Source organism: Vigna angularis, chromosome 4 (genome assembly GCF_016808095.1).
Source record: "Vigna angularis cultivar LongXiaoDou No.4 chromosome 4, ASM1680809v1, whole genome shotgun sequence".
NCBI lineage: Eukaryota > Viridiplantae > Streptophyta > Magnoliopsida > Fabales > Fabaceae > Vigna > Vigna angularis.
Window position 1 is genome coordinate 40,251,337 of NC_068973.1, and position 135,280 is coordinate 40,386,616.

A 135,280-nucleotide genomic window follows, 5' to 3' on the forward strand; every position below is an offset into this window, starting at 1 on the left:
TTATTACAGTTTGATTATTAACTTCATATCTTCATAACTCAACAGACTTGATTGCCAATAATAAACTATCTTTCAGTCTTACAATAAACCAGACTTACAACATAATCCTTTTATACTTCTCCAACGAAAAAATTTTCATGTTAAAATGTTTAGTTTACTCCATAAAATATAAGATTATGTGAAATAGTTATTACATTTTGATTGTGAACTTGATATCTTCATAAGTCACGAGGATTAATTGACATCAATAAACTCTGTTTCAGTCTCATAATAAACAAGACTTACAACATAATTCCTTTATACTTCTCTGAAGAAAAACATCTTCATGTTAAAATGTTAAGTATACTCCATAAAATATAAAATTATGTGAATTAGTTATTACAATTTGATTATTAACTTAATATCTTCTTAAGTCATAAGGCTTGATTGAGAACAATAAACTCTGTTTCAGTCTTACAATAAACAAGACTTACAACATAATCGTTTAATACTTTTCTCAAGAAAACTATCTTCGTGTTAAAATGTTTAGTCTACTCCATAAAATATAAGATTATGTGTGAAATAGTTATTACAGTTTGATTATTAACTTAATATCTTCATAATTGACAACAATAAACTTTGTTTCAATCTTACAATAAACAAGACTTACAACATAATTCTTTTATACTTCTCCCATGAAAAACATCTTCATGTTAAAATGCGTAGTCTACTCCATAAAATATAAGATTATGTGAAATAGTTATTACACATTGATTATCAACTTAATATTTTCGTGCTTGATTGACAACAATAAACTCTGTTTGAGTCTCACAATAAAAAAGACTTACAACATAATCCTTTTATACTTCTCTAAAATAAACATCTTTATGTTAAAATGTTTAGTCTATTCCATAAAATATTAGATTATGTGAAATAGTTATTACAGTTTGATTATTAACTTAATATTTTTGTACGTCATAAGGTTTGATTGACAACAATAAACTCTGTTTCAGTCTGTGAGAATACTTTAGGGAAAGGTTCACACAATGCTTTACCGATCGGCTCATGCCCCACCACTTCCGCTGCTAAACGTTCGGACGCCTCCGCCTGTACACGATCTGATCACCCGTCTGATCATTTGTATGTTCCACCGAACGGCTCTTGTCTCACCATCTCTAACCGTTCGGTGCGCTCGTTCGCCTCACTTCCTGACTGACCGTTAGGACAGTTTAGCTCTTTGTAACCATTACTCTAGAATATCCATCTGTTTGCTTTTACCGCCTTTTTACTTTATATAATTGTACTTTTTGCTTCTCCTTGGAATAATAATTCATTCATAATATTTTTCACAAGAAAGCTCTCAAGTGTGCTTCTCTCTCTCTGCTTTTGTAAGTTTGTATTAGTTTCTGTTTTGTCACGATGCACACAGAATGTTCATTGTATAGTTTACCCAGAATCTCCTTTGTAGCTGATTCATGATTACAATAAATAAGACTTACAAGATAATTCTTTTATATTTCTCTCAAGAAAAACATCTTTCATGTTATAATGTTTAGTATACTCTATAAAATATAAGATTATGTGAAATAGTTATTACAGTTTGATGTTAACTTAATATCGTCATATAAGTCATAAGACTTGATTGACAACAATAAATTTATTTCAGTCTTACAATAAACAAGACTTACAACATAATTCTTTTATAATTCTTTTATAATTCTCTCAAGAAAAACATCTTTATGTTAAAATGTTTAGTCTTTTTTATAAAACATAAGATTATGTGAAATAATTATTATTGTTTGATTGTTAATTTAATATCTTAATAAGTCATAAGGTTTGATTGACAATAATAAACTTTGTTTCAATAGTAGATTGAACTTTTATTTTTTATTTCTTTTAAAAAAATCTATATCTAAGACTAAGCAATATCCTAAGTGTTTTTCATGTTTTCAATGCACCTTACCCAAACATGGTAGAGAACACCAACAATTTGAAATCCTTACTTTTCTTAAACTTAATGTAAAAATAGGTTGTACATTTTTTTTTTATCTAATTACTTTTCTAGCAATTTTTAAGTGTCGCAAACAGCATGATCCAAGATAAAAAAAAAAATATTTATTACACTTAAGATGTTTGAAAAAAATATTTATTACACTTAAGATGTTTGGTCTTCTTGCTGTAAGGTACATCAGACATCTAATCAAACTCGTCAAGTATGTCTGATCTACACTTTCAATTGCATCTTTCCTAGTAAACTTTAATTCGAAGGAGTACTAATTGACTTGCATTTTTTCATATGAAACTTATTAAGAATTTTCTTAGCATATTTTCTTTGATAAACGAAAACTCATCTTAACTTTATTTAATCTCCATTATAAGAAACTAAGTAATCTAAAAGACTTTCATCATTTTCATCTTAAATTCATCAATTAAGATTACATTGTTTTCCACTACTAAAAGATCATCGATATAGAGAAAAACAATGATATATTGTCAACCCTGTATGATGTAAAGAATGGATTCAAATATGTTTTTTACAAAAGTTATATTAAACAAATGATTGTCTATTATGTTGTAACAAGTTCATAGAGCTTGTTTCAATACATAATACCTTTTTCTTCTGATAATATGAAGTTCCTCTTCCTTCTAATCATCCACCGTCTCATTTTTCTCAATTTTATTCTCTTTGTTCTTTAGTAGTTGTGATAAATCAGAAAAGTTTGATTGTTTTACAGATTGATCTCTCCAGTCTTTTATTTTTCATTTTTCACAAAGTGTACATCCCTTCTTATGATAATATTTCCTGTTTATTGTTGTGGCTGAAAAATTTTGCATGCCTTCAATATTGTATTATAGTCTACAAAGATTTCTTGTATTGTATTCTTATCTAATTTATCACACTTATACGAGAAGAAAAAATAAGGAAAGATTTTAAAAAAGTTTAAAGATGGTTTATATACATTCCAAACTTCAAAAGGTGTCAAAGTCTTCACTGTTTTTATATTAAGTTTATTCTGAAGAAAGAAGAAGACTGTAGTACTTTTCGCCTCAACCTAAAATTGTTTTGGTATACTTTTTTTTCATCTTGATCAAATATCATGATCAGAAAGTGAGGATCATGAATAATATGAAGTTAACAGAAAGTTTGTTATTGGACGGCAGTTTGTTAATTGGTGTCACCATCATCTCCATTTTGTTAAAGTTGAAGACTAAGTTGTTTTACAAAAAGTTAAGCTCTTTTTCATTATCTTACAAATAGTTTTACTTTTAAGACATATAATATAGAGTTAAACAAAAACAAAATTACTGATTACTACATGGATTGTACAGGAGAAAAAAAATTGATGTGTTTAATCATGCCGTGAATGATGCAGGGGATGATTTTGCTGACACTTTCGGTTTCCCAGGCAACTCTACAGCGACGATGCGGTTTTACGGAATGCGAAGTAGCAAGGAGAGGCCCAACCTTGTTCTAGACTATGCACTTGCACTCATTGCTTTGGGTACGGGTGGAATGAAGCCTTGCGTGTCCTCCTTGGGGGATCATCAATTCGATGATGGAGACCACAAAGAAGTTCTGATGAAGCCCTTGTTTTTCAAATGCTCATTTTTTGCCGTTAACGTCGGTGCCATCCTTGGAATTACGCTATTGGTTTACGCACAACAGGTTGCAGCGTTTCGTTGGGGTTTTGGACTATCCGCAGGCGCAGCCATTTGTTCTATCCTTATCCTAGTTGGTGGTAGCCCTTATTACCGTTTCAAAAGCCCAAAGGGAAGCCCTTTCCTTAGGTTTCTTCAGGTTGTGGTGGCCTCCACCTGGAATAATCTAAATGGGGTTCATCTTACAAATGATGAAACTCCTCTCTATGAGGTCCAAACTACGGAGTCTGATATCGTTAGCTCAACCAAGCTCCCTCACACCCCACAATATAGGTTTGTTGACATGAAAATGTTCTTTTTCATGCAGCAATGGCAAAGGTTCTACCTTGGTTGGGAGTATTAACTGAACCAATTGTTGTGCAGGTTTTTTGACAAAGCAGCAGTTATGGTAAATGCTGAAGACAAAAGCAACCGGTGGCGCATATGCACGGTGACACAAGTAGAAGAGTTCAAAACCTTCATTCGAGTCCTTCCGGTGTGGGCTTCCACCATCGCTCTCTCTCTGTCTTACGCTCAGCTCTTAACCTTCTTCCTAGGCCAAGCCAATGTCATGGACCGAACACTTGGTGACAGCTTCAAAATTCCCACAGGTTCTGTCCCTGTCTTCAGCGCTATCACTCTCATTCTCCTACCCATCTACGAGAAACTCATTGTCCCCTTTCTCCGCAACCTCACCGGCCACCACCGCGGCATCACATCGCTGCAGGGGATAGGCGTAGGGCTGTTCGTCTCGGTCTTCGCCACCGCTTCCGCGGCGTTGGTCGAAATGAAAAGACGTAACTACCCGTTGGAACCGTACAGCATGATGAGCGTGTTCTGGTTGCTCCCTCAGTTTTTGCTAATGGGCACTGCTGAAGTTTTCACGTACGTGGGGCAGTGGGAGTTTTTCTACGATGAAGCCACGGATGGCACAAGGAGCACTATCAGTGCGATGTGCCTTTGTGAGATTGGGATCGGGAGCTGGTTGAGCACTGCGCTGGTGAAGATAATTGAAGCTGCGAGTGGTGGACAATACAAAGGGTGGTTGAGGGACAACCTTAATGAGAGAAGGTTGGACTACTTTTACTGGGTTTTAACGGCTATTAATGGAGTCAATTTTTTGGTTTACTTGGTTGTGGCGCATAGTTTCAGAGGGAAAGGAGCACATGTTATGGATGAGGCTATGGCTGAATTCACTAATCCCCAATACTCACAACCATGAAGGGGAATTACCAAGTACAGTTTTCTGATCATTTATACTTTCATCTCTTTAATTTGCTGTTCTTACGTAATTTGCATGATCTGTATATGTAATCTCACAATTCTTTTCATGTATAATTTCTGAAACATCATAGTTTAACCAATCTTTACGTTACATTAATATCAACTATTTTTCCTGCTAATAATAACAGATTTTGCTTGGCAGGCAACTGAGAAATGGTTATTTTTCAAATGCTTGGGCCAAATGGTTTAACATATTTTTCATTGAATGGATAAATACTTTCACACTACATTTTTTATTGGTGATAAAACACATCTAATGTTACTACTACATTATTTTATAATTTATTATTGTGCCTAAATTTTATTAGAAATATTTTAGACATTCTTTTTATCTTCGAATTTTTAATATCCTCCATTTTGAAATTTCAAAAAAAGGAATATGTAAAGAAAAGAAAGGGTTGCAGGGAAAGAGGCCCCAAGCATGCTAAGTCTTCAGAGGGTTAACTCATGGGCCTTCTTAATAGCATATGCAAGCCCAACAAAAGTTTATTGATGGGCCCTATTAAATATTTAAAAGTAAAATATATTTTTAGATAATGTGTCGTCACTTTGTTTTAGAACTTCGAAACCATGTTAAGTTTGACAAAAAGAAAGAAAGAAATATTTTTAAAAAATTAGTTATCTTTTAAAGTTACACGTACTTTGTAATTGAATATATATATATATAAATATATATATATATATATATATATATATATATATATATATATATATATATATATATATTTTGTTACTATGGACTTATAGATGACCGATCGGGTAAGTGACATTGAAAAAAATCGTGCGGTTGACATGCCAAGAAAGCATCTCTTGATCGCTCGGTCTCGACAATCGTTAAGTAGAGTTAAGGCACAATTAATGTGAACACTGTTAAACAGTTAAGGTTTACATTAATGACCATTAAGAGGTAAATTAACTGGTCAGATTTCTTTAAACTCTATAAATAAGGGTTTAATTTCGAGGTAAACTCACTTTGACTCATTATTAAATTACTAAAGACGAGAAAAATTCTGACAGCGTCGAAGTATCTTTTACAGGTCACCCCCATAATGGAGAGACGTTCGGCAAAGACAGGAACGCTGCAGACGGTTATCCTCGTCCCATTTTAGCAAAAACATTTTGGCGTTCTTCGTAGGGCGCCAAAATGTTTCGATAGGGTTGAGATCCCTAACTCAAAGTATTCAAAGTTGTCCGCTCCATTATCCAGGTTGCGCTACTCTCTCTCTTCTCTTTCTTCTAGCCGCGGTAGAGGGTGCCTGCAGAAGACACTCCGACGTACAAGTGAATGACTTTGCATAATAATATCGTAATAAAGGTTAGTAATTAGAGTTAAATTACCTGTCTTTTCTATCAGACAAATATTTATAAATTATTATAATAAGTTTATCATTAGGTCTGACTCATTAATCACCAATAAATAACATTATTCATATTAATTGTCAATAAATGACAATTATTTTCGTTAACTTCCCATTAATTGCTCAGATTAATTTCCAGACCGATCGATCATTTTCTTGCTAAACGGTAAGTCACCCGGTTCTTTAGCTGACCGGGTGGTTCTATAGTACATTAAGAAAGAACAAAAACATATTTAACCTATTTATAAATTATAGGTTAAAACATGTGAAATCAAAGGACTTTAAAACAGCGGGTAGATGTGAAATAACATAGTGACTCACTGTAAATACTAGCTTGGCTCATAATTAATAATGATCTACTTCTTTATATAACTCTATCTTTCTTGATGAAATACCTTCCATAGTTACATGGTCTCGAGAGAGACATGATACTAAAGAAACATTTAATAACTATTAAAAAATATAATAAAACGGGATTTAGTAATGTATAACGGGTATGTACAATATTAATCACCCAAGAAAAGGAAAATATAAAATAAACCTATCATATTTTATAGTTGATGCGAAGGATTAAAGAAAAAAGATATGAGCTGTGATCTATAATATTATATATATATATATATATATATATATATATATATATATATATATATATATATATATTACATTCTACACAACATCGAACAAGTAAGTAAAAAGGATTTTATTTTCGTTTTCATTTTCTTTCTAGACTAAACATACCATGAGCAAGAGTAATAGTGGAATGTACTTTTAGCAATTATTCTCATAAAACTTTCTAATAACCCTTTTTTATAAGGATTTTTTATTTGAAATCATAGTTTAGACTATCTTCAATTTATTCAATTGGAGAATTGATAATTATAATACAATTTTCCCTTATAACAGCAAGTAAACAAAGTAGCCAGCCATCTAAGTTAGTGTGCTCAGTCAAAAGAGATATTGTATGAAAATATATTTGATCGAATGATGAGCACATAAAGTGAAGGGATGGGATTGCAAGCTTTCCTCAGAAAAGGAAAAGCATCGACGGGTAAATGATAAAGTCAATAAAGTAAACTTTCAAAAAAGGGAAATTGCTTGATATATATGATCATGGACATCTTAATGATTCAGACCCTATAAATAAATATGTTATTGGTGCACCTGGGGATCTGCTAAATAAACATAAGTGTCATTCCTGTACATAAATTACACCTAGAATTTTGTCAATTTGCCAGTGTCTTCACAGGAATTAACGATGAGATATTGGATTTTAGTCTCATGGATTCATCTTCCAAACACATTATTATCTAAAACTCCTTGCCTTCTCCTGCTTGTCACGTTTCTGTGTCTTCTCATGTGATGCAATAGACACATAATAGAGACAATGCAGAGTAGTGCTACTGTGCCAACATGATATACTAATTATTTGATGCAAACTTAATTAATTATCCATTTACGAACTTAATGAGAACACCTCAATTATTAATGTTAATTGAGTTGCTACAAATTGGAAAGTGAATGACGGACGGTCGGCCATTGGTACGCAGTGGATTTTAGTTATTTGTGCTTGGGATTATGCCAGCATGCACCTCACTAAAATGGTAATGGTGCTGCTAAACTTGCGCAATGATGAATAGAAGATATTGATTAAACCCGACCGAAATGATGATTCCGTTTGAGAGTGACTATTAATATATTATCATGGCTTATCGAATGTTGATGCTTGCTTAGGCTGCTTTTGAGACAAGGTGACGGAGAATATCTTGCATGACTTTCTTTCCGTCTCTGTCATGATCATCTCTAGCATTACCTTGGAGACAACCGAGCATAGAGCTGAAATTAAAAATCTGCTTTGGTAAATCAAACCATTAATTAACATATAAAGCATATGGGATTTCGGTCTTTGAGGCCACTTTTACGTGACATCCATCATTGTAATGATTCCCATGAAAAACCTCATTCTAAAAGTCCTAGAAAGAAAGCATGTGAATTAACCAAAAGAAAAGAAAGAAAAAAAGAAGATGAAAGGCCTTCGTACACACACAAGCTTCCTGACATAAAGTAGTAATAATGTATCACTGGTATCATTTTCTTCTTTTTCTTTTTCCTTTTTCCCTCCCAGAAAATGGTGCCCCAGCAGCACGAAGTCATGAATCTCTTGATCACACGTTCTCCGTAGATGAAGGGAGGAGAAGAGGCTGAGTGAGTGATGTTTTGGCATGGCTTGCGGATCTGATGCCACTGTGCTCTGGGGTGGACGTGATCGCAGCCTGTTCCCTTGCAAACTTTCTCTCTTCGTTTTTGCCCCACAACACAAAGTACAGTCCCACAACGATCAACACTGCTCCTATGATCCTACACCACAGATTCCACCCACACAACCACTCACAATCAAAATTATAATTCGCAATAAAGTAGTGTGTACATGCGTAAAAGATAAACCAAAAAGAGACACGGCACCTTCCATTCTATTAAAAATCTTAAACACTTTTTTAACCTCTAGACTGCGGAACACTAAAAGATGTTCCTTCGGATTCCTTAGCCTTTTCTAAGTCGAGTCAGTTTTCGACCAAGCTTCAACCTCAACGTACCTAAGCTCCAGCTTACTTGTAGTTTAGTGGGTTTTCGTTTGTCGTTTTCCAAGTGGTCCTTGTTAAGTCATTTTTCCATTCTTAAGCTATACACACACCCTATCTAAAAAGTAATTAAAATAAGAAAATGAAGAGCAGAGGCAATAGGACGAACCCTCCCAAGTAGAACTCTTCGCCTAAAGCAAGGGAAGCCATAATAGCGACAACGAGAGTTTGAACAGGTTGATACACTGCAACGAACACAGGGCCACCTCTGTCGACGCACCATGTCTGAACAGCGAAGGCAATTCCAGATGCCACCACTCCCTGCAATGCATAATCCAAATTTTTGTAACATTACAATTATCTTCACACGCCTACCCTCAATTACATCTCAACAATTATTGCACAAATATCATTCATCCTTTCACCACTCCATCCAATACAGACAACTATATTGCACAAAATTAAATTTAAATTTTCATATTAAAGCGACCAACTCTGTGCAGTTTTTGTAAAAAGAGGCTGGACCCACGTGGAGATACCTTTGCATGGTATTTAATTCTTTACACGCTTTACGTTTATTTAAAAGCAGAAAATTTATACAAAAAATAATTAATGGATTTGTAATTTTGAAAAGAGAAGTCTTTATGTAAAAGCTAAAGGACATAAAATGATAGACCGTTTATTTATGTAAGAATAAAGCGAATAAATACTTTTTATTAGAAAACTAAAACAGGTAAAAGTGAAGAAGAACATTTTAAAATGTCAAGTGGATGTTTTAAATAACAACATTACTTTGAAAAAAATAATTTTGATCATAATTCAAGTTTATAACTCTTACTTTGATGTGTAAGAATGACTTTTTTCATTCATTAAAATTTCTTTTCTTTATTGAAAAAAGTGAAGGCGTGCCTATATCAGAAGTGGGAAAAATATGGGAAGCCAGTGCTTGAATGAAAGTATTATATATATATATATATGGTGACTGACCGCATAGAAGATGGTGAAAACTTCTCCACCAGATTGGAAAATCCAAGCCTGAGCATCTCTTTCAACGATGAGAGCAATGACGAAGAATTGTATGAGGCCAAAGAAACATGTATAGGAAGTGAGAGAGAGGCGGGCAGGGTACTTCTTGATTACAGGTGCTTGCAACACAAGCCAACCAGACCAGGACAAGCAGTGTCCTATGAGATAGAGGCAGCCGAGGGTCCAGTTCTTTCCCTTTGCATCTCCCAGCGAGAGTGAGCCAAAGTCAATTACTGGGCTAGCGTTCAGTGGTGGAGTTGGGCTATATATTGTTGGACCCTTGTATAGGGTAATCACCGATGCCCCAGCCACACAGAATACCGTTCCCGCAACCTTCGCTATCCCATCCTTTCGATTCACCCGAACTTGCTCTATCCTGAAAATACAATATCATCTCATATACCTATGCAAACCCTGACTAAGCCTCACGCATGAATATTATATATTACAGTAAGTAACTGTTTCAATATCTAAGTATCTCTGTGTGGTGGCGGTGCAACAATTCATTAAGGGCTTGCCTGAATATGGCTGCCATCAGAAATGTAATGGCTGGGACAGAGTTTTGTATCGCTGATGCAAACGTTGGTGATGTGTTGTCCAAACCAAGCAAGTAGAAACCTTGGTTCGCAGTAATCCTGTGTAATGAAAAAAAGTATTATTATTATTAATGAAGCACAAGCCAGCGAATAATCTCTGCTTATATATAGATATGTAGATATAAAATTAATTGGACGTGATCTGAAAATTTTACATACCCGACAAGCGCCAGAAGAAAGAACTGTGAGAGGAAGTTTAAAGTAATGGCAGGCCTCTCCTTCCTGGACAAAGAATAAACAAACAGCTGCTGAGAGAGACAGATGATTGTAACTGGAAAGATTTGCAGAATATTTATATGTATATACTATATATGGGATTAATTAATTGTTTAGTTTTGTTATGTTATGATATGTTACGTTAGAGAAGGTAACAGTGACTAACTTTTCCAAGAAGTAGGCAAAAGGAAGGAGCAGGAATAAGGCAATAACGTTGCGGTAGACTGGGAAAACAAGTTTGCTAATGCCCATGTTAAGGGCAGCTCGAGAAACGACGTGGAATCCGGCGTAGCCAAACTGCAGGGCCAACATGGCCGCATGCAGCTGAACGCGTTCCGGGACGGAGCACCACATTCTGGTGGAAGAGGAGGCTGAGGCAGAATCAGCCATTGAAGAGTAAAGAAGTGATATAAATGAAGTAATAATAATTGAGAGCTAGGTAGGTGGTAGCTTAGCTTGGGTAGAAAGGGAGGGAAGTGGTGAAGGGGAGAGGGAAGAGTAAGGATATAAATATAGGGAGGAGAAGAAGTAGAGTGTAGAAGCAATGCGATTGGTGTGACCCACAATCAGCCTAAAAAGGCGTTGTGTCAACTGTTGTTAGCCTTAAAATGTTTTTGTTTGTCTCCCACATTCTTTGCTCCATTCCACCCTCTCCTTGGCTGACAAGACAACCCTCACCGCACTTGCTTTGAAATTAAACATGAAATTGAAAAGGAGGAAAAAGGAAGAGTGATCAGGGTGTGAGGTCAGATCAGGTGTGTGTGTGTGTTTGAGCTAGAGCCAGAAATTATGAGAGAGAGAAAGTGAAGTGAAAGAGATTAGTATGTATGAGTTTAAGAAATTAAGATGGTTGGGGTTTGACACCATGCGAATAATGATTATTGTTTGTTGAGGAATGAATAGCTGAGCCGCCATTGATAGATAGCGCGCACGAGTGGAGTGGAGGATGCCCCATGCGGTTGCCTAAGAACCCCACCACCACACTCCCCCACCCTTCAATAATACCTTTTTACAGGGAGTGTGCGTTTTATTATACCATGACCGCTCTAAAGGAAACTCTGCCATTATAAAATTCAGGAAGCCCTGCCATATGCATAAATATATGCAGAAATATTTTGCAGCTACTTCCTCCACTATACTCAAAAGGAAGATAATGAAGTGTTCCCACTCCCAAAGTTACCATAATATGCGGATTCGTTGTTCAAATCATCCCCTTAGCTTTAACAGACATAATGTCGCCCCTCCCACCCCTTTTAAAATCGCATACATCCCAAAAATACAGTATAAACTATACCATAAAATATTCTCATATTAACAATATTATAGTTCAGTTCTGAAAGTAAAGAGATACGTTCATGGTTGAACGGCCTTACAAAAATACTACAGACTTTAAGATTTACAAAACACAGTCTAGACCGAACGATTACCAAAACTACGCTTATACCTATCGGTTATACAAAATAAAACCCAACCTAATGACTGAACGGTCCTATGATTGCGCTTTCACTTCCACTTCTTCTAGAGTCTCTTCCAGTAGCTCTTCTCCTTCTGCTCACATCCATAGGAGGATCATTGCAACAAGAAAAGACAACCGAACGGACAATACAGACAAGACAGAAAAATAGGGTAAACTTATGTAATTTAATTAATTCAGTAAAACCTATACTTCACATGAATCTAACATATTTCAATATACAATCATGTAACATCAAATCATTCACTTCCAATCAAAATTACACGTCAAAGCATGCAATGACTGACCACTTTACTCTGACTGTCCGGACTGTATGAATTATGTGTAACTACGACGTTTTTGCACCTGGGTGATGTAATAGATGGGATGCCCTCAACAGCTGCCACCCGAGGTTAGTCCGTTCCGTCCAAGTTCACCTTATGGACTAGGACCTCTTGCCATTCTCACACATGACTTACTCCTCTCTACTTGAGAATGAGTAATCACAGAATATCAAGATAACCGCCAGCTAAGCATAACCACATTCATACTCTACCATTCAATAACCACTCATGAGATATTCCTCCCTGGAATACTCTTTCATTTCCATACCATTCCATTTATATTCCATAATACAATCAAACCGAACTAATAAACAGATCCCATCTGAAATCAAAACTGAACAATAACATTCCCCAAAGACAAGACCGAACGTTTTGAATACTTTCTAAACTAACACAGCTGAACACTTAGTGCAAGACCGAGCGGTCTTCCACTTATAGACCGTACAAGACCGAACGGTCCATTCTAGATAAGACTCATCATAAGTCGAACACTATTGATAGTATTTGGACGTTTACTTGCTACTCAACAGTCACTATAAAACAGTATTTTACTAGACCGAACTCCTAAGAATGTACCGAATACTAAATATTACATATAATTTAGACTTAACCGAAAATCATAATAACTATTGCTGGAACCTGAAAACTTAAACCGAACCCTACAAGATTTAACCGAATACTATTGACTTGAACTGAATACTCTTAGTTCAAGTAGAGTACACAATGGGGTATAATAAAAATACCGAGCGCTTGGTTAAAGACCAACCACTATAAAGACCGAGCGTTTGGTTCTAAACCGAGCACTACTGAGACTGAATGCTTGGTTCAAGACCGAGCACTACTGAAACCTAGCGCTTGGTTCAAGACCGAGCACTACTGAAATCGAGCGCTTGGTTCAAGACCGAGTACTATTGAACTTAAATCAAAATGAAGGAATATATATACAATTACACAACACTTATTTTCAATGAAGGATAAAGGTAACATCTACGACTGTAAGTACTATAGAATACATTAACTAAACTGTTTAGGAAGCCTAAAGAGGAAACTATACTTAGACCGAACGCTTACTTACCAGTATTCTAGGAGAAAACCAATCGGTCCTTAACTGAACTTCTCCACAGAAGAAGAATCCAGTACAGACCAAATACTCAAAGGAAAACCGAACGGTCAATAATGACTTTCGGTGACAACCACAGGATTATACAGAATTCTACATACATAAGAGCAAACCCTATATCAGCCAGTTCACATCATTTGTAACTCATACACTCATATATACAAAACATGCACTGAAAACAATACTTCATATTCATCCATGGATCAAACAAACATACAACCATTCAGAACAAGAAATCATAATCAAATTATATAAGCTTCCTTTACCTCTAAACGTAGCCGAACACTCACCGATGCAGGATATGTTTCACCACTACCAGTCTTATACACTTAGAGCTCACCGATTTAAAAACTAAACCAAATACAAGACCAGAATTTCTATCAGAATGAGATGATAAACTCATGCAACCAAAACTTGGCTTGCATGTGTCAGAAAACGAACGGTCTAAGACGAGAAGTAACTCACCAGCTTAAACCACAACTTGATCGGTGCAATGGAAAGCTCTTAACACCAGAAATACTCAGGCGTTGCCTGAATGATGGTCGGAAGAAGAAAAGGATGAGAATTCTTAGAGAGAAGATGGAGATTGTAGAGAGAAGGAGGAGAAAATGGAAGGTTCAGAAGATTGAAGATGAAGGATGCATGCAGAAAAGTGGCACGAAGTTTGAAATTTAGCCTTAAATACTACCGTCACTAAAATCGATCGGTCATTCAGCGCTGTACACCTGTCTTCCACTATCTGAAACTCTGATATCCTTCCACTGACACCTGACTTCCACTCACGAAATTTAAGGGTTCTGACAACCACACCCTCCAAAAATTATCACCCATTTTTCTAACATGTTATTTCCTCTTCTTATTTGCACCTCCTTAAATTTATGAAATCGTGAATGATATGCATGAAGTAGAAAAATAAAACATAGATAATGTACCATATTTGATTTAGGTATCCATTTTACTATTTTCATTTTTTTTAATTGTATCACTCAAATTATCTTTTATGCATTTGAATTTAGTAAATTATGTCACACCTTTCAAGGTCTAACTAAATAAAATAAAAACAAAAGAAAAAAAAACGCATAATTTTCTTATAGAATTTTATAAAATGACATTACTTTTGTTTTGTTTTTTTTCATTTTAATATTTTTTCTATAATTCCTCGCGACTTTGCTAAAAGTTTAATGGATAAGAAAATTTTATGAAAATTTAAAATGTTTATGATAAAGAATGAGAAAATTAAATTTTCATTAAAAAAATGGAAAAAATAATGATATAATGTATAATTAAACATTTGCACAATAAATAGAATTAACAGTAAATATTATACTGAAAACAAAAGTGTGTTGATGGAGGATATTATTAACTTTTAGAATGGAAAATGTTTTCTTTTTCACTACTTGCATCCGTTGACAATTCACTTTTAAAAGTATATTGATCGTTCAAAAAATTAACTATTGTATTTATAAAAAAATATTAAAAAAGAAAATAATAGATGTAAAATGTATGTAAAAATTTGTTAATAATACCTTTCATAATACGAGCAAATGTGAATTTGCCTAACGTTTGTTCCGCCAAGTATTTTCAAAATTTGTAAAATTAAAGTTATTTATATTTACGTGTTTTCATTATTAAAAAGGTTATTAACATAATATGATATAAAAATCTGCTTCTAGTTCAAGAAATACCAAACTAATATACATTCAATAAATTCAGTTTTTTCAATTCAAAATCTTAATTTTTCTTTTTTATACATTATTTATTTTCACTTAAACTTTTTGACTGTATACTTAAATATTATTTCCAGTTCCCGTTTTTTTAAGTATGAATCTCCAACTATTACAAACTCAAAAGTGGAGTTACGAGAATAGTTATTTAATTGGGAATTATTATTTTAACACCTAACAATTTTGTACACATATTTTATATTTATTATTTTACTTTTTAATTATTTTATAAATACAAAAATTAACTTTTAAAAAACTATAATACCTCTTTAAAAGTGGATTGTCAATTGGTATAAATGGTTTAAAAATACACTCTTCTATTTAATTATATAACATTTCCATCTACGGTGACAATTATTAAGTTCCATAAAGACCGATTCTTATATTATATAATCAAAATTATTTTAAGTACATTAATTAAATTTAAAGATGTAGATTGGTGAGCTGAGGAGATTTGATGTTTTAAAACAGAAAATAAAGAGAGTGATTGTGAATGTGTGATGACAGGCATGCTATTCTACTAATTGCATTATATGATAAAAGCTGTAGATGCAGCAAACTAAGAGGAACACTGATCCTGCCTCTGACTCACCCTGCACGGACCCAGTTGGGCTCGTAATTGCTTTTCCTTCAACTTCTTTCCTTTTCGATTCAATGATAGATTGATTTATTAGTGATAAAAATTTTAAAAATAAAAAGAATTATATGTTTAATTTTTTGGAAATATAAAATTAGTTTAAAGAATTTAAAAGAGATAAAAAGAGAAATTATAAATTTAATTTTCTCGTTAACTTAAGAAAGAAAAAAAATAAAGCTTTCATAACTACGCACCTTACACTTAAACTCATTTATTTTTTCTTTTTCTGCATCTCGCCTTTTCTTACATACTTTCTTTTAGGTAATAATGTGGTTTCATTCCTATCGTGTTTTCACTTTATAAAATACCTTAAAATTCTTAATATTTTAAAAACGGATTATCAAAGTATATTTGCTCTAAAAGGTAAATTTTGAAACTTCCTTGTTCCTTTTTCTGACGTGGGGAGCGATTCTCAGAAATTATGCATGTAACTTGCTGAAAGGATTGACACTGTGCTCGCACATAAAAAAAAAGATGTAACTTGCAAGAATTATTGATTTATAAAGTGTGACACCAACACTACATGTGCATAGGGAGTACACGTGGCAAACTATGCAAACAGTTGTGGTCCAAACCTCTGTAATTTTTTCTTTCCTTTTTAATCATTAATCAACCATAAGAGAATTGAATTAATCATAAATATTATCATAAATATAATTAATTCTAAACTTATTTGCTTATTAGTTAAGCTACATATTCTTTTGGAACAATTGAGCATCAATTAGGATATTTTTGAGTTGATATTTTTAGATTGATTATTCTATTCTATCACTTTGATTGATAAGTTAAAAAATGATTACTTTGATTGATAAGTTAAAAAATGATTGTAATTAATACTTAATCAATAATAATCACAAATCAATAAATTAATGTTAACTAAAATACGTTACAAAATTTATAAGTGTATTAAATCGTAGAAATATAAAGTGATATTGTTTCTCATATAAACTTGTGTTATTCAAAAAATTTATGTTTATTCACTAATTAAGGCTAAAAATTTTAATAAAATGAAAATGGTTTATGTGTATGAAATAAATTTAAAACCGAGATAACAAAAAAAATTATAAAATTACTATAGGGTAAAGATGGTACGGTGATTAAATTTTATACATGTAAAAAACACTAAACAATATAATTATAATTCTTACTTTAACATTCACATGTAATAAGTGTTAATGTCTTAAAGACTTATTAATAAGAACTCTAATGTTTTAAACTTTTTTTATTAAAAGTTTGCATTAAACATTAAATTTGAATGTTAAGAATAATTAATGATAAATTTTATTTTTAAATGTTCAATTGTTTTATTTTAGAATAGGTTCTTACATTTTGCTTTTACCAAAAAATGTGACTTTTTAAAAAGAATCAATTACTTTTATTAAAAGAATGTGAACTTTTAACACAAAATGTTAAAATAATTGATTCAAAAAAATTACTCAATATTTATAACATTTCACCAAAACCTATTAGTTACAAATTATTTATGTTTTAGAAAAGCTTTCATGACATGATAAAAATTATAAATTGATTAAATTTACATATATAAATTAAAAACATATTTAAAAGAAAACAATAGTTGCTCATAAGCATATAAATCAAGGTAAAATAAAATACAATGTTTGATCCAAAACTGCTCCTTTATAATGTTTAAGGATATGAATGAATGAAACCTCCTGTTGGCAGCAGCTCCAGAGTTATCTTCACGTCATTGGAATAAACGTTTACAGGTTATCTAATAATAATGTTTTCACTTTACAATTTTATCTAATAATATCGTTTACATTTACAAATCATTATAAAAAAAACTTCCATTTTACAAATTATTCTTAACTGATCATAAACACTATTTGACTAAAAATTTCTCATTTATTTTTTTATATTATTATTCTTAATAATCATTTTGACACCTTATTCTCACGTTTCAATTCTTTTTGCTTGTTGGTCTTCAACCCTCTCCCAAATCTCCTCATTTTGTCTTATTTATTCTATCATGACCAACTGACATCTTATTAACCACCACATTCATAAACTAATTTTATTTTATCAATAAACTCATTTTTTTTCTTATAACTATATATAACTTAAACATAAATTAGAAACAACTGAATAAATTAATAAACGTTTTTCTACAAATTAGTTTATAGAAAGATAGCTTCAAAAAAGTTCAGTATTAACACCACCTTAGAAAAAAAAAAACTTAAAAGTTTATAAAAAGATAGCTTCAAAAAGTTTATAAAAGTTCAAAAAAGAAAAGACTACTCCCAAAAAAAATTAACACCACCTTAGAAAAAAAAACTTAAAAAAAGGCAATAGAAGTAAGGGTTTCTCTTAATTATTTATTTTTAAATTACACTTGAGCTCAATATATTAATGATAAACTATCAGTAATTATCAACACTGATATTACTTGTTGAGTTATATGAAGAGAAATATGGGATATTTATCAATTTATTGTTGAGCTACATAAAATAATTTAATAAAACATTTCGATCTAAAACCCAAAAATAATAAGTTCTTGAGTTTTTTTCACATTTATTTTATTTACTATTGTTATGCAATATCATATTCTAACTGACACTATGAATATCAAAAAAGGAAAGAAGACGATATGGAAAAAGAATGCTAGAACACATCAATAACACTCGTGTTCTTCTCTACTAGTCAATTTTCTAAGTATAATTTTTATGTTTTGGTCCACTTGTAGATATAAAGTTTTGAAACTTGAATCAAATAAAGTTTGTTGGATTATCACTCTAAATTATGATTATTTATATAAACTTATATATTGATTTTTATTCTCGATAGTTTACCCTTCTTCTTGTATTATCATGCTATTTTATGTTATTTATACTTTCCATAGTATTGCGGGTTTAGGAAATATATTATAGATAATTGTGTCATGTTTACACTTGTATGTTTCATTTTGAGATAGTTGTGTTTTATGAACTCTTTATTACATTTATTTTTTAAATATCTTAGAATGATTAATTAATTATTTTAATTATATATACTAATTTACAATTATAAATTAGATATTTGTAGTTGCAGAATCTTATAATTAACATTTACATATTATTCATAAAATTATAATATATCATATAAATATTTTATATTTCTATATTATGCTTAATTATGTTTACATTAACGAAGTTAAATAAAATGTAAGTTTTGATTAAATTAATTTTTCCCATTTATCTGGATCAATAAATAGATAACTGAATATAATTAATCCCTATCTAAATAGTCAAAACTAAAAAAAATAGCCCTTGATTTTTTTAAAGCAGCTATGATCATTAAATAGTGTAATCTTTACTATGTACAGTTGCATGATCTAAAATTAAACATTTCCACATTGTTAAAAAAAAATTACCTAATATATCCTCATAAAAACTCTCTGAAGATATTTATTATATATTTGTTTTAGAAGTACAAAAGTTACCTTTTGAGTATTTTACTCCTATAAATAATTGTCAAATAATAATAACGGCCACGTAACTTTTTAATTTTAAAAGAAGTAAATACATGTTAACAAAGCTTTCAGCTAAAACGCATGCACATATATCATATTGATCTAAAATTCTATAAAATAAAATAAAATTAAAAAGCAATAATCGAACAATAGCAAGTTGTTGATATTTGTGTTTATTTTAAAAATAATATATGACCGTAACTTTGATGTATATACAAGATGTATCAGATGTTTTTACACTAATACCATTGTAGTAATATAAAGTTAAAGATAATAATTTTGAGAATAAATCATTCAATTAAAATTGATTAAATAAAGTAATAATTGATATAAATCATGTTGCATGTACATAAACGGAATATTCTTTACAAAACGTGTAACCAAAGTATATATTTTGTTGACGGAAATAAATAATTTTTCTTGAAGGGTAGTTTTATGTTTGGTTGTTAGAATTTCCTAAGCTAACAGAACTTTTGACTTTCCCTACAGAGTGGGTCATGCACCAATTATCTAAGATCCATTGCTCCCATAGACAAAAGTGTTGTAGCTATTGTAAAGCAAATAAAAAATATTATTACATTGAAGGTGGTTGCCACATTCCTAACCTTTGATGGCAACAAATTACAATTGAGGTTTCCTTTTAGGCTCTTCTGCTCACCATTCCCTTTCAAATCTCTATTGTGCACCTACAAATTAAGGTTCAGTGTTTGTGCCACTTTTTCCATCCATCTACCCTACAAACAACATTGTCACAATTTGTTATCGCTGAATTTTACGAAAAAGATGTAAAATAAAAGGTACGTTGGAAAGTTAAAATGCAGATGAGCTTATACAAGTAAGTATGATTAAAAAGTAAATTTTAAACGTAACTTAATTTTATGAAATCAATTTGTAAGATGCGATTTTCATTTATTTATATATTATAAATATATATTATTTTTAATCGATGTGAGACTTTTAATCAGTATAATATAATAATAAGAAAGTAGTGGAAGTTTGCATGAAAATGGGATATATGAGAAGAGAAGAAGTGGAAGTAAAAATTGCGAAATGGAAGATGACTAAACGTAAGTGAGCAATGAATGCAACCGTGGAAAGCACATTGATGAAGTTTGGTTGTGGTTGCGTCAAAGCTTTCTCTCACACACACAGCTTTCAACATCATGCATGTTGGGGCATAACAGAGCATGGAGAGGAATAGCCTCTCTCCCATCAATTCAACTCGTAATCGATTTTATTCCCTATTTTTCAACATTTTAATCATCAACGTTTTTCAATATCCATGCTATTTACAGTCAATGGATATTATGTGCTTCCTATAACATTATTATTGCCTTCTAATAATAATGTATTCTCGTTAATGGGCGGCATGCATGCACACCGTCGCTTTCATCATTACCTTCCAATAACTTATTAACCATATCATCTCCAAACTCCGTTAAACTCAATTAAATTATTTCTTCATCCCTTTCCATTATTAATTATTTATTTTTCTTCTTTTAAATATTTTTTTCTTTATTTCTTTTAAATATTTTTCGTTTTTTTATATATTAATGTTAGTGTCAGTTAGAACTTGATATTATATAAAAATAGTAAATTAAATAATATATGTGTGAAAACATTCTGAACCTATTATTTTTGGGTTTTATTGTGTCGGAAAGGTAGTATAAATTTCTTTATGTAATTAAATAGTCAATAATAAATATCTCTCCATATTTCCCCCTTCATATTATTCAACAAGTAGTGTTGATGATTAGTGATAATTTATAATTAAACAAGTAACATATTGACCAGCGGAATTGGATTTGGGAAAGATTATCACAATTGATATCCTTTGAGAATACAATTTAGGGATGGTTTACTTTGAGGAACCATTGAGTTTATTTAATATGAATGATTGGATTTCAGACATTTAACTAAGTTTGATTGAAAGGGTTTAAACAAGAATTTATCCACGTCTATCTTTACTAGTTCAAACTTTAATTTAATTTGTATTTATTCAAAGTTATAGTGGATAAAGGAATAACTAAGGAATTCATTTATTTTCAAATATAGATTTTCATCTAACTAATTCAAAACTCTGAAACTTTGACTGTGGAATTGTCTTTCAATGCGTCAGGTGAATAGATAAGCTTCTTGTTCTAACATATACTGAAGAAGATATAAAGTATCGGTCGTTGTAGTATAGTGGTGAGTATTCCCGCCTGTCACGCGGGTGACCCGGGTTCGATCCCCGGCAACGGCGACGGTTTTTTTAAACCATTTCTGCTTGCCTGGTGGTGGTTTAATGGGTTCGATCCCAGAAGACGTCTGGTCTTTTATTTTTAACCTATTAAAAAAAAACTGATTTAGTAGCTCAAATTCAATTTTGAAATTCCCCAAGTTTTGGAATTATTTATTCTCAAAATTATGATATTTAACTTTGACCATATTGACTGAAAGTTTATTAATTTAAAAGTATTTAATACAACTTCCGTATACATCAAAGTTACGGTAATATATTATTTTGAAAATATATACAAATATCAACAATTAGCTATTGTTTGATTATTGTTTTCTGCTTTTATTTTTTATAGAATTTTAGACCAATATGAAATATGTTCATGCATTTTACAAAATAGGTTTGTTAACATACATTGACTTCTTTTTCTAAAAAATAATAATATATCTATATCTTTACAATACAAAGAGAGTGTATACGAGGGCATATTAGGTAAGATCTTTTTTTTAACAATGTAAAGAATTTAAATTTAGATCACGCAACTATATATAAATAGTCAGGATTAAATATCGATCCCCACAACATGTGTTTGGATGATGCGTTCATTTTCTTCATTGCTTTTTAGTTTTGGAGTTTTGCGCGAAAAGGTTAAGCCATCTTCGTCAGGAACACCGTGCCTCTAACTTCCACTCTCAATCTTTCCCACTACCAACATTATTTATTAATAATATTATTATTATATATTGTTCAATTTTAATTAAAATATTCTCCACAATTTCAACATCGTTCAAAACTCGAATTAAGGTAATCTATATTTATAAATACTTTTGTGTCTTAATTTACCCAGACTTTTTTTAACAAAGCGTATAATTCAGAGAAATCACTAAAATGTAATTTTACTTGTGAAAAAACATAACAACTAATGGAGAAAAAGAATATCCATTCAAATTGCTCCTAAAATGTATTCGAATTTCAGTTGAAAATATATTCAGTTATTAGTTAATTGAAACATGAGTTAGTATTAATGTAAAAAAATGTTAATTATTTAATTTTAAATCATTCCATATTAATTTGAATTATTAAATATTTAAAAGTATTTAATATTTATTCTTTGATGATTAATAATAGTATTTTAGTTTTTTAAGTAACAAAAAGTATCCTATTTAAGCTAAAACAACTAAATTTTTAATTAATTTATATAAACAAAATATTTAAAAAATGAAATCAACAGAATTTAAATTTCAAATATTTTAAATTTCCTTAAAATTTTATGATTACTGACCTGAAAATTTAATTTGATATTTGTGAATATGATTAGCTAGCACTTCCACATTAACACGTGAAATAGGTTGTTTGTGTAATAAGCCCGTAACATAAAAAAAAGTGTAATGTGATGTGTTTTTGTGCTAATTATTTCCAAGTCTGCCTTTTTGACCATACAATCTTTCGCGATGATTACGGAAAGAGTTGAAATCATATTCTTCCATCTCAATATGACAAAACCCACTTTTTTCAAAAAAATCTCACTTTTTCCATATCTATTAACTGTTTTTCATAATGAGTTAAAACCCAACTATTATTAGTATATAGATAACGAGAGAGAACAATTGTAAAATTAGTAAATTAACTTTTTTTTATTAATTAGTTTCAAAATACATTTAAAGTAAAGGAAATCCTACTTTATCTTTTATATATCTAAATGGTGCTGTACTCTCACTTGGTATTAAGTTCAAACTGTTTGGTTATACAGATAGTTTTACTGAAGTTCGAACAAGCATATTAAAATTACATTGTTTTTTAATTATTATTTAGAGATAAAAGTGTTTGTAATTGAGAGTTTAGAAAGGTGAAATACTCACGACTCGAGTTAAATTTCATAGAATAAATAAATCTTTAAAAAGAAGTGAACAATTTTGAGTGTGATTAAACTTCACATTAAAGATTAGTTTTATAATCAGTCCAAAAACTAGAGTTTACAAAATACTTCAAAATTTCATCAAGCAATAAAACATCCTTATTGTGATGGTTAAAATCAACTTACTGTTGTAGCAAAAAAATATAGTAACTAAAGTGTTTCCAAGTTTGAGACTCAGCTAAAATGATGCAGAAAATGTCACGTAAATCATTACGTAAGTTAAAAGAGCATTATAAAATATATATTTGGTGTCGTTTTTTTTTTCTTGTAAAACCATCTTATTTTTCATACATTTTATTTTATTTTATTACCTTTCGTGATTTTTCTCCTCATTTATTTCTTCTCTAACAAATGGAGGCTTAGAAATGTGGCAACAGTGATGTTGAATAGAAGACAGTAAATTAAAAAAAATACACTAATTTGAAGTTTCCAAGTGATGCTCTAGTAAACATTAGTACTTTAAAGCATACTTATTTGTTAACAAAAAAAATTATTTTATGAATAAATTTATTTATTTTTATTATTATTATTGTGTTATTCATATTATAAAAATACAATTTATAAAATCATATATATCTGTGACTATCAATTCACACAAAAAAAACTATTAAAATTTATTAAAACATTAATTATTTTGTAAGACTTCAATGACTAATACATTTAACTACTCATTATATTCTAACAGTTAATACATTCAACATTAAATATTAATATTATTTCATCTTATATAAATATTTTTTTTTTAAATCTTGTACTCCTAATTTAAGGTTGAATGACATTTAACTACTCATTTTAAATATCTCTTAACAACATTAGATTTAAATTGAATTCTATCTTACCTCTACACTTTTTTCTGTGAACCAGAAACTGAAGATACACAACTTTTTTAAATAAAATCATTATCCCTGATCGACTTGTTTTTTTAATTCTTTTGAAATTTGCCTAGTGGCAAATTTGTCTACTAAAAAATCTCATAACATCATATTAAGGGATACTTATCTTTATTTTCTTTCTTTACCACTGTTATTAGAACAAGAATATCTTCCTTAGTTTTGTCTGGAGTTCAATGAATAAATGATGACTGATATTGGAAGATATTTTCTTATGCATGCAAAGAAATTTTATGAATGGGTAGGACAGCGACCATTGACAACATTGTTCAAAAATGACATTCCCCAATCAAAAACGGTTCTTCTCTCTTCTCTGTCTTTGTTTCTCTCTCTCATCGTTTATTAGGTTTCCCACGCTAGGAATCCCACGTTCATGGGAGTGAGAAATTAAAGTCCTGAAATTCCATTAAGCTGTTTGGTGGGACACTGAAACCCACACTCACCATGCAAGCTAGCTAAGCTAGGTCTACACCAAGTTGATCTTTGGCTTAATTCTGATGTGAAGATGGTATTGGAATCTTTGAAGACTGAAGAAAGTTTGCTCCAAAAATCTTCAAAGCTGACAAACAAGATTCCTAGTTGATTTTCCACGATTCGATAACATCCATGGTGGGGTGACCAATCGTCTTTCACACATTCAAAATTCCACTTCATCATCATGCATTCTAATAATATGCGTACTCATATATGCTGTATGCTTTTCACACCAGATACCACCTAAGCCTAATCTTCTCATTGCAACCATGCAAATTTCATCTTATCAACATGCTGGATCATGGCATGCACATAAACACTCATGAGATTATTGTCTCAATTTTATAAATCTCTACCATATTAATTAGTTACACAGATTTTTTTATTTTGGTTCCAACTGGGATTATTACAAGTCAATATTAAAAACTAAGTTTTTTTTGTTAAGTTGTAATTAGATTGTACATAATTTAACTGACTTATTTTTTATAAAAACTTCTTTTTAAGTTATACATAAATTAATAAGTGATAAAAATATTTTCTTCTAAAAGTATTTTTAGAAATTTTTCCTTAAACACTTCAGAGTTCATTTAAGTGATTTCGCCAACATATGTAACATCAATAACTAGAAAAAGTGTATTAATTTTTATGTGTGTGTATAAAATTACACAATTTCATGTCTAAATTCTTTCTTGTCTCTGATTTGTGAATGATTCTACACAATTTTAATTTGGAAAACTATATATACAATTTATAGAATTAGTCACAGAATTTGAAATTGGGTGTCATGGAGTTATATTTGCAGTAGAGAGACCAAATCCCGTGTAAAGTAAACTATGAGATTGTTATTTGAAATGAAAATTATCATATCTCTTTATTTTCCTTCTTAGTTATTGTGGTTTCTCTTTAATTAAAAACACATAACATCTAGTCAAACAAAAATAGAGGAAATAGACTATGAATTGACTGTGAAATGAAATTATTCTTGTTATTTTATTAGAACTAAGTTAGTTGACTTTTACAATAATTATTTTAAAATTTATACAAACAATAGTTACCACGTAAATTTTATTTCACACTAATAATTCCTAATCAATATCCTCATGTTTATTTGAAGTGATTATGGTATCTTCAATTTTTTGAGTGGATAAAAAAATTATATATATATATATATATTAGAACTACATAATAAATTATTTGAAATTTAATTCTAATGATAGTTAAATTTTATAATTAAAAAAAATTGATAGTTATTTTATTTTTGTAAAGATTAAACATAAAATATAAGTTTAATGTCTCAATAGGTCCCTATTTTTACCCAAAATTTCAAATAGGTCCCTTTCTTTTTCGACATCTCAATTGAGTCCTTATTTTTGTAAAATTGAATCAAATAGGACATTTCCGTCAAATTGAAATGACGCCATTAAGAAGGGTATGTTGGCAGTGTCAGCATACCCTCCTTCTTAACGACGTCATTTCAATTTGACGGAAATGTCCTATTTGATTCAATTTTACAAAAATAAACACTCAATTGAGATACCGAAAAAGAAAGGAATCTATTTGAAATTCTGAATAAAAATAAGGATCTGTTGACACATTAAACCTAAAATATATAATGGAGAATAAAGGTCACTTTAGGTTACTTAACAATTAAAAATTAACAAGATTCTAAACAATAATTCACATTATTTACAAAGCGAAACTTATAGGTACAAGCATTTATACTTAATAGTTTATTAAATAAAAAAAGAGTACTATTAAAATTAAAAGACAAGATAGAATTTACATTTACATTATATTAAAAATGAATTCAGCCCTGGTTTTTCTTTTCATTGTAAAACTTTGGACTGTTATGAGTTCAAAAACACCTCGTAATAGTCATATGCAATAACTGAATGAATTCCATCAAACTCAACCATACTTTAAACTAGAAAGATATCAAATAGCTGTCTAAATCTATATAATCAAAAATCAGAAAGGGATATGAAATCCTCATCGCATATAGATGTCCTTATACTGATTTAACCTCCAATGGCACTTAACTTTTTAATCCAATTTTCAACCATAAATGAATAATTGCCTGGAAGCATTCTTTTTTCTTTATCCTATTCAGAATATTCTCAATTTTTTTCGTGCGATTCCACATTCTTAAAGTTTCACTTTAGACCGACGATTTTCTTTTTTATCGGCAATCTTTGGTCAAATATGGGGCACACATTTTCAATAATTGAAGAGCCCATCATCTTAAACTGGTACAGACTTAGCATAAAATTACACTATCACTTCAACAAAAGGGGACCAAGATTTTTAAAAACTTTTTCATTTATCAGCTCCCATCAAGGAAATCATAGTGTTCCATACACCACACCATGTATCTTTCCTTTTGATAAAAATCAATATGGGGGCATAAATCAATTATCTGAAATAATGATAATAGGCTGTGGCTTACCTAATAAATTTTTCGCTCACAATAGATAAATTACCTCGCTAAAATATAGAATATCTAATATAGCATCTCTAATGCATACTAAATTTAAGACTTCAGTTTTACAAAAAGTAGAACTAGCGGGAGAGAGAAATTATACACTAACCAGGCAGCATATAATTATTTTTTCGGTTACTAAAATTCGTTTTTGAAGGTATACAGAACTGCTCTTTTGACAATTTATCGATAAAAAATACATTAGCTAAGTATCCTTCACACTTCAGATACACTGTTTGCTTGTTGTTTGACCTCCAAAGTTTCTTTCTTCGATCACCCTATTTACCCTAAACATGTTGACTCTTCTCAGCTAAGAGAAAGATACTAAATTTCGTTTATGGAGTTAGAATAATAGGCTGTAAAGAATAAAACACTCATTCAGCATTTGTATCTTCAACAGATTTCTTGTACTCAGGCTTCAGCTCATAAGTTCCTTGATTGGCACCTCTTTTATTATAAACACACAGTTCGTTCAGAATCTCTTTCAAGAATTGCTGCAAAAGAAAAAGTAACAACCATTCAGGAGCTTTCAAATATTGCTGCAAAAGAAAAGAGGGGCGCAGTGTATGGGGGACAGGCAGCAGAAAGTGTGTGCGTGCACGCGCTACAACGACAACAAAAAGTTAGGAACTCAAAAAAGAACAAAAAAGCATACGGCGGGTTGATCAGTCTCTTGGACAAGCTGTTTCAGGGCCCAGTTAGGCTGTCTTTCAAATAGCTTGAACATTATATCCTCCAGCTCTCCCCGATCTCTTCTTGTTCTCTTTGTATCAGATTGTTTAATTGGCTGCGTCTTTTTCTTGTCCTGTGAGAGTTTCATGAGCAATTAAAAAACCTCAGAATTTTTCCAGCAATACACAAGTTTGAGGGACCAAACTTTCCAGTGAATTTTCATCGAGATTGCATGAATCTATGGTATAATTATCTAATATATATTGCTTAAGATTTATGACTGGCACTATATCAAAATGCTTTTAAAGCCAAGATACTTGGCTGTTCTAATTATTAACTAACGTAAAACTTCCACTCTGCCAGAAATTTCATGCAGGCAAAAAATGATAGATAGAGAGTCAATTAAAAGAACGTTACTAACATGTCCAAGAGATTGTATTTTGTGCACATTATGTACCTTGGAATTGGATGAAACTAGACCAATCATTCCGGGCATTGGCCTCATTAGAACTCCTCGATCATTATCAATAACCTTCCAATTGAGTCGAGGGAACCAGAGAAAGAGAATCAATTATTTAATCAGACAGAACGCAAGAAATGTTATAGGATAATTAAATAATACACCTGAACAAAATACCTGTATTTGTCGATTTTTAATCATAGATCTGTTTGTCCTCTCACGGCACAATTTACCATATTCTTCAATGTTTTCTCCGTGGGGCTTCATATCAAACTTATGTTCTACTTTCCCTTCCATTGCAACCTTGCCACCTAAAGTAAAATATAAATCCTGTTACTTAACACAAGGAAGCTAAGTTCATTGTGACAACCAGGGAGAAAATACTCTGTATATAGAAGTATTTTTTCATCCATTTTAAATTATTAAATTATACTATCACAATTCACAGTTACCACTTGCCATGTCATAATAAAGCAAATTATTTATTATAGTCAATCTGGTGGGTTTCTTAATTCCATTTATAATGGTCATCATCCCCGTATGTGAAGAGATTTTCACCCCCTTTGGGTCCCCAACTGGTGGGTTTGTTTACAACAGGGGCTACCCAAATTCATATTTGCTCCTATCCATTAAATTTGAGCCTTGAAAGTGGCTTAATTTCTTAATTTCTTAATTCCACTTATAGAAGTCAATCTGGGTCAGTGGATGCATATCCCTCTCTATTAAATCTAAGTCATTTTACTAGGCAGAGAGCACTGACATAATTTCTTAATTTAATCGTAGCAATCGATCTTGATCAACAGCCAACTCCAATTCAGCCGCTAAGATGATATAACAGACCAATTCAGCCGCTACACTAAATAACAAATACTGAACAAACTAACATATTTATAAGATGCTAAACAATCAAGAAGTATCGTAAACTTAAGACATATTCAACATTAATACTTATAAGTCATATCTCAAAGACAAAATGATCATAGCTTGAAATCGCATTAATCCTCAATTACGCCACACAAAATGGTTATTTTATAAAGATGTCCGGAACATGTCATAGATAATTGCAACAGTCAACGAAGGATCTGTTACCTCAGTCCAGTACTTGAATTGCAAAAAAGCGGTCGCCAATGTAAAGAGACAATGATGTCACTTTTACTTGTGCTTTTGTACAATCAGCAATTGCAATCACACTCAATGATTCAATTTCGCAAGATCAAGGTAGGACTGCCAAGCCAGATAATAGAAGTGGAGTAATTGCCTATCTTTAACATTCTATAGTTTTGCCATTTAAGCATCACTATTTGGCACTATTGTTTTGACTATGATTATAATCTCCTTAGATAATGAAAATGACATGTTTCCCTTTTAAACTACAGTAACTATTTAAATTTCCTCTAAACATTTGCTGTGTTAATCTATGCTTACCCTAAATGCTATCTAGACTCTAAAGAAAACCCACATGAAACAAGATATACTCCCTAGTTTATATTAAACCCTTTCGACACCAAATATCAAATTAATTGTAAATTTTTAACAAAATGATAACAAAAAAGTACTATAAGCCAGCATCCTGCAGTGGTAGAGCTGGAACTGAACTTTCAAGTGGACCAGGTACAAAGCTATAACAATTTGTATTGTGAGAATGCTTAAAGAAATACCTTAGTAAGAGAAGTGAATTTATTATAAGTTTCCAACCAAATCCCAGATTTGATGAAAGTGAAGTAAGAAACAAAAAAGGAGTAAGAAAATGAACTTATAAATGGTAATTGAATCAGGACTCAAATAATGAATCAGAGGGATAATAATTGAACGGTAGATTGAAGATTAATAATAAAGCATCCCCTCGCATTCACAAACTAAGAAAACAAATTAAAGCACATATTCATCATCAATAACTAAAAAGATAAATCTAGGAGCATGACTTCTGTTAAAATATGTTATAATAGAATAATATTAATGTTCAAAATAAATACTATTAAAATTGCTACACATAATAGAATTTATAATACATACTCCGATATTAAATATTTGTATTTGAAAAACAATAAATTTTACAATGTTTTACATAGATTTTATGATAAAAGAAAGATGCGAAACTAACAGTTGTTGAAATAAAAAACTATCATCTCAATTAAATATGTTTTTATTTTACACTAGACGTTCAACAATATTTAAATATCTAGTGCAAAAATATAACAGTTAAAACTTATGGTCCAAAGTTGAAACACATCATATCTTGCAATTAAAACACAAAAGTAGTTAAAGTAAAAATAAATAGAATAAACTGTCATGTAGGATTAGGCTTGTGAAAACGGTCATCTCTCTTCCCTATTATCACACTAGATGCAAGTGCAGCCATGAGTAGAACAGAACTTATAACTGTGATGAAGTCAATTTATCCACTCTGGCTGCCCTTTTCAGTTCAAAAAGCACTGCTCAAGCCAGGCGTGATGGGCCTTGGAGGAGTGGCAAGGGGCCGCAACTACACTTAAGACCTCGTAGAACCTGTGCAAGAATCGTATTATTCTACTCCAAGTTGCAATATTTGCTATTCATGTCTGATTTATGGTGTGATCCAAGCATCAAAACAATTTGCTCATCAAATTATATAGCTGGAACAGTATTGAATTGAACATGGTATCTTTTATCATATATATATCAAGTTAGAGAATGAGAAACATTACAGGCTTCGAATGAACTCGTAAATAATTGGTACAAACTACAACTGTTATAAGAACAGTACTTACTATTGATGAATAAAAAACTACAACAGATATAAAACATAACTTGCCATTGATGAGTAAAAACTACAAATGGTATAAACCTGAGATTACGATTCTCACCTTGGCTAGTCTCAGAGAAAACACACATAGGAACAAAGTCCTTAAACATATTCAATGAATAAGTTTTTGGCATATTCACAGCTTCAGAGCCAGCCATCTCCATTGTAAACTGTCATGGTTAAGGAGCTATAAAATCAATATCTCACATGAAGACAAGCAACAAATATTCATCCAAAATTATTGCCTATAATGTCAAAAATCTAGAAGCAGAATCTGTATTCATCTTGCACAATCAATAATGTCATGTGGTGGAACTTATCATTAAGAAAAATTAAATGAATTTGCAAGTCATATTCCACATTTGGAATACCTCAAAAATTAATAGAATTCCTTTTAATTAAATGGGGCACTCCATCCGTTACTTAGAATATTTAAAACAGGTAACTTAATAAGGAAAAAAATTGTCTCTTATCACTAAAATCAAAGTAAACCCACTTAAATTCGTAGATTTTTAAGTATACATCACAGTTACCCAATAGCAGCAGTCTTTGATGATACAGGTGCATGATATATTACTGCATTAAACATATGGTATGCAAGGGGATACTTGGTTGGTACAGTAGGGCATGTTTTTGGTGAAACTCCTAGTTTACAAGCGGATAAGTTATATAGGCCCGCTCCCCAAAATCAAGCAGAAGTGCAAGAAAAATTATTTTCTGGTGAAATTGAGCAAATGTGCTTGGGATTGGTCAAGCTCACAAGTTCTACATGAAGTTTGTGAGCCCATTAAGGCTACCATTTCAGAGAAAAACCTCAACCTTTTACGCTGTTTTGAATTACAAAAAAGACAAGTTTCTGGAGTGTTAAGGCTCATGCGAAATCTGTTTCAAAGGTGCCTGTCCCACGCACGATTCTCTCTGTTCTTGGTTTTCATCCATAGGTCTGATCCAATTATCTCATCTTAGGATCTTGGGTTTGGGGCCTAAGTCAAATCTACAGCTGAAACACAATATTTGTCACAATTGCTGATGTGGCCAGTTTACTAGAGGAGGCAATGTAATTTAGGGAGAGAGCGTGACAGGGAGAAGGCATGAGAAGTGGGCAGAGAGAGTCATCTCTTATTTAAGGAGCATTAGCTCTAGGATTACAGGGGTCATCTTCTGAAATAGTTTGTTTTTTCCCAATCAATAATATTGTTGCGTTTCTATTGATTGTTCCTATCATCTTGTCACGTCTATATGCAGGTGTCATTCCCTTATCTCCTTTCAACAGTACTCACATCCCCATCAGTGATGAAAAGAAACAAAATAGGTTCCCACCAACCTGATGTCAAAGATCTACCCATTAGCAGTCTCAAATGCTCACTCCACCACCATGCATGGTCTAGCCAAGCTCCATACATCATTTTCCAGGAATTCGCAGGCAATGAACCACAAAGTGGAACAACCAAACCAATTCACACTACTCTAAGGAGAAACCAACTACCGTGGAAACATTCAATGAAAAAACATCCGCAATCAGAATTGCGGCCATAACACCATTAATGAGCTCTTCGCGACCACAATTCAAGGTTTTCCATCATATAGGATCACATAATAAACAAAACCCCAACCAAAATTCAAAACCGTGGTATCATAGATAGAACTCGTATCTAAAGGATTCAAGAAACAAATCGATTCCTATCTGATGACCTTCACAGCAAGTCAATTCCATGACTCCACAGTGTCTAGCACACTTCGCAGTCATTTATTGGTCAACCACAAAGTTGCTATTCATTGCATTTTTCCGAAATTGCGAACCACATAAGATTTTGACAATCTAAACGAAAGGCACGGTATCCAACTTAGACTCGATATCAATTTAAAGAGCATCGAATATGTGTGAATCTTTCCGGTAACAGGAGCAGAATTGGATAAAAGTAAGGGCGTAAAAAAAGAATAAGAAGGAGAACCTGAACTGCAGAGGGATCTTCTTCAGGGTGGAGAGGATCGAGGGAGAGGACGACCTTAGCGAGGGGTTGAGAAGGAGGATGAGTCTGCCATGACTTAGCCACCACCAAAGGGCATTTCATCAACCACACAGATCTCTCCGCCTTCAAAGTCTCCAAATTGGAGCTGCTACTCCCACTGTAACCATTCTCTTCATCCATCTCTCTCTCTCTCTCTTTCTTTCTCTCTCACTGTGCTTCCTCCAGGTACCAACGAAAACCACGCTCGTGTCTGGAAACCGACACCGCCCCAAGTCAATTATATTTGACCTCGAGCTCAACCCCTCGTATTGAAACTTTAGCATTTACATAGCCTCTTCTTGGGCCAAATACAATACTATAGATTTACTGGGCTTATTCTGCTTATATGTAAAGCTATTGGGCTGAATGTTAGCATAGCCTCTTATTGGGCCAAAAATAAAGTCATTCCAATCTGGGCTATTGCTTCCTGCACCCTGTCGTATTTCTTCCAACATCCTATTACTTCTCAAATTTATTTTCCGGAACACCATAAACATCTCCATAATTTTTTTCCCGGGAAGCAATCACCCTCTCCTATTATGGAAAAAGTTTTCCGGAAGCTTTTGTATGGTGAGAGAGAAATTTGATAGGGGTGTGGGAAGCAACACCCTCCAATCTAACGTATTCGCCCATAAACATCAAAGGTGAGTTGTTTTGTTAGCAGTTTCTTTGTGCAGTTCCATATTTTCTTCCTGTACCTCCATGTAATAAAAATTTTCAATTTTACTTTTTTTATTTTTAGTTTCAAAATGCATAATTCTTAAACATGCATAGTACATCCTCCAAAATATAAAAAATTATAGTCCAAATTATACGTTTTGGAATACAAAAATTGTATTTTAAAATATACAATCCAAAATATAATTTGTGTATTCCAAATTGTGAATTACGAAATACAAAATAAAAAGATGCATTATGAATTAGATAATTTGAATGTATTTTTAAGAATAGTGTGAATGGTGGAAAGAGAGTGATGCTAATAGTGAAACGAAGGTAACAAACAAATCGGGGAGAGCCAGTGAAAGAAAAAAAAGGGATGTGAGCGGAGGTGGAGGAAGAGGTGTCGTCATTCAAGGTGAAGGAAGAAGAAGGGGTACCGATAGAGACAGAGGACGAAGGACTAAAATGGAGTTCGAGGTGAGTAAAAAGGATACCGTTAGAGGTTGAGGAGGGAATAAACAGATGTTTTTAATATATATGAATATATTTATAATAAAGATACAAGTTATATATATATATATATATATATATATATATATATATATAATTTATTAATAAATCATTTGTATCTGAATGTAATATTACTTTAACTATTGATCATTTAAAAAATACATTAAAACCATGAGAGACAGTTGTTTTATTCTTATTAAATATTAGTCTGAGAGACGTCACAATTAATATTTAATGATGTTTCTTGTCTCAAAGTTTTGGGATAAAATACGGAGACATTTTGAGAAAAAAAAAACCTTTTATTATGAAATATTTGTAAAATATAAAAAAATTGTGTTATAAATTATACATCAACTGAAAACAAGACAAAAGCAAAGTCATTAAAGAGTTATGTAACTTTAATAAAAATAAATAAATATCACTTAAGTAGTCATAGAATTAAGCAACTTCTATTAAAAAATTTATTAAATCGAAATCGTTCTAACATTGAATCGAAATCGTGTTTGACATTGACAATTTCAATCTAAAATAAATTTATACTGAAATTATGTCATGGCTCGATGACTGTCTAAAAATAAATGAATTGAAATTGTACTTTGAATTAGCTACTTCAATGTTAATAAAGATAAAATTGTTTTGATTTCTCTTTTAAATCGTTTCAAAAAAATTTAATCTTTTCTACTTATTATGCCTTAAATATTTTTTTTCTTTGTTATTTAGGTATGACTTCCCTTTTTTCTTACTTAAAACCTCACATTTTTTACTTCTTTATTTTTTATAATTGTTTGCTTTTCTTATATTTATGTATAATTTTTTTTCATTTTTATTTATTTTAAGAATTTGATTATTAGGTTTTTTAAACCTTTTACAATCTTCTAAATTTGTATATAATTATATATTTTTTATATTGATGTATTTATTTTAATAAAATAATTTTTGTATAATATTTTATATGTTAAATTATTATTTTAATAACTTCATTAATAATTTTTTAAAACCTTTTATTAAGGAATACATATATAACTTTGAAAAATAAGGGTACAATAAAACAAAAAGAGAAAAAAAATAAAAAGATGTAAGATTTTCAAAAGTAAGAAAATAAAAAAATCAAAGTCATTATATAAAATTACAACTTCATATTTATTTATTTTTATTAATAATAAAGTTGTCAAGTATTATTTCACTTCAAGTCATAACATTACTTCAATGCAAATTCACTTTAAATTGAAGTCTAAAACCAAAGACGACTGTAGTGTAACTAATATTTAAGCAGTCGCTAATTCCTCGAATGACTTCAATTTAATATTTTTTTTTAATAAAAGTTGTTTAACTTTATAACGATTTTAGTGAGATTTTTTTGCATTAAAGTCGTATAGTCCTTTGTTTAAACTTAATTACATCTGATTAGTTAAATTTAGTATTCACAAAAATCTTTAACCCGTGCCACTTCAACATTGTTAAACAAATTTTGTTATTTTTCCACGACTTTGTAAAGTAAATAAATTATACATTTATTTAACAACTTATTCAAAACAAATCCTTAACCTTTTCGATAATTATTTTTAAACCAGACATAAATCCATAATTTTGAAACTAAATTAACCAAAATTCTTAAAAAAAAACGACATTTATCTTCAGTTTCGTCTTATTTATGTTGAAAATATCCGGCCAAGACGATAAGTGGGCCTGGAACTATGGGCTAAGAAGAAGCTTTTTCTAACCTCAATAATAGAGAAACACGTGTGGATATCGTATTGGTTACGTAGTTCACAATAATCAGGGAAGCGTGCATAAAGATTCCCCAAAGATCAAAATATCCATTGCTCTTTCTGAATTTTTTCATGTAATGGCGACTCCGTCACTCTCCCTCCTCTTCAGTCTTCTCCTTTTCTCTGCCACCTTAGCCATCGCCGAACGAATCGATGGTGAAGACGACCTTCTGATCCGTCAAGTGGTGCCGGACGCGGAGGAGCACCTGCTCAACGCCGAGCACCACTTCTCCGCCTTCAAGGCGAAGTTCGGCAGGACTTACGCCACGCAGGAGGAGCACGACCACCGCTTCCGCATCTTCAAGAATAACTTGCTCCGAGCGAAGTCGCACCAGAAGCTTGACCCCTCCGCCGTCCACGGCGTCACGAAGTTCTCCGATCTCACTCCGGCGGAGTTTCGCCGCCAGTTTCTGGGTTTGAAGCCGCTTCTTCTTCCCACCGACGCTCAGAAGGCTCCGATCCTTCCGACCAACGACCTCCCTAGCGATTTCGATTGGCGCGACCATGGAGCCGTTACTGGCGTCAAGAATCAAGGTTCTTGCGGGTCGTGTTGGTCGTTTAGCGCTGTGGGAGCGCTGGAAGGTGCTCATTTTCTTTCGACCGGTGAGCTCGTGAGTCTAAGCGAACAACAACTCGTGGATTGTGATCACGAGGTTAGTCTTTTTTATTTATAGAAAGTATTGTCTCTTCCTTTTGCTAATATGTCATTCATGCACTTGCATAGCAATTGATTTGACCACAGTTGTGATATATTGACGCATGATGCTCCGATCAGTGGAATCTTTTTATTTTTTTGAGAATTTAAACTCAAGTTGAATAGTTAGGTTGATGCTAAAAAGTAAAATTAACCACCTGTGACCTGGTTTGGATTTTGCAAAAACATCGTGCATTAATCATGTGCCTATAACTTTCTTAGTGTGACCCGGAAGAGCGTGGAGCATGTGACTCTGGTTGTAACGGTGGGTTGATGACCACTGCATTCGAGTACTCACTCAAGGCTGGAGGACTAATGCGAGAAAATGACTATCCTTACACCGGAAGAGACCGCGGCCCCTGCAAATTTGATAAGAGCAAAATCGCAGCATCTGTAGCTAATTTTAGCGTTGTTTCCCTTGACGAAGAACAAATTGCGGCTAATCTGGTGAAGAATGGTCCTCTTGCAGGTAGCTCTGTTTTTTTGCCTGACTCCCTTTTATTTATAATCATTTACCTCCAAGGAAATACTAAAATATCTCCAGGATAGTTTCAATCATTTGATCGTCCCACCAAGAATAAGATATGTTGAATCTCTGATTAGAGGAAACACTGACTTTTGCTTTCCATGGTACAGTTGGTATCAATGCAGTTTTTATGCAGACATATATTGGTGGCGTCTCATGCCCATACATCTGCGGGAAGCACCTGGATCATGGAGTTCTTCTGGTAGGCTATGGTGCTGGTGCTTATGCTCCAATTCGGCTTAAGGAAAAGCCTTTCTGGATCATAAAGAATTCATGGGGGGAAAGCTGGGGAGAAAACGGATATTACAAGATCTGCCGAGGTCACAATGTATGTGGGGTGGACTCGATGGTTTCAACTGTAGCTGCTATACATACTTCTAACAATTAAATATGGATGCCTAGACGTCGTAGCGGGCACCAGTATAGTGCGTATGTAAATAAGTTGGATGATGTCATGTTATGGAGGAGTAAACTACTAAGACAATGTTTATGATTTACTTTATTCTGCAATTCTCTGTGGGTTGTCTAGCTTCAAAACATTACCCACCGTGATCGATAGTTATTGTATGTAACCTCAATGTAATGAATTTGTGTCCCCATAATTAAAGTTGCCATATTCCTATGCCTTGTACACTATAAGAGAAATCTGCTATAGGAGAACAGATAAACTGGTGTCAGTTATAAGTTGTCTATTACAGTAATTTGACATATGTGGTCTGTAAACAGCAAGAACTAACGGGTCAAAACAATTCCTGGACTTAACTGTCTTTCTTCATGCTGGAAAGATAGGTTTTCAATTGTGTAGGGCCTGATTTTAATCATGTAGGATAGTTTTACATATACGACAAGTTAAGCTGTCGTATTTCTATCTATTTGGAAATCATCTAGCATTTCCAAACTTACAGCTCATCCTCATCATGTAAATAAAAACGAGAAGAACTTGTCATACCTCGTAGAATTTGTTCTGGAACTCCACCCATTGAAGTCTCAAAACATGCAAGAAAGCACTTAGAGTTTCCATTATGAATAACACAGAACAGTTGCACAGAAAACAAAAATGCCAACAATGAGAATAATAGTGTTATTATACCTTCTTTAATGGCCCGCCACTTTTCTATAACCCAACTAAAGAACGTAACCCAGACCAGAAGCAGAACTTTGTCATAGAAAAGACTTGACAGTTCCGAATAAGCTAAGCTTAAGCTGAACAAAACCAAAATACAAGGAAAAAATTATAATGAAAGGATACGATTTATTTAAAGTAGAACGGTTTACAATAAAGGGTTGAGCTAAAAGTGCCTTAAAAGTTGAGGAACATCAAATATGCACTAAATGCTTCTCTGATTAATTATCAAACAAGTGTTTCCCTTTCCCACAAATATCATCTTTTAGAAACAATTGAAGCATTGTCGGGTAATAAATAAAGAAGTATCTTCAAAAGAAAATTCAAACATTAATTCACCATATTTCCAATAATTTTCTTACCAGATAAATCTTTTTCTATTTTTACACCAGTCACTATTTATCTAAAATAAAATGGTATGAAAATCTTGTAGAACAAGTAGCTGCAACTAATGCGTGGACGACAATAAAACCGTATCAGTTTTTGTCAATTAACTACCCTGACTAGAATTTCCAAGCAACCAACCCTTGAAATGACAGAAAAGGGGCCCGATCCTGAAACTTGCTTACACAATAAAAAGGACAAGAAATTAGTGTCGAGGTTTCTTCATCAGAGCTAATGATAACTTTGTTATCAAATCAATAACACATACATGTGGACCTAACCAAGATATGTGGGCTTACTGACTGGTAAGTTACAAGATATAGGTTTTATACTGTCTTTTATGGTTTCGTCCATGATAAAATGCCTACATTTGCCTATCTATAAAAATCTAACCAAGGGGCGATGCATTCAATTCACGAAATTACTAGGCTGTGTACAATCAAAAGATGATGGTTTCACACTCCTTCAAAAACCAAGTAATTTTCGGAGGTTTCTTCCATTCTTAAGGCGATATCAGGATTCCAAAGCCCGTTGGACTTCATTCAAGTTCTTGCCATCCACGGGATGCAAGTTCATCAAAAGGCAATTTCCATGTCTATGTTGAATTTTGATTAATTGAAACAAAATTTTACAGACAAGAATCGAAGGCTTTCAACTACCAACCTGAGGGCCCGAAAACGTAGATACGAAGCTGTATTAGACACAGCTCCAAGCGCAAATTCGATTATATGTATGAGTTGGTGCACCAAAACCTCGCTGAAGTCAAACTCATCATGGTCACGGGGAACACTATGTGACTCTGATTCGACAGGATCATCCGTCTTGTATAGCAAAGAGTAAGATTAACCTTGATGCCTCTGAGGAAGAAAGGTAGTAAAAATTAGAATGTGATGTAATAAAAATGAGAAGAAAAGAAATAAAATCATAGTTTTGAGTGTACTTCTTGATGTTGCTTCTTCAGGAGAAACGGCTTCGGTGCTAGCATCCATGGTACAAAAAACAAGTGCCAAAAGTAGTAAGACAAGCTAACATCAATGAAACAGTGGACAGTTCATATTGAGAAGAGTTCCATCATCGTAATAACATAGCGTATACCAAAAGCCATTTCCATTAAGTCTCCAAGTTTCTGTCGTTATTAACAACATTGAACAAAATGATAGAGGCATAAAATAAAATAGGAGGAAATATTCGGATTGACTACAAAAAATCAATGACTTTGAGTTAAGTAGCTGACTGGAAAATTGTTTCTCTATGACTACAAGACACAAAGCAGCCAGTAGTAGGCATATGCCATGACCCTAGTCACCAGCAAAAAAAGGAATGGAAACGTGATAATTGCGTATACACCAGGATTTGCTTCGTGGTACTTGACGACTCTGTCAAGAAATAACGATTATTTTAGTTTCAGGTTGATTATCAATAGATCAAGAAGCAACAAAGAATCGGTTATTGGACTTTGATGACTTCATTACTGTGGCCAAACACTTCAGCAATATTAGATATTAATAGAAAGGCTAGCCAGACACACTCTAAAAGAAAACACAAATCCTAATTTAATTACATAAAATACATTTGTTACCGTTGTAAGGTCTGTAAAAATTGGAAACCTGTATCTTGGGATGTTGGCCAAAAGAGTTGATTATCTTATGCCAGTCCCCAGTTTTTCAGAAAGTATGCTCCACTATAAATTTAATATACATGATACATCATTGGAGTAGGAAAATGTTGGGTTAATATGATAATTTATAAATACGATATAAATTTCAATCTAATCGAGAATTTTTTTTTTGCATGATTTACGGGCCTGAGATTGATTTCTTATATAGGCTATAGCTGTCCACATATCCTGACAATAGAGAGATAAAAAACACTATTTCTATGTTGACCTACGAAAAACAAATCAATGTAAAATATGATAAATCTATAATTTAGACATGAGATCCATGGCAAGGAAAACAAAGAGGAAATCTTAATCGAGAATGAAGAAGAATGGAAAATATCGTGGACGTAGAGCAAGGTAGCATGCATGAGAAGGAATAAAATAAATAGTTGGATTGGTAAAGTAATTTTTTTTTTCACTTCTTATATTGTTAATGGGGTTTGCGAATAATCACCAAAGTTTCATTTTAATTTTGGGGGGCAGTGCATTTTTGGCGGGACTCATAATGCAATCATAAAGATAGGGGATAATCTCTTTATTTTAAGATATAAGTGATACTACCATATATATGTTAATTATGTACTTACCATATCTTGAAAAGTTACAACAATTATTATGTATAAATTATATAATTATCAGAGGAAGTACATGTTTGTGGAGACCTGAACTTGATATATGTGGTTCTAACACTTTTGCTGGGTTTAGTTTGGACATATGTGTGTGTTATAGTGATCAAGTTTTAATCTAAAAAACATATTTCTAAAATTCATTGATGGATTAAAATTTCTTCTTTGTATAGATTATGTCTCAAAAATTTATATTAATCCACAGATATTTTATGATCTGTACTGGTCATATTCCAAGTAGTGATTTCACTTTCTATATTTGTTCTCAGCTATAACAAAACAAATAAACAAACGAGTAAAGTTAGAGCGACCAAGAGGACCCGTATAACATACGCCATCACATTGGATTAAAACTATTGAATCTTTAGGCATGATTCTTTATGATTGAAAGAGCAAGTCAAATCAAAATTACCTGATGGGGATTTTTTTCAATGAGAGGAGAATGAAATTTGAAATTCTCATGCTGAGGGCTACATAAAGCACCCATAGGCATCTACTATTTCTTGAAAAGAATAAGTGAATTGTTTGTGCAAAAATAGGCAGGCTGTGATTCCTTTGTCCCTAAAACCTGAAATATCGCCTCAACTTGAGAACTGCTGCAATACTTTGTGAATCTGTCAAGTATTGAATAAATTAATTAGCTATGCCATCCATTAAAACCGGCGTTACGCGTATGCCTCAGCACAACACATCAGAAATTAAATCACAATTCCAGGACAGACCTGGTTTATTGCAAAAATAGGACATTTCTTTGTCGCATTCATACTTAGCATATTTAGAGTGTGATAGATGCATATTTCCTTCTTCATCAATAAGTTAAAATGCAAGAAAGGAAATTTAGCATTGGAATGAACATTAATTGCAGAAGCTTAGAAATAAAGCTGAAAAGGAAAACATGAAAAACAATGAAATACTTCATCTAAAATGAAACAAAACTGAAGGCTCCACTGCTCATAGTGATATCCAATTGTCTGCAATAGAGTGCTCCGGTGAAGCAATCCTGCATGGAGTCTTCAATTCTGCAAGTCTTCCTGAAACCTATCAAGTTCGTAATAATCAGCAATTAGTTTCTACATATCTAATTGCAAGATGCTCAAGACTTAAATTTAAGAATTTAAAGTAACCTTCTGCCCTGACAAAAGATCAAGAACAGAATGTTCAACCACAGCCTGTTTGACTGTCTGAGAAAAACGTTTCCCCCAGTAGCACGATAGAATTTTTTCGAATGTAACTGATTTTTCCCTCGAAACAAGTCCACCGATAAACCCCAGCTTAATTTGCTTTGTTGTCATCTTCTCCTGAGCATAAATTTTCTTAGCATCAGAAAGAGAACAAAACTCTAAATTAACAAATAGAAACTACAAAGCTGCAGCTAACCTGTTCCAATAATAATGGGCTGTCAATAGATCTTTCAGCAGTTATCTGAAATTCAAGCTTTTTCTGGTGAGCTACGGCATTAATTTTTTGCTGAATAGAAAAATTCGCCAACCTGAAATGATATATCAAAAAAGGCATTACCACTTGGACCTCTGTTTTCTTATCCAATCAAGGAGAGAAAAGAAAAGACCAAGCTATATGATCATATATGAATGCAACCATCCCGAGAAAAAGTTTGCTTCTGTACTAACTGTATGTGTACACTTCTATTTAAAGTTTAAACACAAGAAAGATCAACAGCAGAGTTAACCTAATCAGAAGCGATTATAGAATTTGTGGCAGTGAAGAACTTTGCAAATCATACCTTCTTTTGAACAAGTTTATACTCTGATGGCTCATTGTAAGCGTGTTTCAACTTCTCATTATTTGCGTTAATCTGAAGATCACGTTCAAGTTCTTCAAGTTTAACTAAGACAAACAAAAAAATAATCACCAGATACTGCGTTCTTGAACAGAAGAACCGGTGACAATTTTCAGAGCATAAAACGACCTCCAAACTTTTCAGATCAACATTATCCTCACCTGCCGGCCATGTTGAGGGTGATACACCTGCTTTCGCCATTTGTTCCTTAAACAACCGCAGCCTACGCGCCATTTCCTCACATATTTTAATCTTGATGATAAAATGATAAGTTTTTCCATTCAGAAAATCAAAATCAATTCTCTTAAATATGTTGCCACGAATTTTTTCACAACTGTTAAACGTACAAGGATATTGGGTATTTTAGTAACATTGATAATTTCCATTAGCCTACGATACCAAAATTAATAGTGTGGAGCTTAAAGTTTCCTGAAAGACATAATACTATCTACATTAAGCTGACAAAAAAAATTAAATAAATAGTTACCAATGTAAGAAACAAATAACATTCAGATAGATGAAGGCATCAAAACACAACGGAGAAAAGTGAATCAGAGCATCAAATGTCATAGCAATGTAGGTTTCAAAATTCAGTGTAAAAGAATCTAAAACAAGAGCAATGAGAACTGAAGAGGAGTCGCACGTCTTTGAATTGGAAAAGGCTGAGATCGCCGAGGTAAGAGATGGATCGATAAGCTGATTCGATTGGAATGAGCAATCGAACTATTTGCATGGGCTCTCTGACTGTAGCAGATCCATCGTTGGGAGAGAGCGACCTCGATTCACCGTTAGGACTTCTAAAAATGCACGAACACAAAATAAATTAACCAAACTGTGAGGCAAATGCTCTGGTTCTACAGAAAAAGAGTTCATTGGTAAATCAAATCTTGCCGCTATTTCCATCTCGCGGTTTCTAATGTTTTCTCAACTTCCCGCGCATACCAATAATATACATATATATATATATATATATACATATACATATATATATATAATTTATTATTAATGTTATCTTTATTAATGTATCATATTTTATTATCTCTTCTGTTTAGTTTTGCTCTAACCTATTTTAAAATCTTAGATTTGTTTATAACATTTATTTATTTTGTAAATGTTTTAGCCTTACTTTGTAAAATGTAGTATTCCAATTTTTAACAGCTTACTACGGTTTAAAATCAGAAGTTATAAAATTAATAAAATAAACATATTTATCACGATTTATAGCTATAATATTAATACATACACAAAAAAATAATTATAATAATAAATATATCTAAAAGAATTAAAAGTAATTATTGAACCATGAAGATTCTATGTAGTATCATTGTCCTCTAGTATAGATGCTTTAATACTTGAATTTCATCGACTAATATCAATAAAGTGATATCACAAAAAAGATAAAAAAAAAAAAAAGACCAAAATCAACCAAAGAGACAACATGACGAGCAATTGTTCAAAATAAAATTTTATAAACAATTAAATATATCACATATTAATTCAACATTAAAAACATTTTATAACTCTTATGTATATAGGGTTAAATATGTTTTTCGTCCCTTAATTATCACACGATTTTGGTTTTAGTTCCTACTCGAAACTTTGATGATTTTTAGTCCTTTTAGTTTTGAAACTATTATAATTAGTCCTAAAAATTAAACGGCGTTAAATATTTGTATGAGGTGGCTAACAGTGAGTCAGGTGTGTGTCACGTTTGGGGTTTCTCATCTCTTTCACACCCACCAATGTTCCCTCTCTGAGTCTCCATTTTCATCCAAGCCAGCAGCTACATTGGCAACTGCAAAAGCAGTGGTTTCACCAAGACCAAACCTAACAATGGCCGTCACCAAAAGCAGAATCAGAGACCCTTTTTTATATCCATATTCTCCACCATCCAACAAAAACCCAAATTCAAAATCTACTCTTTCCTTCAAACACAACCCCAACCCTATGTACATATAATCATTTGACTTTATAATCGTGTGATACTTAAAGGACGAAAAACATATTTAACCCTATGTACATATAATCATTTGACTTTATAATCATTTGACTTTATAATCATTTGACTTTATACTGAATTATCCAGATACATACTTTGACTAAATTTCACTAAAAGTGTACACTTGTAGTATCATTTATATTCTGCACAGATATAAACATGGGTTTATCAACCTACTACTTACAAGGTTAGTCTTTCATTCCTAAGACTCAAAAATCTAGGGTAACGACCTATTGTCATTCTCTTCCCCACCTCAATCATTTACACACGAGTTGAATAATTGGTAGAATATCAGGATACCTCATTTATAAAATCTGTTTGTCAATCACAGTCTTAGTTTTTCAATCAAACAAACAAAAAAGAAAAATCCTTAAAGAGAAGTAGGAGAATTCTAGAAAAATAATTTCTAAAAAAATGAAGTGTTTTAAAATAATAAAAATTATTTATAACAAAGCTATTTATATTAAAATCATCTTATATTAAAATAATTTATTCTTACTAATTTTCAATCATAGTCACTTATAAAGTATTACTTTATGAGTCTTTCATAACATATCATGTTTCTAATTAGTTTGAAAAAAGCTATAAAGCAAAATTTATATTATTAGGATATAAATATTATCGTAGAATAAGTGATCAATATGATACTTAATTAATATGCGTTATAGTTTCATTGTTGTCTAATTAATGTAAAAAAAAGGCGGTAAGAAATTTAAAGTGATTTATCATTAGCTTATATTAGTATAACATGTTTTGTTAGTCCAAGATTGACAACTTTGATCAAATTTTAGTAAGTGTTAGGTGTTAATTTATAATAAAACATGTTTATCTTGATTTAGAATACTCTATAATAGGACATATATTTTATCATGACATTATATGGTTTATGTTATATTTCAGTTTGAAAAATGTATTTTTAACAATTTTTTTCACAACCTTTTTATAACAATCTATGTGGTAATTCGTAATTAGTCCGTTTCAAATATATAAACCAAGAAAACAATGACACATAATCTATTGTCAAAAAGTTGTTAACATGTCATAGTTCAGTCAGTTTTCTATCTTTGCATGCTTATGTGTGTTTATAAGTAATTAGATTTCTAATTGATTTTATTCAAAATTACATAATGAGTGAAAATTCACTTACTTGAGTAGCAAGTTAAATGATTTGTTTTAATCTTAAAAAATTATTTTATATTTTAACAAGTCAAGTATACCAAATAGTTTCTAAAGGAATTTGAGTCATGTTATGCAATTAAAATTATTTATCAAGATCAATTACTGATAACATTTGATATTTCAAATTGGCAATTAACATGAAATTAACAACGTACAAAAATTTAAGATTTAAAAATAAGATAAAAGATCACTGGAATTGGTCTAAGACTAACATTATAGTAAAACATTCACATAAGAGTATATTGGTTTAATTCCTTCAAAAACAAGGTCTAAAATTATCTATTGAATTATTAATTCCTTAATTAATTCATTAATTAATTCATTAGATAATTTTGCATTAAATTCAGACGTTGAAAATGACCAAAAGCACAGGAGCTATTCCTAGCGTAATTACTTTTAGTTTCTTTTCTTACGTTTCTGGTTCTAAAAATACTTTCGAATACAAAAGAACTTTTAAAGAGAATAATACTTCCATATAATCAAAAGAACAAGAACAGAAACATATATTGCACAGAAAATTTACATTAATGTGTCGTCATACAACCAATTCCAATGAACAGAAAATTTAACCTATCTCAGACATCTCAAACGTACAACAATTTCTTGCAGAAAGTGAAGTCTTGATGTCTTGAAAGGTCTCCTGATCGTCTCCTGAGTTCTCCAGTATTTTCTTGGCTTTTTCGTGTGTCAGAAGATGGTTTATTGTCTTTCTGTCACGTCTTTTAAAGCCATTTAACTTCATTAATTTGCTCAGTGCACAGGTACTGGTACGCTATGCGAATTTCCTTTTTCTAGCGGTGCGAATTTTGGCTTTCACTCTGCAAAAATTGGTTGACAAACTCCAAATTATACACCCTTTCGTGTACAATAAGTTACATAACAATCTACTTCCTATTACAATTTTTCACTAAGTAATAACATGAATAATTATAAGATTGAGATCATTTATAAGTATAAAAACAACTTTTTTTTCACACTTATCAGTGAAAGTATATCTGCACAGGTGAGTGATAAATAATTTCACAAAAAAACTCTCACGTGGACACATCTAAATAAAAGTAGCACTGTACTAGAATCTATGGATCTGTAAATAAAGAAGATCCATAACAGTGTTTCTAATGAACTGTCTGATATGAGAATTCTCGTGCACATTAAATTAATATGGCATCAGGGAAATCAATTTCGAGTTGACAATTGTAAGACATGCATGCTATTCCTATCAAATATTTCCACTCTTCCAAGTGCCACAAATTTTCTCAATCTCAACAATGACACATTTTTCTAAAGACAGTTTATTATCATTGTTCTAAAGCTTCTTCAAGTAAATATTACATTGTGGAAGATTGGTTTCTTCCATTAGATATAATCCTATTAATATTTTTTTGTGTGACTGTCATCAATAATGTAAAGAATCCAATGGTTTTTCTTGTCATTAATCTTTGTCGAGAAATTTAATTGATCACTTTTGAAGAGATTTTATTTTGTCTCCATCAGTAGAGCTTGAATCTGAAACATTATTTAAGAGATTGAAAGTGAGTTGTAGTCATACCAATCAAATGAATCTGTATTTAGCAAATAAATGTATGTCCTTGAAGCAGTTGGTTGTGAATGAATTAATGTTGGAGCGAAAAATATTAATCCTGACATGCGCTTCCAATGCCCCAAAACGAAGTTCCGAATTTCGTGCATGCGTAATTTGGGGAAAGAAAATCGTTGCTGGCATGGTAGATGGAACTATTTATTCGATCAGAGCACTCAGGATTTGATCGTCTGAAAACGAAACGATAAAATTATAATGCTATTATAACTTAGCACTTTCGTTACACAGATTGTCGTCATTTCAACTAGGCTCCAATTTTTCAATTCTAACAATTTCTATTGCCCTTGCGTGATAAGTATTTTCAAAGTGAATGAAAATTTCAAAATAGCATCTTAAACTAGAAATTCATTAGTATTATCAATGCTTGAAAAAGCTTAAGAAATGCTCTACCAAAGACTTACAAATACAACACAAAGTGACGGACAAATTTCACAGACCCACCCATTCTGAGTAAACATAAGAAAGACCAAGCCTTTTGGAGTTATAGTGTTCAGTTGATCGATCATCAATCTTAGTAGACAACAACACATCACATATTTGGACATAGTATTTTGCTAACGAGGGTCTTGTAATGAATGCAATGTCATTGCACATCTCACTTTATATGTGCATGTGTGTCGTGTCCATTGCCCCTTATCAGAGTAATTTATCAGGCTTGAGTTATGTTATTGCTTGATGCTTCCGTATGAAGTTAACAGCAAAAATTAGCGTCTTGTATACCAATTCTTTTAGCAAAATCGGAATATTTAACGGTTTTATGGGCAACTTTTGTTTTTGTTTTCTTCTCTCTTTCTTTTCTATCGACGCATGTGGCCAACAGAAGTGACTAGACTTAGAGCTACAATTATAGATTTAACTCTTTTTATCTTTTTCCTGTCTGGCTTTTCCTCCAAAAAGCATGAAGTTTTAGTCAACTCAAGTAATCTTAATATAATCACAGAGACTATCCACAAAAGATAAGCAGAAATAACATTTTAAAGTTGATTTTGCCAATATAGATGACGGGATCGAGAATTAAAAGGGTACAACCATGCAACTTTATTTCAAACACCTTCTCCACAAGCATGATCAACACTGGTAAAAAGATCAAAAATTAGAAACTGGAGGGGCAATATATGACAGAAAAAGATGTTATTAATCTTAGATGAAAGAGAAAGAGACTGGTATGTCTCAATCAAGTGAAGGTTCTGTAGCACATGTTATGGGCCAGTTATTACAAAACTAGGGAAATTTTTTCTAGAGTTTCTGATTCTCCCTTGTGCACTAAAACAAGCAGTCTATTAAAGTATTGTTAGCCCTATCATATGGTATGTACCTTGACCTATTTCATTGGGCACTGTACACACTTATATGTATAAACATACATCACATGCACATACTTTTAGATGCATTAAACATTGAGCAAAAGAAGACATTTGCCAACTCAAGTCACATCCCTGGATCATGGATGTCTATTTCAGTGGATAAATTTTATTGTTTTTCAGCGATACAGTTGGAAAATGTTAGTTGTAATTCTTCATTCAGACGTAGTGTAGTTATATATGTGCATATTTCGATCGATTAAGGAGGAAAAAGGCATAGAAAGTGAGCCATCCAGTGTTTCGATCACTAGACTTCTGGAATGCTTAATTGCCAATTAGCTCGCAATGCATGGGTGGCAAGTTTCTCCCATAAATCGTTTAAATAAAAGAAATAAAAAGATGTAAAAGAGATAAAGAAAAAAAGAGGCTCTAAAATTCTATGCTAAACCACACACGAAACCTACTCATTCTATTTCGATCTGGCAAGCAAACGGATAAACGGGAAAAAGTGGCTTCGAGTTCAGCACCAACCAGAAAGCTCATTTAACATTAACCCAGAAAAAGAAAAATACTATAAAGAAATTAGAACATTCAGCAAAACACTACTTAACACAATGATGCACACATATCCAAATGCTGTCCGTGTCAAGCAAACACACCACAGCCCCACAGTCACGGTAAAATGAAAATGTATGTGCTCTAGAATTGAAAAGTGACAATGAGTTTACCAATAAAATTAAAATACCAATGAAAATCTGAATTGACATTCGGATGACACAAAACAACTATCCCCGGCCCATTTAATTTCATGCACTAGAATCATTGGCATAATCATTCTTTTAAGAATTATTAACTACTTTTCCTTCTAGCTTGCTAGCTACTTCAGCTTGCATCAAGTTCCATGGATGTACCGAGGAGCAACCATAATCAATAATTCCAAGCAGACTCAATTAATGACAAAAAATAAGAGAGAAAGAAAGACTCGGTTTCTTCAATTACTGTCCGCATAGATAGAGAAAGAGACGTCTTTAGGACCTTGGGGGATGGAAGAATTGTGTACCAGACATGAAAGCATTCAGCGAAGCGGGGTAAAGTGAAGGCTCAAATGGGTTGTTTCCACCGACTGTTGTGGCTGTGGCTGTGGCTGTGGCTGCGGCGGTTATTAAACCAAGATGTCGGGGTTCACCACCGGAGGAACCCTCAGTAACTGCACTGGTGTAAGAACTTTCAGGACCTTGATCGTAGAGAATTCCCTTGAAAACATGCCCTCCGATGTTGACAGAGGTTTGGTACGCGCACTGTTCATCTGAAGCGTCCACTGCGCTGACTCTCACACACCGAAACACCGCCGAAGTGCTCACTTCAGGTGGGAAATGCCCCAGCTCTAACCCTAAGTACAAAGAAATCACACATTAATTAAATCAAAGAATTAATCATCCAAAAAACAAAACTAAACCATACTAATTACTTGTGTGTGCCCTCTACTTTCCGCTATCATCACAAGAGGAAAAAAGGAAAAAAAAAAAAAAAAGTCTTGGCAAAGTCTCACATGGATGGAGCTCAAATAATTTCGTCAGTTTTACTTAGAAACAGTGATGGAATATGGAAAAAAGAAGAAAGAGAGGGGCGGAAAAAACAAGAGAAAAATGTGATGGGTGACCAAGGAGCGTCGTTGCATTTTCATACTTTCAGTCAAATACTATGGACTAGTCAGTTGTATCTAGTCATAGAATAAAAGACTACAATGAGTGTTACATCGAGATCTCAGTGCATCATCATCTGTGTGTAGTAGCGGTAGCAGACTAGTTCAAAAAGTTACAAGGTTGAAATCCATATCTCAAGAAAGTTACATTTATATACAGAAGAGAGACAATTAATTAAACCATTTTTTATTTATTTGAAGTGAGGATGATACTGTAATGTAATATGAAAGTTAACCTGCGATGGGTTGTGGAGCGGAGACGAGCTGAGTGTCTCTATGATATCGTTTGGGAATATTCTCTGGGCGAAATTGTTGTGGGCTCTGCAAGGAAGCGAGTTGTTGTTGTCGTTCGCGGCGTTTGGCTGCTGGAACCCAAGTGCTCTTAACGTGGGTTTGGCACTGAAACCCTCGGGTCTTACAGCAGGTCCTGCATCTGAGATGTGTACAATCTTTCTTGGCTTGGTTACCACAGTCCTGACAGTTCATGCCGCTGCTTCCTGCACCTCCGGACCTCATGACAGTTAATCCAAATCTCGTTGACTCATCAGACACACAGAGCGAAACCTCCTCCTCGTTCACGCTCGAGCAGTTCCTGCGACTAGGACCCACTCCAAACGCAAAGTAGTTGCTCAAGTTTTGGGGTGCAGCTTGGGGCTGATACGACTCTGGCCATATCTCGAACCCCTTGTTGTAGATCTCCTCGTTCCTGAACAACAATAGGTTATTCCTGTTGTTGTTGTGGATATTGTTATCTCCTTTTTCCACCTCTCCCTCTTCCTTGTTTTGTGGACCTCCCCTTCTAGTTCCACCTAGAGAGAAGAACCCGGCCATTTGTTGCACCCCAAAGCTGAAACGATTTTCTCCAATTCAGACACAATATCCATAGCAGAACCTTCGCCCAATCTTAAAATGTTTTACCCAAGATCGGGGCTACAGCTGTAAATTTTGGGTTAATTAAGGCTAACCTTGCACATACAAAAAAAAAAAAAAAACACTGCTAGGTTTGCTTACTGCTTACTACTAGTAATTTTTGACCCGATCGTTCTCTTTTCTTTCTCTTTTTTTTTTTTGTCTTATTCAGTCTTAGTATGTGGGTGTGATGTGTTGTGTGGTGGGGCGTCTGAAATATGATCTTCTCTGGGCTGGTTGAGTTTTTGCAGCTTTTGGGGGAAACTGTTTCTCACCAAAAAAAGAAAAAGACGTAAATTAAAGAAAACACAGGAATTATCAAATGAGTAAAGAAGAGAGGATTTGGAGTTGGTGAAACCGAATTCCCTTAGAAGCAATTATGGCACGGAATTAGAGCTTCTGCTACGCCGCCACGGTAACTGCACCCATCTACTCTACTGTATAAGTCTCATTTATGAATATCGTCTCACCAATCCCACACAATCTCTCTCTACCTCTTTGCTTTCTAGTTTAGACTTTAGACTGCTCTATCCTACGCTGCACAAGAGGAATTCAAGCCAGCTTTGTTTCCATGGTGTCTTGCCCTGTCTAACTGGGAGTGTGGTACTGTCATCTGATGAGAGTGTGTGTGTGAAAGAGAGAGAGAAGAGATAGGTGGTAGTGTGTCATGTGTGCGTGGAGGAACATGAAAATCTATCACTTAGCATTTCTCTACAGTTCTCTTTCAGTTTCAATAAATCTCGGCCGGGATGAGTGAACCACAACTGTGCTTTGACCATCCAACGGACACTACTACTCCACGTGTCATATCACCAGCTTTTGCTTATTCGTCCTTGCACCGGAAAACCCGCTGGTACTTTCTCTGACCGTCCCCATAAATTAAGATTTTTTTTCTCTTATTTTTAACGTCTCTGAAGCAATCTTCCCCATTGTGGAATACCAGTACTGTGCACCACTCAACCATCAACCATCAACATGCATCTACGTCCCTCCTTTCACCGCTCAATCTTTCACCCCTTACTATCCAACGGCTCTCATAACTCTTACCCTAGCATAAGTAGCCATATTTTCTAACTCTCAAGTCTTGTTCAATATCATAAAGGATATTTTAAAATGACAGTAAATATTTTTTATGAATTACACTTTCTTTCTCCAAAAATTACAATATAGATTTATTAATGGTGGTTATATATAAAAGATGTTTAATTTAATAAAGATATAAAAGGTAATAAATAGAAATAGAAGTATTGGAAAGGGAGTGTGGGGTAGGTGTTGGGAGTATTTATGAAATGGTTTACTACTCCTGCCGTGTTATCTGTCCCATGCCTCGTATTCCACCTCAAAATTCTTGGCATAATGATTATATGATTGACTCGCAATGTGGCATAATAATATGTTAATGGATGGAAAATTCATTGGAGGCAATAGAAAAAGAGTTTCTCCGTGAGAGGTCAACACCTGTGATGCAAAATTTGGCCAGACATGACCCAGGAAATACATCCCGTGTCGTCTACATGGAAATCGCACACGGGCCATTTCTCGCTAACAAGTGGGGTACTCCAATACTCTTCATTTTCACCAACTCAAAAAAGGAATTCTAGTTTTTTTTTTTCTTTTATCTCTCGCACGAAATCTTAAAAGTACTGACACTATTTCATATTTCTTATTACATTGTTTTAAACATTCGTACAATACTAGAATTTCATCATCGTATTATAGTGCATCTATGTGTATTTTGAATTCACATTGGTGATTACGAATTGATGAATCATAAAGAAAGAGTTAAATTGTTGACTTGGTGCAAAAATAAACTTAGTTTATACACATAATGGTTTTTGAGTTGAGAATGTAGTCAATAATCATGCACGTTTCCCTTATTTTGCGTGAGTTTGTTTTTCTCTCATGAATCGTATTTCTTACAGCGTGTGTAGCAAGTCGTTTAGTAGTATATAGTTTTTCTTTGTTTTTGTATTTTATTCAACAAGCGTAAGTAGTAGAATATGATTGTTGTTTGCTCGTGTTCCGAATTTATAGCAGCGAATACTGGAATATTAGTGCTGGATCAGACTCGGAAGACAACCAAACAAGTTTAGTGTGGGTTAAAGAGTAAAGCTCTATACTTAATATAGAAGTCATATTAAAAAAAAAAAAAACCAAAGACACGTTATTTTCCGTGAAAATTATAATTAAAAGTGAACTATTTTATTTCAAAAACAAATAAATTTGTATGGATTCTTTTCATTTATACTAACAATTAAAAGTGATTTCAGTTTATAAGTTTTAAATTACTTTTTTATGTCAATGAGAACTAAATCTAGGACACACATTGACTAAAGGGAAAGATTATAAGATGATCTTTATAAAATGTATTGGACCACCTTGAAAACCTATATATATAATACCGCAAAATTTATTCATTATAAATAAATAAAGAAAACAATAATTAAAGGAACTTAAAATTATAATTAGGGAACAAAATTTAAGGTGTTTTCAAAAGAATTTAACACAATAAATGTTAGATAGCAATTGCTATTGGAGTGGAGGAAATAAAAACAATTGGAACAACTTTAAATAATTTTTTTGAAATAAATGATAAAAGAGATTTACCATTACTAAAAAAAAATTGTTAGAAAATATAGAGGTTGATCATTAATAATATAAGTATTTCTTTTATGTAATTGTGATTTTTAATTTAGGCGAGTACAAAGTATTAATAATTTTTTTTATCATAGATTTCCAAAAGAAAACTTATATATATATATATATATATATATATATATATATATATAAGTTTTGAGCAGATTTTTATTCTACAAAAACTTCATCTTCAATTAATTTTGTATATCAACCTCTTTCTTCTTTTTTTCAAAGAACTATCGTTCTTTATTTCCCATTTTTTTCTAAATAGTAATTTCATGTTTTTTTATAAAATATTTCTGTGTATCTAATTCATAATTTTGAATTCATATTTCCATAATTTTTACCACTTTTTAATATTATCGTTGTCAATAAGTCAAAATTTCTTTAAAGAACTAATCTTTCCATGGTTTCGACAGTATTTTACTACACTTACCGCACACATAAATGCAAATGAAAAGTTAAACGGTAGACAAAAACAAATAAATTAGTCACATATAAGTAAATATATAAGCAAACCTAATTTAGTAAGTATTAAATGGAACGAGGTAAAATTTATTGTGTGGTGACATGGTAGTTTATTATAAAAAATCTTGTCGGTGTTTATCTCCCGTAAAATATACGTATCTAGAGCAAATATATATATATATATATATATATATATATATATATATATATATATATATATATATATATATATATATATATATATATATATATATATATATATATCAATAAACTTAATGTTAGAAAACCTTTTTGTACTAGCATTAATTAATTTTAATATATAGGAAAACAAATCCTAAAAGTACATAAGAAATTAATCCAGAAAAATTTAAAATTAATCCAAAATTCAACAATTTAAAAAACCTAAAGATTACCGATGAGATTCGATCCACAACCTGAACTTCCGCCCACAAAAAAGTACACAAATTAATTAATCTTTCATTCATCATTAACTGCATGAAGTTCTTAGTATCATTATTTTTAAAAATAATTGATTCTGAATTTATGTTCTCTATAATTCAGTTTGGAACTTAATTAATGGCTAGTTATATTTTGAAATTTGAAAAATGTGGCAGTATATTTAGAGTAGAATTTATAATCCTTTTTTATTCTTATTGCAATGTAGGCATTGTTTCTCTAGAACTAAATGGCTAAGGTATCAATGTTTAAAAAAATCATGTATATAAATTGAATTGTTTTTGTTAGAATTAGAGTGAAGCTTTGTGGGATGAGTTTTTGATAATACTGTAATTTTCCTTATTGATTTAAGGACGGATTACGAGTGGATATGATAAAAGATATTTGAAACCAAAATTTGAAGATATAATATATGTGAAATCTGAATATAACTTCATAAAAGATTAACATCACTATTTATAAAAAAAAATTAAAAAATAAGTTAATGAATCTTTAATTTATATGAAGCTTTACTTTCTATTTTTATGAAAGTTAAACTCATACATGAAATTCTAAACATCAAAACATTCAAATATCAATCAAGTAAGGAAATAAAATAATAGTAGAAAAGGGAGAGTTGGGTGCAGCGTGGAAAACAAAATGTAAAGGTGAATGATTCAGTGTCACGTGAAGAGGAACGTAATTAATTTAAGATAGGTAACAGGTAAATAATTGGGCTCAATAATATAACGGAACCAGGTAACAGAGCTAAGGACAGGACCTATGGGTCTTCAAAGTCTAACCTAAGCTAATATGGCTTTGACATGTTAAAAACTTTTATGAACAATTAACCAATGGCTACCAGATGCAAATGCTACTATTCTATCCTTCACATAACCAAACTTTTCAATTCTAAATTAATTTCTTATTTGGGGCCCGAGGAACCAAATCATTTTCCTTTAAATTCTCATCACTATTTTACTATTATTAGATACATTCAAATGATTCTCTCATGTCTTAATCCTTCATGGTCGACAACAGGACCGACAGCTCTGGATTAAGAAATGTGTCCCAAAATCAAACGGGTTGATTAAGCCTTGAATGAATGATTGATAATGAAGTTGTTGGCTAATGGTGTGAGAATTACAGAGATTAAGATATTGGGTGTGCCATGATTGTTGGAAACAGGAGACCTAAAGGCTTGAGAAGACGTAACCTTCTTTTTTTCTTCTCTTTTCTTCCGTTCCATTTCATCATTCGATTGTCGACCAATTCCAAAGTCTCTTCGCCCTGTCCCTAACTAAATTATTTACCTTCCTTAAGTACCCATCATTGCCCCTTCTGCCTTTTCTTTTAACCCATACCTTCCATTCAAATATACTTATTTCATTTCTTTTACGTTTTTAATACATATTTCTTTTAATATAACTATTTCTTTTATGTTTTTAATACGTATTATTAGTCCGGATTCAAATGTGAGTTGAACTTTCATTAAACAAAAACTAGAAAGTGAAACAACATATAAAAATGAATATTTATTAATTTATTATCTTAATATTTTAAATAAAGAGTGGAGATGATTAATCAAGTGCTGCATCTTAATGCATTTTGGGAAGAATCAGTTACTTTTGAGTTTGAATGACATTTCATTTTAATCATAACTCATCCGTTGATTTTTCAACATCAATCGGTTTAAACTTTTACTTAGTTTCACCTAAGCAGTTATAATTATCTTATGAAGATTTGTTTTTCTGTGATTTTTCTTAATCAAATTATTGTTTGTATGATTGAATTTAGATATCGTTGATGTTACATCTTTCTACTGAACTTATTCTTCTATACATCCAATATCTTTTTATACCATTATTTTATTCCATTCTATTACAATATGTTAAAAGACAAAAAAGAAAGTTACGTAGTTTTTAATTAAACTTATAAAAATGACTTAATTGTCAAAAAAAAAAAATAGTTGTTCACAATTTATGTACTTGTTTTAAATTAGACTTGACCACTGGATTTATTTTTTATATCAGTCAGTATAAAGTCTGAGTATTGCACTATTGTATAGTTTACACTTGTACCAACTTTAATTATTCTGTACAAGCATTTTTGTGAACGTTTTGAAATATTTATCAAACTATTAGACGGTCATTCTGGGTCATTTAATGACTATCCAGTAATGATTTCTTTACAAAAGGCATCCTTTTAATTTAGGTCAATCCCATCTAAAAGTGACATATTCTTGATGTGTCAACTCAAAATATTATTCATCTATCTTAAAATAAATATTAGGGGACCAAAATCAATTATTCCAAAGTTTAGAAGGACAAAGATAATAATACTTCTTTTATAGAATCTAAAACCGAATTTCACACATTAAAAAAATATTTTAAAATGTTACAAATATGAAAAATAATTATTTTATAAAATCAAATAAATTAAAACTCACTGATTTTACACATAGTAAAACACAATTATATCAACATACTTTATCTACTTGGGAATAAAAGGGTCCGAATCCTGTTCGGGTTCTAGATATCGCACTTTTCAGTGGACCTGTAGAATATTCGGGTCCTATAGTAAACGCATCTTTGGGCCTAACTGTTTTTCTTGAACCTTGGAGGTTTGAAAATGGATCCAATTCCATTCACGTGTTTTTTTACCATACGAAAAGTGTGTCTGCAAGTAGCAATTCCATTCTCTTTCAGAAACTTATTTTTTAGCATCCTTATTTATTATTCTTTACACATCATCTACGTTATTATCTACAGGTTTATATATATTTCCCCCCTTTTTTCTTCTCTATAAAAAAATAGCCGAATTTGATCAAAATTTCATTTTGTATATTTTATTTATTTTTTCCCATAAAACTTTACAATTTTTATATCGACAGTGTTTTCCATCAACACGATATTGTGCATGTTCGTCGGTAAATTATTGCAATATCGAATTCGTCCAAAGTATGTTACGAAGCTGCATTTTCGTGGTATTGATATTAGATGTGACTTTTTTAATGTTACTGAAATTACTTTTTAAAAGGCATACATACTTCAGAAGGTGATTTGAAGTACTTAATTAATACTTTATTATTTTTAAATTTATTTTATTAGGACTTTATCCTCACTTCCCTGTTTGTTGGAGAAAGTAAACACTCGACAAGATTCGTCGGCAAGAGAAACTAGGAAATGAGGTAAGCAGAATCGAGAATCACGTTCATGAAAGGGAATAGCAGAATAACAACAAGGACTTCGATGCTATAACATTGCAGCTTAATTTAGTGTTTGAATGGTATAAAATTAAATTAAATAATGAGAAAATTTAAACATGGTAATGTATTTCTCTTAAAAATAATAATTTATTAAAGAATCCACGAATATTCTCTTCTAGAAACCAAATTGAAGACACAGTATATCCCAATCTCATAAAGTTGAAAAAATAGTTGGACTTATGTTACATTTTGCAGCCCTTTAAAGTCTTCCTGATTGCTTGATTCATGAATCATGAGACACACCCGTGTACATTCATGCCTCGTGCAACAAGTGATAGCAGAAACATAAAATTCTGAGAACAACATTAAATATATACGAGAGAGAGAGAGACACACACATACATACTATAATGTATTATTGTCCAGCTACAACGTGCCAAAGCAACTGAAAAGGATCACCCTATTCCCTTGTTTGAATCAAAATAAACAAAAACAGAGCTTCTATAATTTATTTTTAAACTCCCACTTGCACATTCCTATGGCATGTTCTAATCTTACAAAACCCTTGCATTGCATGAATTCCCTCTCACAAAAACTCTTCTTCTACGAGTTCGACAACGAGGGCATGGCAACCCAAGGTTCGCCATTTCAGATTGAACTTGTGGTAGACACGACCATGACAACCTCAAACGTTTGTAGCCACAGCGACAGTTTCAGCAATCACCAACATTCAACCTCTTTCTCAAAGCTCCTAATGTCTGTTCTAACCAGATTCCATGCAGGCTACTTCAGAATAAGCCTTTCCCTCGGAAGCCAAGTATTACTGTGGAAGACGGTAATGACATCGGCACAAGACAAAACCACTCTACCGCACGTGCTTTCCACGCTTCCTTCAGTGGCTGTCTATGCACTCTGGTCTTTCTCCCTTTTCACTCTAGTGTTACTCTCCCTCCTCTACCTCCTAAGATGCTTTTTTTTCTTTAAGATGGTGAAGGTCGAGTTCTTGCACCCTGTGGGGGTTAACTACTTCTTCGCCCCCTGGATTTCGTGGCTTCTCTTGCTTGAATCAGCGCCGTTCGTGGCGCCCAAAACCACCTTGTACATGGTTCTGTGGTGGGTGTTTGCGGTGCCGGTGGTGGTGCTTGACGTGAAGATCTACGGACAGTGGTTGACGAAGGGGAAGAGGGTTTTATCCTCTGCGGCGGGGAATCCGACGAGCCAGGTGTCAGTGATAGGGAACTTGGTTGGAGCACAGGCTGCTGCGCACATGGGATGGAAAGAGTGTGCGTTGTGGTTGTTTTCGGTGGGGATGGTGCATTACGTGGTGCTGTTTGTTACGCTTTATCAGCGATTATCGGGTAGAGATGGGGTTCCAGTATTGTTAAGGCCAGTTTTGTTCTTGTTCATTGCAGCGCCTAGCGTAGCAAGCTTGGCTTGGGAATCCATTGTTGGAACCTTTGACACTGCTTCCAAGATGCTCTTCTTTCTATCCATTTTCCTATTCCTCTCACTGGTAAGATTAGTTCCTCTACGTGTGCTGTTCAAAAATTATTCTCCAAAAGAATTTGATAACTGACATTTTAATACACATTTCTTGGAAGACATTTACGATATGGTGTTTATATTATCGACAGATTAAAATATATTTTATCTTCTTTTGCAACCGTTGTTAGCATAAAAGTTAACATCCCATTCCATAATGATTGGATGAGTGTATAAATTTTATACTATATTTTATTTTATTTAACTTCTATCTTAGATTTTATTTGTAATTTTTGTGTCCTGGTATGTATAATTATATACTACTTTGTTAAATTGTTTAAAATAAATATAAAAATAAAATAAATCTGTCTTTTTTTGTCTCTTTTCTTTGCTAGTTTACGAGCTGTTTATAAGCTCGATAAAATGATAAAAAAAAATCCAAAACTGTGAATTATTTAATAAATATCTCGAATATCTCAGTTTCCCCCACTTTTTAATAGCAGTAGATTATAATGGATGATGGTATTTTTACATGAAAGAAGTTTTTACTCTCTTTTAATATTATCTTTCATTCCTTTTTTTCCTTTTTTTTAAATATTAAAAAAATATTTTTATTAAAATAATAATAATTTAACACACAAATATTTTTAAATTTATTTAACACTACCTTTTTATAAATTTGTTTACAAATATAAAAATTTATTTTTTTATAATTATTTTATCCATATAATATATATCAAATAAATATTAATTTGTATCGCCGTACTATCACTTTTGTGATGGATTATTAAATAAAATTTTGCAGTATGTGGGGATCTATCAATCCGATTCATCTTTCAAGTAAATGACAAAACTTCCAGCTAGATATTTAGTGATAGAGAGATTTATTCATTAAATAAATACCAAATAAAATTTGAATGTACTCATTCTCTTGTAGCCTGCGCATATGTTTTTATATGAAACAATTATATATTGATGATAATCAACATCCATAAGCAGATTTGCAGGCCAAACCTATTCTGGAGATCAATGAGAAGGTTCAACGTTGCATGGTGGGATTACTCATTTCCCATTACTGCACTTGCTCTTGTTTCAGCAGATTATGCAGAAGAAGTGAAAGGAACTTTTTCTCACATTCTAATGCTCTTTCTGTTGGCTCTTTCTGTTCTTGTCTCTCTTGCTCTCACCATGTTTACTCTTCTCAACTTTAACATGCTTCTAGTGGATATATATCCTTCCAAGCTTTCTCAGTCAATCCTTGTAATGTAATGTAACAAGCCCTATTAAAAATTAACACCACCTCTAACTTAAAATTTCTGGGTTCTGTTTTAAATATCATCTAACTTTATAATTTTCAATTATAAAACTTAAATTCACACTATAATGCCAACAATAAATAGGATTAAAATTAATCTTAATTTAATCACAATTTCCCATTTAAGATTAATATCTGACCGACTATATTGAAACATATCAATGATTGATAAAATATATGTATAAATTTTCATTACTTTAAACACTATTTTTCCTTTTTTCCTTTCTATATCTCAATTATATAAATTATTATACAAGTTTTAGATGAAATTTCTCTATATATGAGAGAGAAAAAAAAATCATTTTCATAATGTATAAATTAAAAACCAAACTTTAGAAAAATCAGTAAAAAATCATTATTTACATAACTTTATAAGTAATAATTTTAGTTAAGGAATAAAATTTTATTTTATTATTGTTTATATTTTTCTCTTTCAAAAATACTTAAATATCCTTCGAAGGATTTAAAAGAAAGTACAAAAGAAGATAGGATAATATGCAAAATGAAAAATAAAATAAAATAAACTACTCTAACTCCTGAAAAGGTTTATAAGGAAAGATACGTACATAACGATTATTTGTAAAATTACAATGATTATATATTTAATTTTTTATTAATAATCTTGCCTTTCAGATAAATAATTAAAAAAACTTAAATAATGAACTTAAAAAAATAATAATCTATCTTAAAATAAATATTAGAACCAAAATCAGTCAATTAAGATTTTAGAAAAATAAAGATAATTTTAATTTTATCGAACTTTGGAGACTCCTCCATATAGTTCCAAAGCTTTTTCCTGCTCCAACCTTTCTCATAATGCTAAAACACAAAGGGAATTTTTTTCTCTTTTTTATAATTATCTAATGCACTTTCATTTTTTTTCTTAACCTAACTCTAGTCTCTCTCCTTTCTTTTTTGTCTTTGTTCATTTTCACCCCACTCATGCACCATACTTTGTCTTGTTCATATCATTTTTAACTCTTCCTCAATAAATCGTTCTTATTTTGTTATATTTGATTATAAATGTTTGATATAGTTTGATGGAGACAAATGACTAATTTAAAGTTACGAAAACTGGAGAAATAGAACGAAGTTCTTTTATGGATTTCGAAATTTAATGGTTATTTATTAGTGTTTTAATTTTATTCAAAAACTTATCCATTATATTTCACCTTCAAGATTAAATTAGATATTACTAAAAAAAATACATAGCAATAAATATTTGTATTTAATTCTGATTATAATGCTATTAAATATAATATTTATTAAACTTAATAATTAAAATTTAAACTTATTAAATATATATTTTTTAAACTTATTAGATATTAAATATTTATTAAACTTATTAAATATATATATATATATATATTTATTATTTTATAAAAATATATCTTTTATTTTAAACAACTCAAATATTTTTAAGCAATTTAGAACTCATATAAGATTTATAATTAAAAAAACATTTACCAAAAACAGTTCATACACACGAAAAATATTTACTTTATGGAAATTTAAATTTAGTATAGTAAGAAGAAGATTTGTTAAAACTTTGAGATCAGTTTATACTTTAGAATATTTCACGGACTCACACAAAAATTAATTGAAATGTTATAATTTATCAAGTTCGCTCTATGTCTGATCTTAACACACTTTATATAGAAGTTTTGGAACTGAATTTTGTTTTAACTCATTCGTTTGATGAAGATGAAAAATAATTTATTTTAAGAGTGTGTTAAAATATTTTTATATAACATATATGTACCTTTTCACGGGTTTATCATTTATTTATTATTATACTGATTTACTTTAAACTCAATAAATAATAAATAACACTACACCTGTTAAGTTGTCAAAAAAAAATGTATGTAAACACTTGGAAACTTTATCTAGAACTCAAAACAATATTCTCCTCTACAAAGGTCAACAACACACAGCAAGACCCTTCTCATCAAGTTGAAACAAAAGTGGTACCTATGTTAGACTTTCGTGCCCTCAAGTCTTCCTGCAATTCTTCATTCATGAATCATGACACACTCGTGCGTTCATGCCTCGTGCAACAACATTGACAGTAGGAACACAAAATTGGAAGAACCATACTTTATATATATAAATATATGTATACTGTACTCCATTAGAATGTATTTGTTATCCAGCTACACAACGTGCCAAAACAACTGAAAAAGGATCACGTTATTCCTTTGTTTGAATCAAAATAAACAAAGACAAACCTTGTATAATCTGTTTTTATGCGCCCACTTGCACATTCCTATTGCTTATGTTCTAATCTAACCTTCCCCTACAAAACCCTTGCATTTGCACGAGGAATTCCCTGGTACGTCACAGAAATTCTTCTCTTTGCGAAAGTGTTGGACAACGTGGGCATGGCAACTCAAGGTTCCCGATCCCAGATTGAACTTGTAGTAGACACGACCACGACCACCTCAACCGTTTCCAACAGTTTTAGCAACTACCAACACTCAACCTCTTCCACAACGCTCCTAATCTCTGTTCTGACCAAGTTGCATGCAGGCTACTTCAGAATAAGCCTCTCCCTCGGAAGCCAAGCATTACTGTGGAAGACGATAATCACATCGGAAGAAGACACAACCACTCTACCGCACGTGCTTTCCACGCTTCCTTCAGCGGCTGTCTATGCACTCTGGTCTCTCTCCCTTTTCACTCTAGTGTTACTCTCCCTTCTATACCTCCTGAGGTGCTTTTTTTTCTTTAAAATGGTGAAGGCCGAGTTCTTGCACCCTGTAGGGGTTAACTACCTCTTCGCTCCCTGGATCTCGTGGCTTCTCTTGCTTGAATCAGCGCCGTTCGTGGCGCCCAAAACCGCCTTGTACTTTGTTCTGTGGTGGGTGTTTGCGGTCCCGATGATGGTGCTTGACGTGAAGATCTACGGGCAGTGGTTGACTAAGGGAAAGAGGGTTTTGTCCTCTGCGGCGGGGAACCCCACGAGCCAGTTGTCGGTGATAGGGAACTTGGTGGGGGCACAGGCTGCTGCGCACATGGGGTGGAAAGAGTGTGCGCTGTGGTTGTTTTCGGTGGGGATGGTGCATTACGTGGTGCTTTTTGTTACCCTTTATCAGCGATTATCGGGTAGAGATGGGGTTCCGGTGTTGTTAAGGCCAGTTTTGTTCTTGTTCATTGCAGCGCCTAGCGTAGCAAGCTTGGCTTGGGAATCCATTGTTGGAACCTTTGACACTGCTTCCAAGATGCTCTTTTTTCTTTCCCTCTTCCTCTTCACCTCACTGGTAAGATTAACCTATCTACTTGTTTGCGTTCAAAAATCAATTTTTGTACTGTAGAATTGGGTAATCCACATTGTAGGAGACACTCTGGTGATACATTAAAAATCAAAATAATTATATTTTTTCAACTTAAAATTTCAATACATATTATTAAATTACTAAAATGTGCTGTTATAAGTAGGCTTATTTCTTTGTAGCAGCAAGTGTCAAAATACTATGTTACAGATATTTACAATATAAATTTTATATTATCAAAAACTTAAAATATATTTGAATTTTTTTTGCAGCCGTTATTAGAATAAAAGTCAATATCCCATTTCATAACATTCGGATGAGTGTATAATAAAAGAATTGTACACTATATTTTCTTATTTAAATTCTACTAAAATGGCACGTGTAAATTTTATGTTTTGGTATGCATCGTCTTATACTAAGTTGTTAAATATTTTAAGAATAAAAATAAAAATAAAATAAAATGTGTCTTTTTATTTTAGTAATTGTCTCTTTTCTTGGGTAGTTTACGTTTGAAAGAAACAAAAGATGTGTTACGATCGAACTGCTTATAAATATGTCGAATCTCTTTGAGTACACCCAATTTTTAATAGCACATACAAATCCTAGAATTAGTACATGATGAAGTTGGTATATTTATTAGACTATGTGATTTCGGCTGTTTTAAAGTGTATGCGAATTCAATATCCCCTTATTTCTAATTTTTTGTCGTGGAAAACAGGAAAGGTGGTCGAACAATGGAGAACAAAAACATTGTATAATTTAAATAGTTGTTTTCATCCATGCAATGTTTTTCCCTTCCCCGAAATGAAAAACATAGAGGGGTATACTATTATAACAGTTTAGAATTAAACAAACTGTTGTAATCTGTCTCTCCGATTCATCCTTCAAGTAATGACATCTCATAGCTGGATATTTAGTGGTAGAGAGATTTATTTATTTACTAAATAAATACCAAATAGAAAAAAAGAAACAAGTGATATTGGTCAAAGTCAACATCCAAAAGGATTTCAATTTTCAACAGCGGTGATTTGATTGGATGAAACATAATTGGTGGTGTTGCCAGCTAATATTGAATGTTGTTTTAATTTTTCAAACAAATGAAAACGAATTTTTCTTTCAGAAGTAGACTGATAGAGGAAATGAAATATGAACGAAAATTCATTTAAAATGTATTGAGATGTTGTGTAGCCTGAATATATGGTTGATATATATAATTTATATGTTGAGGCAGATTTGCAGGCCAAAGCTGTTCAGAAGATCAATGAAAAGGTTCAACGTTGCATGGTGGGCTTACTCATTTCCCATTACTGTACTTGCTCTTGTTTCAACGGATTATGCAGAAGAAGTGAAAGGAACTTTTTCTCACATCCTAATGCTCCTTCTGTTGGCTCTTTCAGTTCTTGTCTCTTTTGCTCTCACCATGTTTACTCTCCTCAACTCTAACATGCTTCTACCGGATACATATATATAGCCATATCCTATTATTGCAACCTTCTTCCTTACTTAATCCATCCCATCATATCTAATGTAATTACATAACATACAAATACCACTCCAACCCTAAATATTTAAGATAATAGATGTGTGACTCTTGTTTGTTTTAACTTTGTTTTTTTTTATAATTAATGGAAGATTTAGATTCATCTACTCTTGCTGAATTAATATTCTAAATAAATTTAATGTACTGTATTCAAATAAGTACAAATTTAGAGAAATAAAAAAGAAATCATTATTAGAGAAATTCATAAGTTTATACAGTTTTAGTCAATGAATAAAAATGATTTCATTTTGTATTTTTCTCTTTCAAAAATACCGTTAACAAAGAATTAAAAAAGAAAGCACACAACGAGATAGAATAATGTTTAAAATTTAAAACAAAATACTCTTCTAAACTTTCTACATGAAATTCAGATAGATAGGAATATACTTAATATTTTATTAATAATTACGTTTTTTAGATAAAAAATTAAAACTACAAATTTTTTAAATAATAAATAAATTTGATTAATTTAAATTTTAATAATTTGTAAACTAATTTACGTTAATATATTATTATTTTAAAATATATATTTTATTTGTAAAATTTTATAATAATTTTAGTTTTATGTTAACTCTACTTTATATATATATTTTTAAATAAATTAATGTAAAAAAATCACTTTATTATATCAACCCATCAACTACAATATTTTCTCTTATTTCTCACATCACTTTCTAATCTCTTTCCCTCGTTCATATACCTACACTTTCTACTTCCATTCTTCTTTTGTTATATATTTTTCTTCAATTCAAATATGTCATAAATAAATCTTTCAAATGTGTCTCTTCTCTACAATCAAAATTTCCATACCCATCTTCATATACAATTTAACTTATGTCATACTACCATATTTAATTTTATTATTATGGGTGAAGTATATGAGAAGGGAAATGATATGTTTTGTCATCTCTCCTTAAAAAAACATAACTACTTGATATATTAATATTTTAATATTATTATACTGTTAAAATAGGTTGTAAAATGAATATATTTTGTTTTATTAGGCGTGTATGTATAACTTTTTATGTGAAAAATATAACTGATATCCGAAATTTGAACTGTGCTACCAGCTCGACCAACTACACAACCAACACAAGTTACTGCTACCTCTTACTGAGGAAGTTATAAATATAGACTGTTAATTTCTGCTTCATGTTATGTCAAAAATAGCCACACCTCTACCAGAGTTTAAGTTTTACCTCTCTGGTAAGCCAGAGAAAACAATTATTCACAGTCAACAAACTTCTCTCTGTTTTCTTTTTTTCTTTTTTTCTTAAACAATATATACGTTGCTTATCCCTTTGTCGAAACGCAAATTAAACACATATTTAAAAAGGGGAAACGGAAACGTAGAGCATTTGGAAGAAAAAATTGGATATATATGCATAAAATTGAGTACTGATATGCATTACTCGTATAATATACGTTTACATGTTCAGTTTCTTTGAACTAAAGATCACACCCTGTCAATCATATCAAACTAGCATGAAAAAAATAATAATAAATAGGAGTTTTCTATGCATACAAACAAAAGTAAAAAATTTTAATTAAAAATGGTGGATTTTCTTTAAAAAAAATATCAAAAGTAATGTTATTTAAAATACGAGACACGCAAGTCCAAGGAAAGGAGGAAGCGAATTCGCACAAGGAATAGTATCGACAAGGGTGTTGGCTAAATATAAAGACAGCCAAGTTCATCCTGTTGTCGAAGTTTTGATATTTTGTTGCAATACATTAATTATATCTTCTTTTTACCTAACTCTTTAATTCGAATTTAGATGAAAATATCTTTTTCGTTCATTTGTGGGATCAGGCAACGAAGGGTAGGTCCTTAGTTTATAATCAAGCTATGGAAACAGTTATAACCATTGAAGACCACTTATTTAAAATAATATATCTGTTCTAATCACACCCTGACCCATTTTTATTTAAACCAACAAAAAAAATGCTCATCTAATGATTTTTATTTCTCTATTGTCTTAATTATTTTTTTGTTCAATTAATGGTTTTGTTTTGTGATATTACTTTATATATATATATATATATATATATATATATATATATATATATATATATATATATATATATATATATCATGACAAAAGCCATACCTACTATTAGGTCTTATTAGTGGTTGGATTTGAAAAATTTAGGTCCAAAGTTACCAATTTGGCCCAAATTGACCAAACCATTTGAAGGTCAAATGCATGTTTGTTTGTTGGATGACTTTAAGCAGGTCCATGTTGGAACGTACTACGAAAAATTATTAGGTTACACGAGTGAAAGCCTCAAAAAGAATTGTTCGGTCAAACTTCAAAAAAAAGAAAAACTAAACTTTGAAAACTTAGTTTCTCGGCTTGTATATCTTGGTTCTTTTTAGCTAGATTATAGCATGTTTGATGTATGAAAAGCTAGGGGCATATGTGGAGGATATATTGGAATAGTTTTTGAAGGAAATCTCATATATTTGTCATGGAAAGGTTCACAAAAACATAAGTAAGAACAATGATGTTTATTAGGTTGACTTAGTAGTAAAATTGGACAAAAGAGTGGAAGAAATTGAGTTCAATTTTTTTTACTAATATTTACGAGTTATAAGGCCGATTCAATGAATTTGAAAAGAAACAAAAATTATAGGTTTAATTCTTTTTTTATTGACAAAATACTAATACAAATTATGAGATTTGATTTCTTATATATGTAAGAGTAAGTGCATAAGAACTTGGTTTGAATTGTGAATTTTTTTTTTCTTGAAGGTTTCTTGGATGATATGTGAGGTTAGGCGAAGGATAAAGTGGTTTCTTGAAGAAACTTGGTTAGGTGTAGTGAAAGGAGTTTACTAAAATATGCCTCTTGGATTTTATGTGGTTCTTGACAAGATTTAATTATGAAAAACTAAGAGAAAATATAAACAAAAGCACAAAAATAAAATGAAAAATGAAATTAATACTAACAATGGAAGATAGTGAATATGAGAAAAATAAATGCAATAAAGATAACGTTGAGTTATTAACATCATACTAAATGTGACCATGAACCTGTAGGGTCTCTTGAAATATTCTTTTGAATATTCTAAGAAAGACAAAGGGAATAAAATATCAAATAGGAAACCATAACTCCCACACAAAGAAAATAAAAAAAGTTATTAATTTTTTTTTCTATCATGCATTTATTCAAAGGCGATTCCTTATAAACATATATGATTTCCTTTGATAGGATAACAAAATCTATCTTAAATAAATAAATGACTTCATTTTACAAGTTAATATTTAGTGCCAGGACAAAATTAACGTGAAAAAATATAAAAAAAATAAATTTATCATTGTTTTAATGTTATCTATGATAAACTAATATTCTATCCTTTTAACAACTTAATAATCTCATTTTAATAAAATAATTTAACAAGTATGAGCACTCAAAGTGCAAAGTACTTAAGCTATTGAAGGAAAAGAAAAACATAAACTTATAAATCAAAAGTTCTGAAAGAGACTATACATGTGTTTACGCGTTTTAATGAGTTTTTATTTTTAAGTCTAAATCTTAATCTGAAGTTTCACATTGAAAAATATATAAGAATAAAAGGCATATATAAATACTTATTGATTTTGGTAATGTCTTAATAAAACTTCGAGTTAAATATGATATTGAATTCATTTCAATGGTTGATTCTTAGCATATTAATAAAAAAAATGACATTATATTTTCTCTTACATATCAGGAATAAATATTATGAAAAATAAATTAATGTTCAGTATAGATTTTGTGGAAGTCTTGTATCGAAAGTCATTCCAACCATATATGAAAATTGAAAGTTTTGTTTTTAATGTAAAGTTAAATATATATGTTTTTTTTTTTAATTTGAACTAACAATGGTATAATTTATCAAAAACAGTACTCGTTAATAATGAAACTTTAAAGAGAATATTTAATATGGAAGAAACGTAAATTAAAGAATAAAAGTGTCAATAAATGGAACAAATATAAACGATAAGAAGGACAAACCTAATGCTTATGTTTATAAAAGTCAGCATAAATTTATTTATATTAATTGTAAATAAATAATAGAAAATAATGTTAATAAAAAGCCACTGATTACAAAAATATAGAAACAAATATAAAAGTTTAATGAATGTTCAATATAAGAATATAAATTTTTTTATTTTAAGATTAAGCTTTTGTATTATTATTTATAAGCACTTATTATACTTCTCTCCGTTACAAAATTACTAACCTAAAGTTAAATTGAGTTCTTGCAATCCACTATCAAGTCATGAGTTGTTCTGACATGATTGTTCTATTCTTCTTTAAAATGGTATTTATGTCTTTCAAAATAATTTTACTCGAATTGAACGACTATCATGAAATTAGGCGACAAAGCCCTAATAGTTATAAAAATTTAGTAAAAAGAGATGAGAGCGTTTATGAAATCTTTAAGAGGGAACAAATTAGAACTTAAAAATTGGATAGGTTAATAACTTATTTTTTTTAACAACTTTTTTACGATAAAATGTTACTGTTTCAATGTTCGTATATTTGAACGGATCAACTACTAAAAAAGTTATAAAAAAAAAATGTTAAAAAAACATTTTCTTTTTAAAAATTTGTGTTGAGAGAATTGGAAATGACAAGACCAGAAGGCCTGGATGAACAACGTTAACTTTTTTCCAAATTAGTGGGGCGTGACAAGGTAAAGCTTTTGAATGTTTGAACTTTAAATCGGTCATTCACTTTCATTTAACACCTAAACCTAGCTACGAGTAACACAACAGGGGTACATATAACTATATATATCAATGTGAGGAGAAATCTGTATAATCTCAAGGATATAGCGTTGCGTTCAACGCCGGAGGCAACAGTTAACACGTAACACGGAACTCGCTTCTTATGGAAATCACAGTTTTTAATGGCATCACTCACAGCGTTTGTTTGCTTCAGATAGGAGCCATTCAGACGGCGGAAACTCAGATTATAATTAAGTGGTTTTAATGATGCGACATTCTTAAAAATATCATGCTGTCATCTTACGTTAAGAGTGTTTGAAACGGAAGTGTATAATGAAAGAGTTGCCCTAAGAATGAAGCATGGTGAATGATGGTTAACGGTTGGGTGACGGAGAGAGACGGAAAGTAAGGGTCCCCAGTGGGCACATGGGAGCGGCGTTGACGATGAAACGAGAAAGAGCATAGGACGTTTATGACAAAGCCTGCAATAGCTTTCGTTAATTTGGCAAAGAGGTGTCCCATTTGAGGCAATGCATCTCCCCCCACCTTCCCTTTGTATTTCCCTTTCCCTCATTAACTCATTATCCTATTCCTGTTCCTATTATCACTCAGAATTCCCAGAAGAAGCAGATAGAAAGGAACAGAAGCATAAGCATAAGGAAGCAGAAGCAGATACAGCAACAACAGCTATGGCTCGTGGAAAGATCCAGATCAAGAGGATAGAGAACACCACCAACCGCCAAGTCACTTACTCCAAACGACGCAATGGCCTTTTCAAGAAGGCCAACGAGCTCACCGTTCTCTGCGATGCCAAGGTTTCTATTATTATGTTCTCCAGCACTGGCAAACTCCACGAGTACATTAGCCCCTCCACCTCGTACGTGTTCGCATTCTCTTCTCTTCTCTTCTCTTCAATTCAATTCCCAAACAAACCCTACCTACCTACCTATCTATCTATCTATCTTCTCTCTCGTGTCCTTTTCTTTTCCAGAACAAAACACTTCTTTGATCAATACCAGATGACCCTAGGAGTTGATCTCTGGAACTCTCACTACGAGGTTCTTTTCTCTCTCCTCTCTCTCTCTTTCTCTCTTTCTCTCTTTCTCTCTATTCTTCAGATTTACTTTCTTCTTCTTCCCCAGAATATGCAGGAGAACTTGAAGAAACTCAAAGAGGTCAATAAGAATCTTCGCAAGGAGATTAGGTATAACTTTCGCTCCATGTTTTTCTTCTGGATCTATATGCGTGTGCACGTGTTTTGTATTTTTACTACTGTTGTTGCTCATGGCTTAGGCAGAGGATGGGAGATTGCCTGATCGATCTGAATATGGAAGATCTCAAGCTCCTGGAGGATGAAATGGACAAGGCCGCCAAGATTGTTCGTGAGCGTAAGGTGAAATTACTTTTCCCTTTTTCTCTCACAGCTTAATTAATGTATGCATGTGTCTTAATTGAAAACTTTCTAGTGTCGGGTAGCTATCTATATATAGATAGGTAGATACATATCAGGAGGCACAGATTTGAGACTGCTAGCTATTTTGGCATCAGTTTTTTCCGGGATATAGTTCTTTGGTGAAATTTCATACAAAAATATAGATTTAGTTCCTAATTTAATTCTTAAATTTTATCATGTTTTTGGTTTACCCTTATTAAAATGAAGATCACAGAACTTGAGATTATTATACTTAGTTATTCTAACTGTGATCATACCGATCTCGATGCATTGGATTACATCAAAATTCTTCAGCCAAGATTAAAAATTAATGAAGGAAATGATTTGATAGTTAGGTTAGGATTTCATATTTAACTCTAACACCGAGTCGTCCAAAAATACCATTTTTAATAAGATAATTAGTTCCATATGTGAAATAAAAGTCTTAAATACCTCTTGGGAAAAAAAATTAGTGACGAGGTAACTAGGTATTAAGGGATCATTTTTATTAAGGAAATGTAAGTTTATATGTTTTAACCTTGAAGCGAATAGTGTTTTAAACTCTTAAGCAGAACTGGCTAATTCTTTCCCAACTTTGCTTAAAAATCCTTGGTAGGAAGGGAGCCCTCTGCTATTTGAAGACAAGAGTAATTTTTAAAAAATGTTTATTAATAAAATTTCATATTTCTTTTAACTTGTTCATTAATTTTTGAAATCCACCAAACAATTTCAGTTGGTATATATATTTTTTAGTGTATATGTAATTTAAGAGTGTACATAGGAACAAAGCCTATTTACGATGTGTGTACAGTAATGATTAATTAGTTGTCCAATATTGAATTGGTTTGAGATATCTTTCTGCTGAACTTTGGGGACCCCTTTGTTCTTTTGGATTCATTGCCTGTGACACAATTTTCGGATCTGAGCAAAACCACATGAGCACACGACATCATTGGAAACTGTATATTTTCAATCAAAAACATGTGAAGTTATTATACAAAATTTGCTTCTTTTCTGGGTAGAAGTTCTTTCTATTGGTGAAGGCGGGTTATGTGTGTTCCTTTTCCAGTTCACTTGTTAATCTGGAGCTAGCTGGAGCTGCTCAATATTTAGTTTGAACATATATATGCTCTGGATGACTGAATTTTAATCTGCTTGTTTTTCCAAAATAATATTTTTTTCATAAAAAATGTGGTATGAAATTTTGTGGAAAAAGTCATGCCATAACAAGGAATTGAAAATATACCCACCACTAATTCTTTAAAAAAATTAAGTACAGTCTTCCAAAAAATCATTTTTTCCAATAATTAATTTCGTAATATTTTTTTTAATTTTTATTTCATTAATAGAGTTTCCTTCCTTTAGATTACTTGTTAAATTTTGTTTTCATGCATGAAAACGTAACTCCTTTCAAAAAACTTTCTCAGGCTTATAAAACTTATTTTCAATTATTATCTATTTATCCATACAAAGACACAAAAGATTATTAGACAGTTTTAGATACCTTCTTTTCCACATATTTTTTTTCTTAAATCTAAAAACTAAATATATATTACTTTAGATGGAATGAAACACTGGTATTATCTCCGAAAGTTATTTGCACCAAGCAAGTAATATTGCTGTTTACTGAAGTTAAACTGTTGAATATGATTGAAATGGAAACACTTTAATTAAGACGAGTGAGAAATTTGATTACAAAACATGTACACAGGAACATAATTTGGTTGTTTTTAAAAGGAAAACAGTGGTTGTGGTCCTGTTTGAAGATTTCGAAATTACCATATCTTACCATGCTAACGAGTTCCTTAAATTGTGACAACTGTTGACAGTATAAAGTGATAACAAACCAGATTGACACCCAAAGGAAGAAGGTAAAGTAGTGAACATATTTCGTTAATACTGTTTTCTTTCGTGCTTGCTTCACTCATATTGACATTTCTGATTTTTTTTTTTAGTTTAATAACGAGAAAGAAGTGCACAACAGACTCTTGCGTGACTTGGTATGTATTTTAACACACTTTTGTTCTTGATTTCAGTATACCTCATGCTTCCTAACTTATATAAAAACACACAAAGTGAAACAACAATTGTAGTCTTATATTAATTTCTTTATTGCTGCTTACAATGTCCTTCTTTGCGCATTTTCACCTCAATCAATTTTCAGTTTTCTTGTATACACATCAGACTAATATTTCTTCGTATATAGACCTTGTTTCTCTTATTGATCCTGATCTTTATGTTAAGACTTTGGTATGAGCTTGGAAGTTACTTTGTCTGATTAATAACTTTTGGTGTATTGAAGGATGCAAGAGCAGAAGATCCACGTTTTGCATTGATAGAGAATGCAGGAGGAGAGTACGATTCTGTGATCGGGTTCTCAAATTTAGGTCCACGCATGTTTGCCTTGAGCCTACAGCCAAGCCATCCTAGTGCTCATAGCGGACCAACCTCTGATCTCACCACTTACCCCTTACTTTTCTAGTATGCATCGGAAATACCACCTTTTCTCTCAGTTTTCAATAAGTAATAGCCCTTAAGTTCTAAGTTCTGTTCCCTCAAACTTTACTTATATATCACCAAAACAATCTCACCAATCTTCTGTATGTTTCAATTAATTTGCAACTCATCGTCAACTATTACTTCTACTGCTATTTACCCTAATCATACCTGATAAACTATTATCTCTATGTTACTTACTACTGTTTACCCTAATCACAGAAATGTGTCCTCCTTTCATCACAGAATGTTGAGTATGATTATTCATAGATATAATAGTCAGTTACATCTCAGTGTTTGAAAGATTAGTCAAATCATTATTGATTTCCCGATAAAAAAAAAATACTTGTCCTGATTTTTTATGTTACTGACACTTATGTATATATCTTCTAATTTTAAACTAGGAATCAACTTTCTTTTTTTTTAATAAAATAACCAATGGATTTGTTCTACTTTTTACAAGACAAATGTTTTTTTCATACTTCTAATAGAATGACAAATTCGTCTTCCATATGTTTTTAATCTTATTTTATGTTAAAAAAACATAATGTTCAGAAGTTAATTAAAATTATGGAAATTGAAACTTAAAATTTTAAATATGAAAATACATTTTTATAAATAAAAACTTCACTCATTTAATTATGGAAAAATTATATCCGTGTTTCTTGAGTTTTTTGTTAAATGATTTCATACTTTTTCTAGTTCTAAAACAGTAATTTTAAGCCCTTAAATTATTAATATAATAATATTTATATTTTTTATTTGATTTATATTTATACTTGTATTTTTTTATAACATACTTATACTTGTAATAATGAAAATCATATTTAAATATAATAACAAGTAATGAAATTAATCACATATATTATAACTATTTGTTCATTTATATGAAATATAAATATTCTATATTTTAGAAGACAAATTATAATTAAAGTATAACTTTTTCCGATGATGTTAAAAGATATTGCTTAAATTATTCATTTTTTTAATATTTTTATATTTTTTAAAAATTGAGTATTTTTTTTATTTAAGATTCTCAATATGTTGTTTTTACTGAAGTATTCAAGAAATAAATGCTTCTCTATTAAAAATATGAAAAAGATGAATATTATTTTCTTACAAATATTAAAAGATAAATATTTTTTAAAATGTTGATAGAATCTAATTTGTTATTTTATTAGATTTTTGGGAAGCTGCGTGTAGTATGAATAACCTAATATATTTATAGTTACTAAAGTATATTTTATAGTATTTTTATATAAAAAAACAAATATATTAAATAAGTTCCACTTGAAGTACAAAAAGAAAAATAAAATCACCAATATAACTTTTCTTTCCATATAACATTGAAAAACATAACATTATATATCAATCTCATCTAAACAGTGAAAAAGTATTAAATAAAAATTCTATAAGTGATAATTAATAAGTAGATGAAGAAAACATACAATTCTTATATTATGATCATACATAAAGCATGCACTTAGTATATATATGAAGTTATATGTACACACTAATAGATACTGAAAATTTTCAAAGATAAAAACTTACATGACAGAACAAATTTTAATTCTATGGTTGCTTTTTTCTCACAATTAATTTAAACATCTTTATCTATTCACACAATTAATGTGATTATTGTAAATAAGAAAAATAAAATAGACAATGAGTTTTTGTCAATATATGCCTTTCACGTCGAATTCAAGGCTGACATCATATCAAGAGACTTTAAATTGACGTCGAATTTAAAAAATTCGACCTTATGTTAATTAATGTCAAATTTTGTCAATATACAACCTTAATCAATTTTTTTTTTGTTTTTTTAATTAATTGTGATCCTTTGTAATCTTTTTTTACAACTCTACGATGACCTGAAAAACAACAAATTTCAGATTTTGGTATTTTATAAAGTACGAACTATGAATGTGCAGTGTAGTATCAACAACAAACAACAAATAAGTTCAACCAAACAACAACAACAACAACAAAAAAGTTCAACCAAACAACAACAACAAACAAATTCAATCAAACAACAACAACAAACTAGTTTAACAAATAAGTTCTTCAAAACGAAAACGAAAACTAACCTTCAAAAGGTGGGTTCGTCGGAATAAAGTGTTGTCACCCTTGCGAGAGAAAGCAGAATGTGCCTATGGAGGACAATAACACAAAAATAATCGATCAAAACAAACGAAAATCATATCTAAAGTGGTTAATTAACATGCATTTGTATCAAATGAAAGAAAGATTACATGTGATGGTCGTCAAACTTCGTTCGAGAAAAATTTAAGCAGAGAAAATGGTCTCGCGCGCTAAGACAACATGAATGAATTTTCAATCTCTTGCTCAATTTTTTATTGAATTCACTAACCTTTTGACGTTTAACGCTATGACATTCGACGTTTTATAACCTTTTGACATCTAATTCTAGTGCATTTGACGTCATATGTAAGTATATTTTCATCTTCGAGTCAAACATTTTTGCAAAATTTATCCAATAGGACGGTAGACTTCTCAATTCGACGTCTTATAACAAATTGACACCGAATTACAGTTCTAAACGACGTCTAATAATTACATTTGTTTTTGTACTAGTGTTTCTTCTATCACACTTTGTTCTACCTGAGATTTATTAGAACATTAGGATAACTCCTAATATTGAATCATCTTAGTGTCAGAGCTCTCAACTTGTCACTCAGCAAATTAAGATGAAAGAAGAATTAAACTTTAAACCTAAATCAACATTATAAAATTGGCTTGTAAGGTAAAATTTGCACCTACTTATATACTCTAAATTTGTCTTATCTATAATCAATGTGGGACTTCCGACACACTCGCTTCATGTTAAGGTATATACATATCGTGCATTGGACTAGACATTAATGGATGGTCCGGTAGCGACCCGATGGTGGGATGAAACAATATGTCCACCAAACAACAAATTTCGTTAGGATATGTTCTAACAATGACTCTGATAACAAGTTAAGAAGTGAAGTTTAAGTCCAACTCAACCTCACAAAATCAACTAGTAAGGTGAGATTTGCACTCACTTATATACTTTAAATTGACTTCCAACAGTTTCAGACTTGTAAAGAAAGTGATACTCAATGGTACAAAGCCACCGCTCAGATGATCAAATTGGTATCACTGACTTATTGCTTAGTTTAAAAACAATTTAAAATGTCAGATTGCCTATTAATTTGCTCAAATGATCACATCCCCAATTTCTCAACTTAAGATTAATTTAGACATGATCAAGCAACATACAACAATCAAACACAATAGAATGTCAACATGTTCAACTACTGATTTCAGCAACTCAGACATGCAAGTTCAAATTATCAAAGTAGAAAAACTTTAAAATAAGGTAATTAGTTTACCTTATATAATAGATGACCAAACCACTTTTAAAAGTCTTAAACTATTCCAAACACACAGGAAGTTCTCTTTTGGTCCTACAAACCACAAAAACATAATCAGAATACACCATTAAGACCACTAATCAATATATAATCTTATAGAAGACTCAAACGTCACATGCAACCACAACAAGCAAACATATAAAGGAAGAACAAAATAAAGGAACAAAAACTAACTTACTTTATTTGAGAAATTGATTGGTCAAAATTAAAAAGTTTGTCACCATAATCAATCTTAGGGTCTTGATTCTTCAACCAAACGAAAATGAACAGAAGATGAGAACTCCTAATTAAAAATAAGAGAATTGTAATAAAATTGATTATGAATAGATGATGGGTTTTAAAATAACGAAACTCATTCATAGCAAAACTATTTATATTAAAACATTTTAATATTAAAATAATAAAGTCTCATTCATTTTAAACCATTACTACTTCTAAAACATCATTTTCTAAATTTTTACAATATATATTTTAATATAAATATATATTAAACTAAAATTAATATAAATATTAAATTATATTAATTTAAACTTACTAAGAGTATATATTAAAAAATTATTATTATTATTTTTGAAGTAAAGAATTAATATTTAATATAAACCAACTTTGAAGTAATTTAAGAAAAGAATTAATATTTTATTAATTTTTTTACATGTATTAAGAGCAACGATTAATATATTCCACTTATTAAAATAATATTACTAAATTTAAATTATTTTTTAATAATAAAATACTTTTACCTTTTATAAATATAAAGATGTAATTAAGTTGGAGATAAATTAAGAAAAAATTAATATTCCATCAAAACCTAATAAATTGAATCAATTTCGTTTGCATTGATTTCAGAGTGAAAAGTTCAAATGAAACGTATAAATAATGTAGTATTTTGTGACGATAACCGAAAGTAATTTATAAATTTTAAATTTTATGATGAAAACTTAAAAGCTTAGCCGAAAAAGGACAAGTGAAAAAGAAATCCCGGTGAATCGTAACAAACAAACGCGGTTTCTTTCTTGCGCCTTAAAAGGCTAAAACCCTTGTATTCTACAGTCTTGAGCGTTGCACGAAAAGTGTGACACACACATAGCAGAGGGGTTTTGGGTTCGGAGTGAGACAGACACAAACACTCCCAAGACGAGCCGGAGACGAAGGCGGAGACGGTGTTGAGCAACTATGGGAGCTCTGGCTACATTAGCCCCTTGGATTCCCGAGGACGATCTTTTGCTCAAGAACGCCGTTGAGGTTTTCCGTTTCTCCTTCTATTCGCTTTCAATTTCCGATTTATATCCGTTTCCTTTCTCTTTCCTCTCTCATTCTCTTGTATTCTGCTACTTTTTTCCACAATCACTTCTCTCTAATTTCAATTTAAACCCTCTCTCTTGCTTATACATTTTTGTTGCCTGTATACCAATACACTCACAATTTCTCTTACAAACAATAATACTAATCGTATGTAAACCAAACCATGGAATTGGAGCCTGCATTGTTTTTTTTTAAAATAAAAATAAAAAGTTAGTTCCGAGAGAAAAGTTGCAAAGAAATAGATCTATATGTTGTTCTGGTTTTCATTTTGGAGAATAGTCTGCTATTCTTGTTTTGGTGTTTACATTAATGTTTAGCTTTTAATTTGTAGGCGGGTGCTTCACTAGAGTCACTTGCCAAAGGTGCAGTGCAATTTTCTCGAAAATATAGTATCAGAGAGATACAAGATAGGTGGTATTCTCTCCTCTATGATCCTGTCATTTCTGCAGAAGCTTCTGCGGGTATGACAAACTTTGAGCTTTCAGCTTCGCCTCTCCCATCGAAGTTTTACAGGTTTGGACATTCCAAGGAACATAAAGTTGTTTCAGCTAAGAGAAAGTCTGGAAGTGTTCGCAATTTGTATTATGCAAGGTGCAAAAGAATTCGAAATAGCATGTTAACTTCCATGGACTTGAGTTTTCTAGTGGATCCGGGAAATAGTAATTATGCAGAGCATGAACTTCACCCCTTATCTGGAACCTGCGTGCCTGAAGGTGGAACTTTAAATCTCCCTGTTCAGTATGATTTTCCTCCTGAAAATGTGATGGATGATAACGTGGTTTCTGATGGAGTTACTGCCAGTGTGTTTTTCCCTGGAGTTGAAAGGGCAGTTGAAGAGAATTTTCCTGCCAAGCTAAATAATGTACTTAAGGAAGAACCTCATTTTATTGGAGACAACGTGCCTTTGGATGAAGCTGTTGAGGAATTGGATGTTCCTGGAGAATTGACTATTGATGGGTGGATTGGTGACGATAATTTAGAGAGAATACCTTTGCCCACATTAGATGACATCAACAATGACCCTGGAAATATGTGTCCTGATTTTGATGAAAAATGTGCATTTGATTCTGAGTTAGAGTGCGGAACTTCATTTAACTTGGCTTCACTTCCTGAAATACCAGTCTGGAGTACAGATGAGGGCATCAAAGAGTCTGATATGCCATGCGATGGTTTTAATGATTCGATTGCTTGTGGGGGTGCTTATTTGGAAGAACTGTCCAATTCTCTCCTCAACTTTAGTAGTGAGGAAGAGCTCTTTCTGATGGATGTTGATGGAGAAGAAGGGATTGACAAATCTTACTTGGATGGTTTGAGTTCGCTCCTACTAAATTCTACAAATGATGTTAATCCAAGTCAAGTCCCTAAAAAGGATGAAGCAGAGCTGCAAGTCCCTAAAACAGATGGAACAGAGTCGTTAATGGCCTCACAGGCACATGTTCTAAATCATTCAGTTTCATGTCACAAAGAGTTAGAAGACAACCAAGGGTCAACCTCTAGTGGTGTACAAGTAGTTCACAAATTAGAGTTCCAAATGCCATCTCCTCCCTTGGCTGAAGATTCCCTCTTTCATGAACTAATTAACGAAGTTCCTTCCTGTTCCCTAAACACTGAGGAACAAGAAATTCCAGATAATGAAGACGTTTTCCTACCGTTTGATGTGCCTCCTGTCATATTTCCCCCTTCATCTAAATTGATTTTTAAAGCATCCAAGAAACCAATTTCGTCATCTGTTCAGGATTATGGATTTAATAGGCATAGAGCTAACGGAAGAGGCAAAGTTCTGATGCATGTAGAGAAGAAAATCCGTGTAGAATCTCAATCATCTTCTCAGATGATGGGATCACCTTGCTTCCTGGTACCTGATGGTGGTTCTAAGGTAAAATGCGAGTTGCCTGCTAATCACGCATCACACATAGTATCTACGAGTTCTGTTACTGTTTCTGGTGGCTTAGGTGGAAATGGTGCTGCAAACACTACAATTGCTCCTCTGCATGCAAATAAAAAGGAAGAAGCTACCAATGCTGACTTGGCAAAGGATCAATGCAATCATATGGCAAATCCTTTCATTAAGAAATCAGCAGGTAGTTCGAATGACTTACAAAATAATCCCCAATTTCATGGTTCTAGCATGAAGAATGAACAAGATATAGGTTTGTCACTTCAAGATCACCAGTTGAAATGTGCTGAAGTTGGATCCTCAGATGTTCTTGACTCAGAGCTGGTGGCAGACCCTCTAACACTAGATGAGGAAGAGCATGATATAGACAGCGACGATGAGCTTCCTTCTTATTCTGACGTAGAAGCAATGGTAAGCTGTATTGCACCACTCTATCTGTCAACACTTAGCCTTTCAATACTCATTCTCTGACTTACTCATTCTTCCCTCCTACAGGTACTTGATATGGATTTGGATCCTGATGATCATCAGGATTCTTGTTATAGTGAGGAAGGTATTACACGGCCATAATTTTTTTTTTCTGTATTCTGTTATTTGTTATTCTTATTTTCTTTTTATTTGGAAAAGAGATATGGAGAACATACCTGAAGTAAAGTGATAGCCTAACTCAATGCTATTAGAGCATGCATCAGTTACTTGGGTTGTTGACAGCTTCTAAGGGATTCTATATGGTTTGCTCATATTTTTACATGTCTTTACAAATTGCTAAGTGAAGATAAAATGAGAGGCGTTTTGGGGAGAGGGGGTTGAGGCGTTTTTTTCCAAGATGTTACAATCCTTTAATGCTCTTTCTAATGATTTCCAGTTCGTTCTTGAAGTAATAATGGATCTGCTAGTCAGTTGAATAATATAAGGAATTTGTTTAACCTTATCAAATATGTCCATAATTTCTCCATGCGTTTGTTTTTGTATATTTGGCTTGATCATCATATATAACCATCAGATGTGCTTGTGGAACTTGTTGAGTATTGTTTTGATTCTTTTTTATTACAAAATTCACAGTAACATCAATGATAGCATACTAATTTTTCTCTGTTGTTACAACCATCTACTTTCTTTCAGTATAGCCTAACTATATATATCTTCTGATTACACTTCAGTATCAAGATATCAACATGTGGAAAGTAAGCGAGCTATCATGAGGCTGGAACAGGGTGCCCATTCTTGTATTCAGAGAGCCATTAATGCACATGGAGCATTTGCCATCTTATATGGTCGCCACTCAAAGCATTATATTAAGAAACCCGAGGTATATGAGCCTGTAAACTGCTTGCTTGGTCAACTTGTCATTTGAGAGATCTTTTTCATTGATTCCTTTTCAAACACTCAAAGCATAATGAGATTTTTTTCTTTTTTTTACTAGAAAAAAATTCTCACATGCATTGTATGTGGTTTATGCCGATATTCGGTTTAGTTCAGATTGTGCTCCTGAGTTCAGGCGGCAATATGCTTATAAATTGAGTGAGTTTTGTGATGAAAGTCAAAGAATGGAGGAAGTAGTAGTAGTAGTTTCGGACAGACTTATTCTGCAATTATAAGCATAGATGTGCTATGAAGTAGCCAGTCATTGGGATAATGTTTTTTGATATTTAAGAAGGCTCAATTCATCCTGCAGGTTCTACTTGGTCGAGCGACGGAAGGTTTTCCTGTGGACATTGACTTGAGCAAAGGAGGGTATAGCAATTCAATATCTCGACGTCAGGTTAGCTACATTTACGTATTTATACTTGAATGTCATGGCTGCCGCAACCTTTTTACTGTATTTGATATATGTTGATAAAAATATGCAGAATATACATTTCATTTTAAATTCAGAAAAGGTTGTTTACATCATAAAATAAGCTATTCTGTACTAGTAACCTCAACGTACCTTTTCTCCTAATTTTAGCTTCAAAGAAAATCAATGCCATGCTGGAACTTAATGGAGGAAGAATTGTGATTGAATATAATTTATGATAGAGTATGAAGGATTTATGTAATGCTTTAATGTATCCGAGTTATTCATCTAGTCTTAAGGGGCGTACTGTTTCATCCAGTCATGCTGTAATGATAATTTTACTTATGATGTGATGTTGACATGATGTAAATTCAGATAGTAGGGATGCAGAATTATAAATTTTTTCATGTATAGTTTAAGATATTATAAGTTCAGCGTAGACAGTTAGGTGTAGTCTTCGCTACCTGATAAGGTTGACTTTAATTTATTATGTTTTACCGTTGCTAACTTATAGGCAATTATAAAGATGGATAAAGAGGGATCATTCTACATAAAAAACTTCGGCAAGAGTTCAATCCTGGTAAATAGCAAAGAAGTGCACACTGGTCAGTCTCAAAGACTGCATACTAATTATCTAATTGAGGTATGATCATATGGCTCCTATCATTTCCTATACTTCTCTTTTAAATACTGTCATTTCTTATCCAGCTGAGTTCTCACCTCCTGGTATTCCTTGTGCACTCGGAATTGAATTATGTTCCAAAGAAAAATTAGTATTCCTACATATCATATTCAGTCCCCCATCATCATGGTATCGGTATATCCTTATATTTCTCTTCCTGCCTTCTTTTTAGCATTCAACCCGGTATCAATAATAGGGGTCTATCACTGTCCTTATTGGTTAAGTTTTGTTGTTTTCATCTTTGTTTGTTCTTATGTTCTTGCGCATGTGTTGTTGAATCCTTCTGATTTAGTGCTGCTAGAATAATAGTCGTTTCATGCCAAGTATCCCAGATAATGCCTAACGTCCCAGTTTCTGTACTTTGTATTACAACATCTATATTTTGTTTAAGCAGCAGGGAAGTGTTTAGCTTTTCCAGAATTTAATTGTGGGAGCTCGGTATGCTGGACAGTTAGATGTTGTCTTCACTACTAAATGTTTTCTTCTATTTATTAGTTGAATTAAACACGTATAATCATGGCTTTGTTTGTACCTTTTACTTCAATGCCACCGTATATCCTTAATAAGGGTATAAAATGATTGAATTTATATCTAAGCTGGACGTAGAATTTTTTGGGGGAAGTAGGGTTGGCTGTGTTCAAAACTTAAAAGATGTTGTTTGGATTACCTGTGTTAGTAGGAAACGTGAATTCTTCGTAGCGTTTCTTCAGTTAACTTCCCACAAGTCTCTAAATCAGTGGTCTGTTTTGTAGGTAAGGGGCATACCTTTGATATTTGAGATAAATCAAAATCGTGTCAAGCGGTACCTGGATCACATTTCTGACAATTCACAAACCTTTTAGTGTTGATTGTAAATGAAGCAAGAGGTCCACTAACACAGAAGGTGCTTATTTTTACTGCACTTTCTGATTTTTGATAAATGGTAAGCAATGTCATTGCATTTATTGGTGAATTCGTGTTTCTCCCAGAATGAATTTCTTTTGCCCGCAATAGCCGCAATAGTATAGATCACTCAACCCAAAGTTCTGTTATATTACATGCTAAATTTATCCAACCCTGAAAGTGAAAACTAAATCTCATGACCACCCTGCATTCATTTTGTAAGGTCAAGAAGACTCATGCTCTATTTTTGCCCCCGTTTCATTGGATATATAATCTTTGAAACAACAATTCTATTCATTTATTTATTACGGGTTACCCTTGAACCTTTCTTTCTTACTTCACTGACCTGTGAAGTATAACCAACGATCGGTTATTTCAAAAAATAGCATTTTGAATTTGGGTGGACTTGGACAAGTAATAAAAGTATTATTTCATTTAAATATCATGGACCTTGTCATTTGTTTATTATTCATATCTGATTTTACTTTGACATTCGTTGTTAAATATGATTGCAGGTTTATGGTTATTTTAACAAGCTTTTATTGAAGAATTAAAAACTCGAATAAATAAACTAAAATAAATTGTCAAGTTAAAATTAATTTATACTCAAGTTAAAATTAAAAGTTTATTTCTTTTATAACTTACATAAATTAATTCAAAATGTATCAAAAAGTAGTTATTTTGTTTTTCTGTTTTAAAGGAGATTGAAACATGGGAACAAAACGCTCCAAATGTGATTTTTCAATTTAATTGATTTTTTAAGAATTATTAAATTTGAATAAAGAATAATTATCACTTACGGATCAGTGGTAATATTACGAATTATACGTCATATTTAGAGAGGGTTCCCCGTATAGTCTAATTAGTAATGTCTAGGTAGTGCTACAGATAGAGATTTTAGTTTTACAACTAAGTGCGTGTAATTCTCGCTGCTTTTTAGTTAAAGGGAAGCAAATTATTACGAGTTATTCTCTTCTTCCGTGCAATTATATTTCATTGTCGAAATTCTTTAATTTTTAATATTATTTATATTTGAATTGTTATTTAATTTGTGTTTGATTTTTAAATCTTTATACTCAAGTAACTGTTATATATATTTAAAGAAATATTGAACTTAAGTTGAATGTCATTTGTATTGGGATTGAAATAGGAATTATATCTAATAAGATTTTAATAAAGGCTACTTTAGTAAAAATTATAAAAATAAACTTTACAGGCACAAGAAAGTTCAACTGTAGGCAATCATAAAACTGTTTAATCCCTAATGTCTTAACTTGTTTTTTACCATAAAAACGTGATAAGAAAAAAAAAAGAACAGCTGCAAATATGTATAAAGAAAAACTTAATCTCGCCTTTATTGTCTTATTGAACTTTATTTGTAAGATCATAAATTTATAAACTAAAATGTGTTTCTCTAAATTTTTTACCATGCAGCATTGTCAATATCATTCGTCCTATGCGAAATATTTTTATTTTTTCTAAAACGTATTAATAAAAAGAAGTGTTTTTACTTCAAAAAGTATTTTGAGTATCTATACTTTTACCGTTACAAATTTAATATTAACTCATGTATCTTCAAACCAATTAATTAATCTCTAAATTCTCTCTCTCTTTCTCTATCTCTCTATGTATAACTCGTGGCTGGAAGAAAATCATAAATATTGAATTTAAGGATGAGAAAGAATTATTTTTATAAATTGAAAAATTAATTTATTGAATTAAAAATATACAGAATAAAGTCAAATTTGAAGAAATTTTAGAAATTAATTTGTTTTTCTTTTAGAAAGTGAGAAAGAAGTTGTGTATGTAAACTTGGCGCTTTTTTGAAAGCTTTACCAATAAAAGTTTTCGTTTTATTACCGAAACTTCCATTAGTTGTATATATAAAATCACTCGTCACATGGACTGTCAATATTTTTTTTTCTTTATCCAGATTAATGGTATGCACGTATGTTATAACTTACGTAATATAATAAGCCTCCTTGTGTACGACTTTTTTCAGCAAAGAGTATTTCCTATGTTAAGTTTTGTGTTTATTATAATTATTTAAATTAATCTGAAGTTGGAAACAAATCATCACAGTGAAAAGTTATTTTAAACAACATGATATAAATCAATAACTTGTTTTAAAAGAATGATTTTCTTTCCACTCCTATATAAATGATTATTTTATTAAAAAAATAGGTGTAAAGTAGATATTTTTAATGATTAGTGGTGATAAAATATGATTTCCTATCGAATTCCCATGTTCTTCCCAGCAAATAGCAGTGAATAAAGAGATGAAAAGACGAAATATTAGAATATTAAGTATATTCCTGGTTAGGACTAAAGATCCACCAAATAAGGGGTTATGGGCGAAGATGTTGGATCGGGTTCATCTTCCAACCACCCATTTCCATAATCCATATAAATTAGAATTGTATTATTATCTTGACACCCAACAAAATTTCACATACGTTTTATATCTATTATTTTATTTTTTATTATTTTTTCTTTTTTAATAAAAAGTAATTTTTTTTAATAACCAAAATACTCATATAAATAAATTATCAAGTGGTATAAAAGAACATCTCCCTTTCATCAATATTCTAACACTTGTGAATGTTTCTAAAAAATAGACAGGTTCCTGTCAGACTCCCAACTCCTAACACTCCTAATCATGGATCTCGATCCTTACTACACTTTCGATGTAATCGTTTCATGAATATTTGAGTTTTTCTTTACAATTTACAGTAACATTATTAGGGTTATGATTAGTTATTATTTCTCAGATATTATATGCTTTAGAGTTCAAACTTTTAGTATGACTTTATTCTTAAAAAACTACTCAAAAGATTAAGTAAAAAATATATATTTAAATGATATTTAACTCTATAAACTTAGTTCTAATTTTAATAAGAAATGCTTGTATTGATTGTTTATAAGTATCAGTAATAATATTTAATTTTTAAAGAGGTTGTGAATATATATATATATATATATATATATATATATATATATATATATATATATATATATATATATATATATATATATATATATATTAAGAAAAACACATTTTTTTTTAAATTTTAGAAGAAACGGCTTCTAGTAAAGTAAAAAAATAAACTAAAAATTATCAACCTCAATTATCACTTATTATTAAAAATAATGAGTAATATTATTGAGGATTTTGAAGACACATAATTAGTAGTTAAAATTAGATTATGAATATAATTGGAATGAGTTAGAATTTGTCCCACACATGAGACCCTTAAACAGGTGGGTGATGTGAAACATAAGATGGCATCATAATAATTAAGAAAGGATGAATCTCTAAAACTACCTTCGAAAATAAAATATCGATTCCTAAGACTTTTTGTTTCCCCGACAAATATGGAACGAGAATCCATTCACAACATCATTCAGGATTCTCTTCTTTCTAAAATGGTAGTAATTACGTTTGACCAACGAACGTACAGATAGAGATTATGATATTGTATTAGATTCAGGGAAAATACAAAGATAAAAAACTACAACACAATATTATCTTTATTCTTCTTTTCAATTCAATTTTTTTTCCTACTTTCTCTCCCATTTTCAGGTACGTTAAGATTTTATAAACCTATATTTTTATACTCTAATAACAAATTTGAAGACTGCTTTTACTCTCTTTTAAAAATAAATTGAAGTCGTCACTGTAATTGATAAAAAACTTGAAAACATGTGAATTTGTGTAGCTTTTCTTTCAGGGTCGTAAAAGTACTTTTACGATCTAATCAGGATCAAGATTAAAAATTGTTCTAAATTGCTATTTAGTATGACTTATTGGTATGATTAAATAAATTATGTAGTCGGTAGAGAGCGAAAGGAATTATAAAAAATTTACAGCAACATATCCGCGCGTATTCAAACCCAAGTTATATATTTTATTAATACACGTGAATTAAATGCGTGTCTCTTCATAATATTTGTAGATTATAATATAATTAAGTTTTTAACTTATGATTATCTTTTAATTATTTTTTGGTCTAACTAACATTTTACAAAAATCATTTTGTTCTAACTTAGATTTGAAGCATCTATTTTTAGACATATAACAAGATCTTTATAGTGACTTAAATTTTCTTGATGATTATAATCAAATATTTCTTTGTTCAAAGAGATAATATCAGCTTGCAAAAGACTTTTTAATGCTCAAATCACTAAGAGAGCTTTAGGATCTATATAAATGTATGAGTAAGTAAAAAAAATTGTGTATTTCTTGGTACAATAACATGTGTATTTATAGGTTCAGTAATGTTTGTTATAAAAGTTGATAATATAAAAAGTATATCAAATATAACAACTTATCACGTATATGATAATTGACAAAAAAATAAAAACAATATGATACCTTATCTAGTATACTAAATATTTTGAAAATATATGATATTAAGAAAGATCATAACAAAATTAAACTACATTTGATCATATATTGTTAATATATCAATATCACATGAGTTACTATCACATGCATATCTAATGTTAGTCAAATGTTAACATTTAAGTAATGAAACATATAATTTAAGTTATGATTTGTAACATAAACTATATATGTTAAGATAATTTTTTTCTCATTTGAATTAAGTGAAAACTTGAGTGATAGAAGGTTTAGACGTTAAGATGTGAGGATGGCATATAAAGTTTCCTTAACATGTTACCAAGTAACTACACATCATCATTTAAATAATGATGTAATTACTTAAGCGATGAGATGAGAGTGTGCTTAGAATTTTGGAAATTGTTCAAATATACAATGAGTTAAGTAAGTAGATTTGTAACCACTCAAATATGACAAATAAAAAAATAAACATATTATTGGTTTCAATTGAATTTGAGTTATAATAGATGAAAACATATCAATAATAATAGATTTTATCGATAAAAATAAAAATTGAATTACAATTTTATTAATTAATACCTGAACCGATATTAATATCATTATTATTTTCTAAATAAAAGTAAACATAAGTTTTACATTTAGTCTTATTTAATATTATATATATATAGTTAGTACAATAAGCATATAGGTCTTAGTTGTATGTACATAATATGCGAGTATAATATGTTTTTCATAGCGTTGTATGTCATCTACATCATTTTCAGTTATAAAGGATAAAAGAAATACACGGCGGCTTCATTATCAAATCCGAATCTAACTGTAGTGAGATAATTTGACAATTAATCATAAAAAAAAAGAAGAAGGATGACTTCACGGTTTTTTTCTCGACGCAACTTCAAGTTTTAGTTAAATGAGGCACGACGGGATGTTAATTTAATTAACTACTGATGATATTTGTTCATTTATACAATAAAAATTATTTAGTAGTCTAATAGGACTACTTAATCTGACCACATAAAATAAAGTTCATAAATGATAAATAACTACTATAATTGTTTTTTTATATTTACATGTTACTAAAAGTAGTAAATGATTGCATTTTTTATTTATCCAAATAAAAACAGACAATAGAAATTAATAATTCACGGTATTAAGTGATATGATAGGGAATAGAACACGTGTTTGTGGCCAAGAGAGATATTTAGTCGCTTGAATTCGCATTAACCGAGTCAATATTTTGTAAGAACGTGAAACATGATACCCTAACTCGCGTTGCTCGCTCGCTGATTTGACTCGTCTCGATTGTATTTAACTTAGCCGTGGACGACCGAGTGTTCATCTCCTTCATTTCATTTCAATTCAAATCAAAACCTCATTTCTGTTAATCTAAATAATAACAATATGAAGATCCAGTGTGATGTCTGTAACGAACACCAGGCTTCTTTATTCTGCACCGCCGATGAAGCCGCCATCTGCGACGACTGCGACCACCGTGTCCACCACGCCAACAAGCTCGCCTCCAAACACCACCGCTTCTCTCTCACCCACCCCTCTGCTAAGCATTTTCCTCTCTGTGATATTTGCCAGGTACATCAACTAATAACAATTATATGTTAATTACTATAATTATTACATCGATATTGTTACTCATTATTACATGGTTTAGTTTGAGTTAACGAGTTTGCGTTGTGGTGTAGGAGAAAAGAGCTTTTGTGTTTTGTCAGCAAGATAGAGCAATTCTGTGCAAAGAGTGTGACGTGTCCATTCATTCTGTCAACGAACTCACCAAGAACCATAGCAGGTTTCTTCTCACCGGGATCAAGTTTTCTACTTCCGCCATACCTTATTCTTCTTCTTCTTCTTCATCATCATCATCATCAGCAGCAGCCAAGAAAAACCCTGTTCTCGATACTTCACTCCCACCTTCCAATCCTCCTTCAACACCCTCACGGCCTAAGCCTGGAGGAAACTTGCAAACAAATCAAGAACCTGGTTTTACTGGTAGCAGCATATCAGAGTACCTGATAAACACTATCCCAGGCATGAAGTTCGAAGATTTTCTCGATTCCCATTCAACCTTTGATTGCTCTAAGGTTAGTTTGTTCTGCTTCCAACCTTCCATCAATTAATTGCCGACCATATTTAGTAATAAAAATGTTTCTTTTTTATTTTACAATTGTTGGGGCAACTGATGTTGGTTTTATTGGATCTGCGATTAACACGTTGATGTTGAATATCAGAATGGTGATGAGATGTTGTCGGTGTTTGGTGAGGGAAACATGGTTTCGTTCTCCTCTGGTGGGATCTGGGTTCCTCAAGCGCCACCTTCTGCTGTTGCATACTGGGAACAGATGGGTGAGCAGAATGGGTACAGAGAGGGAAGGAAAGGTAGCGTCAGATCAAGTTTGGGCGATGATAATAATTTCGTAGTTCCTCAGATGAGTCCTCCCAGCAACGTTTCGAAGAAATCCAGGTTTCTTTGGTAGAAATCCAAGTTCGTGTGGCTTCGTGTGACTTGAATTTCTCTCCCCTTGCTTTATACTATAAATTTGTTTTGTTTCCTTCTTTATAATCCTCAACTACACTCTGCTAGCTGCTCCTCTCTTGAGTTATCTACATATTACTGTATCTCTTCTAAATTGTAAATACCAACGTTTCGGCAGAGCTCTCTGGGTTCAAAGTTGGAATTTTTTCCTGTTTCTGCTGCATGTTAGAAAACAACCAAGCTTTTAAAATTAGAAGTAAACGCTTATCGGATCTGGAGAAGAGTCTTAAATACATTACTCTGTTAAACATTATGAGAAATAGACTACACCACTATTATCTGGTGACAAAGATAACTTTGGTCTATGCAAAAATAGAAAGATGAAGAGTTTGTTTCCTCCATGGTCTCTAAATTAAAGAGCATCTCTTATTATTAGATATTAGGAGTTTTTTCTAAAAAAATATTTTCAAAATATACTTCAAGTGATATATATATATATATATGATGATAAAAATTGTTTAAAATACAAGTTAACTATTCCTCACAATTAAAAATATTATCTCAATAAATACTATTATACATCATAATTAAGTCTAAATAAGAAATCTAAAATAGTAAATTATTTAGAATTGTTTGATATTTGTTTCTTGGAACAGAGACAACAATTGAACTGAAAATTACTTTAAAATAGTAAAAATAGTAAGATATTTGTTTCTTTGACATTTGTTTCACATCTTCGAACGATAAAAACTGCTCATAAATGGTTCCGTTAGAGACAGACGTCCCTGAAACTTGGAAACCTAAGACTACGATGAAATCGTTGAACTTTTCGTTAAGGATAATGTGAAACTAATTCTGAAAAAAGGAAAATGTTTTATCAATAAATTTTTTAATAATTATTTTATAATTATTAATGTGATAATTTGTGATTGATTGAATTTAAAGGTACGAATTAATAAAATAGTGACATATAATTTATTATAAAAAAAAATTATTAAGAAGAATTGTTAACCCGTCGTAGTCCTGAGAAAAATAACCAATAGATATCATATCAAATTCAGTTCAATTTGGAATTACAAGTTCACCAGAGATCCGAGAATTCCACTTGCCTTAAATATTCACACCGCGTAAACAAAAGGACAACAGACTCAGGCGATATTATTTTTACTCGCTTTTACATATCAATTTTTGAAAATAATTTTTAATCTTAAAAAATGATTACTTATATATTTTGCATTTATTTTATTTAGCATATCTTTGTTGCGACATTGAAAGAGATGTAAAAGAAAATGAAAACAGAATATTGAATATTGGAGGCAGAGGAACTTTTCCAACATTTTAATATATTGAGAAGAAAGTTTAATGAATACACACGATACCTAAGTTCAAGCGTATAAGAAATTCACACCATTTTTAACTTAAAATTTAAAGTCAATAGATTTGTAGGTTTTTATCTTGATCATCCTCGTAATTTTCATTTTCGTATTGATTTGTTATTGTTGTGAGGTTTGGCTTAGACAATAAACCACACGACAGGAGTAGGTAAAACAGTTTGCGATGAAAAAACAGGATTGGTTATATCATGAACACTGCCCTATAATTTATCATCACGCTGTCAACAATTATTGTTCATGTTTGATTGGCCAACAAAGTATCAAATCTTGTCAAATCTCCTTCCCTACAAAACTAGTGGCTCCATAAAATAAAATATAAACAAATACATTATTTCAAATTGCACTGTCATATATAAATATTTTAAATTTGGAACAACACTTGTTACAGTTCGACTGAGTCATATATACGAAAAAAGATCTGCTTGGAAATTGTTTATGGCTATACTAAGAAAGTGACATTAAGAAAATGTAATAGAAAAGATAAAAGTTATAGGAAAATCCGAAGACATCCAATCTACTTTAGGGAAAAGATTTAAAAGAAGGGCTAATGGTGGTACCTTCCTAATTTTTAAATGGTCAATTTTCATCACTCCTTCGCATGATCCACCAAATACCACATTATAGTATTTAATTTCTAAATATACATTTTAAAATAAACCCCACCTTTACAATTTACTTTTTCAGAAATAAAGATTGTTAAAAACTTTATATTAATATTAAAATATTGAATAAATAGAATTTTGATAACATCAAAAAGTTATTCAACAGTAAAGAGTATTTGATAAGTGTATTCCGGTAATTAACCATTTGAAGACTTAATTCACGAATTAAAAGTTCAAAATAACAACCGCAAGATCTAAGTAATTATTATTGTATTTTTTAAAATAGTTTATGTATTATTTGTTTTACCAGAAAGAAACAAACTTAAAACATTTTTTTTTCTTGGAAAAAGTTATTCAAAGTGAAAGAGAGAGAATGACAACTATGACCTTCAAAAGAAAAAGGTACAATACAATTCACATATAATGAGTTAGATGATATTTTCTTGAATTTCATAAGATAATAAAGTAATAAAATAAAATTAGGTGAATTGGTGAACCAATCCGGCTCACCACGGGTTAACCCAAATGAACCGAGTTTAAATAAACCGGGTTTAAAATTGACCTGCATAAAAAAAATACATTTTTTTAAACTCAACCTAACTCAAACTTGTAATGAGTCGGATTGGCTTGTAGATTATAACTCTATTTTTGTATTTGAAGTTGTTTCGAGTATATTCATACGTTTTTGTACCACTAATATATTTTAAAAGTTGAGATCATCGTTGAATTGATCTAAGACGCATTCAAAATCTATTCGTCAAATAAGAAGTTTAAACCATAATATAATAACATATTTTATAAATTTTCAACATTCAAAATAAAAGAATAAAATAGAATATATTGTTTTGGTTTAAATTTCAATAATAATAACAATATTATTTAATAAACAACAAGTTTCTCTTAAAATGCATTTTACATTATTTTAAAGAACTAATAGAAAAATAAAATAAATAAATAAAATTAGAATAATACGTTAACACACTTTAAAACTGATTTTCTCTTATTTTTAACCGTTCATAGGTTGAATAAAATAAATTTTATTATTATTATTATTATTTTGTTATTATTGTTATTTTTATTTTTGTTATTATTATTATTTTTTTCGTGATTGTTATTATTGTTAAGTAAGTTTTTAGTTTGTCCTTAAAATTAAAATTAGTTTATTTAGAAATTTTGGTCTAATTTTGTAAAATTTTGAAAAGAAATTAATTTTAATTTCAATTAAAAATTAAGATACTACATATTTAAACTTTATTATTATTATTATTATATTATAATTATAATTATAATAATAATAATTATTATTGTTATTATAATAATAATAATATTGTTGTTATTATTATTAATTATGGAAGCATCAAAATTCATGGAAATTGATTATTGAAAGAACCAAATAATGGGAATCGATTCCCTCACTTCATATGCACCCGCAAAATCAATTCCATCTACACACGTGCATTCACAAAAATCGATTCCCTTTTCTATTTTTTATTTATCTAAAGAAATTCAATAAATGTTCAAATGTTTTTATTTTTTAAATAAGTGTGTCTTCATTTAAAATTTTTTTTAAGTAAACATCCCATTCATGAACATATAATCGATTCCATCCCCACACATAATCCATAGTCCATTGTCCCACATTTTCAACCTCTTCACCATCATCACAAACCATGTTTATGCAGAACCTCTTTCACAATTTCAGAGGTAAATTTTTAGTATAATTCTAATTTTATTCCCTATATATTTTTAAGTTCTCATAAATTTTAAAAATAATTTTTTATATCGTTTATTAACAATATGACAATATAAATAACGTTTTGCTCATAATGACGAAACTTAAATATACAATTTTTTTCTCAGTTATATATATATATATATATATATATATATATATAGTTTTGATGTTATGAGTAACTAAAGGTTGACATTTTACGTGTTGACTAAACTTTTGACATTATTGAGCACACGTTTCATTTCTAAATATTAATATAACATTATTTTCTAAATACATTAATATACACATATATAAATTATTTCATCACACTAATCAAACTAATTATACTCTTTTCATTTATTTCTCTTTATTTTTTTTCTATTAATTCAATTAACTACTTGGCATATTTTTCCTTTCCTTCTATTTTTTTTGTCACTCCCTTTCCATTCAAACAAACCATTATAATTATGTATTGGTAAATGAATGCATCTTTTATTGAAAAAGAAAAAGCCTAATAACTATTTTTTTTTCAGATAAAAGAAAAAAAGGTAAAGATTCCGGTTGTACAATACTATAAGAAAAGTCTCTAATATCCTAACGTGGTTGCTGACTTTACTTTGTCTTAATTAATCATGGATAGTGTGTATGGGCATGCCAACTATAATCAATAAAAAAAAAACAGGTCTTCAATATATGTAGTGGCAGGAGTATTCTTTACCCAATACAATCAAACAATCTTTGTAGGATATATATTATAAGTATTCTTCCTAAACTTTTTAAAATTTAAAAACCTATGTCCTCACCCTAGGTCACTCACCACAAACTTCAAAAAATTCCTTACTAATAAATAGCACTAATATTTGTGAAAGAACGAAAGAAAACCAAACACAAATTTTAATTAAATATGTTTTTAAGGCTTGTTAATTTATGATATTTATGCGGAAATGTTTCAAACGAGGTTTAAATGTATGTTTAAAATGTGTTTGATTCGTCATAAAAATTTAATACAATTAAATTAAAAAAAACTATATATATTTATTTTTAAAATTTGAAAATCTCAAAATTTAAAATGAAAATAAATTTTAATTTTACAATCAAAATTAATAAAATAAAAAAATATTTAATCTAATTATATAAAATATATACTTACTGGATTATATTGTTACTTGAACTTGATTCATTACTCTACTGGTACCTTCTTTTTGTAGGACTATATATAATAAGTACATTATTCAACAAATGTTAATATTTTTAAAATTTGTTTTTTATTTGTAATTTTTTTTAAAAATTAGAATCTTAAAAGTTGAGAAATTTACTGCTTATTCTGTTTTGATCTTTGGTTAAATCCATCGCAAATGTTTCTTCTATAAATAGTTATTCAAATCATTTATTATTTTTCCATGCTGGATTGTGTACCACGTTGATGGCTATTATTAAGAGTTTGTTGACATAGTTTTACGGCAGGAGGATCCGGCGACAGTGAAGGAGATGTTTAGCAGCAAGAGAGAACATCATAAGATCATGTTGATGTCGCTGTCAATCCTTGAGATTTGTGAGTTCAGAAACTATCCGCAGATTGTGAAGGGACAACAAGATCAAACACAACTTTGCCTAACAAGACCAATTCGCATGGAATGAGTAAAGCCAAGTGGTTTAATGACTATCACACGTGAGTTAACCAAAGCCTCACACAAAAAAAGTAAAGAACTTTCATTTTGTTTTAAAATAATTAAAACAATTTGGAAATTAAAATGAAATTTGCTAAATAGTATCATATTTATGGCCATACTCCAAATAAAGTTATTTAGAAAAGTTAAAATATTCATAGAAAAATGGTCATTATATGAAAAGAAAATGAGACACGGGAAATAAAAAATGTATATATTTATAAGTGATAAGAGAAAAAATGTGTAACCTGGTAAGAGAAAACGGGTTTGGTGTCTAGGTTTGGTGGCAATGAGCCTTACAGAAATTGTGACAATCATAGAAACAAGGTCCTCCACAATGAAGGGGGCATTCCAACCTCATTCCCCAGCATCGTGTTCTTCCCTTGCATTCTGCATATTCTCCCAACCTATACTCTTCCTCCTCATACACCTCTTTCTTCTTCGCTTTGTAATCATGCCCCTTCCTTCTACCATGCCCCCTACATCTCCACCCACTACCTCCATCACCACCACCACCTTCTCCTCCTCCACCACCCCAACCGCCTCCTCCTCCTCCTCCTCCACCTCCACCTCCACCTCCCCATCCACCACCTCCTCCACCACCACCTCCCCCTCCTCCACCCCCACCACCACCCCATCCTCCTCCTCCTCCTCCACCGCCTCCGCCTCCTCCATAATACAAGCTGTTCTCGACGTGAACTTTATCATTACTGTCGTATGAACTGTCGTGTTCTCCTTTTAGTTCTGCATTTATCCCTTGATTAGGGAACGTTACAAATGTCGCATTGTTGTGATCATGACTTGAAGCGTTTCCATTTTTCATATCGTCACATCTAAGCCCAACAATTGTTATCAACAGTGCAAGGATTAGACAGAGGACCCGAGAACTTGTTCTCGAGGTCTCCATCTTCCACTTCACAAACTACGCAAAACAAAATTTTGTACTACACATAAACCACAATATGACTTATATAAAGGAGCGTATGGTTGTGACAATTTTATTAGGATGTTGGATCAACAACTCAACACTGTGGGACCCCACTAACGTTGTAGTACCTCGAAAGCAGCGAAACCCGCTTGTCCCCAAACCTCTCCCACTAACGCTGCACACTGGATCCCCTTTGCCTTGTTGCTTTCCAATAATGGACTCCCACCATAATATTCTATTTAGTATGGAAAAAATTAATGTTTAATAAATTGAAAATAATTCATGTAACAATTATTAAATGTAATGTTGTAATATTCCTTAAAGTTAATTAAAGCTATGCATCATCAATGCTCTGTTAAGTATGTCTGTGTATATATATTATTTAGTTACGACTAAATGCTTGGCCTTTAAGCCTACGATTTCATAGAGCGAATCATAAAGCATAGCTTAATGGGAAAGTTGGGTTGCTGTGTATACCATCCACACCAGATATGTAATTCAAAATACAACCTTCCGCCATACACGTGAACACCGATACAAACTAAAAAATATCGATACCTTATTATAGTATTCAGGTATATCATAAATAAATGAAATGATGATATAAGCTTGAAATGAACGTCATAAACATTTGGTCCTACACTTTGCTTTAAATAAGAAACTGAGGATCATTGAGACTCAAAATGCACAGAAATCTTGACCATTCCATTTCAAGTCTCGAGCACCAATGTAATTTGGCTTAGCTACATCATGTTGGGGAAAACTAATTATTTTCCAAAATCTTCGCCTATATATCTATATTATTAATTTATTCTCAACACATATTTAAATGTTTAATTTTTTATTTTTTAAAGTCTCCACGTAACATGAAGATCGGTATTAATTAAAGACTATGATAGTCTTCCACTACCTAATAAACAACTATATTTTAGATTAAGATGCAAGCACTAATCTGTTGAATAAACAATATATATATTGCTTGTCTCCTTTCACAATAGATTAATTAGCTTGGGCAGTGTGTCAATCAAACCTGTAATGGTAAGCTTTTGTTGTCTGTTTTCTTTTGTTTACTTCCCGCCGCGATGGACAATAATGCACTGCCAGAGAGTGCTCTCCATCTGCAGCTATTTACGCATTTTTTTGTCAATTAGTGAGCAAATAGTTACCACTAATAATTTAAACGAAGCTATTTATGTCTTATTGTCCATGTAATTTTTATGTAAATATAGACATGGAAACATATTTTCAATCTTTCTTTCCACCACACCATAAAAAAAAGCACAAACTTTCTTATCCAACGTTACATCTTTAAATAGCGTTTGACCAATTTTTTAAACTTAAGTCTTAATTTAAAGTTATTTAACAATATAGAAATTTATGTTAAAATTTTCTAAGTAATATAAAGTTCTTAAATCTTGAGAATAGGATAAATAAAAAGAAAAAGTCAAAAACTTAATCATTGTAGCTTTTTGGTGAAAATATAATTCATAGTTTTTGTACATAAACAATATAGTAGACAGCTAAGACACAGGTTGTAGTTACAATTAAATGTTCTTCAGTAGCTTGTATATAAAGCTTCATTATACACTATTCCAGGTCCTAGCCACATTTTGGTAGTTTATGGTTCAGGTGTGGCCTTCCTTATAGTCTGTTTCCAAAAACTGCCAAAAAAGAAGTAAGCGTATTGCATGTGTCTATAATAGATAAAGCATAAACCTTCTATAAGATGTGTCACATTCTGAAAACAGCACAACAGTTGTCCAATTGAAGTTCCTCCAGTATCTTCTGTGTCATCTGAAGGTAGGAAGAGTGACCTTCTATAAGATGTGTCACATCGACCTGCAAAGCAACAAAAAGAAAAAATGGCACCTTCAAGCAATAAATCCTTGCAAATAAATAGTTGCATTGAGCATAAAATGGAAAATAGCTTACATTCTCAATGCCATGAACATCAACAGATTGGATTCCAGCTAATCCTTTAGAGAGTAAACTGTGCATTCAAAAAAAGATCGGAAATAAATATACGACCTTGTGGTCTTTGACTAGTGTGATTTGTAGCACGTCAAAAATTGATGGAAATCATGTATTTCCTTCCGGTTAGCACATACCTGGCACGGAAAGTTACACCTAACGTCCAGTCATTGGAAGAGTATGCATTCACAAACCTTCCGGCCACCATCTGCATGGTGGCACCATCATTAAATGCTAAACAATAAAAGTTCATGGATGGAATAATAAGAAAAATTGTTGAGAAGTTTTAGGTACCTTTCTAGCCTTCTCCCAGCTTTCGTCCGAAATTGAGATAGGTGCTCCAAGCAAAACAACCCTTTCCACTATTCCAGCTGCATAAGACAGCACGGTATGAAGAAATTATAAAGCAAACAATATGAATTTCCAATACACATGGGGGATTCCAGATTACCATTGTCTCCTTCGGAGTGAGCCAAAAATTGAAGACATTTGAAAATAACGCGGGCTCCCAGTGAAAAACCTACTAGTGTCACAGGCCTGGATCATACATAGAAAGCTACCAAATATATTACAATGAGGCAACACTATTTTCAACCTTTTGCAATTTAGATGGTGTCACCTGTTTCCTTGCAAGCCTGCCAACAGCACTTCAGAAAACACCTTACCAGCCTTGTCTGATCTGCTCCAATAAAGACAAACCGAGGCTAAATATAATGTAAAAAAAATTAAATGGTCATAATATATATGGCTCACAACAAGATACTTGTCTCCCACGGTTTATACTTCCCACGACGTTAAAATTGTTTATAGTTGCCACGACGAAGACAAATTTGACATAATGGCAACTGAAACATTGATGTCCACAACCCAATTAACAAATTTGAATTCGGATTCATACGTATCAAAGTGTAGATGTATGCAATCTTTGCTACTTTAAAAAACCATCATAGCTTTACTAAATGGATACTACGTACCAAGAAAGGCACTTACCTGTCCACTGCAATTGCCCATTTGCTGTCAATAACATCAAATGTGGTAAGTAAAGCTGTTGGCCATGCTAGGGCTGTAACTAGTGAGCTTAATACTGTCATCATGGCACCATCTTTCATCAACCGAATCGCAATCTCTACAATATTATTAATCACCGAAACCTTAAGTTTGATGTCAAATCTATTTAATCATAACTCGAACATATAAAGGGGATTCAGAGAAACTACGTGAAGTAAGCCAGTCCCGGACGGCTGTGCTCAGTGCAATCAAATTTTTAGACTCATATTGGAGCACGTACCTATACGCACAGGTTGTTAGTATAAAATATTAGAAATACTAAGAATGTAAATTCAGGAAGAGGGTGTTTGATTCCATCAGAATCATATAACATTCAGTAAAATTAATAATTCATCAGAAGAAAGTTATTTACTGAAGAGGAGCACATAAGTTCTTACAAGACTTGTGAGTATTTACATAGCCTTCCCTAGTAGGTACGCGCTTTTATGAAAATAACCAATTAAAGATTGGGAATGAAGTTTTAGGAAGAAAAAAAATAAGCAAAAAACGATGAAAAAACTTGACCAAATTATCAAATAGTGTGAGAGAAATTTTGAAGTAATTGACTTCTGCTTGGCCCACAAAAAAAAATGTATTAAAGGTGTATCTCAAGAAAAACAAAGCCACAAAGAGGAATCAAAGATAAACCTGCTTTTGACCACAGAAGAGCACATTGTAGAGGATATTTTTTTCATACCTCTCCATGTTATCATTGAGACCTTCCCAAGGTTCTACGAAATCTTTCTCCTTAAATACTTGCCCAGAAATGGAGATTCTAACTGCTAGGTGCTGAAAATTGAAAATAGAGGTTTCGCTTCAAATTTCAACAATCATATTAGGGTATTTCACAATTAACTTCAATAAGATCCTCCTGGGTTCATCAAGTCAAGCACAATACAGAGTGCCTCCTAATGAACCTACCAAGTGTTCCTGATCCAGCCAACCCTGAAACTCCTAACTGTCAGAAGTAATCAGTATAATGTGATGACATTTTGGAACTTACTCCTTGATTAGTGCCTCCAACACTTTTTAACTCAAATTCATCTAGACTTCCAATTCTTGTTGCCATCTTACTACCAGTAAGGCCAGCTCCAGCAGCTGGATTACAAAAGAAGCAAGTCACTTAGCATTAATCCATGTACATTGAAAAACTAGAAAAGTCCCTTTTGCCTCAAATAATATAGGTTGGACGTATATTTTTAGTTGTTCGATGTTGAATGATTTCACAACGTATATAAACCAAATTTAGTTTTTACACCTCCAAATGATGCAGCCACAGCCACAGATCCAGCAGCAGATCCTGTAGCAGTTGCGGCAGCTGCAAATCCACTAGCTCCGATGGCAGGAACAAGACCTCCTAGCGCAGGAGCCAAAGCACCCAATCCATGGGCAATTGCCGGGGCAGCCAAGCCTGTCAAAGCATTTCAATGATTAAAATATTGCTATTATCTCACCTTACTTTGAGTTAGAAATGCAGTATCGGATACATGCCACCAGTTACAGCCATTAAGGCTCCTCCAGTTACAGCAGCTGCTCCTATGATACTTCCACGCTTCCATTTATCCAGGCTAGTTTCTGAACCTACAGATTCTTCTTCCTTAGCACCTTCTTTACTCGCTGAATTTATTATAGAAAAAGCAACCATAGCCTCCATTGCTTCCTGCAAAATATCACGAAGAAGGTAGACTTTCAGAGATTCGGAGCTGCCGGAAAACCAGCAAAGCATTGAGACATTCGAACATATACATCACATTATTAAAGAAAGAACTTTGTTTTGTGAAATTCACACATCACAAACATAACATACAAGATTCACATGTCACAAACGTAACATACAAATTATAATACCATATGGTGTTTGAAATGCAGGCTAATGTTCCAAGCACACAGACCATTTCAATCCATTCGACACCAAGCCATACAGAAAGCAACCGCAGAGCCACACGGTGACGAGCATCGTAGCCCTGCCTTGACTTGTCAGTGTCTGCCACACAAGCCGCAACTAGTGTGTACAGAACTGACACTTTCTTCTGGTAACCAATAAGGGTTGCCTCCTCTAAAGATTGTTCAAACGTTGCGATTTCTAGTGTACCAGAAGCTTTTTTCTTTTCAGACAGCATAGCTGAGCTCTCCATACTGTCACACATATCATCTTGGTTCCCAGTTTTCTGCCCACTTGGACAATGGGTAGTAGAAGTATCATTCAAGCTCAAAGCCGAGGCATCAACAGCTTTGGTCAACTCAGCTTCTTTCTTTGATTCACCACCTTCCTCTGACAGTAATGTCAACAACTGGAATGAAGCAACCATCATTTTATTGTTATATTTTAATTTTAACAAGAAAGAAAAGAAGCGATAAGTAAGCCATGAAACATTTCTAATCCACAATATAGAAAATGAAAATGAAGGGAATGAACAACATACAGATCCAAGGTGATGTCTGAATTGAGAAGAGGAACAGGCAGTTTCCTTTATGCCCTGCCAGGAGTCCTCATCCACTTCAAGGAACCTGACAATTTTTATCATCATATTGTTATTACGAGTTTAATCCTGATACCACTCACACTTCTAATACGATATTTGGTAATTATTAAAAAAATCAATCATCATACACATAAATGCCAACAACCTATAATTTGATCAAACTATAACTTTTTAAAACTCTCCCTCGATTCTAATTAAGATGAATTCTTATAAATGGGTTCTTAATTTAATTCCAACAAGTATAGAAAGAAACTCGTAACAGAACAAAACAGAATTAAAGATTATATATATATCAAGAACAACCTGATAAGTTTAAGTTTTAAGAAGAATCAGAATTGACAAATAGAATAACCTATATATTCAATTATCATCTTACAACACAGAATCAAGACCCGTATATTACAACATTGATTTCCTTGTGTTTATTTATGAATACCTAAAAATTGGGCCGAGCAAATGAGAGTTCTGGTTAAACCAGACTTCCGGGTCTTGAGTTTGAGAGTCGAGAGAAGTAGCCTTTGTTAGACGAATCTGAGAGTGGTGAAGTGCGAGAGCGAACAGAGAAGCTGCTGTGTGTCTACAAGTAGGTGACAAGATCGAGGTTCTTTCTTTCATCGTTTAAAACCAATGGATACCAAGGCGTGAATTGAACTGAAATGTGGATGCAATAATTACAATCTATCGTCTCCCTACTACTTCAAACACAAGAAAAAGAAACATGCAGTTTTTTTTAGATCAAAATGTAGACCTCACTGTTGCGATTTCCTTCACTTTTTCAAACTTCAGAATCGCTTCTGGCTTAGACGAATGAATGATAGGAAGGTGCTATTTCCTCTCGCACTAGCGGGAAACCATGTTGCTCGCCGTAACTGGAGCACGCTATCACCACCCGAAGGAAGGGCCCTCCTCTATTTCATTTTTCTTAAAAAATTATAATTTTTTTATTTTAAAAATAGTTTCTTTATAATTCTATTAAAATGACAATTATATTCTTTATCATTCTAATTACCACATTCATCTTTTTCGAGGGAAATTAGCTCTTAAATTAGAAGTTCTTAATTCCAAAAAAAAAGAAACTTTTCCGTTATCTAATTCAATCTACATATACTCTTACACAGTCACATTACACAGATAACATCATATTATAGTTTCCACACTAAAAAATAAGTAATAATTTATTTTGAACAGTAGAATTTTGAGAAAACAAAGAGATTCTGAAGATAACGATGACTATATACATGATGCATCATGGTAATTTCTGTTTATGTTGCGGATGAGGAATGGGAGCACCGTGACCTATTCCCCAATAACCAGTAGAAGGGTTCCAAATACCATAATCGTCTGCATCATAAAATCCATCACCTTCATCCATGTCATTGAGCTGTTCCGGTGTTGAAGATGATGATATCAGTGTTGTTGAGGACGTAGATATTATTGCATACATTCCTATCGTCACAACCACTACTATCTTAATCAACTTCAACAATATTTTAGAGGTCATGATTTTCGTTTGAATCATTGTTCTGTCCCACACAATTTCACTCATTTAACTGCTAAATGTAGTTTTTGCGTCACTCTAACAAAGTCTCATATTATAATGCTAATTTCTATCTGCGATAATTATAATTTTTAGTTCACGATTTTTCTTCTATTTTTTCTATTCTATTTGTTTTCTTAAAACTATATATCATATATTATAGGCATTATAATGTTATAGTAAAATTGTTATTTACATTAAAAAATTATGTGTATTTTAGATTTTTATACATATTCAAATTCAGGGATAATATTTTTTTACCTTTTTTTTATAGTTTTTCTATCATTTTCGTGTAGTTTATACATTTGTGTTTACTCAAATGCATTCTGACTTTCTTTTCTGCTTTTCTCGTTCATTTTCATGTTTTCTTTTACTCGTACAAATAAATAAATGTTAAAACTTCATGTTATCGATTAAATAATACTAAAACCTTAAAAAATCTGAATCCAATACTAACATATTACTATCATGTTCAAATGTAACATATATAAAAGAAATTACAAGATCTTAAGACAAATATTATTTGTTTGTCTTAAAATAGATGCTATAAATTAATAATAATAACTTCAATTTATTTAAGAGTGAGATAAAATAAACATACTTAGATTAAAATAAAAACATATATAAGGGGCTCAAAATATACTTAAATTTTTTAGAAACTATTATCCCTTGACAAAATTCTTTTGCTCACACTAAATGAATGATATATCATGATTCTTACATGTTCTTGCTATCCTTGCATGCTCGTGGTAGTAATCAGCTTATGAATAACTAATATGTTTAATATGTTTTTTGGATGTTAGGGAGTAAATGCAACAACTAATATGCTTTCTGATTTAGTGAGGAAGCTTGATGATTATTTTGAGAGTTAAAGTTGTAAAACATTCACATGCACTCCAATTTAAAAATAACATAATTATATTCAAACTACATGGTAAGGGTGAAATGAAAAAAAAAAGAAGTATCTGTGGTGTAATAATGCGAATAATTTAACATTTTAATAAATTGTACGAAATTATTAAATTATAAGTATTAGCTATATTAAATACATATAAAATTAAGATTAGGTCGCGTTGTCTTTATTGATGTATTTTGACAATTTAAATAATAATAATAATTGATGTAAAATAAGGTTGATTAAAATTGAAAACCTTAAAATTTCACTTTATCTTAAAATGTAAAATATATCCACGTGATATAAAATAAATAAGTGTTTGATTTGTCAAGAGAAGTGACATGTCGTAATATACTCTTAAGATAATTTTAATTTAATAAGAACTCAACTTTATAATTCAAGAGTGATAGTTATATCCTTGTAAATATTAATAAAAGCTGCGGTTTTTTCAGTAGATACGGTATAACAAACTATTTTTTATGTAAGACGTATTAAAATAATTATTGTGGAATAGAAGTATTAAATTATTATAATGTTATTTTTTATTTAGTTATCTGATATCTAAGTTATCTTCAAATAATTGTGTGATTATAATGTAAAATTGATTAGGTTGGGCCAATAAAAGTGGCTCATGGAGTTCTTAATTCAGAATAATAGATTTGCAAGTTAATTATTTGATTTTATTTCTTACGAAGTCATTTTAGTTTATTAATGATAAAAGTTAATAAAACGTATATTATAAATAATATAATATCATTTTTTGGTAATAGAAAGCAATTAAAATCAATTAAAATCCCCATAACTTACACGAAGAGAAACAGTGTAGGGACTGAGGAGTGTTCTCTCTTTCTCTACGTGCGACGACGGAAGGCGGTCTGTAGACGGCGGGTGATTCAGAAGAAGGAAAGAACCAGTGCGGGGCAACAGAAGAAGAGTGAAACCCTAATCTCTAATCAGTAAGTTTTCTTCACTCTCGCACACCAAACCACCATTGTTTAGAGTTTTAAAAAATCTTCTCTTGGAACTCGCCAATTCGATTGCAAAATCGCGAGTTTAGCCGAGTTCAACTATTCTACCGACTTTATATCAAAATTGAGCTTGTTTATGAGTTGGCTTATGTGTAGAAACGTAAACTCGTACTAGTTAACGAGTTAACTCGCAAGATAATCATGAGTTAAACTATTAAAACAATTACTCACAGAAACAGAACTGAAAATTGGAAATTACTGAATGCTTATGAAACTGAAACAAAAATCTAGGATTAATTACTACTAAAATTTTAACAGAATTGAAAGAGATAGGGTAAGAAAGATAGAACCAGGAAAGAACTGCAGCTATTAATACGTGGATGATGTGAGAACTGATATTAGTGCAGCAGACATGCTGCTTAGTAAAAAAAAATAATTAGATTTTCCAGCATCGATTTCACACCTTCTTCAATGAAATCTGCACCATTCAGTGAGCATTTGCAATCATCAAGGTTTATCAATTATTCATGTATGAATGAAGCTTATTTGTGATATTCACAAGGATGAATTTTATTGTGTGTTAAGTGGAAAAACTAAAAAAAATGTTCAGCACACCGAAATTTACGTCCAAATCAACTTATTACAAAGAAAATTTCCTAAGTTCATGATATACACAATGGACTTTGAACTTCAGCATGTAATCTTCAATTTGTTCCAGACTCTGGGTTCACCAATGGTTGAGCTGGAAGAGCACTTGATCTTTGTTGTACCAGTTCATTCACAGTTGAAGCTAGCTGTCCTATTTGAGTCTGCAAATCCTGGATAGTTGCTTCGATGGAGGGATCAATTCTGCTGTTTTGTTGTTGTGCCACGTATCCTTGTGGCCTATCAAAAGCTGAGTATTAGGTGTAGGCTTAGGTACAGCTATGGTATTCTGGAAATACTGTGCGTGTGGTAGAGATGGATCTGCTGGAATGTAGTTTTGGTTAGGGATCCATCTCGGGTTGCCTTGCTGCTGATTCCCCTGCTGATTCTGGAAAATTCCAGCCACTAGTTGTGCATCCAAATTGGCTACATCTTGCAGCTGTGGGCGTTGGTCCGTGAAATGGTCATCTGCAGCACATAATCCGCAATGTTTAACTACACCATTAACCTACTGATTCAAGGCCATCTGCCCCATCATTGTAATTGTTGAATATAGTAAAAAACTATATATGGGATTAATCTCTCTTGTGTTGAATATACACATATGGTCCTCTGTTTATAATAGAAGAAATATGGGCTAAGCCTAAAATACAAATAAGAAATAATAACAAACAAACTAAAGATAAAAGATAAATATAAAATAAAGATAATATATCTAACACTCCCCCTCAAGCTAGTGCATACAAATCGTATGTACCAAGCTTGTTACTAATATAATCCATAAAGACTTAGTGAAAATATATGTTTTTGCACTCGAGTGACACCAAATTGCTAATGATTTGCAAGACGAGATAAAAGACGAAATACCAACACAAAAGGCTCCCCCTGAGCAACAAATTTGGGAGGTTGCTCCATGTAAATCTCTTCTTGCAAATCATCGTTGAGGAATGCCACCAGTGGATAAAGAGGTAATTGTTGGAAAGCCACCACGGGTATAAATAAACTAACAAAAATCATCTTTTTTCATGGGAAAAAAACATATATGAACGGGTCAAACGCAATGGTGACGAAAGAGAGGCCAGAAAAGACAGTAGCGGAAGAAGCTATGGATGAACAGGAGAGAGAAACTATAAAAATAAAAGATTCTCCAATCAAGGCACCTGAAAAAGGAAAAAGAGCAACCTCGATGCTCCAGATAGCGGCCTGAGAGGAGACGGGACGTGCAACAACACACGATGAATGTGATCTCGACGCTCTAAATTATTACTAGACATGTCACCATGCACGACGGAAAAGGAAGCAAATCCATATCTTCAAAAGACCCTGAGAGCGCGTAGGAGCTTCGATGAAGGCGTCGTTAATGACATGGTGGTTGCCTGACCGAGACGATCAAAACCATGTGATCATCGATAGAAACTTGAACTCCGACAATAGCGGTAGACGACAGCGCCGCCGCCGGTAGTATATGGCTCCACCGCTCGTAGCAGTATATGGCGCCACCGCCAGCAGCGGTGGATGTAGTGACAGAGACACCAGTAACTTTTTTCTCAAAATAACTTGGCTCTAGATACCATGTTGAATATAGTGAAAAACTATATATGGGATTAATCTCCCTTGTGTTGAATATACACATATGGTCCTCTATTTATAATAGAAGAAATATGGACTAAGCCTAAACTACAAATAAGAAATAATAACAAACAAACTAAAGATAAAAGATAAATATAAAATAAAGATAATATATCTAACAGTAATCAATTCCAAAGTTTTGTTGCCTATCTTCATATTATCTTCAGTCAACAAATTTTGTCCTTGAATAGCATTTACTTCAAGCTCATGAACTCCCCTGATGGTACTTCCCCTAATGATGAACTGCTGGCTGTTTTCAGCTATGTTAGAAATCAAGTAACGGCCTGCAGCTGGTGTCTTATCCATGAACACCCCTCCACTAGCAGCATCAAGCAAATTCCTGTCAGCCAAGGTCAATCCTTCGCAAAAGTATTGTAGTAAGAGCTGTTCACTAATTTGATGATTAGGACAGGTTGCACACAACTTGTTAAAACGTTCCTAATACTCCGAGAGGCTCTCTCCTTGTGATTGCTTAATTCCACTGATTTCCTTTCTAAGATGCTGTCCTAGATGTTGGAAAGAGCTTCTCCGGAAATTTTCTCTTCATTTCTACCCATCCAGCTATGGGCTTTAGTTGAGAGAACAACAATGTTTTGGCTGCATTACATAGAGAGAAGGGAAATTCGTTCATTCGAACCACTTCTTCAGAAATGTTGGCCGGTTTCATGGTTGAGCATACAATGATGAACTCCATCGGGTGTTTATGCAGATCCTCTCCAATCATTCCATGAAACTTTGGTAATGATTGAATCAGTCCAGATCTCAATTCGAAGCTAGCTGCTCCTTTATTCTGAGGAATCTGAATACACAAGGGTTGGTAACGAATATCCTATTGGCAAGCTCCTTCAATGTTCTTTCCTGCTGTCAAGCCATCTCCTCACAGCTATCAATTCTTGTTTCAGAAGGTGCAGTGAACTCTAAGTTCCTCTGATTCAGCTTAGCCTTTTTCAACAATCGCAAAGTTCTGTCAATCTCAGCGTCAAATTGGAACAATAGACCTGATTTCGACCTTGTCATGCATTCTTAAGCTCAAAATAAACTGGTTAGCTCACACAAAAATACAGAGCAGCAGCAAAAAGAGAAAAATCATCATTTCTAAAATTTATAATCTTCAAACACACAACACTAACTCAAAAATCACTCAAATTTTTCTGTCAATCTCAGCGTCAAATTGGAACAATTGACCTGATTTCGACCTTGTCATGCATTCTTGAGCTCAAAATAAACTGGTTAGCTCACACAAAAATACAGAGCAGCAGTAAAAAGAGAAAAATCATCATTTCTAAAATTTATAATCTTCAAACACACAACACACTAACTCAAAAATCACTCAAATTTTGCCTCTCCCCAGCAATGACGCCATTTGATAAACTCTTTTGTCACTAAGAATTTATGCAACATCGATTTCCTCACTTCTATAGTATGGTGTGAAACCAAAGATCAATCCTAGGAGAGACAAACTTGCTTTTTGCCTTTGAGTGTGTGCGTATGCAAATTGGAGGAAATCTAATTATACTAATCTAAACAAACTAAAATCAACCTAAAAAGAATACAAATCGTGTTAAGAGAACCTAAATGTAACTCTGATTAAATTCTTAAGTCAGAAAAACTAAGAAAACTATGAACTAGGTGTACTCAACTTCAACTTTCCTAAATGCACTAGAATGGAGTTTTTCACAATGTAGCTATCCTAACCTAACCTATATGCTTAAATTAACTCAATTACACTACTTAAACTAGATACAAACCTATATGTCCAAGGAATGATTGAAGTCTTATAAGAATATCTAGTGATTTTGTGAGAGGAAACGAGTTATTTAATATTTTGCTGGGTATAGTATTTGTCTTATAATTACCTATTTCCAGAAATATCATTCCGGAATATCTTGTTCCTGAGTACTTAACATTCTTCATCAAAACAAATGCAACAATTTTCGTTCCCTGACAATTTTAGGCAACTTATTTGCTTTGGAATAGATGGAGGCCAAATTTTTTCGCTTTCTCAAGATTGTGGGTGTTGGATACAAAGCCAGAGCTGAAGCTGCAGGTCGTCTATTGTATCTCAAATTGGGGTACAGCCATGAGGTGGAATTAGCTGTCCCTCCTGCTGTCCGAGTTTTTTGCTTCAAGAACAATGTAATTTGCTGTACAGGAATTGACAAACAAAGAGTGCACCAGTTTGCAGCCACTGTTCGGACCTGTAAGCCTCCTGAAGTTTACAAAGGCAAGGGTATAATGTATGTTGATGAAGTTATCAAGAAAAAACAAGGAAAGAAGTCTAAATAGTCATATAATCTTTAGGTGATTTCGTGAAGTCTAGACTGAGATGTACATTGGCTACACTCTGTCTGCACAAATTGCTATGATTAGCTCTAGCCTTCAAACAATTTTAGTGTTGGAATCCTTGAACATTATGGTAATCATTTATTTGCTTTGAAATAACTATAATTTCTTGTTTCAGTAGGATTGATATGTACTTTTAGAGTTTATCTTACTTTGCTGAGACATTTTGTCTAAGAATATAATATTATTTTGAAAGGCTCGTTTTCTTTTCTTCCTTCTGATGGTTAAAATTATTATAGGATGGCTCGTCTTAATTTTAACCTCACCTCTTTCCCATTTTCCTCTACACAAAGTTTTATTTTGCTTTATTTTTTATAATTAAAAGCTCTCTTGTCCAAATTTTTACCCATGATTTATAACTACAATTTTATTTTAGATCTGTGCGCATTGTAACGGTTTATTTTGATGTTAACAACGTGGTTAAATGCCTATATTGTGCTCTAGGCTTTTAATGTAAAGAAGCTTGTTGTGCTGGACGAATCCACCATAGAAATAATCTGTAAGGAATCTGAATGATCTTTTCAATTTTGTTATCCCACATAGAGGCTGCATTATTTTCGCCTGAGAAAACAAAGAGATTCTGAAGATAGCGATGACTATATACATCATGGTGATTTCTGTTTATGTTGTTGAGGAATGGGAGCACCCTGGCCTATTCACCAATTACGTCTGCATCATAAAATCCATCACCTTCATTCATGTCACTAAGATGTTCCGGTGTTGAAGATGGTGATATCAGTGTTGTTGAGGATGTGGATATTGTCGCATACATTCCTATCGTCACAACCACTACTATCTTAATCAACTTCAACAATACTTTTGAGGTCATGATGATTTTCGTTTGAATCATTGTTCTGTCCCACACAATTCCACTCATTTAACTGTTAAATGTAGTTTTTGCGTCACTCATTTAACCTCATTATAATGCTAATTTCTATCTACCATAATTATAGTTCACGATTTTTCTTCTATTTTTTCTATTCTATTTTTTTCTTAAAACTATATATCATATATTATAGGCACTATAATGTTATAGTAAAATTGTTATTTACATTATAATAGGATAATATGATGAGATAAAAATATGATCAAGACACAAAATTATGATATATACCTTTTCGTAGTGTCGTTCATTTTGACGGACGAGACATGAAATTTAATGAAGAGACACAATATTAATGAAATCTGAATTTAACACAGAATTGATATCATTCTCAATCCAAAATATTAAGATAATTGATTAATGTGTTTTCATTATTGATGTTTTACTTTTTCATTTATATTCAATGTAAAACTTAGATTCACTTGAATTCTTGACAATTTGAGCTAAGTAAATATTTTACTCAGTAAAATTATTTGACAAAAAAATTGAGAGAAAATTTAAATCTTCAATTTTAATTGTTTTTCAATTTTAAAAAAGAAAGGAGAAAAGATATCCAAATATATTTTTTTCAATAATTTATTTCATAAAATATGTTAATTAATTTTAATATACAACCAAAATAAATATTAACGTATTTATTAAAGATTGAGAGTGCGGAATTAAAATAACATTCCATAAGATGAGTTATAAAAGAACTACTTTATTGACTGCTTGATAGATAAAATATGACGTAAACAATTGTGTATATATTGTATACTATAGATTGAGAATAATATTGTATGCATAGATTGGGATAGTACTGGTATTTGTTGGTTTATGAGGTAAAGAAAGATAAATTATTTTCTTACAACTTAACAAGTACTTGATAATCCATTTTTAAGGGTATATATCATTTTTGAAAAAATTATTTATTAGAAAAAGATAAAAGTAAAATAATTAATATAAAATGGGCATAAAAATTTGTATATCAGGGCAAGTAAAAGAATTGTTAATTTAAGTAAGATTATTAATTAACGTTTAAGATCAACTTAACTCGTTTTCGTATAATAAGTTATGTATGGATTATGGAGTCTCTAACAAAAATATATATAAAAAAAAGGGAAAATTAGTGGCACGTGTCAGAGAGGGGGTGACATTGACACGTGAAGATGAGTAAGATTTTGATCGAGGGTCAAAATAGTGAATGAACTTGAAAATTTTAGCGGGGTTAACGTAACTGTTTTATGTCTGGCAGGTGGGTGCGGAATCCAGAAGCGTGGAAAAGAACACAACGGTTTTGCCATCCATTACCAAACCTGTTCTGCTGTCTCTCTTCCTCCTCTCCGTTCTCTCTTTCTCTGGTCACCGCCGGTGACAAGGATGCAGAGAATGGTAATTCTGTTTATTTCATCATCCACATTTTTGTATTAATTGAATACAATCAATTGTTGATTTGCTTCCCAGACATTTCATTATTGCGTGGTTTCGTCTTTCTATCTGTAGGGTTGAGACGCTGTGTTTAGGAGTGCTAAGTGCGTTTCTCGTGGATGGTGAAGACGAGAGACAGACCGTCCATGGCGGACGCCAGAGAGGAGCGGGGGAACTTTGCACTTTCAAATGCTGAGGAAGAGAGGATCTTCGTTTCGATCAGAGTAAGACCTTTGAACGAGAGAGAAAGAGCGAGGCACGATGTGTCTGATTGGGAATGTGTTTCTACCAACACCATCAAATTCAAGAACAACGGCCATGCAGAGCAGCGTCCTCTGTCAATGGATACATATACCTTTGGTGAGAAACATGAAGCTGCTACTTCTTCCATGTCCATGTGTAGCCTATACTGACATCATTAGGCTTCACGTGAATCGTTATAATTTATGGATTTTTGAATTTTTTTTTTCACAATTTGATATCTCAGTTTTCCGGGTATTTGTAATCTCTGTCACAATATTATTATTTAATCTGATGGTGTATTGGAAACAGACAGGGTGTTTGGGGAAAAGTGCAGTACAAAGCAGGTGTATGAAGAAGGGATTAAGGACGTTGCCCTTTCTGTAGTTAGGGGTGTCAACTGTGAGTAATCTTCTTCATGTCTGATGATTCCTGATTGTGTAATGTGTTTATTGCTGTATTGGCTGGTGGTTTCTTTTTTCCTTTTAAGGGGTTTCTCATTGGTGAAATGTAATCAGCTAGCATTTTCGCTTACGGGCAAACAAGTAGTGGAAAGACGCACACAATGACCGGCATTACTGAATATGCAGTAAGGGACATATATGAATACATAGAGAAGGTATAGAACAATTCAAATCCTGGTCTCATCTTGCAATGAAATGGATAGTGTTGTTCTTCGATAGCTGCCGAAAGGTTGACATCTCTTGTTACGTTTCAGCATAAAGACAGAGAATTTGTAGTCAAATTCTCTTCCATGGAGATCTATAATGAAGCTGTTAGAGATCTTCTCAATGCAGGTTCTACTTCACTGAGAATTCTAGACGATCCAGAGGTAAGTTGGGTGGTATAATTTGATTGCTCTGTTGAAGAGTTCCTTGCTTAGTTCTTTTGAATGATTGAGAATATATGCGCCTCAAACAGAAAGGGACAGTTGTGGAGAAACTTACGGAAGAGACACTGATAGATAGGGGACAGTTACAGCGACTCCTTTCGATATGTGCAGGTATTGGGTGCTCAATTACTATATTGTTTTACGATTTACAGCTTTATAGGCTTTCCGGTGCTCTACTTCAAGCCATATATGCGTGTGTTCTTGCAGCTGAAAGGACAACGGAAGAGACAGCGATGAACGAAGCTAGCTCCAGATCTCACCAAATTATTCGATTGGTATTTCTTTTATCGTTAAATTGCTTAGTAATTGAGATAATTATTCTCATTTTATTCCTAAATTTTCTCAAAATGATTATTCCTGCAGACAGTTGAAAGTAATCCTCGTGATTATGCAGACGTCGCAAGATCTGGAGCTCTATTCGCCAGTGTGGTATGATCTTTGTCCTATCCCACATATATTATTGTAGGATTGTCTCTGTCTGTTAATTGACTCGTAGATGAAATGAACAAGATTTGGTTTCTTTTGTACAGAATTTTGTTGATCTAGCAGGAAGTGAACGTGCTGCTCAAACATTGTCAGCTGGTACAAGATTGAGAGAAGGTAGCCACATAAATCGTAGTTTACTGAGCCTTGGAACTGTAATCCGTAAACTAAGGTATAATTTACTCCTACGTACTAATTTAAAATTTGGGTAATTATACCTAATTGCTTTAATAAATTAGGTGATATATGATAGGTGATATAGCTCAACATGATTAGTCCGAAAAATGACCACATAAAGTATGTACCAAGATCCATCAGATTAAACTAAAGGCACGATATCTAGATTCTTATATCTTTGAATGTGGTCACTGGTTTGATGATGATTATGTACATGGATCCGATCCATGAAGTCCGGCCCGTGGACAATGTTCTAATGAATCACTCTTTATGGAAAAAAGAAAAACAGTAGACGGTATCTCATAAAGCAATCATTGTACTTGAGGTCACTCTCCCATCTTTTTGGGACATGAACACCGTGATAATAGAGATTTCCAAAGGAAAAAGAGAAAAGAATTTATATGATCAGTGATCCAGTCTGATAGTAGAGATATAGGGAAAAATAAAACAGTTACTCTAATTTTATATTTTATTGCTTCTTATTCTCTTTAAGTTTGTTCGCCATGCAAAGACAGGATCTTGATACAGTTCATTGAAACTGCTGCTTAAATATGCTTATTCAAATAAACGAAAAATTAAAAGAATTAAATAGTTAGTTTTTATATAAAAAACAATGCGTCTCCCGAATTTATTTCAAAAATGTTATGACTGAAATATATCTAAATTTTTAATTTGTCTATTTTGTTGAATACCTGGTCTCAAGTTGGACATTGTAAACTTAATTCAATTTGCGTAAATAATCTATTAGTTTGGGCATGACTAATTTTTTTTTAGTATAGAAGGATATATTAGCTTAATAAAAATATCGGATGAGGACTAAAATATATTGGTAGAAGCTAAACTTGATCAACGAATCACTTGACTTAAAATCTATAAGTATTTGTTTTGATTCATCTTTTGACTTGGATATTCCTGGCCAACGTTTTTATCAATGAAAGTTCTCTTATTTTAAAGTTCCTTCTATCTTTTTTTTCTTCACTTTGTTAATTCATCAATTGCATTTTTTAGTATAAAACCCTAAATACTAAAATATTTATTGTATGCAGCAAGGGAAGAAATGAACACGTACCTTACAGAGACTCTAAGCTTACTCGCATTTTACAGAACTCCTTAGGTGGCAATGCCAGAACAGCGATCGTTTGTACCATTAGTCCTGCAAGGAGCCATAGTGAGCAATCAAGAAATACTCTGCTTTTCGCTGGTTGCGCAAAACAGGTGACTACTAATGCTCGGGTCAATCAAGTGACGTCAGACAAGGTTTTGGTAAAACAACTGCAAAAGGAATTGGCCAGATTGGAGAACGAGTTAAGGAACTCCACCCCAAATACCATCTTACTCAAGGAGAAAGAACTCCAAATTCAAAAGGTGAGGGCAGATTCAATAAGTTGAGTTCTTTTGTTTTAATCTGTTAGTTTGGTTGCGGGTCATTTATATCGTTTTAATATTTTTAGTTTTTTTTTCAATTTAAAATAAGTATCTTTCTTAAATTTTCAAATTAATATTAATCTTTTATTCTTTAAAACTTGAAAAAAAAATTAATCTTTTTTGTCCAGACGTCTTGTACGTACCTAAACACGTAATTATAGTAAATACTTAACCAAAAATATTTATTATACACGTTAAAAATATATAACAATATTTAAAAGAAGATTAAAATGATATATTTTAAATTACAAAATTAAAAAACTAATTTAAATTTATAGAACCAAAAAAAATTATATACGAAGTATATTCAATTGAATTATATTTTCCAGCAAGTTGAATATTATACTTTTTGTAGGTTAAAGATAATTTATTCCATGGTTTTGCTGGGACAAAAAATAAATAGCCTGAACGCCTACGTCATGACCATTTCTTTCAGCTATGACCATAATAAGAGTAGTTTCATTATTTATATATATATATGAGAAAATTGATGGATATGATTCATAAATTAATTGTTTAAATTTCTGGTATATATGATGGTTTGGCCAAGGAATCTGATAATTGATGTTTATCATTATTATTATTTACTGTGAAATAATTTTACATCAATACGTCACTTAGGTTATGTTAAAATTTTGTTGTAGAGCGTTACATTTTTTATAATTTTTATTCAGTTTATCCTGTTTTACTCACATGATTCGAAAGCATGCAGATGGAACAAGTGATCAGTGAGTTGACTCGGGAACGTGATCTCTTTCAGTCTTCTGCTCAAAATAAGCTTCAGTCTGCTGAAAAAGATCAACCTCTAAGAGTAGGCAAACATTCAGCCTCTGAATTGTCAGGAGCTAATAATTTCCTTCGCAGGATGGACAGCGCATCTGAGAATCTTGACATAACAACAACCAGTTTACAGCATACTGGAAATTCTGATGACGACTTTCTCTTGGATGGCAGTTCTCCAACGTTTGTTGGGCCTGATCCGTGTCAGGGTTGGGAGGAGATGGCCAGCAGAGCTGCTGAACCTGAAGATGACTGCAAGGAAGTTCCATGTATTGAAGTAAAAGAAGTGGAAACAGACCATAAAATAGATGTTAAATCATCCTCAGGGAATGAGCAGTTAAATCCTGCTGTCGTAGATAATACTAACAACCTTATTGTGGACCTCCTAAAGGAACCCAGTGGGTCTTCTACTCAAATAGATAAGGTGGATCAGGAATCTTCAAAACATCCTCACATAAGTAATTTGCAGCAGAAACCTGCCACACCTCAACTCAAGGAGCCGGAAAAGGTATCCGGCACATTCCCAACTGAGGTTGAAAGGGAAAGCTCTAATTATAGTTCGGTTTGCTATGAGGACAAGCTACCCGAATCAAAGTTCCAAGCCACAGAAAGAAAGTCTTCCAGAGAAAGATCTTCAATTCAAGAGAGGAAGGCTTCAGTTGAAGACGTAGAATCCCTTTGGGATTCTGATGCGGAGGATACTTCCAGCGTCCTCAATTTTGTTGTAGGAATGAACGAAAGGGCTAGGCAAAAGCCACTGGACGAGGGCATGGATGATATTATGGTAAGCACCAGACGCACCCACTAACACATACTCTAATGCTGTCTGTCCATTTTGCTATACTACTCCAATAATTCTAAATTTTATTTTATTTATCAGGTACGAGCAAGAACATCTGGAACCGATAAACGTGTGAACAGAGTCAGAGGTGTCAGTTTCAGCGGAACTCCGGCGCCTTGGAATTTTGAGACGCAACTGAGAGATACAATTCAACTTTGGGATGCATGTAATATACCCTTGGTACATAGGTCCTATTTTTTTCTTCTCATCAAAGGCGAAATTTCGGATGCAGTGTACTTTGATGTAGAGCTCAGACGTTTGTCTTTCTTAAAGGACACGTTTTTTAGCGCAACAAACAGTACAGGACATGGTTCGGATGTCACACCTAATTCAAGGTAAAATATTTTTGTTTGATAAGAGTTTAAACATGCAATTCGCATTTATCTTTGCCAATATTATCAATCAGATTGGTTGATTCTCATTGTGACAGGGCACTCCCCTGCATGTGACTTATTTTTGTTGATGCAAGACATTGTGTCTATGTAGTCTTCACATTTTTTGAGATGAAATTTTATAATTTTTTTCTTCTTAGTGGAATGTTTAAAGGACTAGTTAGATCATAGATGTTGAGAATTAATTCGAAGCAAATACATCACAATGGGGATTATATAGTAAAACTGGATATTATTAACATACTCATGCTTGTGTAAGTGCTAAAAAGATACTGAAAATATGAAGCTCTTAATCATCCCATGTGAAACTTTACATCAATAGTACTGTAAAAATATTTGTCATAATATTTCATTTTGTTTTTGTCCTTTTTACTGACCAGTTTGATGGCACTGAATCGTGAGAGGAAAATGCTAAGCAAGCAAGTGCATAAGAAGTTTTCGTGGAAGGAAAGAAACGAAGTTTACGTGAAGTGGGGTGTGGACTTGAAATCTAAGCACAGAAGTGTACAGTTGGCATGGTGCTTGTGGACGAATACAGAAGATTTGAACCACGTAAGGGAAAGTGCAGCACTTGTTGCGAAGCTGGTTGGTTTTATAAACTCGGGTGAGGCCTCAAGGAAAATATTTGGATTAAGCTTCTTATCCCGCTGGAAGCCCTAGGAATCCCATACTCCCAAGGACACATCATCTCAATTTTTTGTTCAGCCTTTTCTTTCCTTCTTCCCACTGACATCTGAGAAAACCATGAATAGTGGGATACCAAAAAAAAAAAAGAAATATCATTTGTAAGAAATCCCGATGATCTTCAGCAAGAGAAATTGAAATGATACCAATAATATTTATGGAAAAAAGAAAAAGGAAAATACAGAGACAGAAATGAAAAATGAGATACCATGGAAAGAGGTGAAAAATTATTGTTGTATAAAGTTTATAATTTTTTGTAGTTACATAAGTTGTTATTTAATGTTAATGTATAAATATGGAATAATTCTACAAAAATTATAAAATATTTCTATTCATCTTATTTACCAAATAAAATAAGTTCATAATACTTTCAAAATTATAGCCAACTCTCTACTCTTTACACGCATCAGTTTTTCCTTTTCGTATTTTTTTCCTTATAACATTAAGAAGTTCTTCTTTCTTTTATAGGATACAATATCTTGTGGTTATATCAATTATGTAACATTTAGCTAAATTTTTCTCCTAGATATAATCTAATTGATATAGAATATAATCAGACACAAAATTATAAAATATATTTACGATTTTTCATTTATTTTATTACAAAAAATTTAGACATTCTATAAAATATAACGAAGGAGGGACAACAAAATATACACTATAATACACATATATAGAAAATTCTTCAACTTTAAAAATCACGAAGTTTTCGTTCACTCAAGACTTGTTATTTTGTACTAATATATATATATATATATATATATATATATATATATATATATATATATATATATATATATATAAAACAATATATAAAAACATATGATAATGTTATTGGCTTATTTTTTAGAGAGGAACCAATTTTTAGATTAGCATGTTTTATGTCTTTCATAATTTCATTAATCAATTACTCATTCAAAGAACATTTTTGTCTTAAGGATCAACATAAAAAAATCACATATGTTTCTCATTAATCTACATTAATTATCAACATCAATTCCAACTACTCTATCTAACTAGTTAATTCAAATCTCAATCCAAATTGGTTGAAACAACAAATTGTTCACCTTATAAACTAACCTAATAACATAAAAAATTCTCAATCATCAAAAATCAATTACTAAGTATCAACCCACAAGGTTCCAACAACATGCAACTCGAAGTAGCTCAAACAACACAATAAATAGAAACTTTGCTTCTGAAAAACTAATGTATTCAATGAACTCGTAAAACTCTACACCTATCATGCTTGCTACCAAATCTTCCATTGATATTGACCATTGTTGTCAAATCAAGTTATGACAAGTTTAACCCTACTAACTTCCTAAGTATGATCATATTTCATATCATATGGTCTCCATCTAGAGCTTCCTTCGACTGATACCACATAGATGTGGTACTCTATATGAGTTAGACATTAGTTGAGTCAGGATAATCTCAATCCCAATTTTCTTTCAATACACTTTGACACGTTACACAATAGTATTTTTCCATAAAAAATAACTATTATGACTCAACCACACATAACTACTTCAAGCAAGGTTTTAAAATAATTATTTATAATATTTGTATTTAGAGTTCCCGCCCAGCACCACTGTCTTAGAAATAACTAATTTGACTATTAATTCCATACAAAATTTCACAAACATTCCTTATTAACAACTATAACCCAATATACTACAATTACAAAATATGAAAGGTAAAGAATAACTACATACCACTTTATAAATCACTTCTAATAAGAAAATTTTTCACAAACTACCGCCCATAGCCACAAAGAGTCAATGATTCATTGTCATGATTGTTCTAGTGGTACTTAATAATTAGGGTTTGATACCAAATGATGGTATAAGCTCATCTAAGATATATGACTTAAGCAAGGTGGAGACTTCCAAATGGGTTGGTAGTTGCGTAAGTTTGATGGTGGTGGAAATATTTTGCATATATAATGGGTTTTATGTGGTGAAAGAGTGGCTCATCTTCCCAGATATATGACTCAAACAGAAGGGATGGAGCTACAGTGGTGTTTGGTGTGCTCTCAAGAGAGGTTTGGTCAACTCAAGAAGAATGGTGACTAGAGAAACCTAGAAGTTGTAACATTGGTGACCTAAGTTGAAAGGTATAACACAAATTTGACAACATAACAATACTCAATTCAAAGGTAAATTTATATGGCATCATAAATATTCTTGAATTATCAAAGCCTTTTTTATGGAGGAAAATAGGTCCAGTTTTTGTTGCTCATTTTCTCTTCCTAGCTTAGTCAAAATCTTTCACTTTTTCATATTTGTCTTCTTCATACAATGTTTGACTTGAATTTTTGTGGTTTTGATGATTTGTTATTTTTTGGATTTATTTTTAAGATGTCATGAAGTCTTAAATAATTTATTTTCATACCTTTATAAGGTCGACTTAGGTACAATTATAGTGGCATACCTCAAAATATAGAAAGAACATTTATGCAACTAAAAAATTATCTTTAACATGTTATTATATCTCATGTTTCATAAACACAATTATAACAAATTCTAATTAAAATAAATGTTCAAAGGATAAAAATCAATTAAAAATCCAAGATTAAAGGTTAAATGAGGGTATAAATATACACTTGGATTTAAGAAACAACAAATTACTCTACTGATAAGGAATAGAAATGTGAACTCACTTTAGAGAAATTGACTTTGAGTTCTTATAGAATTTTTAAACTATAACTAAATAAGAAATTTGGGAGAAAAAATAAAATTTTTGTAGAGAACTAAAAGTTGGAGAGAAGAATGAAGCTTTTGAAAAATAAGAATTTTGGATTATCACAAGTTCTCCCGTAAATTATATTATAATGGAATGGTGACATTTAAATTATTATGTTTTTAACTAGAAAAAAAAATATTTCAACAAATAATTATAAATTTTGGCATAATAATAATGTTTGAACCAATAATTTCACTTTCTTTGTTTTCTCTTTATAACCAATATATCATAAACTTATTTTGTTGTAGCCGCTTTGGATATTCTTCTAAAAATATCTGTATCATCATTGTGCATTAGTGTCTTTGAGTTGTCTTTCATTCTTCGGTGAGATTATTTACTAATTATTGAAATATGAGCTTTCACCACTTCTATTTCTTGTAAATTTAATATAGTAGTTATTTTCATCTTCTAATAAGGACATGCTAATATAACAACTGTACTTATTGTGTTCACAACTAAAATGGGTTGATTGATATTACAATGCTGGCTACCCTCTACACCCATTTATGATACAAGTCTCCAATAACCAACTCCCTCTATTTGGTGGGTGAACCATGAAGCCCCTTCCTTTAAGTTCAATGTAAAGAAAATCAATCACTTGTATTAAATTTTACTAATCCTTTAATTCTTTTAAAATAATCTAATCAAATGTCAGAATTAAGATTAGAATATTTAGAAAATTATCATTAAAAAGTAAAAGTAATTACAAATATATTCATAGTGTTTGTTTTGTTTATAAAAGAGACGCGGTCCAAAGATTTTGAAGGTAAGGATATGTCTGCTCATGGAATTGTATGGACTGCACTATAATGTTGTTTTATTTGTCTGAGTTCTTCTCTCTTATATTTGGAGGATACATAATAAAGTCAACCCACCAACTTCTTACAAAACCATACTCCTTTCCTTTATTGAAAAAGGGTCCAAATTATTTTTTATTTAAATGTGAACTACACAAACTATCATCATTTAAAAAACAGTTTTGTGCATTAAATGATAACATATCAAATAGCAAATGTAGCCCTAAAAATGTTGAATGGTTAGTTAGGGTTTGAAATTACTCTTGTGTGGATCTTTGAAGTGAATGTGATGTTGTACCTTTTTTAATTACCTAACACACAATACAAAAGAAAACTACCATAAAAGGTTTGATAGCAAAGTGAGGTTGATAATTTCTCCTGAAATTAATGAAGAATGGATAATAGTATATGCATTCTTCTTTATGAAGAGATACCTTTCTCTTAATGTAGTATATGCATTCTCATAATAAAAAAAAGTTTGGTAATGTTTGCTTCTTCCTTCTATCTTCATCAATTTCATATTTCCATCTATCATATACTCTCTTCAACATACTCTGCTTATTTTATAAAATGAACATAAATTTAACCCATTCATTTTACACTGATTTATATAATTTCCATTAAACAGAACATGGACTCACTGCTTTTTAATTTAATATTCAAAAATTGAAATTTAAAGACACATAGTTAATCATTCTTTATTGCTGGAAAATGTATTTTTTTAGTAAGTGTAACTCATCTTTTATTGACTTTTTTTTAAACACACCTACTAGTGTTTGCTAAACAAAAGTTGGAAATTTTTTGTAAAGGAACAAGAAGAAACATTTCATGAAAAGAAATTAAAAAATTAATGTTTTTAAGAGGTTAGTTGTAGCAACTTTTAACTATTCTCATTTATTATTTTAAACACAAGATTCAGGAATACATTGTTTTAAGAACTTTTAATTTATTTTTTAGGTTTAAAAATGTTATTTTACCTTTTCAAATTTAATCCCAACACTAAATGTGAAACGTAGAAAAAAAAAGTTGTTCATATAAATTTTTTTTATTAGTTAAAATAAAATCAATTTATAATATATAAATGAATATTTTACAAATTAGTTTTGTAAAATTAAAATTATTTTAAAATTATCTTTTAATATGATGTTAAAGTTATGAATTTGAATTGTTTTATCGAAATTTATTATTTATTAAATTTATTATTTCATTTATCAATATCTTATTTCACACACTAAATTTTAATAACTTAGATGAACTTAACTATTTAAATATTTTTTAATAAATAATTTTTGTTTCTGCATTTTTATATTTCAATAATAGACAATACTTCTTTCATAAGTATTCATCAGATATAAAAAAAATAAACCGTGGCAAGAAAAGTAAAATTTACTAATAAATTTATTATACATTGACAAGTTAAACTTTTAAAAACAATAAGATATTATGAAAATTATTTATCTTAATCAATACACATTATTTATATCTTAATCAAAATTTAAATAGTAACAATATTAGCTAAATTTAAATGCTTTTATTTCAGAATAACAATAGCAGAAATAAAAACTAGTAGTATGTTCGAAATTAAAAACAAAGGAGATAGACAGTTGAAGTTTATATTACATGAGAACAAACCTTAAATCATAGTATAAAATTGTAATTTTAATTTACATTTACTATTAAATAAAGTAAACTTAAGTGATGATTATTCCAAATGATAAGAAAATATAAGTAAAATACAAAATTATTTTGTAAATCCTATAGTTTTCATTTTACTAAACTCAGCTCTTTAGATCAAGTTTATGTTTTACATCTTGTTGATGAAAAATACAATTAGGAGGAAAACCTCAAGTTTTCAAAATATTAGTCAACAACAATTTGATTATTCGTATTAATAACAAAATTATCTAAAAATTTGTTTCATAATTTATTTATAAAAAAAAAGAAACATAGTATATAATCCTTCACACGAAACCGTGTTGCATAGAAGCTAATAAAATCCTGTACCTCCTACTATGTCATTCTTTCATTCATGATATTGAATGTTAATTCATATCTTCACGATACCATTTCTATTTTGGTACTCTCCATCACCATTCATAATATTAAATGTTATTCACATCACAACTACTCATGCCTATAATTAACCAGTTTCAAAGTTTTAAATTAATGCACAAATCTGAATAAATAATTAACCAGTTTCAAGTTTTAAATTAATACACAAATCTGAATAAATTGATGTATTTTATTTAGTTTGAATGCATTTATCACGTTATCAAATATCCGGTCTTATTATAGTTTTTTTATCAATGAAAATATTTTTAATTAAAGACAAGTGATAATCATTAATGTACTTTTAACAATTTTTATTATCCAATTACTTAAAACAAACTAAATAGTTTAAAAACAGTATATACTTAAAAAGCACTTTAATTTTTGTTTTCATATATCCAAAAATGGAATAAATATACTTAACCTATACATTATCATTTATCAAAACTCATGACTTTTAAGATTTAATTTATTACATTAAAAAAAATCATTTTAGAAAAAATGTCTCTATTGTAGCTCTAGTAATTAGTTTTTAAATAACTATATTACCTAGTGGTTAAAATAATATTAAGACAGTAGAAGTGACGTTCCTTCAACCTATATTAATCATTACTAGCTAGCTTTAAAATATTCTGTGGATTACATCTATAGAAAACAAATACAATAATTCATACAGGTTTTTAAGTTAAAAATAGTAGTTATGTGATATCTATTTCAAATTATCGAAATCAGATTCTTTAACTTTTTAACTAGTATGTCTATAAAAGAAATTATTGACTAATTAGTAAAAGAAGTACTATAACTTACATCGATATCATAAATTATAAATACTCATATAAAGTAACGTTGGATAACATTTCCCGTAAATTTTTAAAAAGTTTACATCTTTTCCAATTAAAAATTAACGGCAATACATTATGAATGTATTAAGTTGTTTTATTTTCAAAACAAAACATTGAAAGTAAATATTTTGAATAAAATAAGATTATGATATATATCATTTAGAATGTGTGATATGAATAAGTGAAAGCATTGAGTCCGAGGTGAGGTGCAGAAAACAGCTAACAAACAGTAACAGGGTAAGGTAAGAGTAGGAGTGAGCGTGGACCACACCACACACCATGGTTCCAAAAAACCCTTCAAATCAAACCATTTAAGGAATAAAATAGCAATGGCGACCAAAGCCATCCATAACATAACTTAAAGCCTTGTCATTTGCGGGAAACATGGCTAGCTAACAAACGCTCCTCTCTCTATTTTCCAAACTCCAAAGTACACAGAAACACAACACAGCACTACCAAACAAACAAATGCTGTCAGCCCCTGAACCTAAAAACTCACTTTAACCTCTCACAATCACCACCATCACCACCACCACAATTCCAATAATAACATCAACACCTTCTCCAACAACACACACCTCCAAATGGCAACAACGGTCACATTTTTCACCCTCAGACTCGTCGCTTTCTTCGCCGTCTTAACCATAACCATAACCATAACCACTGCGCAGAACACCACTGCTTCGGAGATTCAAGCCTTAACAGCATTCAAGCGCAACCTCCATGACCCTCTGGGTTCCCTCGACGGTTGGGACTCTTCCACACCCTCTGCACCCTGTGACTGGCGCGGCATTGTCTGTCTCAACAACCGAGTTCACTACCTCCGTCTTCCCCGTCTCCAGCTCGCCGGTGAACTCTCTCCCTCCCTCTCCAATCTCCTCCAACTCCGTAAACTCAGCCTCCACTCCAACAATCTCAACTCCTCCATCCCTCCCTCCCTCTCTCAATGCCTCTTCCTACGCGCAGTTTACCTCCACAACAACCGCCTCTCCGGTCACCTTCCTCGACAGCTTCTCAACCTCACCAACCTACAAATTCTTAACCTTGCGCACAATCTATTCACCGGAGAAATCCCGGACCAGCTTTCCATCTCCCTACGTTTTTTAGACCTATCTGATAATGCCTTCTCCGGCGATATTCCGGCTAATTTCTCATCAAAATCTCAGCTTCAACTCATGAATCTCTCTTACAACAGGTTGAGTGGAGGAATTCCTGGTTCACTGGGAAAGTTGCAAAATCTGCAATTTCTTTGGTTAGACTCTAACCATATTCATGGAACTTTTCCGTCTGCCATTGCCAACTGTTCCTCTCTAGTTCACCTTAGTGCAGAGGACAATGTTCTGACCGGACTTCTTCCTCTTACTTTAGTAACCATACCAAAACTTCAGGTACTTTCACTTTCAGGGAACCAACTTTCCGGTTTGGTTCCCAAGTCCTTTTTCTGCAACAGTCACCTACAAAGCTTGAATCTTGGTTTCAATTCCTTTACGGGGTTTTCTGCACCTCAAAGTGAAGAATGCAATAGTATTTTAAAAATTTTGGATGTTCAAGAAAATCACATTGCTCCCACAAGATTTCCCTCTTGGTTGACCCGGACTACAAAATCGTTGAAGGTGCTTCAGCTCTCGGGAAATTTCTTTACTGGTTCTCTCCCTGTTGATATTGGTAACTTTTTAGCTTTGGAAGAGCTTAGAGTCGCAAATAATTTGTTATCCGGTGGTATTCCGCCTAGCATTGTGAATTGTAGGTTGTTAAAGGTTTTTGATCTTGAGGGGAACCGTTTCTCTGGGTTAATTCCTGAATTTCTCGGGGATATGAGAAACCTAAAGGAGTTTTCTCTTGCCTGTAACCTTTTTACCGGTTCGATTCCTTCTAGTTTTGGAACACTTTCTGCACTAGAGACGCTTAATTTGAGTGACAATAGGTTGACGGGTGTGGTGCCTAAGGAGATCATGAAACTGGGGAACGTGACTGAATTGAATCTCAGTAATAACGAGTTTTCGGGTCAACTTTGGTCAAATATTGGGGACATGACGGGTTTGCAAGTTCTTAATTTGAGTCGATGTGGGTTTTCAGGAAGGGTTCCTGCTTCGTTGGGGAATTTAATGAGACTAACGGTTCTGGACTTGAGCAAGCAGAACCTCTCGGGTGAGTTGCCCCTTGAGGTTTTTGGGTTACCTAGTCTGCAAGTTGTGGCACTTCAAGAGAACCGTTTGAGTGGTAAAGTTCCTGAGGGGTTCAGCAGCATAGTTAGTCTGCGATATCTTAATCTCAGCTCTAATGAATATGTTGGTGACATTCCAATGACTTACGGGTTCCTCAGTTCTTTAACTATTCTCTCTCTGTCTCACAATAGTGTTTCTGGTGAGATACCGCCAGAGATTGGTGGTTGTTCGCAACTTGAAGTATTACAGCTGCAGTCAAATTTTCTACAGGGTAACATTCCTGGTGACATCTCTCGGCTATCTCATTTAAAGGAGCTTAATTTGAGGCACAATAGGTTGAAAGGTGATATCCCAGATGAGATATCAGAGTGTTCTGCCTTGAGTTCACTCTTGTTGGATGGTAATCACTTCACGGGTCGCATTCCCGGTTCCTTGTCAAAACTGTCTAATTTGACCGTGTTGAACCTTTCTTCAAATCTTTTGAATGGGGAAATTCCCGTTGAACTGTCAAGCATTTCTGGTTTGGAGTATTTAAACGTGTCTAGTAATAATCTTGAGGGTGAGATTCCATACGTGCTTGGTGCCAGATTCAATAACCCTTCCGTGTTTGCAATGAACCAAGGTTTGTGCGGGAAGCCCTTGCAGAGGGAATGTGCAAAGGTGAGAAGGAGAAAGAAGAGAAGGCTAATAATGTTGATAGGCGTGGGAGTGGCTGGCTTGTGCCTTTTGGCGTTGTGTTGTTGTGGGTATGTTTACAGCCTCTTGAGGTGGCGGAAGAAGCTTCGAGAAGGGGTGACGGGTGAGAAGAAACGGAGCCCCTCAACAAGTGCAGGTAGTAGAGGGAGCGGTGAAAACGGAGGACCAAAGCTAGTGATGTTTAACAACAAGATCACGTACGCGGAGACATTGGAAGCAACGAGAAACTTCGATGAAGAGAACGTGTTAAGCAGGGGAAGATATGGCCTCGTGTTCAAAGCCTCCTTCCAAGATGGAATGGTTCTCTCCATTCGTCGCTTCGTTGATGGGTTCTTAGACGAGGCTAACTTCCGCAAGGAAGCAGAATCACTGGGCAAAGTGAAGCATCGAAACTTGACAGTTCTTCGTGGTTACTATGCGGGTCCACCAGATGTGAGACTTCTTGTGTATGACTACATGCCCAATGGAAACCTTGGCACACTGCTTCAAGAGGCGTCTCAGCAAGATGGCCATGTGCTGAATTGGCCAATGCGTCACCTCATTGCACTGGGAATTGCTCGAGGGCTAGCTTTCTTGCACTCGGTACCAATAGTTCATGGTGATGTGAAGCCTCAAAATGTTCTTTTTGATGCGGATTTTGAAGCCCATTTGTCTGAATTTGGATTGGAGCGGTTGACAGTGGCAGCAGCGGCAGAAGCATCGTCGTCGTCGACTCCAGTAGGGACATTGGGGTATGTTTCAGCAGAAGCTGTATCGAGTGGGGTGGCGACAAAGGAGAGTGATGTTTATAGCTTTGGGATAGTGTTGTTGGAGATACTAACGGGGAAGAAACCGGTGATGTTCACGGAGGATGAGGACATAGTGAAGTGGGTGAAGAAGCAGTTACAAAGGGGCCAAATATCGGAGTTGTTGGAGCCAGGGTTGCTTGAGCTAGACCCAGAGTCATCGGAATGGGAAGAGTTTTTGTTGGGTGTGAAAGTGGGTCTCCTCTGCACAGCAACGGATCCTCTTGATCGACCGTCAATGTCGGACGTTGCTTTCATGCTACAAGGTTGCCGGGTCGGACCGGAAATCCCGTCATCGGCCGATCCCACAACACTACCTTCTCCTGCTTGATTTTTTTATTTTATTTTATTGTTGATGAAATTGTATCGTTACTTTTCTGAATTGAATTAAATTATCCAAATTTTGGAGGGGGTCCGTCCATATGGTTGAGTTCTTTAATCATCTTTTCTCGGTCCTGTTATTATTACTGCTGTTGGCTGCGCCAAAAGAAGAATTCGTGTGGCTTTGACGAACGGCGCCGTTTTCATGTGGTCAAATTACGCTTACCACGAAATTGCTTGTGCGAGAGATGGACCAAATGATTCCCGCCAAAAGAAGTAGCTCCATGATGGCCGTCGCACAAAGCCATGTGCCCACGTGTCGAGTCAGGAACATCCAGGAAAGTTACCGTTATAATGACATGGAGCTTCAAATGGATCAGACAGACGCATTGAAAAAGGGGAATAAGACGTTTGAATATGTCGGGTTTCAGATTTTTCCTTTCATTCTACATTTATTTTTATTAACTTTTAACTTTATAACGAAAAGGTTGGGGAACGAAAAGATTTCATAAAGAAAAACTTAAGTGCAAAGATTTTATTTTAGTTTTGAATGTTTTGTAATAAATCAAATGGAGTAACGAGTTAGGAGTCAGAACAGCACATACACGTTGTGCTCCCAAAAATGTTTGGGATAACATTTTAGTGGAGCGGCATCACTAACAATTTGTGTTTTCGAGCTTCTCTCGCATGGTTGATTTCATTGCCTTCCAACCATATCACAAGTTGAATAGAATTATTATCCTTCGGTTCACAGAATCATTTGAGCTATACGGACTTAAGTGATCTAAACTGTTTCAATATGATTATATTAATATTTTTGTTACAAATGGCGTGATTTTTTCGTGTATTTTGTTATTGTAACATGTACTAATACTTTTTAAACATAATTATATCGTTCATTATTAAATATGTACGTGTGCTTTGTTATTTTGAGTAGTGAGCTGGGGAAAGAGGTTATAGTTTTATTTTTTGTTCTGAAGTATATATCTGCAGAGGACAAATCCAGATAGAAATGATGACAAGAACTGCTAAGTGGGGTCCATGGTAACATTTTTAACGTCACCATGGTTTTATATATTGGTGAAAAATAGACTAAATACTAATTCGATTGCGAGGTATTCTTCGCAGAAGGTGGACCCTCCGAGTGCGTTGTCGCAACCTCACTAATTTTGTGAAGCCATTATATATTGGCACGAAAAATGTCATGTATGTTGAGGGGCCCAGTTAAAGGAATCCAATTCCGAGGCACAGACAGTTGAATTGGAAAAGACGGTAAGATGTTACGTTGTTTGTTTGTGTGATAAAATAAATACGATGTAGGTTTGCCTTGCATTGTAGTGCATGGTCGAAAGGAAAACAAAAACATGCGTTGATGTTAAATTCATTTCAACATGTAAGAAAGAAGGATGGCCCACAACGCAAAACCCGGAATTTAAAAGCTCATGCACTTCTGCACCTGCCAGACTCAGTCACTCGGCGTATTTAGTGCAGTAAACGATGGGTCCTTTTCACTTTTCCCTTCTATGACAGTCCACGGCAGAGATGCGAGTGAATAGTACAGGGAAAGCATGTGACAGCCATTGTTTATGACATTTTCTTTTTAATTTAAATGAACTCAATTATCATCTCAGTAGGAGTTTAAAATACATCCATCCAGTACTGGTTAAACAACTGCCTCAGTCGCTGCTTAAACTTGTATAGTTGTTTTCGCACCTGAAAGCAGTGCTGCAGTTCCAATCCTTTCTTGATTGGGACACCTTTTCACTACAACCAGAGTTGGAGAAAAACCGAAAAAGGGTAAAAAGTTGTAACCTATAAACCAGAGTCAGCAACGACTCAATACTGAGTGTGAGGGTCAACCAATAAATCAGAAGATATTTTATTTTCTCTCATGAAAAATATTTGCTCATATTACAATAATTCCTAAATTTGCCTTCACAGAATATATCTATCGAATGGGTAAAGAAGCTTTGAATGGAACAAATATCAGTAAAGAAATTTCTTCTACAAATAGTTTCTTTTTTTTTTCTTTTGTTGAAGTTGTAATTATAAATTGGTCTCTGTAAATTCTAGTTCAGTGAAACTATACATGCACATATAGGAGGGATTGGCACTAAGACCTACACTATGCAAAGGTTAACCCTTTAGGAAGAGATTCGTTGTCTGAATCAGGAATAAAAAATCTTCGACAAGCATAAAAAACAGCTGAATGGAAGGCAGTTGGGTTGTCAATGAACACAAAGTGCCCGGCCTGCAACAAGTAATTATTATTTTTGGTTAGAATAATAAAAAAAAGTTAAATATATTTTTATTCCTTTTGCATATAGGGTGGCATTCTTTTTAATCTCTAAAAAAAAATCATGTCGTCATAATCTCATTTATAAAATGCATCAGATTATTCTTGACGGGAATTCGTCTCTTATTTTAGTCGCTTTGTTATCATGCATGACATATTTTCATAAAATAATATGATCTTTTTTGAAGGATTACAAGTGAACATTTCATAATTTGAAAGGATTAAAACCATATTTAATCTCATTAAAAATAACTCTGCATCAGGAGAAACGTGAAAAAAGATATACCCGAGGAACCCTGATGATTTCGCATGGAACCTTCATATGCTTACGAGCTTCTTGGGCACCCTGATAATTCATCCAGTCTTCGAAACCATATATGAAAGTGGTGGACACCTTCCACTCGGAGGCACTGCAAGACCAAAGCGATGGAGGATAAACACAGGCTTTAACTTATTCCACTCCACTAATTTATTGATCCACCTTCCATTCATTCCAGAATATATATTTTACATTCAGGAACGTGAGAGGTGAACCAAAAAAATACTGTGATGGAGGAAAAAGCAAAAATAAATCTTCTGGATTAGAAAAAAAAAAAAGTGGATGCAGGAAAAAATACCAATATATAAAACATAGCACACGAAGTCAAGAAAGGTGGAGGCTCAAGTAAACGAATATCCAGGTAAAGCCTTAACGAGAATTCCACTAAAGCCCACATATGGCATTGACATTAAAATTTACTATATTCATCTAAATCTGCGAAGCGAGAAAGTTGAAGTTTGCCTCATGATCTCTCTATGAACAAATTTCTTTGTAATGTTTTAGTAAATAGACACCTAGAAATTTTTTTTCATTCTAATCCATCTATACAATTAATCTTCTTCGCAAATAGTTCCCTATATCAAATTAGAGTTAAATTATTTTATGTGGAATAATCATTCATTAATCGTTATCTTTTTCTTTTTTGTTACAATCCATTTTTTATGAATAAAAGTAAACAAGTATAAATTTAGAAAAAATAGAAACAATAAAAAAGTCCAATTGGATTTTTAATTTTTAATTTTATTATATTTTAATGTTGGGAAATGATTTATAAATTATCAATAATAAATGACAGAGGTTTTAAATAAATCAATTGTTAGATTTCTTCTTTGTTAGTAGTTTATCTCTTTAATAATTAGTACAAGAGACTACTTACTAAAGGGTAAGTTTTTACGGAATTAATTGAGATGAGTATCTTTAAGTATATAGATGCGTATCTTTAAGTACACAGCTGAGTATCTTTAAGTAGTTTATTCACAAACTTCTTATGGTGGATATGACAGTTGAATAGGAGTGAAAGTTGTAATTGAGATTCTGCATAACCTTAATATTAGTTAATATTTATTTAAATTGCTCGTGATATCTGGAAGGTAGTTGGTGATATATTTAATACATTCATATTTGAACTGCAGTGGTGGTTCTAACGTCTGCTAAGATTTTGGAATGTAACACACAAGAGTTCAAGGAAGCACTTGAAATCACACCAATATATGGGATGCATAACATTAAACGTAGGGCACCTATATCCAGTAGAATATATGTATTAATTTTTCTTGATTGATTAGCTGGTGGAATATATATTGTACACACTTAAGATAATTACTGCTGTACCGAGTGGCAGAATTGTTTTTTGCATCTCCTAATTTGGTTGTATTTCTGTTTTACAGGCTCTTAGTTACACCTTGTGCTTGGCTTTTTGCCTGTCCTTTTAATATAAGTCACTTAGTTTCAAAAAAGAATTGAGATGAAACTAAAATTGATGTTTATGCACAGAAACAAATATAACTAAAGGATTAATTGGGGAAAAAATCAAAATTTAAGAAATTTGTTTGCAAAGAGAGTAAATTTCAAGGATTAATTAGATCAGAACTCAAATTGAAGGTGTCTATTTGCATAAAAGAGTTAGGATAATGATACTTTGATAACATCATTTTAACAATATTTTAACATCATCTGCGTGTCATTCTGTGATTGGTCCAAAATTATTCCACAATCAATAATAATAATTATAAACACCAACATGAATCAATCACAGAATGACACGTAGATGATGTTAAAATGTTGTCAAAAAAATATTGTCAAAGTGTCATTATCCAAAGAGTTAAGTACACTTTTTCAAATGTCTGTCAAGAGTCCACCCATCCTTGGACGATACTGACTTTAAGATGACTCACGCAGTGTTTTTCAACTAAAAATTTGTTTCAGAAATCATTGTAATGTATATGCTGATTTTGTATTATAAATAAAAAATTATTCTAATTATGACATGTGATTGTTGAACTTCAGTTAACGGAAGACTACATCAGAAATCTGAATACATTTTTATACGATAACAAAGTAAGAACGAATCAATTGAAGACAAATTGTAATTTAGCAATAGGAAAGATAATAATCACCAAACCTGAGAAGAAGGGGCATCCTAGCAAATGCTCCAAATGAAAAAATATATTTTAAGCACAGCTCCCCACTAGCTTTGGCCGCCAGTGTGTGGTAAACATAATCTTTAATGCACAGAAAGACTAAAATTAGAATGCGCTCTTACATCTATACCATATTTCAATGAATTATCTTGCAATACCTGTCAGCAATGTTGATTCCTCTTCTGTTAGTATTTCCCCAGTAGAATGTGTACCAAACCTAGCACTTGTATACTTGCGGACTATGTTGGGACCCCAAGGACCTAAACCTCTGCCAAATATATATAAGAAGAATATTAAACAAAGACAACTTAATAAAATCAAATGTTCAACTTGGCAAAAACTAATGGTATGTTGGTATTGACAAATGATGATTCTATTGCAATGCTTTATTGTATGGAATATGCGTTCTCATGTTTGTTGACATGACTCATTCCACAGAACTGTGTTTCGCCATTCCTCTGCAAAGAGGTTGGGTTGGTGATTCCATAATAACTCATGGAACGAGATTCAAT

The 135,280-nt window shown here is 32.1% G+C and overlaps 16 protein-coding genes, 1 long non-coding RNA gene and 1 other non-coding gene across 25 annotated transcripts in view; 11 read left to right on the forward strand and 7 right to left on the reverse strand.

Moving 5' to 3' along the window:
- Positions 1 to 3,403: 3,403 nt before the first annotated feature.
- LOC108341289 (protein NRT1/ PTR FAMILY 8.2) lies at positions 3,404 to 4,840 on the forward strand. Its single transcript, XM_017578987.1, has 2 exons — positions 3,404 to 3,912; positions 4,003 to 4,840. Exons 1-2 carry the CDS (start codon positions 3,404 to 3,406, stop codon positions 4,838 to 4,840), a joined length of 1,347 nt encoding a protein of 448 aa, XP_017434476.1.
- A 3,257-nt stretch (positions 4,841 to 8,097) lies between these two features.
- Positions 8,098 to 11,175, reverse strand: LOC108341859 (protein WALLS ARE THIN 1). The gene is made up of 6 exons (XM_017579514.2): positions 10,844 to 11,175; positions 10,621 to 10,683; positions 10,384 to 10,500; positions 9,827 to 10,241; positions 9,009 to 9,160; positions 8,098 to 8,618 (listed from the first exon to the last, which is right to left on the reverse strand). The coding sequence occupies exons 1-6, from the start codon at positions 11,065 to 11,067 to the stop codon at positions 8,426 to 8,428; spliced, it is 1,164 nt and encodes a 387-aa protein (XP_017435003.1). The 5' UTR covers positions 11,068 to 11,175; the 3' UTR covers positions 8,098 to 8,425.
- A 10,422-nt stretch (positions 11,176 to 21,597) lies between these two features.
- Positions 21,598 to 21,669, forward strand: TRNAD-GUC (transfer RNA aspartic acid (anticodon GUC)). Its single transcript has one exon. It is a non-coding gene; the product is annotated as a tRNA-Asp (tRNA).
- Positions 21,670 to 27,500: 5,831 nt separating this feature from the next.
- On the reverse strand, positions 27,501 to 33,586 carry LOC108343208 (transcription initiation factor IIF subunit beta). The gene is made up of 6 exons (XM_017581327.2): positions 33,270 to 33,586; positions 31,379 to 31,487; positions 28,713 to 28,846; positions 28,533 to 28,607; positions 28,059 to 28,208; positions 27,501 to 27,897 (listed from the first exon to the last, which is right to left on the reverse strand). Exons 1-6 carry the CDS (start codon positions 33,465 to 33,467, stop codon positions 27,778 to 27,780), a joined length of 786 nt encoding a protein of 261 aa, XP_017436816.1. The 5' UTR covers positions 33,468 to 33,586; the 3' UTR covers positions 27,501 to 27,777.
- Positions 33,587 to 36,257: 2,671 nt separating this feature from the next.
- Positions 36,258 to 38,107, forward strand: LOC108343009 (cysteine proteinase 15A). The gene is made up of 3 exons (XM_017581006.2): positions 36,258 to 36,918; positions 37,182 to 37,428; positions 37,596 to 38,107. The coding sequence occupies exons 1-3, from the start codon at positions 36,343 to 36,345 to the stop codon at positions 37,871 to 37,873; spliced, it is 1,101 nt and encodes a 366-aa protein (XP_017436495.1). The 5' UTR covers positions 36,258 to 36,342; the 3' UTR covers positions 37,874 to 38,107.
- Positions 38,108 to 38,191: 84 nt separating this feature from the next.
- LOC108343010 (uncharacterized) lies at positions 38,192 to 43,999 on the reverse strand. Of its 2 annotated transcripts, XR_001833456.2 has the most exons (8): positions 43,720 to 43,999; positions 43,020 to 43,299; positions 42,656 to 42,767; positions 42,403 to 42,576; positions 42,193 to 42,316; positions 41,691 to 41,892; positions 39,933 to 40,368; positions 38,192 to 39,849 (listed from the first exon to the last, which is right to left on the reverse strand). It is a non-coding gene; the product is annotated as an uncharacterized LOC108343010 (long non-coding RNA). The 2 variants fall into 2 exon arrangements; XR_008248296.1 differs by having other exon boundaries at positions 43,020 to 43,999.
- Positions 44,000 to 49,733: 5,734 nt separating this feature from the next.
- Positions 49,734 to 52,452, reverse strand: LOC108342507 (protein EXPRESSION OF TERPENOIDS 1). 2 transcript variants are annotated; one of them, XM_052876048.1, is made up of 3 exons: positions 51,876 to 52,452; positions 51,094 to 51,793; positions 49,734 to 50,545 (listed from the first exon to the last, which is right to left on the reverse strand). In XM_052876048.1, the coding sequence occupies exons 2-3, from the start codon at positions 51,686 to 51,688 to the stop codon at positions 50,184 to 50,186; spliced, it is 957 nt and encodes a 318-aa protein (XP_052732008.1). In that variant the 5' UTR covers positions 51,689 to 51,793; positions 51,876 to 52,452; the 3' UTR covers positions 49,734 to 50,183. The 2 variants fall into 2 exon arrangements, with proteins under 2 accessions (XP_052732008.1, XP_017435781.1); XM_017580292.2 differs by having other exon boundaries at positions 51,869 to 52,452.
- A 6,600-nt stretch (positions 52,453 to 59,052) lies between these two features.
- On the forward strand, positions 59,053 to 61,265 carry LOC108341291 (S-type anion channel SLAH4). Its single transcript, XM_017578988.2, has 2 exons — positions 59,053 to 60,027; positions 60,996 to 61,265. Exons 1-2 carry the CDS (start codon positions 59,053 to 59,055, stop codon positions 61,263 to 61,265), a joined length of 1,245 nt encoding a protein of 414 aa, XP_017434477.2.
- A 2,312-nt stretch (positions 61,266 to 63,577) lies between these two features.
- On the forward strand, positions 63,578 to 66,187 carry LOC128196137 (S-type anion channel SLAH1-like). The gene is made up of 2 exons (XM_052876049.1): positions 63,578 to 64,571; positions 65,815 to 66,187. Exons 1-2 carry the CDS (start codon positions 63,693 to 63,695, stop codon positions 66,052 to 66,054), a joined length of 1,119 nt encoding a protein of 372 aa, XP_052732009.1. The 5' UTR covers positions 63,578 to 63,692; the 3' UTR covers positions 66,055 to 66,187.
- Positions 66,188 to 71,348: 5,161 nt separating this feature from the next.
- On the forward strand, positions 71,349 to 74,937 carry LOC108342399 (agamous-like MADS-box protein AP3). Its single transcript, XM_017580174.2, has 7 exons — positions 71,349 to 71,721; positions 71,836 to 71,902; positions 71,987 to 72,048; positions 72,138 to 72,237; positions 74,106 to 74,147; positions 74,232 to 74,276; positions 74,579 to 74,937. Exons 1-7 carry the CDS (start codon positions 71,375 to 71,377, stop codon positions 74,756 to 74,758), a joined length of 843 nt encoding a protein of 280 aa, XP_017435663.1. The 5' UTR covers positions 71,349 to 71,374; the 3' UTR covers positions 74,759 to 74,937.
- Positions 74,938 to 79,194: 4,257 nt separating this feature from the next.
- On the forward strand, positions 79,195 to 85,052 carry LOC108343437 (uncharacterized). Of its 2 annotated transcripts, none has more exons than XM_052876050.1 (7): positions 79,195 to 79,436; positions 79,814 to 81,804; positions 81,889 to 81,946; positions 82,554 to 82,702; positions 83,069 to 83,155; positions 83,685 to 83,813; positions 84,605 to 85,052. In XM_052876050.1, the coding sequence occupies exons 2-7, from the start codon at positions 79,960 to 79,962 to the stop codon at positions 84,692 to 84,694; spliced, it is 2,358 nt and encodes a 785-aa protein (XP_052732010.1). In that variant the 5' UTR covers positions 79,195 to 79,436; positions 79,814 to 79,959; the 3' UTR covers positions 84,695 to 85,052. The 2 variants fall into 2 exon arrangements, with proteins under 2 accessions (XP_052732010.1, XP_017437209.1); XM_017581720.2 differs by having other exon boundaries at positions 79,196 to 79,436; positions 79,828 to 81,804.
- A 5,261-nt stretch (positions 85,053 to 90,313) lies between these two features.
- Positions 90,314 to 91,978, forward strand: LOC108342549 (B-box zinc finger protein 21). Its single transcript, XM_017580340.2, has 3 exons — positions 90,314 to 90,684; positions 90,795 to 91,190; positions 91,338 to 91,978. Exons 1-3 carry the CDS (start codon positions 90,499 to 90,501, stop codon positions 91,581 to 91,583), a joined length of 828 nt encoding a protein of 275 aa, XP_017435829.1. The 5' UTR covers positions 90,314 to 90,498; the 3' UTR covers positions 91,584 to 91,978.
- A 5,169-nt stretch (positions 91,979 to 97,147) lies between these two features.
- On the reverse strand, positions 97,148 to 98,986 carry LOC108341292 (cold and drought-regulated protein CORA). Its single transcript, XM_052876051.1, has 2 exons — positions 98,918 to 98,986; positions 97,148 to 98,122 (listed from the first exon to the last, which is right to left on the reverse strand). Exon 2 carries the CDS (start codon positions 97,864 to 97,866, stop codon positions 97,234 to 97,236), a length of 633 nt encoding a protein of 210 aa, XP_052732011.1. The 5' UTR covers positions 97,867 to 98,122; positions 98,918 to 98,986; the 3' UTR covers positions 97,148 to 97,233.
- LOC108341237 (uncharacterized) lies at positions 98,879 to 104,326 on the reverse strand. 3 transcript variants are annotated; one of them, XM_017578928.2, is made up of 17 exons: positions 104,137 to 104,326; positions 103,825 to 104,039; positions 103,329 to 103,413; positions 102,798 to 103,196; positions 102,397 to 102,565; positions 102,164 to 102,316; positions 101,909 to 102,003; positions 101,603 to 101,694; positions 101,076 to 101,146; positions 100,849 to 100,984; positions 100,478 to 100,537; positions 100,310 to 100,395; positions 100,153 to 100,229; positions 99,996 to 100,066; positions 99,820 to 99,877; positions 99,604 to 99,726; positions 98,879 to 99,011 (listed from the first exon to the last, which is right to left on the reverse strand). In XM_017578928.2, exons 2-16 carry the CDS (start codon positions 104,001 to 104,003, stop codon positions 99,619 to 99,621), a joined length of 1,839 nt encoding a protein of 612 aa, XP_017434417.2. In that variant the 5' UTR covers positions 104,004 to 104,039; positions 104,137 to 104,326; the 3' UTR covers positions 98,879 to 99,011; positions 99,604 to 99,618. The 3 variants fall into 3 exon arrangements, with proteins under 3 accessions (XP_017434417.2, XP_017434418.2, XP_017434416.2); XM_017578929.2 differs by having other exon boundaries at positions 98,920 to 99,005; XM_017578927.2 differs by lacking the exon at positions 98,879 to 99,011 and having other exon boundaries at positions 99,349 to 99,726; positions 104,137 to 104,325.
- A 2,284-nt stretch (positions 104,327 to 106,610) lies between these two features.
- On the forward strand, positions 106,611 to 111,600 carry LOC128196138 (60S ribosomal protein L6, mitochondrial-like). 2 transcript variants are annotated; one of them, XM_052876053.1, is made up of 2 exons: positions 106,611 to 106,776; positions 111,017 to 111,600. In XM_052876053.1, exon 2 carries the CDS (start codon positions 111,040 to 111,042, stop codon positions 111,346 to 111,348), a length of 309 nt encoding a protein of 102 aa, XP_052732013.1. In that variant the 5' UTR covers positions 106,611 to 106,776; positions 111,017 to 111,039; the 3' UTR covers positions 111,349 to 111,600. The 2 variants fall into 2 exon arrangements, with proteins under 2 accessions (XP_052732013.1, XP_052732012.1); XM_052876052.1 differs by having other exon boundaries at positions 106,612 to 106,776; positions 111,040 to 111,600.
- Positions 111,601 to 113,557: 1,957 nt separating this feature from the next.
- Positions 113,558 to 119,909, forward strand: LOC108341293 (kinesin-like protein KIN-7I). Its single transcript, XM_052876547.1, is given in 13 exon segments — positions 113,558 to 113,659; positions 113,771 to 114,055; positions 114,248 to 114,337; positions 114,454 to 114,554; positions 114,654 to 114,767; positions 114,857 to 114,938; positions 115,035 to 115,102; positions 115,191 to 115,256; positions 115,358 to 115,482; positions 116,534 to 116,852; positions 117,625 to 118,476; positions 118,573 to 118,868; positions 119,306 to 119,909. Coding segments are annotated over 12 exon segments (2,763 nt in total). The 5' UTR covers positions 113,558 to 113,659; positions 113,771 to 113,814; the 3' UTR covers positions 119,715 to 119,909.
- A 6,467-nt stretch (positions 119,910 to 126,376) lies between these two features.
- On the forward strand, positions 126,377 to 130,110 carry LOC108340962 (probable LRR receptor-like serine/threonine-protein kinase At4g36180). Its single transcript, XM_017578550.2, has one exon. It carries the CDS (start codon positions 126,630 to 126,632, stop codon positions 130,020 to 130,022), a length of 3,393 nt encoding a protein of 1,130 aa, XP_017434039.1. The 5' UTR covers positions 126,377 to 126,629; the 3' UTR covers positions 130,023 to 130,110.
- Positions 130,111 to 132,010: 1,900 nt separating this feature from the next.
- LOC108341195 (probable 1-acylglycerol-3-phosphate O-acyltransferase) overlaps positions 132,011 to 135,280 on the reverse strand; it is a 5,859-nt gene continuing 2,589 nt past the window's right edge. For both annotated transcript variants that reach the window (XM_017578861.2, XM_017578860.2), the window contains exons 7-10: positions 134,927 to 135,036; positions 134,750 to 134,849; positions 132,595 to 132,718; positions 132,011 to 132,263 (exon numbers count right to left, since the gene is read on the reverse strand). In XM_017578861.2, coding sequence (XP_017434350.1) covers positions 132,138 to 132,263; positions 132,595 to 132,718; positions 134,750 to 134,849; positions 134,927 to 135,036 — 460 coding nt within the window. In that variant the 3' untranslated portion in view covers positions 132,011 to 132,137. The remainder of the gene's footprint in view (positions 132,264 to 132,594; positions 132,719 to 134,749; positions 134,850 to 134,926; positions 135,037 to 135,280) is intronic.

Coding starts and splice junctions, on each gene's coding strand:
- LOC128196138 (XM_052876053.1), top strand. CDS start 111,040: ATGGAGGCCAAATTTTTTCGCTTTCTCAAGATTGTGGGTGTTGGATAC.
- LOC108341237 (XM_017578928.2), bottom strand. CDS start 104,003: ATGAAAGAAAGAACCTCGATCTTGTCACCTACTTGTAGACACACAGCA. Junction 100,230..100,309: donor TCACTCCGAAGGAGACAATG/GTAATCTGGAAT, acceptor TGTCTTATGCAG/CTGGAATAGTGGAAAGGGTT. Junction 100,067..100,152: donor GCTGGGAGAAGGCTAGAAAG/GTACCTAAAACT, acceptor GCCACCATGCAG/ATGGTGGCCGGAAGGTTTGT.
- LOC108343208 (XM_017581327.2), bottom strand. CDS start 33,467: ATGGATGAAGAGAATGGTTACAGTGGGAGTAGCAGCTCCAATTTGGAG. Junction 28,608..28,712: donor TTAAAAATCGACAAATACAG/GTATTTTGTTCA, acceptor CTCAATTGGAAG/GTTATTGATAATGATCGAGG. Junction 28,209..28,532: donor TAGTTTCATCCAATTCCAAG/GTACATAATGTG, acceptor AAACTCTCACAG/GACAAGAAAAAGACGCAGCC.
- LOC108342399 (XM_017580174.2), top strand. CDS start 71,375: ATGCATCTCCCCCCACCTTCCCTTTGTATTTCCCTTTCCCTCATTAAC. Junction 71,903..71,986: donor TCTGGAACTCTCACTACGAG/GTTCTTTTCTCT, acceptor CTTCTTCCCCAG/AATATGCAGGAGAACTTGAA. Junction 74,148..74,231: donor TTGACACCCAAAGGAAGAAG/GTAAAGTAGTGA, acceptor TTTTTTTTTTAG/TTTAATAACGAGAAAGAAGT.
- LOC128196137 (XM_052876049.1), top strand. CDS start 63,693: ATGGCAACTCAAGGTTCCCGATCCCAGATTGAACTTGTAGTAGACACG. Junction 64,572..65,814: donor TCTTCCTCTTCACCTCACTG/GTAAGATTAACC, acceptor ATGTTGAGGCAG/ATTTGCAGGCCAAAGCTGTT.
- LOC108342549 (XM_017580340.2), top strand. CDS start 90,499: ATGAAGATCCAGTGTGATGTCTGTAACGAACACCAGGCTTCTTTATTC. Junction 90,685..90,794: donor CTCTCTGTGATATTTGCCAG/GTACATCAACTA, acceptor GTTGTGGTGTAG/GAGAAAAGAGCTTTTGTGTT. Junction 91,191..91,337: donor CAACCTTTGATTGCTCTAAG/GTTAGTTTGTTC, acceptor GTTGAATATCAG/AATGGTGATGAGATGTTGTC.
- LOC108343009 (XM_017581006.2), top strand. CDS start 36,343: ATGGCGACTCCGTCACTCTCCCTCCTCTTCAGTCTTCTCCTTTTCTCT. Junction 36,919..37,181: donor TCGTGGATTGTGATCACGAG/GTTAGTCTTTTT, acceptor TAACTTTCTTAG/TGTGACCCGGAAGAGCGTGG. Junction 37,429..37,595: donor GAAGAATGGTCCTCTTGCAG/GTAGCTCTGTTT, acceptor TCCATGGTACAG/TTGGTATCAATGCAGTTTTT.
- LOC108342507 (XM_052876048.1), bottom strand. CDS start 51,688: ATGGCCGGGTTCTTCTCTCTAGGTGGAACTAGAAGGGGAGGTCCACAA. Junction 50,546..51,093: donor CGCTCCACAACCCATCGCAG/GTTAACTTTCAT, acceptor CTTTGTACTTAG/GGTTAGAGCTGGGGCATTTC.
- LOC108341859 (XM_017579514.2), bottom strand. CDS start 11,067: ATGGCTGATTCTGCCTCAGCCTCCTCTTCCACCAGAATGTGGTGCTCC. Junction 10,684..10,843: donor TTTGCCTACTTCTTGGAAAA/GTTAGTCACTGT, acceptor TTCTTTGTCCAG/GAAGGAGAGGCCTGCCATTA. Junction 9,161..9,826: donor TTTTCACCATCTTCTATGCG/GTCAGTCACCAT, acceptor TATGCATTGCAG/GGAGTGGTGGCATCTGGAAT.
- LOC108341289 (XM_017578987.1), top strand. CDS start 3,404: ATGCGGTTTTACGGAATGCGAAGTAGCAAGGAGAGGCCCAACCTTGTT. Junction 3,913..4,002: donor CCTCACACCCCACAATATAG/GTTTGTTGACAT, acceptor ATTGTTGTGCAG/GTTTTTTGACAAAGCAGCAG.
- LOC108341291 (XM_017578988.2), top strand. CDS start 59,053: ATGGCATGTTCTAATCTTACAAAACCCTTGCATTGCATGAATTCCCTC. Junction 60,028..60,995: donor TTTTCCTATTCCTCTCACTG/GTAAGATTAGTT, acceptor ATCCATAAGCAG/ATTTGCAGGCCAAACCTATT.
- LOC108343437 (XM_017581720.2), top strand. CDS start 79,368: ATGGGAGCTCTGGCTACATTAGCCCCTTGGATTCCCGAGGACGATCTT. Junction 79,437..79,827: donor TGCTCAAGAACGCCGTTGAG/GTTTTCCGTTTC, acceptor TTTAATTTGTAG/GCGGGTGCTTCACTAGAGTC. Junction 83,814..84,604: donor ATACTAATTATCTAATTGAG/GTATGATCATAT, acceptor TCTGTTTTGTAG/GTAAGGGGCATACCTTTGAT.
- LOC108341292 (XM_052876051.1), bottom strand. CDS start 97,866: ATGGAGACCTCGAGAACAAGTTCTCGGGTCCTCTGTCTAATCCTTGCA.
- LOC108340962 (XM_017578550.2), top strand. CDS start 126,630: ATGGCAACAACGGTCACATTTTTCACCCTCAGACTCGTCGCTTTCTTC.